General features: G+C 46.6%; 1 protein-coding gene, 1 long non-coding RNA gene and 1 pseudogene across 2 annotated transcripts in view; 2 read left to right on the top strand and 1 right to left on the bottom strand.

The window, feature by feature from the left end:
* The window catches only part of LOC120849533, an 8352-nt gene extending 8281 nt beyond the window's left edge, over positions 1–71 (top strand). Inside the window, exon 4 of the long non-coding RNA XR_005717948.2 lies at positions 1–71. This exon is cut by the window's left edge and continues 1173 nt beyond it. This is a non-coding gene — a long non-coding RNA (uncharacterized LOC120849533).
* Positions 72–25842: 25771 nt separating this feature from the next.
* LOC120849534 lies at positions 25843–103495 on the top strand (annotated as a pseudogene).
* Positions 103496–133444: 29949 nt separating this feature from the next.
* Positions 133445–134945, bottom strand: LOC120849529. The gene is made up of 3 exons (XM_040221769.1): positions 134795–134945; positions 134641–134712; positions 133445–134025 (listed from the first exon to the last, which is right to left on the bottom strand). Exons 1-3 carry the CDS (start codon positions 134943–134945, stop codon positions 133445–133447), a joined length of 804 nt encoding a protein of 267 aa, XP_040077703.1.
* Between the last annotated feature and the right edge of the window lie 9234 nt (positions 134946–144179).

Here is a 144179-nt window from a genome sequence, read left to right as displayed (position 1 = left end):
GTTTGTCATAGTTCAGCTTGACTTCATAAAAGTCTAGCCTGTATACGGTAGTCCTGCGATAATTCAAACTCGGATATTATACTTCTGGTTAATTCAAACAAATTTCGTAAGTTTGGTTGTCTCGCTATGTTCTTAGTGTATCCATATGCCACTTAAACCGAATTCCGTTTTCCTGTCATTCATATTTTTTGTTCTTGCAGCCCTTTTGTTGAGTGTGCTTCTTTCCGAGCACCGGTACACTGCAGAGGGAACACCCATGAAGCTGTTGCTTCTTTGCAATGCACCGGTGCTTGGTGATAAGCGCACTCAACGGGGCTCATGCGGAAATTTCTACAGCAACTTGCGCAGACGCTGTGATCTGGAGCCCTAAACTCGTCAAACACAAAGTTGGAGCCGAAAGTTCGCGGAGCGCGCTGATTGGACGTCGGCGACAAAAACGCGAAGTCATCGTCGTGGTTGTCCAATCGGTGCGCTCCGTCAACTTCGGCCCGAACTTTGTGTTTGACGAGTTTAGGGCTCCTGGTAGCATGGCGTACACCGAGCGCTGGCACATTGCGGAGAAGCAACAGATCCATGGGTGTTCCCTCTGCAGTGCACCGATGCTCGGAAAGATGTGTACTAAACAAAAGGGCTGCAAGAACAAAAAATATGAATTACAGGACAACGGCATTGAATTTAAGTGGCATAGCATGGGCAAGTCACAACGTCCTCACAAGTTTCTATAAAAACTGTGGTGCAGTGCCCGCTTTTATTGTTCACGTGTCCCCCGTTTAATAGTTCACACTAGACAACTTCTTGACCCGATGAACAAACTGAATTTCGTTTTGAGTTGTCATGTGCTCTTTGAACAGCCCACAACAATGAACATTTTTGAGGGATAAATAAACTTTTGTCTTACATTTCACGAATGTTTCATGTGTAGCATACCTGGTTATGATCAGTAGGCCTATGTAAAGGAAAGCATGAAATATCTTCTGTGTATGTGAAGCCACTCATAAGGCAAATCATATATTTATCTTGCATCATTATTTAGATAAATTTCTGATAAATCAAACAAAATTCATGGCTTCCTGGAGTTTGAAATCATGAGAGTATAATGTATTTTGTAATGGTAGTGTAGTAGAAACTAATCCCCTTTGTCTTGTTCGGATTGCATGATACCTTTTTAAGATATACCTTCTACCATTTCAGCAGTGTACCACCCTAAGTCTGCTATCATTTTTCTTTCCCAAACTTTCAAGACTCGGCCAACGGCGCTTGCGATGTTCAGAAGACTGCGTCGTCCTCCCCATGTACATGTCGGCTCATAATCACCATCATTTTAATCTTGCATCTCACAAGATTAGGTCGTGATCTTACATCATCACATAATCACCATCAGAAGATGTGGCATTGCGGGCGTACTTTGCACGGGCTGCTGCCTTTCTGCAGTGCCGTGGCTCTCCTAATCCAATAATTACTATTATTATTATTGTTGTTTATATTATTTTTATGATCATCATTGATGAGCGCAGTGGTCTTTCATTGACATGCCTAGCTCGACTTTAACTTCAGGTAACATGGCTCGAAGTTTTAGAGTTCTTGGATGTGCACGGTTCTTTCTTGCTCTGGAGAGAACACACCAGAACATTTCTTTGAGTGGCCCAGTATTTAGTACTTGCGAACTTCAGATATGATTATGAATACAATATTAGCTTTGCTAGTAGAACCCCCAATCGTGTGAATCTCGAAAGGCTAGACTTCGTACAAATAGCAGTAACATGACGGCTCACTCGTCGGTGTCTACGCCTCCTTCGATACCCAGAAGGTTGGGGCTTGTGGAACCGATGACCGCCAGCACAGCCTCAGCCAGCGGTGTCAGCGTGTGGTCGTTGCGCCCTGCGCCTGTGGAAGACAAGGTCCTCTCCATATTTTGTTTGAGCATTAAATTTTATCTGATTGCAGCAAGCACATTCATTGTTTTGATTTGATTGTATTAATAGCTTGATATCTTAATTTCTTCTATAATTTAGCCAAGAAAATGAGAAAGTGGATAAAAAACTTCTTTAGCCAACAGAATGTGTGCTTCATTTTTATGTGTAGTAAAAACATATGTATAGTAAACTCACCGGTCGTGGAGTGTGCTTTCTTCGAGAGGGTCAGTTCCGCGCGGCTGCGAGATTTGAGGTTCTGCCACTGCTTTTTGAGTTGCGGCACAGTGCGCAGCGTCGATGGATGCCGCGAATTCATCACGGATGCGATCTCCTGCCACGCTTTTCTTTTAGCAGCTTTTGTAATATTGTTGTTAAATTTGTTCTTAATTATACGTTTTCGTTTCTCGATTTCGTAAACCAATTGAAACTTATCATCTTCGGACCAATTTGATTTCTTTACCTTGGGAGGCATCCGTGATGGACCGGCAACATCCATGTCTGCGTGCAGCAAACTCAGACGGTCGTCTGCTAACTTAATGATCGAAACATAATTATCAACTTTTATTGCAAATGCTTCCGAGAAAATACGTCCAGCGCATTTTTTTTTCTTAAAAAATTGGGCGTTAAGGACACGCAGGCATTTATGTAAACAACTTTATTCGGCGTACGCACTGGACGTCGACGACGGTGGTGACAGACGATCGCGATACGAAGCAATATGACAGCGTTGGTGCGCACTAAACTCTACCCAAAACCGCGCATCGCTGACTCTTTTTTTTTCTTTCTTCTATTTTGCACGGAACCACGGTATGTACGAGACATGTGCCGCAGTTTTGCGACTGTCGTCGTTTCTCTTTGCCCAAACCGATCGCAGCGTAGCAGAAGCAGACGATCTCTCGCTTGCCGCCTCGCGTCGCCGGCGCTTTCTTATTGGACAGGAGGTCACAACTCGTCACTTCCACGTCCGGAATCTTCGGCCGTGTTCCGAAATTTACTCGGTCTCACTCTAGGGTAAAGGTTTTGTACCTTTGCGATCGAAAACCTACCCGAATCCGGCATTACTCGATTTTTGTTGTCACGTGACATGATCTGCCAGGGTAACTCGGATCCACTCGAGTAGATTTGGAACGCACCCTCTGTTTTCTCCGGTATTTCTTCAGTTTTCCCTAGATTCCCTCTCTAGGTACTGCCCACTCCGTTCTTGGCGGTCTGGGTGCCAGACTCAAGTCCGGACTTGAGTCAAGACCGCGCCGGAGACCGTGCTGGATCCGTCTTGGTCTCAGTCACGGTCTCAGCCGAGACCGCCAGGCGCCTGAGTCAAGACTTGAGCCAAGACTTGAGTCAAGACTTTCTAGCAAGCGGCCCCTGGTAAAGCCGCGGACTGGGCGGAAGCACGACGAACCCTGGCGGTCGTACGACGACACTTAATTCGACTCTCTATGCGACGTTGGAGAGGTACCTGCGGTTCAATGGACCCTCACAAGCCGTCAACGAGACTATGGAACGTGACCCGAGGGCTCAAGAAAACACCCAGGCAGAAGTTTCCCTTCCGAGCCTTGGCACTTCCAAAAGGAATCACTGAGCATGCTGCAGCCAATGCGTTCTGCCAGCTCCAGCAGCGGCGCCCTGCAAGCGGTTTGTCACACGAGAAAACCACAGAAGCCGCCGTGCTACCGGAGCTAGACGAGGCTTTTACCATGAGGGAACTCAAAAGTGCTCTACAGGAGTGTTCCCAACACACCTCTCCAGGCCCGGATGGTGTTACATACAAGGCACTAGCCAATCTGGGACCCCTTGCCCTCGGTGCCCTCCTGCAACAATACAACGTCAGTTGGAACACAGGACAGCTCCCAGAGTCATGGAAGAAGTCTCGCCTCGTTCCCATCCTGAAAGCAGGAAAATCGCCTCTGTCGCTTGAGTCATACCGCCCCATTGCGCTCTCCAGCTGCATTGGGAAGTTGATGGAGCGTATGATCCTAAACCGTCTGCTCTGGTACCTCGAAAAGACAGGGGTCTTCCCCGAGTGCATGTCGGGGTTTCGTCGTGGCCGTTCTGCCATTGACGGCGTCGTGGACTTAGTCTCAGATGTTGAACAGCATCAGAGCCGTCGTCTCTCCACGGTAGCTGTGTTTCTGGACATAAAGGCTGCTTTCGACAGCGTGGAACACTCAGCAATACTCACGTCCCTCATTAAACTTCGCGTACGTGGTCGAATCTACAACTGGATCTTGGATTACCTTCAAGGACGCACAATTTACCTAACCACGACAGAAGGAAACAGTGACTGTTTCTCCGTAACTGCCGGCGTTCCACAGGGGGGCGTCTTGAGCCCCACACTCTTTAACGTCGTCCTGGCCCACCTGCCGCAGGAACTTTCAGAGCATGTAAAGATGTCGATGTATGCCGATGATCTGTGTATCTGGTCTTCGGGCCCGAACCGCGCAGTAATCTGTGGAAGGCTCCAGAGAGCACTCAGCAGAATGGAAAGATACCTGAACTGCAGAGGCCTACACCCGTCGCCCAGCAAATGCGTCGCTATGGCTTTCACCAGGCGAAGTTGCAAGCGTTTTCCCATACACATAGGAGAGCAAATTATCCCCTAAGTCAACAAGCACACCTTTCTTGGAATAGTTATCGACAGGCGGCTCACCTGGGCACCTGAAATGAACAGACTTCGATGCAAGGTCAACTCGTACGGGAACATCATGCGGTGCCTTTCTGGCTCGACATGGGGAAATTCAGCCGCCCTCATGCAGCTACACAAATCAATGGTACTGGGAAGTCTGCGCTACAGTCTGCCTTTACTGCACCGGGTCAGTTCAACAACCCAACGGGGACTCTTGGCACAGTAGGCAAGAAGCCTCCGCGTTGTGCTGGGAGTGCCCCGAGCGTCGCCTTCTGCAGGAGTTATAGCAGAAGCGCACGAGCAACGTATAGAGGCGCTCCGTGTTCAAGAGACCCTCCGGCACTACAGTCGTTTTTCAACCCAGCACGAAGCGCATCATCTGGCGGGCCTGCACATCTCACGTCCAGCGTCGAGTTTTGCAGAAGTGGTAAGAAACCACGTCGAAGCCTTTCCGGTGAACGCTGCACCGTATCGCCACCCCCAGCGAGCACCTTGGACATGGCTGACCCCAACGGTCCACCTCTCAATACCGGACGTAGGCAAAGGCACAGCCTTCGGTTTTGTGAAGCGGCTCCTCACTCAATATTACATTGAAGAGAACTACAAGAACGCCATCCAGATATACACAGATGGATCAAGCACTGCGATGAGCTCGTCCTCTGCAACCTACGTGCCGGATGCGAGCATTTCGGAAGGGTACAAACTCTCCCACCGTACATCGTCCACGACATCCGAGCTCCACGGCATCTTGCAAGCGTTACACTACATAGAGGCAACTTCTCCGAACAGCTATGTGGTGTGCACGGACTCAAAATCGGCGTTGGCATCCCTATCAACCACAGCCAAAAAGTGCGCATACCCGGGCCTGCAACAGGCTATACTCGATAACAACGACACCCTGCACAAAAAGGGGTATGCCATTACATATCAATGGGTCCCAGGACATGTTGGCGTCACTGGCAACGAGATAGCCGATATGACAGCAGCTCGGGCGCACAAAAACGAAAGAACAGAGGCCATTCCCGTTGCGAAAGCTGATGTGAAGAGCTTTCTCTCTGGTGTCGCAAACCAGATAACGGTAAAAATCTGGGAGCAACCTGAGGGCCACCCTTATCACCTGTACAACTTAAACCCCAAGCTTCAAAGAAGAATCCCTTGGAGCACACCTCGAAACCAACTTTCAGTTTATTTCAAACTTCGCCTTGGGGTCGCCCGGACTGGCCGCCAACGCTACAAGTACAAGCAGCGAGATTCCCCAAACTGCGCGACTTGCCATACCGAGGACACAATCGAACATGTACTCGTTAACTGCAAACGATACGAGAAAGAGCGTGTGATCCTCACTAAGGAACTGAATCTTCTGGATGACCAACCAATGACCATGCGAAAGGTGCTAGGACCCTGCACCAACACTCGAAACCAAGCACGGGCGTTCAAAATACTAATGGATTACTTAGAATCAACTGGTTTGCTGCAAACACTGTAGACGCAGAAGGACGCTCAAGAAGGTCGCCACCTATAACAGAAACAGAGTAGCAAGCGGGGGCAAATAAGCCCTAGCTAACATCTCTGTCGCTCGATGAACCAAAATAGCAAATAAAAAAAAAATGAACATGCGCTCTAAAGTAAGCTATAGTTGGCTTTCAGCACCCTCTTAAAAGGTGCTCATGCTTTTTTTTTTTTTTTTTTTGAGGGGGGGGGGGACTGGAAAAAGAAGCGATAGCGCGTATCTAGTCCGCCCGTGGGCAAAGAAGCACATCAAGGGGTTTTACGAAGAGCATGTGCCGACATGAACTATAGGGACTCGCAGAGCGCGAGATCACGTGGCACGTTTCTATCGCTGAATTGGCGGCTTAGTCAATAGCATCGGCCGCAGTCCCCTTTAAAATTTAAAGTGAAAGCGCTTCGTGCGAATGCGGGACACAGCTAGTGGACAGATCACGTTGCCATGGCATCACTACATCATACATGGGTCGCATCCTTTTGGTCCTGTTGTTTTTAGGATGCAGTAGACAAATATCTCACAAACCACACTCTGGGAGGGACATTCTTTTATTTATTTATTTATTTATTCAAACGTTCCCTCAGGGCCCGAAGGCATTACAGAGGGGAGCGGGTTACATCACTGGAAATCAACAACATACAATAAATAACAACCTATGAATGCAAAACAATATGTACATATTAGTGAAACGCTGCCACGCTTCAGGACATCCTGCCCCGTACCTGTAAAATACAGAGCTTTATACATTAGAACCGGCAGGGTAATGTCAACAAGATCCTGGTACACCTTTTTCCTGGTGATTTCACTCAGATATTCCAACGAAAAGTGTGCTCTTAAAAATGTTTACGCTTTCACCACTTCACGCATATAACCGAAAATACACGCAGCATCTCCATACTCTGACGACACTATGTACTCGGGCAGAACATTGCACAATCGCACTTGACAAAATCTGATCAAAAACAGGTCTTTGACCTTACGTAAGAAAAAAGGAACGATTTACCAACTGATTCAAAAATCAATAAGATAGCCCCTGGCCTCCATCACCCACACTGCGAAACAGACTAGTCCGGCTCGTGCGCTCATGAGAAGAGCCCCAAATGAAGATCGCAAACACCCGATGCAGATTTTAGATATTCATCCTCGAACAGTGTAAAACTTGCAGCACATACCACAATTTACTTATTAGGAACACATTGCAAACAGTGGATCGGGCAAATACCGATGGATCATTTTCTCTCCACTTTTCTGCTTTTCCTTGCAGTTCAACTCTCGGGGTCCGCCAAAAAGGGTCGCTTTTCCGATAGCTTTCCTGGGGAACCCCTAAGTACTTCGCCGGAAACGAGACCCATTTGACGTTTTCAAACACACTGGGCTTCGCGTCCCACTCCCCGTGCCAAAACCCTATGCGTTTTTCCCAGTTTACGGCACTACCACTTCTAGTGCAAAAACGTTTTACTAATGCCGTCGCCTCTCGTGCGCTTTCTTTTTTTCCACAAAACAACGCGATATCATCTGCGTAAGCCAGTATTCGCACCTTGGAATCATGTAACAGAAATCCACGAATGACGCTGCTTTTAAGTACGCTGAAGCAGAAAGGATCTATGTATATGCAAAACAAAGGCGGGGACAGAGGGCAGCCCTGTCGTACAGACCGGAGGACGCCAATACGCTTACCAACTGACTTGTTCACAGTTAGGCTTGTCGTGCATCCTGCGCAGGCTCTACGAACACCTTCTATGTTTACGGAGCCCATGTTTACATGCTCCATTATCGCCAGAAAACCTCATGTGACACGCGATTGAATTCTTTTCTTAAGTCAATGTGGAGCCTTGCAATTTTATCATTCTTTGCGTCACAGCATTCAACTACATTTCGATTGGTGTGAATATTCGTTGTGATCGACCTTCGTTTTATTCCATACGTTTAGTGTGAACCCACTATTTCTGTATTTACTCCTTGAAGCCGTCGTGCTAAAATTTCCATTACAACTTTATAATCTGCGTTTGTTAACCTGATTGGCCTATAGGATGTAACCGAACGCAATTTCACAATATATTGAGAGTTAGGTAATAAAACGGTGCGAGACCTCACAAAGGAGGACGGTAGTTTTTTTTTTGTTTCTTCATAGGCCTCGTTAAAGACATTGTGCAGCAGTGGCGCAACTTCATCTCTAAAGGTCTTATAGAAAGCTGCACTAATGCCGTCGGGTCCCGGTGTTTTTCCAGCGTTCAATTCGTCTATCGCTTTCACTATTTCTCTCACGGTTATCGGCATCTCCAGACATTCTTTAGTTTTCTTATTTAGCTTCCACAAAAGCACTAAAAACTCATTCATAAATTCTGTCACCTTTAGCGGACTGTGCGCGAACAATTTCGAATTATACATAATAAACGCTTGTCTGATATCTGTTTGGTCCCTCATAATCTCTCCATCCTTTTAGATTTCGCTGATTGTGCTCTTTCGTGCGTAAGTTTTTTGCGTATCCACTGCCTTTTTTGGTCGAGAATTCCCCTAAGCGAACTTTTCTGCTCGTGCTCTGATAAGAAGTCCGTGATAACGCTCTTGATCAAGGGCTTTCATTTTTTTTCTTTCAATCACGTATGTCGTTTGTAAATTCGACCGGTGACTTGCTTTCTTCTCTGATGAGCGTATGAAAGTTACTTCGCATGATCGCCTTATGTCTCTGAAGTGCCTTTACAGCACAGGCTTTTTCTATGGCTATCATGTGTAACTCCTGTTTAAGAACCTCCCATTAAGCTCCGTAGTTGCTTGAAACTTCTTTTAACTTGTTCAAGAGGCCTCGTACCATTTTGTAAACCCTTCGTCCTCTAAGAGTTGACAGTTCAAGTTCCATAGTTCCCAGGAAAAGCTTTGGTCGCCTATGCGTGCTTCCCATCACAAAAGAAACTAAGCAGTGGTAACTGAACGACACCGGAACTACTTGATATTCACTGCAAACTGGCACTTGTTCTAATGAAATGTAAACTCTGTCCAATCGAGAGTGGCTGACTCCTTAGAAATGAGTCTACTGAACAGTTCCCACGTGACCGATGCATTCTGCAACGTCTAAAGACTTGCCTCGCTAACGATGTCGTTCAATACCGAAGTGCCAGCTTTTCTGTACGGGGTCTCTCCGGTCTTATTTTTTGCTGAACAGACACAATTGAAATCGCCACGTAAAATAACATTACGTTCGCACACACAGTGCCATAGACAAATTCAAAGAGGACCTTGCGGTCCACTGCAGAATTCGGCGCGTAAAGACAAATAACACGTCTGCGTGACGAATAGTATGTAAAATCACAAATCACTAGCCTACCCGTTAGACATGTGAAAAGAAACTGTACAATTATACCCATCAAATCCTTTAAGAACAAACAGCAACCTCCTTACGTTTCTACTGCATAACCTACACAAACGCGGTACCCAAATGTAAAGAATCGTAACATGCTCTCAGTGCGCTCATTTCTCTCCACCCTTGTCTCTTGTATTCCAACTATGTCTAGCGCTTAGCCAATGAACAGGCGATTAAGCTGATACTACTTACGCTTGTCACTTAGACCTCGAACATTCAACGTACCGACACGCAATAGCCTTGCAAGGACTGGTGTGGTCATTTGCGTGCACGCACAAAGAGCTTATTATGCCTCAAAGTCAAACTGTTACTGGGCCGGTGGGCCACCTTGAGACAAAGACGATGACCGCCTTGGAGACCCGCCGGGACTTTTCTTGTTCTTGACAGCTTCCTCCTCTTGTTGCAAGCGCTGCTGAGGCTGCTCACCTGGTCCAGACACAGCCGCAGCTGCCCCATTCGTGTCGTCGCTTAATCATCACCCGGTTGAAGGTCATGTCATTGCCGTGTTTTTTGCCCTCGGAGGTTTCATTTGTAGCATGTGCAGCAACAATACTGTCTTCGCTACTTTGCGTCGTCGAAGAAGTCTGCTCCACTCTCCGACTCTCTTTGCCGTTCTTCATCCTTGGTACTCGCTGTCTCAGTCGGCGTTTCAGTGTTTCTTACCGTGTTCACCGTCACTGTTCGCACCCCGCCACGCTTGCAGCTTCCTCGGCCTCGACCTCGTCCATCAGTTCCTTGTTTATGTCGCCGCCAGCGTTGTGCACTGCCACAGCTCGGGCCTACGTTCGGGTGCAGTCTCTGCTTCCGTGCCCCAAAATAACGACACTTGGAGCACCAAGGCGCCCTACACTCGCGCCGTATGTGCCTAATGCGTCAGCAACGTAAGCAAACGGGCGCACGCCCGGGAACCACTACCAGGACCATACCCCCTTAGAAGCAGAGCTGGTGCGGCAGACTCTCAAGTGTTAGTTCCTGGCGGAGAGTTGGGACGACTGACAGCGTTGTAGACTCGACGCCTACGAGTCCGTCCACCTTTCACATCGTACGAACGACGCTCTTTACGTCGTCGTACGGTTCGAAAGGCGCAGCGAACAGTGTCGACGGGCACGTCAATGGCCACCCAATGCATCTTCACCCTGACCTTTCTCCGGTATGGGTCAATCGCCAAAATTGCAGCGACGCCCCTACACCTGGATTTCACCGGCTTGCACCAGCTTCTCCTTGGCTTCTGGTATTTTCAACTTGAGGAGCAACACATGGCCCTTTCTGATAGGCCCCGAGACCTGCCAACTCCGACAACGTTGTAGACTGTTGTAACGGCCGTACGAAGTGTTCGGCCCGGTATAGGCGTCCGCCGGTGTCGCAGTGCAACACCACGCTGTTCTTCAGCTTTTTTCCTGTTGGTAGATGTGGCAGTGTGGTCCGGTATTCTTCATTCATAATTATCGTAGTACAGGCCGAAGCCTCAACAGTTCCCCGGCCTGTCGGCGGTGAGTTTTCCTCGGAGAACATTGAAAAGCGTCCGTTTAGAACGGCGTCTTCTTCTTTCTTCCCGGCCACCCCACTTGGCCACGGATCGCCCGGCCATGATGATAATTAGGAGTTTATTGGCACAGCAGCAACGAGGGCCATAATGCGCCAAACTTAACGTATTTAGAGCATATTATAACAAAAGTTTACTTTGAGGCTACATATTTACAAATGGTATAAATATCCAGTTTGTTTAAAAAAGTCTAAGACACGGATGCATGGAACTAAAGGTTTATCACCAAGCAAAAAAGAGGGATGAAATGGGAGATGACCCCTAAAAAGTTCAAGAAAACATGATTGACGGAGTGGTTGATGGGACGAACAATGCCACAAAATGTGCAACACGGTCAGAAGCTCTCCACAATGTTCACATAGTGCAACATCCTCACCGCGAAGCAGATACTGATGTCTCACACGGAAGTGACCTATTCTTAGACGGCATAGAAGAACCTCCACACGACGTTCCCTGTTGTAAGAGCTCTCCCAAACGCCCAGAACGGGCGTGATAATGTGAAGTTTGTTGTTGCTCTCTGTATCTCATTCCAGCTGCCATTTGAGAAAAATAGATTTCCTCAGAAGTGGTTTCAAGTCTTGGTAAGGTAAGCAATTGAATGTTATAGACGAGCCTTGGGCAGACAGGGCCAATTTATCTGCAACCTCATTGCCCAAAATCCCAACGTGGCTTGGCACCCAGCAGAACTTAATGTCCCGACCGCGTCGCAGGGCGCTATTGATCTTACTATGTAGATGTTGTGCAAGGCGGTTCTTTGTGGGCATCAGGGAGGACACAGCCAATAAGGCACTTTATGAGTCGACAAAAATTACAGCTTTCGTAATACTATTGTCAAGTATATGTTCCACCGCTAGTAAAATAGCATAAAGCTCTGCAGTGAAAATGCTTGCTTTAGAGTCAACTTGTGTGGCTTTGCAGTAGGAGGCGGAATAGAAAGCACACCCTACAAAAGACGACAATTTGGACCCATCTGTATAAAACTCCAGGTAGTCTGCATATTTTTGTTGCAAGGAGAGGAACTCCTGCCGGAGGATTTGTGGTGAAATGACCCTCTTACTGTACTTTGCAAGTGACAAGTCACAAAAAATCGGCAGGACATCCCATGCAGCAACCCTATGAGTGTTTTTAAGCAAGGGAATCTCATGGAGGGGGATATTAAGGGATTCACAAGTACTTTGCAAACGGAGGCTTAATGGTCTAACAATGCTCGGCTTGTTTTCGAAAAGCTGTGAACTTCTGCAAGCATGAAGGGCACTGTAGGGGGGATGCTTGGGATTTGAAATACTTTGTAAGCATAAGAGACGCTGAGGTACTGCCTCCGTTTCTCAAGGGACATTTGATGCGTATCAGCATAAAAACTCTTCACAGGAGATGTGCGAAATGCACCTGTAGAAAGTCATAGTCCAAAGTGGTGTATTGGGTCAAGCATCTTAAGAGCGGATGGCCGCGCTGACCCATATACTACTGCACCATACTCGAGGCGGGATCGAACTAAGGAGTTATACAGTCGTAGAAGACAGCGCCTATCAGCACCCCACGACATATGCAATAGCACTTTTAGGATGCTTGATGACATCAAGCATTTCCGTTTCAAATTCTTCAGATGGGGTACAAAGGTAAGTTTCTTGTCAAAAATAACACCCAAAAAGTTGTGTTTTTGTTGGACTGATATCTCAATGCTACTAAGATGCAAGGAAGGATCAAGAGACAATCCCCGGCGTAATGAAAAAGGAACACACTGTTTTTTCAGGAGAAAATTTGAAGCCGTTTTCGTGTGCCCACTTACACATTCTATTGATTGTAAGCTGCAATTGTCGTTCACAACTGGAGAGGTTACAGGAAGACAGAGATTTGCACATCATCCACATATAGAGAGTAAGTTACTGATGATGGCATAACCTTAGCTAGACTGTTAATCTTTACAGCAAAGGGGGCAGCGATCAACACTCCTCTTTGAGGAACACCATTTTCTTGAGAAAAAAACATCTGAAAGTGTGGAGCCCAATCGGACTTGAAAGGTTCTTTCGCTGAGAAAGCTCTGTATGCACTGAAGCATGCGGCCCCGTACACCACAGTTGTACAAGTCACGAAGTATTCCATACCTGCATGTGGTATCATATGCTTTGTGTAAATCAAAAAACACCGAAACACAATGCTGCCGGTGTACAAATGCCTCACGTATAGCGGTGTCTAGGCGAACCAAATGATCGGTGGTCGCTCGTCCCTCCCGAAAGCCGCACTGGTTTACATCAAAAAAATTCTCAGACTCTAAGAAATGGACTAGACGACGATTCACAAGCCGCTCATAAGTCTTTCCTAAGCAACTTGTGAGTGCGATGGGACGATAGCTCGTAGGAATGGAAGGGTCTCTCCCAGGTTTCAAAAACGGGATTATGTGGGCATGTTTCCAGCAACGAGGAAAGGCAGCAGCTTGCCATAGATGATTAAAGAAAGTTAACAGACCGTTCATAGATTCAGGGGACAGTTTCCTCAACATTTCATAGTGGAGTCTGTCTGGCCCTGGTGCAGACTGCTTCTTTGCACCAAGAGCGACTCTGAGTTCACACATTGTGAATGGTCTATTGTAAAAAAATGAACCACCCTCCGACATCGAGATGAACTGCTTTTCAACAGTCGACTGGAACTTCTTGAATTTTTCGCTAAAATTAGAGGAGTTACTAATAGGATGGAAATGCTCCCCAAGAACATTTGCTTGATCTTTCCGCGATACAGAGGGGGAAGAAAACAGAGGAGTTCGGAAAGATTGGTAATCTCCTCGAACTTTCCGCAGGCGATCCCAAACTCCTTTAGCTGGGACAAAGCTACTTAGAGAAGATATATATTTTTCCCATGATGCCCTCTTTGCCTGTTTCCGTGTCCAACGTGCCTTGGCCCTACATTTTTTAAATTCAATCAGGTTCAAAGCAGTGGGATAACGGCGAAATATACTCCATGCCTGGTTCTGTTTCCTGCGAGTGACTGTGCAATCCTCATTCCACCAGGGTTTTGCATCTCCGAGGTAGGACGCCGGATGTTTGCGGATAGAAGATGCAGCAGCATTAATTAGACATTCAGTGACAAACACCGTCGCCTCCTGGGGCGACATACTGCGAAAAAGCGATGGATCCAGTACGGCATTTAAACCAAAAAGAGCCCAGTCAGCCTTCTCTAATTTCCACTTTGGAAGGCGGGTCGAAAGCGAAGGAAGGGGTATTGAACTTTCTAAAGTTATGGGGAAATGAGCGCTGCCAAATGGATTATCTAAAACCTTCCATGAAAAGTATGGAAGTAAAACTGATGATGATATGGAAAGGTCTATTGATGTAAAGGTGTTATGAGCAGCACTAAAAAACGTTGGCTCCTTTTTATTCAGAAGACAGAGCCCGGAGGATAATAAAAGTCGTTCTAAAACTCCACCACGGGAATCCTGACGAACACTACCCCACAGAGGGTGGTGAGCGTTAAAATCACCTAGAATTAAAAAAGGCTTAGGCAGCTGATCTATGAGTCCTTGTAGCTCGTGGAGCTGCAGTGGAACGTTGGGTGGCAGGTAGAGAGAGACGAGGGTGACGAGTCGGTCAAGGAGAACGCGAACTGCTACTGCCTCGAGTGGTGTTTGTAGAGGAACCTGAGCACACACAACCCCGCTCTGCACTACAACTGCGACACCTCCGGAAGGGCTAGGAGAAAGGCGATCCTTCCTAAAACCTGGTGCCGGCGTAAGACCTGTGTGTGTTTGTCGGTCAGATGGGTTTCCTGCAAACAGAGTGCCACAGGACGAAGCTCATCGAGAAAAACATTAACGTCATCAATATTACGAAGAAGGCCGCGACAGTTCCACTGCATGATACCTAATTGTTTAGTCATAGCAGTGTCAAAATTAAAATAAACTTTAACTTATAAACTGCAAAAATGGGTAAAACAGGTTATTAGGGTATAAAATCAATTTTTATGCGGGGAGCGTTTTTCTTTTTCGCGCAGTCATTCTGCTTCCCACTAGAGGTAGTGGGAGCAGCGAGGGAGGACTCCGATCCCGAGAGGATAGCCTCGTCGTCGGATCTGAGCCCACACTCTTCCATGGGCTCGTCTGTTGCCGCTGGCAGTTGACCCCTGGAGGTCGACTGCTTTGACGGCTCCCCAGGCTTCCTCTGGGGAGCAGAGGTGCGAGGGGGTAGGCCTCGGCCCTTAGGGGCCAAAGGGCCAGGTGGAGCAGGGGGGGTCAGCCCCTGCCCTGAGGTGGATGCAGAAGGGGCAGCATCCACCTTACGGTTCGAAAGCGGTGTCACTGGCACCGCTCCCGAGGACGGAGACCTCGACGGGAGGCGCAGACTGTCCGTAGACGTCTGCGTTCCCGTCGAAACCATTGGCCGTACCGGTCCCCTGCGTACGGCCTCGGCATAACAGCCTTTGGATACAAAGGCGAAACGCTTCTTTGCATCAGCGTATGAAATATTTTCGGTAACCTTCAAGGTGAGGATTTCTTTTTCCTGTTTCCATAATGGGCAGGATCGGGAGTACGCTGGGTGCTTACCGCTACAGTTAGCACGGTGGGGCTCATTCTCGCACACATCTGCAACGTGCTCCTTGCTAGAACACTTGGCACAAGTGTCACTTCCTCGACAGTTCCGTGACCCATGGCCAAACCGTTGGCATTTGAAACACCGCTGAGGGTTTGGCACATAGGGGCCGACGCGGCACTGGAGATATCCTGCCTTCACAATTTCAGGAAGTGTAGTTGACTCAAATGTGAGGATGATGTGTTTCGTCTTGCGTTCAACACCATCGCGGCGAAGGGTAATACGCCGAGCAGCGATTACCCCCTGTGTAGAAAGGCCCTCAACTACTTCGGTTTCTGTACACTCGAGCAGGTCGTCTTCTGAGATCACCCCTTGAATTGTATTAAGTGTTCTATGAGGTGTGACAGTGACTTTGTAATCAGTCACACTGTTTAGTGCTAATAGTGAATCACTTTGTTGCTTACTGTGTATCTCCACTAGGAGATCACCAGATGCCATCTTTTTTGCATTGTAGTTCTTCCCAATCACTCCTTCAAGAACTTTTGAAAAGAGGAAAGGGGACAACTTGCCAAGCGGTTTTTCATCCTCAGAGTGCATGACAAGAAACTTGGGGAACTTTGAAAATGTGTATGTTGGTTTTTCTATCTGTAGTGCTTCGGTGCGGACCCTTTTCGGGGCCCGATCAAAAGGTTTTTTAGCTTGAGAACCCATATGAAGGGGGAGGGTTTTCGGAAACTGTGGTGCACCGCCCACCACCGAGCCCAACAAGGGAATAGGTAACGCTACATAACAAGAATGGCTTGGCTGAAGACGTTACGCTATTAGTACTGCCCAGTCTCTATAACCAAGAGTGGTTCTGGACAAGGTGTCTGTCGCCACCCAAGGTTAGCCCTTGCCGCCAAAGGAGTTGAAAAGGAAAGACGAGAAATGAGAAGAGTGAAAAGGAGGAGAAGACAAGGGTGAAAGCAGAGAGGGGATAGTAGAAGTGGCGACTAGACTGAATCATCCTGGCCGGGCCTTACCAGGACTCCCGTCTACGAGAAGCAGGGGCCGAAGTGGTGTATTGCCTCACCCGGGGGGCCCCGAAGGGTCCAAACCTAAGCCGGGCTCGGCTCAACCACCAGGATGCCCTTTTCCCCGGACACGGGAAAGCCACGCACAGCCATACGTGGGCGGGCGAACCCGCATGGCTCGGGGTCCGTGGAGACGCCACTCTCCAAACACCTGCTTTCACAGCTGCCCCCTGCGGGGGGATCGCCCGGCCAAACGACAAAACTGATCTTTGCGGTGGCAACCAAAGGACTCATGCCGTGAGTCGCCGTCCGGGCTAGCCCCTGATAATAACAGCAACACATGCTCTGACTTGGGGCATTTGTTGCTAGTGTCGAGATCTCGTTAAACCCATTAAAAACAAAATCTACCGAAAACTGCACTATCCATTTTATCAACGCAAAAACGCCAATACCACGAAATTAGTCATCTCTTTAAATTCTTAAAATTAAAATAGGAGACAGCTTATTACGTACTACCAATCTTTTTCTTACTTTTATTCCTTAATTTTAATTTCAAAGTTTCCCCAAAATGCGCTAAAGCACTCAAAATTGTCATTTTTTGTTTATTTCAATAAATATCTCCGGTGCTCTCAGCGGAAACTCCAATGGTCGCACAACCTTGATGACATCTTCTATAATGGACTTCAAAAAGAACCAGTACTTCGGTGCGTCCCACATAAACCAAGGTTTGTTCGTAGCAAAATCAAATGCGCCAGTGCGCGAGGACCGTGTCTCGAACGGCCCTTGGAAGGAAATGGCGGCGCAGCACTGAAATGAGCGGCCTTTGAAAGCAAATATCAGGAGATACTTTTCTACCAAAGTAGTTATCTGATTACACTGATTCTCTCGTAGGTGTTTTTTGCTTGCTCTTTGCCTTTATTGTTTTTTTGTTTTGTTTTTTTGCTTTATATGATTTTTTGTGTATGCTTTTGCAACCGCGGTATACCTCTGAGGTGGCTGAGGACCAGTCAAGCTGCTTAGCCAGCTTTTTTCCTCAGCCCCCATCATATTTATATGGTATATAAAGCTATTATTATTATTAAATGGCGACGGAGCACCCCCTCGTTGCACGTGTATTACATGTTTGCACAACAATAGGTGGCGGTACCTGAAAAAAAAGCCTTTATCACGGTTGTTTACAAACTTTAGCTTAGCACGCCTCGTGGGCAAACATCCTAAATGGTTAGGCACGAACTCTTCCTCGTGGTTTTTCGGGGCACTTATACGCACGAGCTCGCTATCTGGGCCAATGAGTGCTTGTATGGTAGGTCTCAGCGCTGACATTTCTGCACTGTAACGTATAGGAGAAGGGTTGCCGCGCGTGGAGCGAAAATCTAGCTCTGCAGCTCAAACCCCACACCTGCCCGTTTCGATCCGGATGAACATAGCACGGGCGTGCCGTCGTGTATCACTACTGCGTGAAGGTTAAAGACACCAGGCTAGCGGTATACTCTATTTTACCTTATGGTGTACCGCAGGGAGAAGCTATAAGCGCGAGCTCCTTGCTCTGGGGCACACCTCGGCGGCACAAGCTCTCGTGCACTAAAGACAGCTGCCAACGCTATGAGCTCGCGCTTCTAGCCTTCGCTGCCGTACAACATAAGGTGAAACGGAGCTACACCGGCAAAAGGTCTAAACTACACTTGTGACACCAGATAAACATCGAGGTTGACAAACAAAAAAAATATTATTACTGTACCACATATCTGACGTGTTGACCACAGCACCGACAAGAACACTGGCATGAGCGCGTGGTATTCAAAGGCGCTTTAAATGGGCGAGTGTCATGAACAGAAAGCGTTTTTCATAGCACCTCTTCGCACCCATCTTTGCCAGCGCCGAGACCAACGTGGCAGAGTATGGAATAAAATAAAATGTATAACTGTAACTGTACCTTCATCGCGTTTCATCGTAAGACAGTGTTTGGCTCGTCAGGGGCGGTCGGCACATTAAGTGAAGCCAAAAAAATGAAGCACGACACTGATTGGCCGGTGAAGATATCGAACGATCAACGGTGATTGAATGATTTCGGTGGCTATGGGAGTTTCTGAAAAACTTCGAGGCTTTAAAACCCGACTATACTTCATTTACCCTTAAGCTGAGGCTGGTCGTAGCTACATGCCAGTCGGACCAATTATCCGCCTCCTTTTCGACAACTGACCCGACCCTGTGCGCGTGAGTATGAAAGGGAGAGTGATCACGTGGTTCGAAAAACAAAATAGACGTATGATTGGTCCAACGAGGACGTAGCTTCCGCCGCTGTCTCAGCTTAAAGGGACACTGACACCCCCCAAAAATGTTTTTCATTCTTTTGACAGGCTATTCATAATGGCCGTCGAAAGTCTACCCAATTAATATTTTGCTACAGAGTCACGTATATATTTAAAAAAAAAAAAAAAAAAAACGCAACTGCTCGAAACCGAAACCACTGCACAGAGGTCGGTGAAATATAGAGGATGAAAGAGAGCCGGAAGTTATGTAACTACACCCAACCGTGCGCTTTTTTTTTCCGTGCGCAGCAGACGAAATATTTTACTGGAACTGTTCGCCGTGCGATTCCTTTGCAATTATGCTTATTCCGCTTGCTGTCCTGTACAGGGTGTCACAAAAGAAAATTTACAGGGTTTTTATTTTTGCAAAAATGAACTACGCATCGCCTAACGCTCATTATCAGCCCAAAGGTAGCGCTAGAGGTCACAACCAGATGCCAAAGTTTCAGCCCGATCCGATAACTTAATCAAAAGTTATGTGATTTTCTGAAATTTTCAATGGGAAAACGGAGCCCAATTTCGCCCGTTTTCGGCTTCTGGTGCCATAGAGCCCCATGTATTCGAAAACTCCGTCGGCCGCCATTTTCCCATTGAAATTTTCAGAAAATCACTTATAACTTTTGATTAAGCTATCGGATCGGGCTGAAACTTTGGCATCTGGTCGTGACCTCTAGCGCTACCTTTGGGCGGAGAATAAGCGTTCGGTTTATTTTTTTGCGGAAATAAAAACCCTGTAAATTTTTTTTTGTGACACCCTGTACTAAAGATGAGTTGTTTTGTACATTTAGGTGTTGGAAACTAGTAGTGAGTGCCCTTGGTGAACTCCCGTGATCGGCTCCGAAAAGAATACCCCAAGATGTTGCGTGAAGTGCTGCATCACAGGTCCTGCATCTGAAAGTGGCATTGTGCGGCAGAGCGCACACGTTTCCGGAAGATCAATGGGATCGAGATCAATATCTGGCTGCAATTCCTGTAGAACAGTTACGGGCAGCTCGGAAAGCGGACGCTACCCGATCCATATTGTCCTTGCATTTTCTGGAAAGTGACTACACTGAGATCGCAGGTGTCAAAAAGGGAATCCCATACCTTTGAGTTCAGCGACGTATCGTCCACAACAATTGTTTTTTTTTTCTGTGATGATAGTAAAAAAAGAAGCGTAAGCATCGCAAGTTATATGGCAAAAAAAAAGAGGTACTCCCACACTAGGGATCAGGGTGTCGAACCGGAACCGAACCGAACCGAAAACCGGAACAGAACCGTTATTTTTAGCCGAACCGGAACTGAACCGAACCGAAATCTTCGCCGCCATCTTGGAACTGAACCGGAACCGAACCGAAAAAAAATATAACGGTAACCGGTTCAAAACGGTTCAAGACAATATATCTCTTTTTTTTTCTTTTTTGTTAGTATCACCAAATGAACATATGGGAATAAAAAATTGGCGGCTGTATCTCTATTTATGGATCAAATTGTCACATACAGATTTGAAAAGTATGGTAAGTTGTGGGTTTTCATGGCACTTTGATTAACCATGTGTCACGTGGTCACGTGACGTCATGGTGTCAATACATGTTGTCACGTGACCTCGTGACGTCACGTGACTCATTGCGTCAACTCGATTTGAGGAAGTCACTAGATGTATTAACATTGTTGGCAGCATGACTTAACATGACATCACGATTTCGCACCGAGAGTCACGTGACACCGTGGCGTAAGCGATTTTCGTAACCCCTAGTCGAGTGCTCAAGTTTATGACAATGAGAATCGCCAAACATTCGGGTAACGGCTCATGTTCAATCAAATATGATAGTAGCCCAACTGTAACAATATCTGAAGCTCAGCCAAAGCTTTTGCTTTTCAAACCCTAGCCGCCTAGAGCATGACTGGGATGAACACTGGCGGTATCAGATCACGTGACCGCTTGTTTAAATTGCGAGTTGAGGAAATATCGACAGCTCTCTTTCCCTTCTTTTTTCTGCATCTGCTATTAGGGGAAAACTAATGGATGTTTCCGCAAGCTATCAACGTTAGGGGTTATTTCTTAACACTATTTATTGAAAGTACAAGAAAAAATGTTGCAAGACCCATTTTACATTATTGAGGCACCCAAATATTTTTTTTCGTTTTTAGTGAACTGCATTTGAGAGATGTGCCTGAGAATAGAAGTACTGAAATTACTAAATGCGACTTATTAATATGATGTTTTGAAAACATACTGTGTTGTAAAGGTTCCTCTTCCCTGCATCTTTGGCGCAGACCAAAAAGCGTGACTCCAGAAACTACTTTGCTTGAAAAACGCTCTTACAAAAAAGCACAGTTTTGTCGTGCCAGACGCTCGCGCCGTTCCTAGTGAAAAGCGTCTGACGACTCGCAACTAAAGGGTCGTGGGTTCGAATCCCGCCTAAAATTATTAATTGTTTTATTTAAGGCAAAATAATTAGTTTTAAAAAGTCCCCGCGTGATGTCACGTTTCACGTGAGCATTGTGGGTTGCTTGAAATTCTTGCGCGAGGGTATGTAGCTCTGACGTCATGAATCCATCGACCAATCAGGATTTTCCAGTCACGCCACCGACGTCGGCTTTTCTGCGACATGAGCTCCTTAACGCTATCGAGTTAAAATCATCAGTTAGCAAAGGTGATGCTCATTTGCAAATTAAATTGACCGGCATCTTGTCGAGAACAAACCTTAACAGCCAGGCAATGCCAGCTTATTCTGCATAAGAAAATGTTCACTTGGGCAAGCGCTATTTTGGGCCAGATTCGATCTGAGTGCGAAGGTGCGTATAGATTAGAGGGAAAAATTGCGATTACTTCTTGCTCCATGATTAGTGGCATGCATGCAGTGCTGAGTGTAAACAATGTTTGGTTAGAACAACAAGCATTTGGATTGCTGCTCGGTGTTTCTATAAAAAAAAATAGACTGAAAGGAATTATCCTAAAGCTTTGGTTACATTCTGAAAATTTCATTGCTTTTAGCTCAGTTGGGTCGTCATCATATACATATATATTGTGAAGTGTATTTCGTTAACCTTATTTCATAATTAGCATGAGCACCGAGGTGCTCATTTCATAATTTTATGTGATGTAATTAATTCTTTAGTTCAAGGATGCAATAACAATTCTAGCTTTTAATACTGCGACACAAAGTTGTACCAATCACGGGTATTTCAGGCGACCTACCACACCTTGCGACAACATTTTATACTGTGTAAATAGATCAGCTTGTACATTAGAATTTTACTTAAACACGAAGAAAGCAGAATAAAATACAGTATAGTTCTAAATTTGAAGCTGATCTATTTACAGGTATGTACCAACCAGCTGAACTCTTTGCTCTTGTACTCAAACATTTTGATTCAGGTAAAATATATGTTACTGGTAAACAAAAGGATGTGGAGTCGTATGAGCACGACGTTATGTATGTTAATGTAGATTTTTTCCTGCTCGCGTCGAAATCAAATAGCTGAATTTAATATTTAGTACCTAAAAACAAAAGTAAATTGCACGGACGATCGAAGAAACTATATAGTTAATCGTTTCGCGGCGTAAATAGTGTATATTGCCAGAACAACGCGAAAAATATATTCTCAATTTAGCGGTTCAAACCGGTTCGAACGGGTCCGGTTTGAACCGTTATTTTTTGCTCCCCGGAACTGAACCGGAACCGAACCGAAAGCCGTGAACTCGAACCGGAACCGAACCGATAAAAATTTCGGTTCGACACTCTGCTAGGGATTGAACCCGCGCCCGCTGCGTGTGAAGGGGACGTCTTTCCACTGGCCTACTGGGACAACTCCGTTGTTTGTAGTAATGCAGCCGGTAGACTGCAGGTCGGAAAGTTTGCTGCCGATTTTCCTCTTGTACATGCACACCCGGCTCGAAGTCGGGCAGCACCACGTATTGGCACATTCGCACCTAGTAAAGAGATCGTACGCGTCCATATTCAACTCAAAGTACGCACTTCGTGCTTGACGTTTGCGCGAGCGATGCCTTCAGCCACAAGAAGGGACGACGGCTCGGTGACATCTTCGTGAAGTCGGCTTGGTGGTCCAGCGTGTCGTTCGGGATGAATACCAATCCTTTTGATCGGTCCAAAAATTCTCGCGAACGGCAGTTCTGAAGTAGAGGTCCCATGCCCGTCGTCCGCTGCCATCCGCGACTCCCACGTCAGGGAAACGACGCCATGTTGAGAATTCCGCAGTGAACGCACAGAATGCTTCCCTTTGTCTGTGCAACTTTTTTTTTTAGTCAACGTATTTGCACCTTTTTGGAAGCCAAGAAAAATGGGTTTCTTATATTTGTTTTCTATTTTATGTATGGGCTGGTGCGCCTTCAATGACCCACGACTTTGATTAAATTTGGTGGTCGTGTCTAAACCTTAGAAAACGGCCCCTGACCACAGAAAAGAGAGTGAGCGCGACTCAAACCGGTCAGTTCTCGATCGGCAGTTTTCGTTCGGAAAGAAACCGAATTTCGAGCCGCAAATTCTGTTCTGTGCAGGTTGGGCTCTCATATGTCATGTACAACTAAAGATCTCGGCGAGCATAAATACCCTGTCAGTGCCCCTTTAAGAGTGAACGGACTATAGCGCCAGTATATTTATTCCAGGAACCAGTATCAATTTTATATGCCGCGCGTTAATTTATTTTGATAAAGAGCGCCCTGAGATCGGCGCCGGGCTCTGTAACGTTCCAAATGAATGCCTGAACGTTTTACGTGTAAGACAATGTCCATTAATTTGCTAACAATTTTTTAAAAAGCTTGAACCTTGGCTCAATACAGTAACTTTATCAAAACTAGTGGTGGCAAATACGCCAATTCACAATAATTTTCTTTCAACATCAATGTAACGTGTCACTATAGCCGAGCACTGCCCGAAGTGAGTGTTTGTTGGGTTGAAACAAAACAAATATTATGGAAATATTTTTCCTGGATTAAAAAAAAACAAATTAGGGATTGGAAGTCAAGGTGCACTTCGACGACATACAATTATATAAAATTTAATTCGTGTGTTTACCTTAGCTACCTTTTGTGAGCAACTCTGTCTGTAACTCGATGCATTTGTAAGAAAGTATTTGCATTTTAACATGGTTACATTCTAGTTCAAGTAACGGTATACATCTTAATTATTGTTTAAGTCAACAACTGCAGCTGCACCTCGGAGTGACGCACGGTCTTGCGTCACTCCGAGGTGCAGACAAACAGGTGAATTCCACATGTTTGGAATTCACGTGAAGTTGAACGCGCCAACTCGTTGTCTGTAAACCACCGCCTTTGTCCGCAGCTGTCGTGCCGGCTGCGCGTGAGCAGAAATTCGTAGAGCAAAGCGCGAAGTATTTGCTCATGCCCCTTTCGTTCGATATCCCGCGCCACCGACTTTATTGCCCTCACACACCTGAGTGGGCTTCTTAAAGTACTTTATTAATAACAATAATTATATTAATTTCGACCCAGAAAGGTTGAGCCCAAGAGAGTGACTGGTACGGGCCTCCGGCCAGAAAGGCCGGAGGCCCGTACCAGTTGGTCAAAAACACCGAAGTAAAAAAGAACAAGACAATATTAAAAATATATATAAAGCTATTTACAAGTTTTCTGTAATGCTTAGGCTAAACATTACGTTTAAGTTATCGTATAGTTTTGCTCTGGCTTGCTTGGAAAATGACTTTCATAAGCGTCGGAGTACCGGATAACGGGGGCGTCGTTTTCAAGAAGGTTGTTAAGCGGAGCGGCACTGTTCGCAAAGCTACGGATGAAACGACGGAAGTATGATGTTATTCCCAGAAAACTTCGTAGTACACTGCTTTCTGCTCACATTCTGCTTTCTGCAAAGAGTCCAGTTCGTGGCATGGAATAAATATCTTTGCGTCTGATTATGTTCAGTGCGCGGTAGTCACTGCAAAAACGAGTTCTTTTTGACTAGAACGACTGGAGACCAGAATGAGCTGCACGAGGAACGAATTATATTCTCTTTTAGCATATCACTGACATTCATTTATTTTTTTAATTTTCCCTCAAGGCCAGAGGCATTACAGAGGGGGAGAGCAAAGTTTACAACACCCATGTCATGTCCGGGCACTGGGTTTGTCTATTGGCTCTTTCACGGTAAAAACGAAAAAAAACAACAACAACATGCTTGGTGTCTCAAGAGAGACACAGTCTCTGTCTCTTGAGATTGTGGTGCAAGAGGGAAAGAGTCTAGATACGCCGCGTCTGTGTTAAGTAGACTATGGTAAAGAAACAAACATGGACGTAGTGTCTCAAGAGGAACACGCCGTATGTGCGTACTTGTCCAAAAAGACATCGACACCGAAAAAGAACAAAGACGCCGCGTCTCAAAAGACACGGTCCAGTGATCATCCTCAGGTTGGCATCAGAAGGACGAACATATACTGTTTCAAGTGTGACTCTGAGTGTGTGTAGTATGTGCAGAAACTGGTGCCAAAACGAGACAAACAGTGATGGCGCGGCGAGCTTGTGTAGATTGACCATTTATTATAAATGCAGATTTACCACCTGTTTTTCAGAGAGACAGCGGCGCAAAAACTGAACACACACGCATCGTTTTCTACAGACACCATCCAGTGTTCGTCATGAGGGCTCCTACAAAAAGAATGAACAGCGACGGTGGAACATAGCCTCTCGATATGAACGGAGACATTGGTACCAAAGAGAGACAAACACAAACGCAGTGTTTTGAGAGAGACACTGTTTTTGCACCTATTTGGCAAAAAATCCAGCGATTTTAGAAATAAACACAAGCGCGAACTCCGTGCCTCATGGGGAACGCAATGTTTCTGTTCGTGCTATTTAATTTTCTATTCTCTGGCTTGACAGCCTAGACTCCCGCCAACTCGCCATTCGAGCTTCTAATAATTTCTGAAGTTTGGACAACATAGCAGGGACTATAATATTTTCAGTTATATTTAGGAAATTATTTTGATCGGAGATAAATATATATTGTTCTTGGCTGCTCGCTCTTGCCGAACAGTACTTGTCAGAACACCTCTGGCAAGGAACTGAGCAACGCGTGTCGGGCTGGGCGCCTCCATTCAGGCGTGATGTTCGCGTCCCTGGACACCCGCATTGGCTTCCTCAGCGTGCCCCTGGACCCGCTCTCGGACGGGGCCATGATCCTGAGGGACATGAACGACGCTTTCGCCTGCCTGCAGATCTTCGGCTACCGCTTCTCCTACTTCCGCTACTTTAGGACCCCCAGCTGGAAGAGGTTCGAGCGCGCCATGGACGACTTCTCCGTGTAAGCGGTCACACAGGGAGCACGCTGCCCTGGCTTCTTAGTAGACAGGTTGCAAGAGAGTATGGTGACTGGAACGCGTCTCTAACGTTTGGGTTTAGCGTTCTATGGCACCAATGCATTCAAAGTAGTCACGAAGTGTTAACAAATGACCTCACAAATGCCAAAGCCTCGTGCTGACGGATATCGCGACCTTAACAACCAAACGTAGAATATAAAAAAAAAGAAAGGAAGATGTTTACAACACCCTGTAATGCCAAATTAGAGTGCAGCTCTTGACGAGAAGGAGGGAAGGATACTGAGGAGAGGGTATAGCCCTCATCCCTCCTCCTCCGCGCTACTACTCCTCTGCTCTTCCACCTCCTCCTCCCCTCCTCCTCCTCCCCTCATCCTCCTCCCCCTCTTCCCTTCTCTCTCCTTCTCCTCCCGTCCCTCTCTCCCTTCCCCATCCTCCTCCTTCCTGCTCCTCCCCCCTCCTGCTCCCCTCTCCCTCGTCCTCCTCCCCTTCCTCCTCCTCCTCCTCGCGCGTTGCATCATGGGGAAATTCCCATAACGCACCGCGCAGGACCGTCGTGACGTCACGAGTCCCGCGCGTTGCATTATAGGGTATTTCCCGTAAGGCCCCCCGAGGTTACGTCGACGCCTAAGGCGACGCCGCTCAAGCCGGAAACGGGAGCCTAATGGCGCGTTCACACTGGAAGCGGATCCGCTTTCGCGAAGCGGATCCGCGCGTTCTCAACCGCAAAGCGGCTGAGATCGAGCGGTTCGAGCGTGTTTTTGCCAACCGCTTCGGGACCGATTTCTTCCAACCGCTTTACCGAACCGCAAAGCGGCAACCAATCACAACGCGACGCTGAGGCTGACGTCATGTCAGCATCTCGGGATCTCATTCCAACATGGCTCCCGTCGCGAGTACCGTCGCCAAATCGCCTAAGCCTAACGCAAAAAAAAAGTCGACGAATGTGAGGACTGATGTTCTTCTGGATGTAATCAAACAATACCCCGTCTTGTACGACAAGAGACATCCACAATTTAAGGATATCAAGTATAAAGATGAAGTGTGGACGATGCTCGGCGAGAACCTGGGAGGGATACCTGGTATGTACCATTTTCATTTCACGAAAGCTACGCGCGTCAAAGTGAAAGACAACTTGTTCCGAATATACGATTCAACTGAACGACCCGATCGTACTCGCTGTATATGCCGAGCGCGATCTAGGCTTCTGGGCCTGCTTGCTAGAATCAGCATGGCTGTTTGAAGAAAGCTTGCCAAGCGTTCTCGACTCGGCTTCACGTGCCACTCGGCTCGTGCGCTAGCTTTGGCGGTGCTTTCTTGAGACGCTGATTATAGCAACTGGGGCGGCGTGCTTGAATCGGCGTCTCGGCCGAGTGAAGAAAGCCTGCTGAAGCCTGGGGCGCGCGAGCGCTTGAGACGTGACTGGGCACTCCGCTCGTGAGCTAGCTTTGGCGGTGCTTTCTTGAGACGCTGATTATAGCAACTGGGGCGGCGTGCTTGAATCGGCGTCTCGGCCGAGTGAAGAAAGCCTGCTGAAGCCTGGGGCGCGCGAGCGCTTGAGACACGACTGGTCACTCCGCTCGTGAGCTAGCTCTGGCGGTGCTTTCTTGTGACGCGGATTATAAGCAAGTTGGTCCTGGTCGTCCCCGGAGAACGCTCACGTTCCATTAGGAGTCTCAAATAAGTAAACACATGTTCTTGAATTGTGAATTCTGAACATCCCTCATTCTAGTGGGGCGCAAATATGTCAGTATTCAGCTGTTCGAGGGCCTTCGCCCAGATATATTTTCTTATGAGAACGTGTGCGACCGGACATTTGCTTACTTCAGGCAATACTCGCGCTGCCAACCCAGGTTAACGCTTTCAACCTGCAAAAATAAATAGAAGATGGCCTCACCCACTTTTAAATCGTTTTTTTACAGCCAGTTACGGTTTTCTGTTAGCAATTAATGAATGACCGTTTCATTTCTGCAGGTGGTGACCTCGTTAACAAGTTCAAAAACGCTAAATACACGTACCAAAAACACAAGAACAAGATCACATGCTCCATGAAAAGTGGGGCGGGAGCAGCCCAGGTGGGAAAAATAACATGGCCCCACTTCATGCAGATGATGGAAATCATGGTTTGATGAAGAGGAAAGGTTAGTCACAGAAATGGTTTAAATAGATAAAAGTAAAAGGAAATTCAAGAAACTTTAACGAAGCGAGAGATCTTGTAATGTCCCTTTGTTTAAAAAGTTTTTCTTGAATATTCGTACCACAACAAAACATAACCGAAAAGATGAACAAAGTAGTCATGTTTCACATGTGTTTGTTGTCATTCAACGATTTATTATTGTGGTGCTCAAAACAGCAGTGGCACCACTACCACCTGCAATGGTGCCACCAGCAGTAGTGCCAGCACCAGCGGTGCCACCAGCAGCGGTGGACATCTGGGGTGTGGAAGGTGGGTACCAAGTGTTTCAGTGCTCTGCTGAAAGCTGCAGTTGATATAGTTTGACGGCCGAATACCTTTTTTCTTCAAGGAATAGTCGGCAGGATGACAGTGAGATGGAGTCTTGAGTTGACATTAAAATCATTTTATTAAAGCCGCAAGACCTTGCATCAAAGCTTCAGTGCATTTACTCTTTGGCAGGCCTGCCGACAGCATTCTGCCAAACCTTGCGGAGGAAGACGGCCCAGTGTAAGCCTCACCTTTCTAATCTAAGCTTGTTCTGCCTGCCAAAGGTTTGGCCTAATCTTGAATTTCATAATTTCCATAGGAAGTTAAAACTAATGTCACAAGCCATTACACAACATTCACACAGGGGATATATACATATGGAAAATAAAAAGAGCTGCGGTTCTGTCCTCTTCACTCAAAGAAATGCAGGCAACAAGAGGAGCCAAGAGACCAGCAGCAACCGATCAACAAAGCAAGGTGAACAATCTCCAGTTATTATAAAACTGTCTTACACTATTTCGTTCCATCAGGCCACAATCAAGCGGATCCAGCACGCAGGACCCTGTTGGCACCTGTGTAAATGTTTTGGAGGAGATACGGGAGAGGCGTGCCAGGAAGGCAGGTGGCACCGAAGATCCAGTTCATCACTTCTGTGCGTCCCTAGCCGGCAGAATAAGAACCCTCCATGAAGCAAAACAAATTGAAATAATGCATGACATTGAGGACCTGATTTACAAAGCTCAGCGGGAGCACTTCTACGGCCCAGATGAGCACTACTGAGTGCCAAACAAATAAAGTGTAAAAGAGAGACTTCTTGCTCTAAGTCAATTGTCACAAGGCCCCATGACCATCTTGTCTTGCCAGGGGACAGCACCTCCAGTCACAAAATGGTGGGCAAGCTTGTCCCGCATCTCGTATGCCTCCCTGCAAATAAAAGAACCTCAAATATCAAATCAAGGAAATGATTGGAAATGTTTCAAATGGACTGAAACACGCCGCAACGCTGACACCATTCTGGCAAAATGGAGGCCCTTCCCGCGTGAGCCAATCAGCCGGTGGCGCAAGGCGTGAGCGCATGTGCAAGAACTCCCGGCTGCTCCCAGCTGAGCGGGACGACGCGTAGCCTCAACAATGCTCTTCGCCTACAAGTGTTGCGTCAAAATGGTGGTCGTCTTTTCTTTGCTCCCTTCTTTCTCTCTCACTCCTTCGGCGCTCTCCTCCCTTCCCTTCACTTTTCTCCTCTCCGGTGCCTTCGTCGCCACACCCAATGGCCAGGCTCTCCCCATATACGGCTCTGGCTGTGGAGGACTGTGTACTGCGGGAAAGCAAGACGCAAAATCGCGATGCCGACTTTATCAATGCTATTAATGCAAAGGTGCAGGCGAGCTGGACAAAATAAACTATAATAATCCATTCTCCAGGGATTATTATCGTTCATGAGTACTGCACGCTTTTCGCTTCTCTGCAGTACACCAGTGCCTGGTGAAAAGCTCACTCAAAGAGACTAATTTACCCTCCAGCAGTATGGACGATGAACATGGTAATTCGTGCGAAACTTCCGAGTACTGTCAGTCTTTCGTAAGAAATGCAATGGAATAGTACGTCATTTGAGTCGACAATAAAACATTTTGAAAACTCGCATAGCATATTGTATCGGTTCGATTGAGCGGTGAGGCCCGAGTTATTTTACTTTCAGTAATATTGCCGCGCGCGCAGCTGGCCAAGTAGGCAGCGCGCGCGTGGCCTAACGGTTATCGCGCTTACTTTCCGCGGTGAAAGTCAGGGTTCGATTCCTGGCCGCGGAGGCAGATTTTTGTTGACTCTGTAAAGTAATGTTCTGGTAAATTCGACAATCATCTTGCTGATTCGAGGTTAGAATGTTCTACGTGCCGAACCTTCTACGCCGAACGATCCAGAAACCCACGAGGGTACATAAGGGATTCCGCCAGGCGAGCGGAGTCAGTTTCGCCCCAGCGTTCGACTCTGCTGCTACGCCGACTTCGACGCCCGCGACACTCTGTTATTATCTTTTGTACCCTTTTATTTTTGGCACAAGTTCGCCACATTAAACGTTTATTTCTTCCTGTTTATTTATTGTTTTTTAGTCACCACCCGTGATATTTTGGTGGAGGTGTGGGGAACCGCATGTCCGTGCAGCGCAGCCCTCCGAGTTCCCGCAGTACAAGTCCGAACCCAAGCTCCCGAGGGCCCAACGAAGACCATATCGAGACTTGATCAAGTCGCCGCACCCAAGGGCTACACCCGGAATACGGACTTTTACTACCCAGGACCAGGCAGCCGATGATGGCCAACCAGTCGCAGACCCCCGCCGCTCCTGGCGTCGTCTACCTACCCGTCACTCCTCGGACACCGGCTCCATTCCACGGCGAGCAGTACGAAGACGTCGAAGACTGGATTGACCAGTATGAACGCGTCGCCCGCCACAATTGTTGGACCGACATGCAGCGCCTGCACAATGTTTATTTTTCGCTCGAGGGGACCGCGAAGCACTGGTACGAGAATCATGAGTCCTCCCTGACGTCGTGGGACATTTTCAAGACCGACCTCAAGGCTACCTTCATAAACCACCACCGCCGAGAGAGAGCCGAGGACCTACTGCGAACCAGAACCCAGGGCCCCAACGAGAGTGTCTCCGGCTTCGTAGAGGACGTCCTGCACCTGAGCGCCCGCGCCGACCCTCGGGCTACAGAACAGAAGAAGCTACGATTCCTCATGCGGGGCGTGAGAGAAAACATCTTTGGTGGCCTTGTCCGCAGCCCTCCGACAACTGTCGAAGATTTGGTCGCCGAGGCAACGAACATCGAGCGTGCCCTGCAAGCCCGAGCCAGCCACTACAACCGACTCCCCGACACGCCTGTTGCTTCGACGCTGGCATCTTCCCGAATCGACGAGGGCCGCATCCGCGCTGACAACCTTCGTGAAACTGTCCGGGACATCGTCCGGGAAGAGCTCCGGAAACTTCTACCCGACACTGATCGCCCCGCCTCGATCTCCATCGCCGAGGTCGTGCGGGAAGAAGTGCAGAGAGCCATCCAACCAGAGGCTCCCATCAGCGGAGCAGTCCCCGAAGAACCCACGCTAACTTACGCCGCAGTGGCCCGACGGCCACCACCTCCTACTCGCGCCTATGTCGTGCCGCCCCGACGTCACTCTCCTGCGCCGCAGCAAAACCGTCGCCACGACGATCAAGTCCGGTACGCCTGCACGGAGCCCCGCGTACCCCGGAAGACCGACGTATGGCGAACGCCCGACCGACGCCCTCTGTGCTTCCACTGCGGGGAAGCAGACCACACCTACCCCCGATGCACATACCGACGACTCGGGCTGCGCGGGTTCCACCCGAACGACCCGCGCCCTCGTTATGGTGAACGACCTCGGGAGATGGAAGAGTACCTGCGACGACCTCAGTCCCCCGAGCCCGCGTCCCGCCGAGAATTCCGGTCGCCGTCACCACGACGTCCAGCTTCGCCGATGCACCGACCCCGACGTGAAAGCCTGTCACCCCTCGCTCCTCGCCGGGAAAACTAGGCGCGGCAACCCCTGGAGGTGCAGTTGCCGAAGACGACCGACGCCAAGATCCTCCACAAACGTCGGAGGGCCCCCACTCGAGCGCTACCAGACACCAAAACGACGCCCCTGCAACGGTGTACAATAACCTAAACGTCGTCATCGACGGCCACAACGCATCAGCACTCGTGGACACCGGAGCAGACTACTCAGTCTTAAGTGGGAGGCTCTCCCGCCGCCTTCGCAAAGTCATGACGCCGTGGGATGGACCCCAAATACGAACCGCAGGAGGACATCTCATCACGCCCGTCGGAAGGTGCACTGCTCGCGTCGAGATTCACGGCGAGACGTGTCCGGTAAAGTTCATCGTTCTACAAGACTGTTCCAGAGATGTCATTCTTGGCATGGACTTTCTGTGTGAATACGGCGCCGTCATTGACCTGGGTGAGAACAGACTGACGCTGCGGAAGCCTGTTCCGCCTTCAGAGAAACCCCAAACAGGGACAGCCGCCGTCCGAGACGCCACCGACCACGTGAACCTGCCGCCGCGATCAAGTGTTGTCGTACCCGTCGTGGCCGATACAGCTACCCGCGGCGAAGTTGTCCTAGAAGCCAACCTTCAATTGCTCCTGGGAAGAGGAATAGGCGTCGCAAGACGAGTAGCTGAACTTGAGGATGGGCGGACTGTGGTCCTCGTGACGAGCTTCCGAAATGAAACGCAACACCTCACGAAAGGTGCAGCCGTGGGCCACGTCGAGGAACTTCGAAACGCCGCCGAAATCGCCACGATTACTGACGAAACCTCGCCACCTCAGCAAGACAGTCCGTCGCCCGCGCAGCTCGGCATTGACCCTAAGCTTCCGAGCCCGAAACGACGGCAGCTAAGTGACCTCCTCGCCGAATACAGTGACTGCTTCGCGACGTCGTCGAGGGTAAGCCAAACCGCCGTTGCTAAACACCGCATCGTTACCGAGGACGACGCGCGCCCTGTGCATCGATCGCCGTACAGAGTCTCCGTTAAAGAAAGGGAGGTGATCCAGGAGCAAGTGCAAGAGATGCTGAACGACGACATAATCCAACCTTCAAGCAGTCCGTGGGCCCATCCAGTTGTACTGGTTAAAAAGAAGGACGGAACGCTTAGGTTCTCCGTGGACTACCAGCAGCTGAACGCAGTGACGAAGAAAGACGTCTATCCACTCCCCCGCATCGACGACACGTTAGACCGGCTGCGCCACACCCGATACTTTTCATCCATGGACCTGAAGAGCGGCTACTGGCAGATTGAAGTCGACGAACGGGACCGAGAGAAGACAGCTTTCGTCACGCCAGATGGGCTGTACGAGTTCAAGGTGATGACCTTCGGACTCTGCACGACTCCAGCAACTTTCCAGCGTGTCATGGACACTGTACCGGCAGAACTAAAGTGGCAGAGCTGTCTCGTCTACCTCGATGACGTCGTAGTGTTTTCCAGCGACTTCGACGAGCACTAGCGACGAGTCCGAGCAGTTCTCCAAGCCATACGGACCGCCGGACTCACCCTGAAGCCGTCAAAGTGTCGGTTCGCCTATGACGAACTGAAGTTCCTAGGTCATGAGGTTAGTAATGAAGGCGTTCGCCCCGACCGAGAGAAGGCTCGCGCCGTCGCAGCATTTCCAGCACCGACAGACAAGAAGGCCGTGCGAAGGTTTCTTGGGCTATGTGCCTACTATCGGTGCTTCATCCGGAATTTTGCAACGATTTCCGCACCGCTCACAAACCTCACAAAGGACGCCGAGAAGTTCGAATGGGCCGAGCAGCAGCAGCAGGCATTCGACGAGCTGAAGCGACGACTGCAGACTCCTCCTGTTCTAGGACATTTCGATCAAGATGCGGAAACCGAAATTCACACGGACGCAAGTAACGCTGGACTTGACGTGGTACTCGTTCAAGTGCAAGAAGGCACCGAGAGAATTATCGCCTACGCAAGTCGGACACTGTCCAAGGCGGAGAAAAATGACTCCACGACTGGGAAAGAATGCCTTGCGGTCGTCTGGGCAATAACGAAGTTTCGTCCGTATTTGTACGGAAGTCCGTTCGTGTAGTCACGGACCACCACTCGCTCTGCTGGCTTGCGAAGCTCAAGGAATCGTCAGGACGCCTCGCACGATGGAGTCTACGACTACAAGAGTTCAACATGACTGTGGTCTATAAGTCAGGCCGGAAGCACAGCGACGCCGACTGCTTGTCCAGAGCCTCCGTCGAAACACCTTCTGGCAGCAGCAACGACGATGACGACGAGTGCTTCCTAGGTGCAGTGAACACCGACGACATGGCACGACGTCAAAGAGACGATCCTGAGTTGTGCGCGTTAATCGAGCACCTCGAAAGACGAGGGGGTACTGTCCCCCGTGTCTTCTTAAAGGACACATGCAAAGGAAAAAAATATATTTTTTAAACGGCTTAGATGAAAAAAGGACCCCATAAAACGATTTTACAACGAAGAAAAAAAAACTTTAGAGCTATATTTACGGCGCAAAACGAATTTGTAGTTGGCGCCCGCGGACACCGCGGAAAAGTGGTCGGTATTTATCACGTGACTGGTTCTTATTTATCACGTGGTGTTTGCGTTCTTTCGGAAGCTTCCTATGGCCTCTAAAAGTAACTTATTCATCTTTGTTTGAAGTATAACAAAAAACTAAGATGAATAAGTAACTTTTAAAGCCCAAAGGAAGCTCCTGAAAAAGCGCAAGCAGACGTGATAGACCTGTGCGCCGGTCAGACGACGGCGGCGGCGCCCCGAAGCAGACGAACTTGTGCGGTGGCGGCGACGGCGGCGTGGAGAAACGCGTTGAAGCGGCGTTCGCACAACGCTCAGCGTGCGGCGTCGACGCAGCGCGGCGGCGCGCGGGCCCACCACGTGACCAGCGACGGCTCCCGCAAGCGCCAACTACAAATTCGTATAGCGCCGTAAATATAGCTCTAAAAGTTTTTTTTCTTCGTTGTAAAATCGTTTTATGACATCCTTTTTCCATCTAAGCTGTCTAAAAAAATGTGTTTTTCCTTTGCATGTGTCCTTTAAGAGCCCTGCCGACTTTCGTCTTCCGGCAAGGTGTACTTTACAAGGAGAACTTCGGAGAAAACAGCACTCACACCATGGCTGCTGGTAATCCCTACCGACCTTAGAGCGAAGATCTTCCAAGCCTGCCACGACGACCCGACATCCGGACACCTTGGTTACAGCCGTACGCTGGCCCGAATTCGTGAAAGGTATTACTGGCCCAAGCTGCCGAAGACCGTTCACTGCTACGCACGGTCCTGCCACGAGTGCCAGCGACGCAAGAAACCACCGACGCAGCCGGCAGGTCTCCTACATCCGATCGCTCCCCCGACCATACCGTTCCAGCAGATCCGAATGGATCTACTTGGTCCTTTCCCACCATCGACGCAAGGAAACAGATGGATTATTGTCGCCACAGATTATCTCAAACGGTACGCCGAAACGAAAGCCCTTCCATCAGGAACGGCTGTTGAAGTCGCGAAGTTTTTCATCGGGTCCATCGTCCTCCGGCACGGTGCTCCCGAAGTACTGATCTCAGACCGTGGATCATCATTCATGGCCCAGCTGACGCAGGAAGTCCTTCGTCTCAGCCACACCAGCCATCGTCGCACCACGGCGTACCACCCGCAGACCAACGGGCTAACGGAGAGACTCAACAAGACCATCGCCGACATGATCTCCATGTACGTCGACGTGGAGCACAAAACATGGGACAAGGTGTTGCCGTACGTCACATTTTCCTACAACACGGCCGTGCAAGAGACCACCGGGGTTACACCTTTCCAACTGGTTCATGGTCGCAAAGTAACGACAATGCTGGACGCGATGTTACCCCACGAACCGGCTGACGACGGAAGCGACGACGCCCAGGTGGTTGCCCAACCGGCAGAAGTCCGCCAGCTCGTCAGACACCGTATTCAAGCCCAACAACGTGTCGACACTGGCCGCTACAACCTTCGTCGTCGGGACGTCCACTTCCAGCCCGGAGACAGGGTGTGGGTGTGGACACCGATCCGCCGCCGTGGTTTCAGTGAGAAACTCCTAAAGGGCTACTTCGGGCCCTACAAAGTACTTCGTCGACTCGGGGATCTGAACTACGAGGTGATGCCCGACGGAACACGGACTTCATCACGCCGCGCTCCACGACCGGAAGTCGTCCACGTCGTGCGCCCCAAGCCGTACTACGCGCGATAAGACTGCGAACTGTGATCTTGTGCATCGCTTGATAGAATTGTGTTTCGCGAGCCTCCGGATTTTCCCATTCTTTTGTTTGTTTCGCTCTATTTTGTTGCCTTTTTAAAAGGGGGAGTAATGCCGCGCGCGCAGCTGGCCAAGTAGGCTGCGCCCGCGTGGCCTAACGGTTATCGCGCTTGCTTTTCACGGTGAAAGCCAGGGGTCAATTCCTGGCCGCGGAGGCACATTTTTGTTGACTCTGTAAAGTAATGTTCTGGTAAATTCGAGAATCATCTTGCTGATTCGAGGTTAGAATGTTCTACGCGCCGAACGTTCTACGCCGAACGATCCAGAAACCCACGATGGTACGGACTCCGGCGATATGAAAGACCCACTGGGAGCGCCTGGCCGAGGCGGTGGCTGGCGGGGGCGCTGCGAGCGCTCCGGGCAATTCCATTCTGCTTCGAGGGGAGGACGCTGACTCGGGACTCGGCACAAACTGATAAGCGCGTTTCGCTTTATCTGAGCCCGAGTGAGCGTCCTCCCCTCGAAGCAGAATGGAATCGCCCGGAGCGCTCGCAGCGCCCCCGCCAGCCACCGCCTCGGCCACGCGCTCCCAGTGGGTCTTTCATATTGCTGGAGAGTGTACATAAGGGATTCCGCCAGGCGAGCGGAGTCAGTTTCGCCCCAGCGTTCGACTCTGCTGCTACGCCGACTTCGACACCCGCGACGCTCTGTTATTATCTTTTGTGCCTTTTTATTTTTGGCACAAGTTCGCCACATTAAACGTTTATTTCTTCCTGTTTATTTATTGTTTTTTAGTCACCACCCGTTACAATATTAAGGTGAAATAAAGTTTAGGCGCAACGTTGGCGCAGATTACCCCAGTTTCCGCGAAATGTAGCAGGGTAAGCGGCGCAGTTTGGCACAAATGGTGCAGCAATCACATCGCTGGAATTGATGTGGCCCATTTCCAATGATTCGCATCGTTTTCTTAGCCACTAAAAACTGCTTCATTGCCTCTACTAGCCTGACAAAAATAAACACAACTATAGTAACATACCGAGTAAAATTAAACATACTTGGCTGAATTGTAGCCTCTCCTGGGGCTGCCTCGCAGCCCAGCGTTCTAGCTGGCTGCGTCCCTTCTCCACGTGCCCTCGGTTGTTCGACCTTCCCAGTCCTCCTGGTCGGCTGTGCCAGGAGGGCAGTAGGCCGCAGCCGATGCTTCAGACTCATTTAGCAAAAAATTGCGAAGGACAACGCAGGCTGCAACGATCTTGTCAGTATTCACCTCGCTTGCCCTGAAGGGTTGTCTTAATATTCGCCACCTCTGGGCGAGAATTCCAAATGTGTTCTCTACGACCCTCCTGCCACGGCTCAAGCGGTAATTAAAAATCTTCCGTCGCCGCCTCAACTCCCTTTTCTTTCCTTGGTCACTTGCGTCACCTTCATCATCTGGAAGCTGGTCATCCACTCCATCGTGTTGTGGTTCTTCATTGGACGGCTCTGAGGCAGAAGGTTGAGTGTCTTCAGCTCTTGCAGTGAGGCCTGTAATATTAGAGCCAATATCCTAGCAAAGGAGCTGTGAAGTCTTCCAGAAAGGGCACCTCAAATGTGGCAATGCGAAGTTGCATGACCATGATACAAAGGAGGATGAAAGTGCAAATGAAAACTTTCTATAAGTTTTTTAATCTTTCCTAATAACCAAACTAAGAAGCTGCTAAAGATCACTCCAGACAAAGAGAGTGCATGTTGTAACATTGTCAAATGAATAAAGGTCATGCAATTCAAATGTCATTTAAATTCCCGATAATGAGATAATATTTGGTGGGTAGCTTTGAGAATATTTTAGAAATCGAACTAAGTGTTTCAATTATGGAAATGTGCTCAGGTCCAGCTAAAATGAACCTTTAAAGCTTCAAGTGTCGCGGCTGCTGAATAGTAATGAGGCGCTAAGGTTTGTGCATCACTAATTCTGGCAGTCGTACATATAGTGCCTGCTAATCTTAGAAATACTGCTGCTTGTGTGGACAAATTGCTACATTTGTGGAAATATAATAAATGCAATTGTGCATAACACGGACGAGAACAAAAACACAGAGTTATAGGCTTTATAGGCTGGACTGCTTCTGCAATCAAACCAAAACAACATTTTTATATTGCTTGCACGTGATGTCCTCGCACTGCAGCAATAGTCATTCCTACTTGTTCTTGCTGCGAGAAAAAAATTGGTGGTGCGAAAGCATAAGCTGCACAGGGTACATGCACAATGGCATGGTTTTTTACGATGCCCACTGATGTGACACGAGTGCAAGCCATGTATAGCCTATCTATTAGCACACTGTTTAGGAACAAGCCCGGGTTTGCCCCAACCAGGTGTGCGCGCTGCGCATGCGCAGAAACCAGAATCGCCCGAGACGAAGCACCAGCTGTTTACAGGACAGAGATAACGTCTTCATGCGAAGATACCATCTGTGAAGATTGCTTTTGCATGGAGAATAGTGTTCTCGATCTGGCTATTCGCTATGTTATTTATGCTCAATGCAATGAATGATTGGCTGTATATGTGTTCTGTGGGAAAGTAGATGCAAAGGCCCTGTCCATAAATAGTGCAGCTATTACTCGAATAAATACGGTATATTCAGTGATAAATGTCTTTTCTCAAACAATTGTATTCAACTACAATAAAAGGTGGCGGCATGGTGTTCATTAATTTATTCTTGAACAATATGCTAAAAACACGACATGAAAAAAGCCAGGCATTACATACTTTTTCTTGTGTATGGCTTCATCAGGTAAGGTTTTAGCGGAAAGGCCTCGTCTCCCACCAGGTAGTAGGGTAGTTCCCTTTCTTCTCCAACAGCTGCTGGAGAAGGCAGTCCCTGCTTCCCAGAGACGATGAGCTGCTGGATCTTGCTGCGGGCAAAGATGCCCCCATCGCTTTCGCTTCCGTGATGGCCAACTTCAACGTAGAGGAACCTGGGATAAGAATGGGATTTTTTGTTTTGTTTTTGACATTAGCAGTAACCAACTAAAATGCAAGAGCTAGACCTCATAATAATAATTGTGCTGTGTGTATGTATAAACAGCTGAAAGTTAGTCGGCCGCAGCGGCATCTGGGCTGTAGATCTTAAATTCAACCAGTGCAATACAAACCGCTAACCTGTGTTCGTTAAAGGGATGCTGGGCCGAAATCTGGATTCCAGAAAACACGGTGGCAAAAGCGTGTATCGGGATGCTACAAACACCAAAACATCACTCATACAGCAATATCTCAAACGGATGACCGTATCCCCCCCCCCCCCCCAAAAAAAAAAAAAAAGAAGGGGCGCATTTGACAGAAATGTTTACGTCTTGATTCTCCGAGAAGGAGAGGGAACGGCCTCGCGTCTTCTCCGGCTCGCCGCCTTGAGGGGGCAAAGCAAAGAGAGGAGGAAACGAGATATCTTCACATCACTCACCTCGTCAGCCTCGTTCAATCTCGACCTCTTTTTCCGAAAATACGTTTGTCCATTCAAGATATTACCTTACGAGTAGTTTTGTAGGAATTGTAGCGTCACGCCTACAGCTCCTGCATTGTTTTCTAAAATCCTAATTTCTGTTCACTATCCCTTTATTCAGCACCACACATCAATGATATTTGGCATCATGCAAGTACAATGCTAATATAGATCAAACCGGGCAGAGTTGGGGATTTAACCCAAGATTTGCTGGGCTCCGCAGCTTGAGCTTTCACTCTATGTGCTTGGGTTCTCGCTTCAGAGACGCCAGCTGCTTCCTCCGCAACTATCGACTTGCAAAGGATTAGCATCGTTGAAGGTAGCGGCGAGCGATACACACAAAAGACGGTTCGCCACTCGGCTGACAGCGAGTGTGGCAGCAAGGGGGGGGGGGGGGACAGGTTTTGTTGACTTTCACATATACTCAGAGACAATGTCATCGTAGTTCCCGTAAGCGCGACACGCGACTGCAGAGCAAATAATTAGTATTTTCTTTGCATTTACACAGCAGAATAGCAGATTTTCGGGGCAAGTAGACACGTTCTTGGTCACTCGAGCTTGCACAAACATTATAAAAAATACAAGTGCCCATTCTTTCAACATTAAAATTGCTGCACTACCCCTTTAACACTTTCGGCGAGCATAACATGTTGCGTCTGCAACATGTCCTCTCAGTGCTCAGCGGCGTTTACGTGAGTATCGTAACGCGCCTACGCAGTGTGCTTCTTGGGAACCAAGATATTGAGGTGGGCTAGTTGGATATGCATGATGTAAAAATTGAATAGCGCAAAGGTTAGACAAAGGACAAAGGACAGAACATGTAGACAGGACAAGCGCTAAGTCTACATGTTCTACATGTAGACTTAGCTAAGTCTACATGTCTACATGTTCTGTCCTTTGTCCTTTGTCTAACCTTTGCGCTATTCAATTTTTACTTCTTGGGAACCGTCCGGCCGTCTCCTCCGTTTCCTGCGTCACAACTGTCGTCGTCGTCTCACTCTTACCGTTCGTGAATATTATATCTGGGAGTCTTGTTGACATCACGTGCAAAGACTGATGCCAAAGTTGTGACCCCTTCGTTCAATGTAGTAGAAACCAAAAATTGGTGGAGTGCGGTGCAGATAACGCTTTCGCCTGGCGTACGCCCACCTCACCGGGGGCCGCCCGTCATTGCGTAGAGGATCACGTGACATTTCGTACCACGTCTTTGGCGGCCCGAGGCCAACGTTATGACGAAGCCAAAGTTTCGGTTATGATTTCTGCTCATGCATAAAATAAGATTGTACAATATATATCTCATTTTTCGCAAAGGAAATAACGTAGTGCCTTTTATTAGTGCTGTTTAATGTGAAATAACTCAATATCTTAAAATTCTTGGAATTGAGCGGAGTTGCCCTTTAAAGGGACACTGACAGGGTATTTATGCTTGCCAAGGTTTTTATTTGTACATAATATACAAGAGCCCTACAACCCAGAACACAATTTGCGGCTCAAAAGTCGGTTCCTTTCCGCCCGAAAACCGCCGATTAAAAATTGACCGGTTCGAGTCGCACCCACTTTCTTCTTTATGGTCATGTGCTGTTTTCTATGGTTTATGATACCCATTTTTTGTGGCTTCTAAATATGATACCGATTTTTTGTGGCTTCTAAAAAGCCGCAAATATGGTGACTGAAGAAACCAAGTTGCACAGCCACGTGACTTCTGCCGACTCTGTCCTCCTCTATATTTCTTCCTCCTCCCTAGTGCGGTTTCGGTTTTGAGCAGTTGTGTTTCTTTTTTCAACCTGATATTTTCTTAGATCTACTTTCCCTGATAATTTGCTTTAAAGTAGGGGATTTGTCGCCTTTAATTTTGTATATGCATATCTTTTGTCTTGTGCATTAACGTAACGTCTAGTAATAAAAATTCGAAACTTCCCGGTACTTTGCATCCCTAATTGCCAACAAGGACTTGCTGAATGATCCATTGTAGTTCCAATGCAGGCTGCCAGAGAGTGAAGGGCACTCGATAGTGATGTGCTTGCCGTCAATGGCTCCCACACAGTTTGGAACGTTCCACCTTTCTTGGACTTCAGTGGCGATCTATTGAAAAAGGAAAAAATAAAGGTTCAACATTACTTCTTATTTTCCTTGAAAGCTTCAGCCTGCTAGGATGCACATTAGAATTCGTCAGCACGAGACATGAGAAATAGTCTATGTAGCTCATAAATGTTCCATCGGCAGAAAATATTTGAGTGTTGCAGCACTCGAAACTGTACAGCTTGTCGTTCACATTCGATAACCCTATGCAGAGAGCAAGTTGTCTGCTTCTTGTGCAGGAGTATCGGTGATGTCAGAACGAAACCGAGCTCTAATTGGCTTCGACTGAATTTTGAAAGGATAGTGGGTAGACCTGAATGTAGATGCCTCGAGGTCTACTCCCTATTTTTTTTTTCAACCAGCCAATAAGAGCTCGGCGTTCTGACATCAACGCAGCCTTTGTGCAAGAAGCAGGCAGGTGAACTTGCCCTCTGCATTATTACGCCGTCACGACTAGGAACCAGAAAGCTGCAGTCGCACTGCTCATACATCATGCAAAGCATACGTTACTCGCTGCAGAGGCGATGACCGAATTATCTGTGGACACGCCTCAAGCGCCTTAGAAGCACGTTTGTTTCATACATGGAGGTAGGAGGCTTCTGGAGTCGACATGACGCTACAGAGGTACACGCCCCCAACAATGACCAAAACCAAGAGACGCTATCGGACGAAAAGGAGAGCCGACTTGGTGCCAACAGCTGCTTTAATCCCCCTCCAAGGACCCTGCCAAGCGTGACCAAAGCCAGCCGTTGGCGCCAAGTCAGCTCTTCATTTCAGCTGCCTCCCGTGCTTTTACCCACTTCCGGAAGCTCATGCTGGGGTCTTTAACGTGCATAACACAGTAGTGGTACACGGCCAGACGCCGGTATGATGCTCATCCAATCTGATCGAAATGGGTAGGGGTGGTGATTGATCACAGGATCCCTCTATTATACAGCAAAAGGTTTCGCTCCACGTGCTCTGAGCTGCGGTGCACTAACACACACGGCCACTAATTCGTGTCACACCAGCATTGTTCCCACCACAGAACAACGAAAATTACACTTTAATTGGGCAAAGTTACACCAGGTGAACAATTTTCTAGAGCTTTGCATGATCGCTACTTATATTACCCGTGCACAAAGAAGAGAGGAAGTGAGCAGTGTGATATGAAAAAAGTTACCTTTTTCCACTGTTCGGGTAGTCTTGGGCACGCCACATAGACAGGCCCAAGCACCTCCCAGAAGGCGTTGCATACCTCGGGTATTATCTCGCAGCATGTTGACCTTGACGTCAAGAAGTTGTAGGATACGCTTCTCAACGTTTCCCCAGCGGCAAGAAACCTTAATAAAAAGAAAGAAAAAAAAAGAGCAGTAATAAAGAAATAAGCTTTCTGCCAAGTATACATTGGGCAGAATTTATTTAATACATTCATATTGAAGGCAGAACTACCCTTAACATCACCACAAATCAGAATATTCCCCGACTGCTGGGAATGTTTTGTCACAGAGGCAAAAGAATGCGTCTATAAACAGGCGCAGACTAAACCAAAATAGCAACATGGAGCAATTACCATTTATTTTATTTTTTTTTTCATTTCCAAATTTTCGCGTCAACGATGTCTGCTCTCCTCCATCTGTATTATTGGGTGTCCCATCATCAACGGGATAGAGAGAATTCACGACGGCTAGAAATGACAAATACTTCGGTACAAGCCAGTAATTACGAAAGTACAGCCTCCAGATTTTTCAACAATATCGCGCGAACGCCGACCGGCCGGTCGAGGCGTACACGAACGCCTAGCCTCGCTGATTTCCTAGTTCGTGTTGATCTACCAGCCGGCCGGCGTTCGCGCGACATCGTTAAAAACTTTGGAGGCTGTACATGCGTCTGCATTCTTTGCATGCCCTATTGGAAAACCCCAATATAAACAGCGTATTATGGATATTGGTAAACAATATATTTTATTGTATTGCAATACAATATAGACAGTGTATTGGAAAACATTACATTTATTGTATTGTATTACAATAAGGATTTGTGATGGGATTCCAATATCCATAATACGCTGAAAATATTGGAATCCAATACCGTATAAACCCTTATTGGATCCCCATGTGTCGTATGGGGATCCAATAAGGGTTTATGATTCCAATATACTCAGCGTATTATGGATATTGGAATCCAATATATTATATCGGCTACCAATAAAACTATAAAACGAGTTGGAATATCACGTTCAGCGCAACATTTCTCTGCAACGCAGTCTCTTCTTGTGTGTATTTCTGAGTGATAAATTAAAAAAATGTTGCTGTTGTGAAATTGTGAATAAAGAAGCAAAACACTGGACTTATCCATACCAAATATATTTAACATATTCCTGAACTGGAGGATCTGGCATTTACTGCAAAAGAAATTTAATTATTTAGGACTCTCATTCAAAAACTTGATGTTTGAAAACAGAATGTGAAATCCTCACCTTAATGAAAACAGTACCCGCTAGCTGTAGTTATATAGAAACTGCAAAATAAAAATTTGTGATTAGTTCGCGACAAGTAGCAATCCTTCAGCAAGCGGGTAGATTCAAAATTACGTCTGCGTTTGATTGTGGAAAAATAAGCTTCAATGCCACTGCCACAGATCATTCTGAGCTTGGTCAATTAAATATACGTATCCGCTCGTCTGGCTTCACTATTCCTGCTTCGCACCTAACTAGAGTATCTGGAATGCTCACCTTTGAGGAAAAACGAACTGGTGCTTGCTTGCTTGTAGGCCGTGGAAACTGGAAGAGAGATTTGCGGTTAGTTGCGTCCAAGTAGCAGTTACTTTGAGTAGCCACGTAAAGTACACTAAGTCTGAAAGATTCAAAATTACATGCGCGGGACATAGATATCCTCTTGCGACGCAACTGGGCACGTATCAATGTCGCCCGCTTGTATTACAGAAAACTAAGCTTCAATGCAGGAGCTCCCAGTCGTTCTGAGCTCCGTCAATTAAAAATGCTGCACCGGTCGTATGGCTTCAGTATTCCTGCTTCGGTAATCTGGAATTCTCACCTTTGAAGAAAAGCAAACTGGGACCTGTTGGCTCTTAGGCTGTAGAAACTGCCAGAAAGATTTGCGATTAGCTGCGTCCAACCATCAATTTCTTTGACCAGCCACCTACAGCACACTATGTGTGCTGTAGGTGGCTGGTACAGCACACTATGCGTGACATAATATGCCTCTTGTGACAAAACTGGGCACACGTTTTGTCGCCTACAGCAACACTGAAGCCAGACAGACAGCGGTATGGCACCTTTAATTGACGGAGCTCAGAACGAGTAGGGACGCTTTCACTGAAGCTTGTTTTGCTGCAATACACACGTGTATTGCAGCAAAACAAGCTTCTGTGAAAGCGTCCCCAGTCGTTCTGTCAATTAAATATGCCGTACCGCTTGTCTGGCTTCAGAATTGCTGCTTCAGAGCAATCTAGAAAATCTAGAATCCTCACCTTTGAACGAGAACGAACTGGCGCCGGCTGGCTTGTGGGCCATGGAAACTGCAAGAGAGGTTTGCGATTAGTTACGTCCAAGTAACAATTTTTTTGGGTAGCCACCTACAGCACACTCAAAATTACATGCACGGAAAACAGATGCCTCATGCGACGGAACTCCCTTCGTCCTTGTTTTCTGTTAACTCTGCTCACCTTCACCACTCGCCTCCAATTTCTGCGCTACTTCTTTAATCTCGATTCCCTGGTTCCCAAAGGCCATGCCATGGCTTGCGCCAGTCACGGATCTGTCAGCTCTGCGACTGGCGCTATTGTGGCAAAGACGCCACAGCACCTGGCGCTTGATGTGCTCTTTCAATATTTTGAGCACGGCTCAAAACAGGTGGATGGGTGTCTGGTATGCCCTTTGCTTATTTGCGGATCGTTCCGAATCAGAGGGTAGGCGCTTCTGCGACCTGGGCGCATGCTCGGTATTTTACAATAGTTGAAACCGAACTCTGCAGGAATCTTGAAACATAACAAACATAATGTGCACGCCAAAAGGCATAGCAAATGAAACACCCACCATCTATCTATTTTCGTTTCTTGTCCACAAGAAGCTGTCGAATATGGAGCCTCCCTTGCTTAAGCCGTTCCTCCCTAGTGTCCCGGTTGGGTCTCGTCCTGATGAATCGTCGGTGGAGACCTGAGGAGCGGTCAACATCAGATTAGACCTTTTTGAGACAGAACCATATACTTGCTGAGAGGAAGTACACCCAAACAAATCTCAGGCATGTCATTTATAGTGAGTTTTAAATTGAGACGAATGATGTAAAATGAGACGTCAATACTGACGCACCCCTTTTGCGAACCCAAAATTTTGAAGGCCTTGTCCCGCTCGCTAGGGGGACAAGGCACATGAATTCCGGCATGTGGATGAAATTTTTACCTTAACATCCCGACTCAATGCCCATCCTTGAATATTCGACCACCACACTTTTAGAAAAAAAAAATTTTTTTTAGAAAACACAGAGTCATCTACCACCTTTACAAACGCCTGAACCAAGCATACTCGTACCGTGGCTTGTTTGCTCAGTGCCGCCCCCGAGTTAATTCGGGCCGACAATGTTGTGTTTCTTTTTTTTTCAAATGGAACCCACATTCTTAGTTTTGGTTTGTCTTGTAGAAGCAGGTGGATACTTTTATAAAGCTTCCTCCCTATGCGCTTCCGAGTCAACATTTTTGCAATGGCCAACCCCCGGGCTTTGATTTTGCGCTCCTTGATGAATGCTGAAACTCATATAGGCGGGCTATAGCTCGCCTTGAAAATACTTGCTTTTGGTGGCCGAGAACAAACTCGTGTTCCTGATTGGCAGCCACTTGCTGCCAAGAATTGCTGCACATATCCTAAAGATTAGTCTAACACAGATCCTTTGGCCGGACAGAGACACAAAAGCCTGAAACAAGGCCACTATACAGACAGGTAGAGTGTCTGTGAGGAATGAAACAAACAACTCAGATAGGCATCAATCACTCACCTTGAAAACACTTGCCATGTGCGGTAAAAAACAAACTTCTGGCCTTGATTGGCTGGTTCTTGCCACCAAGACCTGCATGTGTAAGAAAGAACCCGGTCTTAATTAAACTTGGGTGCTTTTGCAGAAGAGAGACAACAAAATACTAGTGCAAGACCACTACACATAAGTTATGGCATTCAAGAGGAATGAAATACAAAACTCATATAGGCGGGCAATAGCTCACCTTGAAAATACTTGCTCTCGGTGGCCGAGAACAAACTCGTGTTCCTGATTGGAAGCCATTTGCTACGAAGAATACCTGTAGATATCCTAAAGAACCCAGTCTTAGTGTAACACAGATGCTTTGGCCGGACAGAATACAAAAGTCTGATACAAACCACAAAAAGCAGGAAATAGTGTCTGCGAGAGATGAAAAAAGACCCAAGTGGAGAGGCTCGTTCTGTTTCACGTTAGTTAAATAGTGTAGCTCATTTTGCTAAAACGATGCATATTTGCTAAAAAAAGTATCTATATTTTGTCCCATTTAGCAGAGTTTACTGCCAAGGGTACCTGCACACCAGAATAAGTCAGAATTAGTCCGTTCTTTTTTCTTCTTTTGATGAACGACAACATAATCCTAAACAGGTGATGAAACAAAATATGAAGACAAGCTAGTTTGCCTTGATGCAAGCACAGTGCCTCGGCCAACCAAATGAGGTTCTATTCTTTATCACTTGTCATATTTGGTGGGAATAGTAAAGTAAATGAAAATAAGGCAATCTCTCTTGCAGCCGACAGCTGCAAACAAAATTCATATACCTCGATGAACGACCTGGAAATAAAATTGGGTGGTGACAAAGTGGTTTAAGGTGTCGAATTTCAAACTTACAGAATGTAGTTTTGGTTTAAGTCCTCCTGGTGTATATTTTTATCCTTATAACTATATTTACATTGTTTTTTTTGTATTTTTGAGGCACAAGTACTTAATTTATACGCTATTTCACCTTTAGAAGCGTTTTAATTACACTCCATGCCTTTCTAGTGCTCGTAATTGATTCTTGGTGAAAGCGGTCTTAAATTTTTCTTTTCTTGCTGTCGCTGCTGCTTGCTTTCTCACCTTTAGAATGCTGACAACTCGACACAAAAGTAATGAAAAATGTGTTTAAAATGTCATGAAGATCAGCATTTCCAAGCTGTACCCCTGCTTCATGCCCCGACCATGCCACCATACCATAGCTGAGTGCAGTGACAAATGGTCCCAGGTTTGTCACCCGACCGTTTTTTGGCCTTACGGTGTGGCGCGACTCATGAAGCACCTATGCTTCGCGATGGAGCCAGTGAGCGAGGTGTGACACTCTAGAGCTGTGCAAGCCACAGCTTTACAGCCTGCAAAGCGTGGGAAGATCCCTCTCCCTTTGCAGAGCTGGCATTAGCTCACCGAGAAGCTATTGCAAGCACTAGAAAGCCACAGAGTGTGAATAAAAGCGCTTCTGAAAATGAATTAGTGTGTAAATTATGCATCTATATGTTAAAACTTAAAAAAAGTATATATGTATATATATATATCTATTTAAATACTAAAAAAGGCAAAAAAGAAAAAAAAATGTTTCCAGGTGGGCTTGCACCCAGAGCTCCACGGCCCTTGAATTCAGTTCCCTAAAGCCCGCTTCAGACGGAACAATTTCGCCCAGCAACTTCATGTCGCACCACCAGCAACACGGGCCGCCCGCGTTCACATGCAGCAACCAAATTGCTACGACTTGCCATCATCATCATGAAATTTTATTTTTCTTACAGTATTTAGACGCACAGTTATATCCTAAAAACATGTTTTTATATCTTTAAATTGCGCCGAGAATACTAACTCATCTTTTTGAAACAGTTTATTTTCAAAAAATGACCCATTTCAAACCTGAACTAAGTCCTCAGTTCTCATCGTCACGACCACAGGGGTGTCACGTGAAAATATTGCATTCCTGCTTGGCTGCTGCCGCTTCAAACATCTCCGAGTAGTCAAAGTTGCTGGTCCGCTTCGAGCCGGACCCAATCTCAGCAATTCGTGTCGATCTAGGGAAAACTAGGGAACAACCCGCCAGCAGCCCCAAAATTGCTGGAAAGGTTGCCCCGTATGAAGCGATCCTATACTCCGTTTCATACATAGAGTGCAATGCAGTCAAAGCTAGCGCACCGGTTTGCATTGCTGACCGTGCCTACGTTCGCCCCATAAGATAGTGCGTCCCCTGCAAAAAAATTTTTAAAAGTCGGAAAATGTGCCTCCTCGGGTCTAGTAACTGATAGTGGCGTTATGATTTCAACGGAGCACAAATGTTTTTCAAGAAAAAGGAAAAGATAATGTAAACCACCTTAAATTGATTTCGTGTTCATCCGTGTGGCAGCCGCTGTGGGTTTTCGGGTTGTGTGGCACTGGCTGGTTTTGAGAAGATGGCGCCTTATGCAGCAAGCTCAAGTACCTCTCCTGCTCGGATGTTTTCGAAGATTCGTTGTGCGAAAATCTTGAAAGAGTGCAAGCAGATGATCGCCAATGTGTACGGGAGTATAAGAACACATTCCCCGGAGAATTCGGTCGTGAAGTCCTGGAGACGGCCAGTAACGACACTGGAGTGTGCCCTGTACTGTCGCGAAGTGCAAGGCGCAGTGCCCATCTGGCAAGGTGGCGTCCCCGAAGCAAAGACCTCGCAACGTGAAAGTTTAGAGCACGGGGACCGTCAAGCATGACGAGTTCACACAGAACGCCATTCGCCTGAAGGTGCATCGCAAGTGCTCCGAGAGGGAGATTCCTACCCTTGACAGCTATTTCAAAATAAACTCTACAGGCCACAACTATTGTCGATTAACGTTTTATCATAAATTTTGGGACAAGGCCGCTATCAGGGCGATTCCTCATTCCACGCTGCACGAAAGAAAATATAACTCGGTGCTGGAGGCAAATAACACTTGCAAAGCGGCAGACCAGATGGTAGAAATCTGGCCTCTCGGCGACTTATAAATAAAAATCAAGAAGGAGAAACTGAAATATGCACTTCGTCAATGCGCACAATCTTGCACGAAAAATATGTCTAAAAAAAAAAAACTAAAAAAAAACTAAAAAACTTTGCGCGTAAAATGGGTTCAAACCACGGCCACCGAGACGTCAATATCGCCAGAGCAACGCCTTCTACCACTCGTCCACGAAACGCGCGGAGTAACACTTTTTCTATTTTTTCATGCGCACCACTTTAGTACCTTTCACAGCGTTGCACCCTAAGTATGAAACAGAGTATAAGACACCCTATTGTCTGGTACAGAGACCATTTATGAACGCATGGGTGTTTAAACGATGTACTACACATTTTACAAAAAGAAAAAAAAAACATTGGGTGTTTAAACGTTGTACTACCCTTTTCTCAATAGAAAAAAGCAACAATAAAAAAAAAAACACATTTCAGAAGAAAAAGTTAAGGAAACGGAATGTACCATTATGTTCAGTGAAGTTTGGTGACAAGACTCGGGACTCGAGCAGGAATGCAGTTATCCTTGGTGTGACCCCATGAGACTGTCTTGCTGCCTTTGCTGGGGTTTATCTAACTGAAGTACCTGTGCGAAAAGTAGAACACATGTGCATAACACTCATTATTCACAAGAAAATTTGTCAATGTCCAAAATGACCCATGAAGAAAATTATGCGAGGAATTTTCAGGCTGCGTTGGCCGAGTCACCTCTCGCGGCCAATGTTTCATAGCAACTTTAATTGTAGCGAACAGTTATAGGGTATATTACAAACAAAGTACAATTTGGTTTTCTAGGAAACTAACACACAAAACGACACTTGAATACAGTATGTTGAGGTACCTCTAAACAAACTCCAGGGTTTCATGGCGCCTCCTTCAGATACCTGATGTTGAACATGAAATATGTGGACCAAGGAGTGAGCAAACAGCGACTTCAGATTTGTCTCTAACACCAGCGACATGTCGACAAGGAGTGCAACGTGTAGAAGGTCGTCTAGAAGTGTGCCAATATGAAAAAGCAAGATGTAATGATATCAGAATAAGATCACACCAACGAGGCACCATTGTGGTGAGACAATCTACGATGTAGAGACAGTAATCGGGAGTCAACCGACGTACGGCCGCGATTTACTTTGCGGCGACTAAAATAAAACATAACAAAAAAAAATATTTTTTTTGAAAATTAAAAAACGCGTTTTTTTTTTTTGTTTTTTTTTTACCTTGTTCTTTGAGCGCAGCCGGTAGCAGAGCAGTTGGGCGGCGTCACGAAAATCTGACAGACTCGCTAGCTTTTCTCAACTTCGTACGGCGCCAGTCGGCACCACAGATGAATGGTCGGCACTCTTAGTCTACCAGGGAAAAAAAAAGTACGAGCTCAGAGCCCAGCGTCGATCGCGACTTTCGTAAAGAGAAGCTCCGGTAACACTTCGGCGACTCGCGAGCGTTAAACAACGCCTCTTCGAACGAGCCCACGAATCCAACACGTCGAACGGTTTGCGCCGGTAAGCACGCTGGGAGCCAGGGGGCTGGAGGTTGAATATCCGAAAGAGACGAGGCGCTGGTTTCTACGTCTATTTCGCACATGAGATAACAAGCCGAGTAATAGCTAGCCGAGTGTAAACACTGACTGAAGTTACATCAGAGTACACGCAGTCGAAATGACGTCTGCAACAGAGCACAGCCAGACGCCTTCAGCAGGGGACGCATGCGTTCAAATAAGCTGCGATTTCAAAACATCATGATCCGTTCTGTCCTTCATTGTTCACTTTGATCTGTGTATACCAAAGCACTCAATGCTGCAAGTAATAAAGTCGTCTATACGTACCTTTCGAAGCGATTGAAAGTGCGTTGGTTTCACTTGGAATCCACAAGCAAAGTGCGCGACGAACTTGACGAGCCGTTATCCGTCGGTCCCGCCATCGCCGCTGTCTCGCTGTCTCGCCGGGTTGGCCGGGTTGGCGCGGTCGCGGTCCCTGCGCAATAGCGTAATCTGGCGTAATCTCGGCGGCTTGGTTAGGCTTGGCTGGATCGGCGGATTCGGCCACTCGGCGGCTCGCTCGGCTCGCCTCCCTTCGGAATTCGAACTGCCTCCGAAGCTCGAGCGCTCGAGCAGCTCGAGCTTTCGCGCGCGCGGGTTGACGATAGAAACTTTTCTCATAAAACGAGTCTGTAACGTATCGTTTGATGGCGCAAATGCACGTATTTTTCCCGTCGTTTTTTACAGTGAGTGAATCTTGCGAAACAGGCGACGAAGAGTGGTGGGTGAAATGTGCTCGTGTGTGGTTGTGGATTTTGTGTACGACGTAGGATTACCCAGAAAGGTGGGTCAATATCGATAAATGTGCGGGTAAGAAGCACGTGACCTGTCAAGCCCATTAATCCTCATTATTTTATCGTGCGAACTGACATTGTCACGTATCGCGTTCGATTTGGGTTTCAACATCGGTAACCTAACTTTTGTTGCATTAAAACTGCAATAAACATTTGTTTAAAAACGATCACTCCAATGAGCACGTCGTTATTGGGCTTTCTCATTGAAAGGTAGGTCGCGGGTGTCCCAGCTAGTTATTCTGAATGGTTTGGTGGTTGTCTAGCATTTCAAGCGCTCGAGGCTCTGTGTACTGTGTGCCGTACGTACACTTGCGCTTTCGATCAATGTGAATGTGTTTGCAACGCGGAACGTTTGTGTTCTGTGTGTATCCACCTCCAATATCGTTCTCTCTCGTATTGCCGTATGGTAACTCCTGCTGTTCTACGATATCATTCACGCAATGTCGTATATGTGGGCGTACCGATATCCACATGTTGCTTCACGGCCGATCAATACTGTGTTACGTATCCTCTTAGTCCGCGGTATATGCCGACGTAATTCATGTTGGTAACTTGGAATTCGTTCTGAGATTTATCCACGCGATATTGTATTCTCGTTTGGGCCCGTGATCGACGACCGATATTTATATATCGTGTGGCCGCACAGTATGTCCATGTCGGTCACCAATATGCACGCGGTGTCGTATTCTATTCCAATAACCGTAAGTTCTGTCGGGATATTGTGCTTCGATATCGTGTTGTATACCAATAACCGCAAGTTATATCGGGATATTGTGCTCCAATATCCTGTTGTATACCAATAACCACATACTATATCGGGATATTGTGCTCCGATATGAATTCCCATCGTGCGTATTGGGTTAATCGGATAACAATAAGTTTTTATTGGTTTCCATCAACTTCATTGGAATACAATATTTCCAATAAGCCGAGTTCATATTGGCCTTTTTCAATAGGGTGACTACACATTTTTCCTTATATCCCGCATTCAATCTAATGCTCCCTACTTCGCTGGCAATTACCTGATGTCGAGGGCGAGGCGCACGTCCGGAGGAATGGCCTTGCGGAAGTTTGTGTCCTCTTTCCTGATTCTGTCGCCGATCAAGCCGAGGATTGTATCGAAGGCGCTGGGAGGAATCCTCAGGAAGCTGGTAACATAACGTCATATGTATGATCGATCTGGGATGTTGTCTTTTCGCGAGTAGGCAATGCAAAAGTGAACGAATTACTTACTCCCGGTAGTACTCAAGGTCCCGCTCGCGAAGAAGGGGAACGAGGTTCGCCCCCTGTCCATTCTCGTCACGGTCACGGAAGCAAGGACGGACCCACCATCTACGAGGACGACGCCGCTCGCTTCTTTCAACGGACGCCAAAACTAGCGTCACCAAAGCAACTGCAACAGCTTGTTCGTCACTGCCGTCGCTCGTGGAGTCGTCCATGTTTCTTTCCAAGCCGCAAGCCGAGAGGACTCGGCTTCAGTTTGGATTGTACAGCAGAGTGGATTTTGCATTGTAAAACATGGTTGCCAAACGGAAGTCTCGAAAGATGGCGAAGCAATCGGTAACCGCCGAGAAACCGCCGATCGGGTTCTGGTGTATGTGAACGGAGCCGTTCGCCAGCCGCATCCGCGACCGCTTCGCGAACGCGGATCCGCTTCCAGTGTGAATGCGCCATAAGAGCTGCGCTCTAAAAAACGCGCACACAGGAGAACGCAAGTGTTGCTATCATGGCGGTGTCGAAAGACTTGGCTGCTAAAGTTTCTGTGGACTGTCACGGGGGTGGGCGACCTGCTGCAGCAGAGGCTTCTGCCAGATCCGCTACCGCAGCTGCGACTCTCCTTGGGCGTAGAGTCAATATAATCTTCTAAAGGAAAAGGTCCGATGCATTCGGGTCGCGTGGGAACGGCGGGGCATAGACGCGGACATTGGTGGCCCCAGCCTGTACTAGGCGATACCGATGAGCCCATGTCGCTGGCGACGCGTCCATCTGCAAAAAAATGCGAGAAAACATCGCCTGGGAGGTATGTACCTAGTTCAAGCGTACGTTGCGAAAAAAAACACCGGAATTGGACATTTTATATAAAAAAAAAAGGTAACAAGTTCCCGAGTAACTCCAACTCGTCTAGGAGGCAAAAAAAAAAACAAAAAAAAACATGCCTAACCTTTTCTTTTTTTTCTGCTCCTTTGTCGCTTTTTTATTGTTCTTTCTCTCGGGACCTTCGATCTCAGCGTTTAGGATTTGCCGCGTTCTGCTCCCGTGTTTACCCCCCTGCCGCTAGGATCGCGGCCGGCGAAAGCATAACACTTGTATGACGTCATCAGGCTGAAGTGATGGGACCACTTTTTATGACGCAGTAAACACGCCAGTCGGAGACCCATTCCAAGCACCGTACAAAGGAGTAACCAACTAGTACCATTACTAGTTTCTCGCTCAAGAGTAAATTGAGTGCGTTACTGGCTTTGCATTCTCACGAGGGAAGCCTTTTCCCGTTTCCTGTTGCTATTCAAGTTATAGCAAACTGGAGGTTAACGTAAGGCTAAAAAGAACGGAGAAAATGTGAAAGGGTCATTGGAATCCCCAAAGGGAACAATTGTATAAATGAGCCTAGGAAACACGCAAGAACTTGTAAAATGCCATAAGAACTCATGCACGACTTTTATAAATGCAACCGCGTTCACAATATGATTTCACTTGTTTACAACTTTGCAAGAAGAAATTATTAATTAAAAAAAAATAGGACAGAGCTAGTGCATTAAGATATGAGAGCAGCTACATTGGTTCCTACATTTTGGACCCCTCCCAGTTCTTTCTTTCGGCGCGTCTCAACCACGATCAAACTAGAACACGGGTATGGCTAAGGACAAAATTGGAATGTAGGCGTTACTTAAAAAAAAATAAAAGAGCAGTGTGACTTCTTACTCTTAAAGAGTGGATGAAGCACGTTAAGTTTTATTAAAATGAATCGTAAAAAAATGTAAGATATTTTTTAAAGCATAAAATGCTTTTTCACGCTACCTCCATTCCCAGAATTCTGTTCGTCTGCCCGTTCGCCCGTCCGTCCGTCCGTGAATTTCCGCTAAATTTGGTGGAGAACAACCTTGAGGAAATTGACGCCTCCGTCTCAGGTTTATTATGGATACCATTCACCAGCTCGCCTGTGTTTTTTACCTTTCTTCACAAAAACAGGGAGACAGCTGAACATTGGCATTGGAACTAACTTGGAGAATCTTGCGAGCAATTATCAGTATTTGTGTTTCGCTTTTGCCTTTGGTATTAAGTTATTAATTGTTGTTCCGCTTGGTCCTGCCTCTTGTCTTCTGTGTTCTTGACGACGAGGAAGTTGTTTTCTTTAAAATTTTCGTACTGGAATATATAAGAAATGAATTGGAAACAATGTTAAAATTGTATTCTCTTTTAATGGTTTTATTTTAAAATTAGTTATGTATTTCTACGTATCTTGGCGTTCTCATGTATGTTTTCATTTTATCTCTTATTTGTCTGTCGCCTTAATTATTCTTTGAGGGGGGGGGGGAGGAGGGAGCAGAGAGCATTGTAATTTTTTGTTGTTTTTGATTTTTTTTAATGATTATATTTTACAGCAAGAGATTATTATTATAGCTATACATACCCTAGTATTTACCTATTTACATATTTACATTTTCCCCCGAAGGAGAAGGATCACACTTATAAAACTTAATGTTTGCATCCTGTATTCTTATCATGTGTTGCTATTAATCTTTTTTTTTGAGATTGGAAGGAATGAGGTTATGTCTTGAAACAGACACTAAATATTTAGTCGTTTTTGTGAGTATTACTTTTCTTTTCGTACGTTGTTTGTGGTTGGTGGTCGGTCTTGAGGGGTGCAATAAGAGATCAACCTCTTTTCTTTTTCACTGCCTGTCTTAGTTGTCCGTTCCTGAACACTGTTACTCTGAGAGTAGATGATTTTTCGTTCCAGTTTTATTGTAGATACTCTCGTTACTCTTGCTGAGAAGCCCAGAACCTGTAACTGGTCTTAGGTCCTCGTAACCTGTTGTTTGGGGTCTTCTCTGTGGATGGCTGTTTGTCGCGGGTGGTTAGTGGAATCCCAGGGAAGGAAACTGGCTCACTCCCCCTGATCATGTTGTGGGCCTTCCCATTGCCATTGATTGTGGTGTTTGTTCAGGATGGAAAGCTAAGGAGAAGCTCCGAACCAGGAACTAGTCCACGGCTCTCCTAACCAAAGATGGCGTCTTCTCATGGAGATGGCGTTTTTTGTTTTTGTTTTTCTAAGAAGCTAAGGAAGCCCGGAGAATGGAACTGGTCCAAACCCCCCTATCCACCACTTTTGGGTCTTCCAAGGCCATCGACAGTGTGCATATTAGCAGTTCAGGGTTTAAAGATGACTTTTGGTTGTCTTTTTCTTGGATTCCGCTCTTGTTTGTGTTGAAAGTTAGTCTGTAAGAAATGTTTTTTACAGTAGTTTTTGTTTTTCACTTGAGATTGATATCTTCCATTCTCAAGTTTGTTACAAATACATATAATCATATATACATATATATACATATACATACACACATACATACCTACATATACATACACCCACGCGCACATATAAACACACATACTTATACATTCACATATGTATACATATACGTAACGACTGTTTAAACATCTTTCAAACGATTGAAGCGATTGCGCATAAAAACATATTTTTATGCATTATAGGGCTGTGAAGGTAAATGTCACTGCCAATTTTCTAATATAACTAACTAAATTAAAAAGCGTGCACGATCTACTGCAAACACTTATCTCTAGTATAGGGGGCTGGATGGCGCATAGCTGGTCTCCGAGCCTGGCGCAAGTGAAGCCACCGGAAGTTGATTCTTGTCTCGGGAGTCGAGCGTCTACTGGGCTTTCTGGTGCATTCAGTCGATGTTTTGGTCCGTGCTTTCTTGTGTTTTTTGGAGGGATTTAATGATCCCGTTTTGAATTAAATCCCGAGGACAAGCCATCTGAACGTGGGACAAATGCATACCTGATCGTCTGGAATCACAGAATTTTCACATCAAATGGCTTCCAAGGAGAGTTCTCGGGTCTGCTTCCGCCGTTACTGCGCAAAAAGCAGGCTGTCTCGAGGTGACCTAGATGAATAGAAGTCTTAGTTTTCTCCCGCAATGTGAGTCCTGACAGGAAACGAAAGCAATAGTTTTGCCACGGTCCCCCGATGCGGGTGGAGTGGTGCCGTCACGTACCCGAGGACGGAGTTGCGACGTGGTTAATTCTCATCGCCGTCCTGGTTGGCGTCGTGGGTGCCACGAACGACCGCAACCAGATCTCGGTGATCCGTAAAGTATGTGGGTATGTGCTCTGGAAGTTTCTAAAACCATCGAACGTCACGCGTAGTGACTTGATACAGACAAGGTGGGACTTCGCGTAACGCGAGTGATGTTTGTAAAGAAATCTTTCGGAGCAGACGACAGGGAAGAATCTCCTTTTGTTGCACCGTTAATGGCGGAATGCGGGGGGTTTGGCGACAGGAAAACCCGACTTCCCCGGCCTCGCTCCAAGAGCGGAGAGAAAGGTTTTTCTGTAGCGGCGACGACAGGAGACCTGGTCGAAATCTCTACAAAGTGTCGCCCGTAAAGCTATCGCTTTAATAGGGAGTTTTAGTAGACCGTGTTTCCCTCTCTGCTAAGACCCTCCGCTACCCAGAACTCTACAGCCAAAGCCATCGGCACGCAGGCGCAGGGGCAGTTTCTTCGTTGCGGAGGGCTTAGCGGAGGGCTTAGCGGAGGGGAAAACGCGGGCTACTAAAACTCGCTAATATCGCTTTAAAACCGTAGCACCCCGAATGCTGTTCGAAAGAGCACTCGGAAGGACTTGAAAAGCCTATCAAGCGCTTACTTCCGGCACAAGCCACTTACTTCCGGTGGCTTCGTGCCTGTTTGCTCAATGAGCCGTCCAGCCCCTTAGTGGTGATCAGTTGCTGCTAACTTCCACCCGAATGATTTTGAGGCTCACATGTCCATTCAATACCACATAGCTAGGAGACAAGGTTTGCGCAGTACGTACCTTATTCTCAGTGGATTCTCGTCGCGACCAAGCGGCAGGCGAACACGCTGAAGCTCGGCTAGGGTACACTGCAAAGCGACAAACGCGCGCGTCTTGATGCCGTCGTGTGCTAGCGTCGCACTTGTGGTGAGGCTGCAAGACGCCCTGGCGGACGACGCTGACGTGAGCTAGGAGGCGCTGCGTGGGCCATTTACCGATGACGTCAGGGAGGGAAAGGCGCAAACCTGTTCTAATTGGTATAAATGGTTTCACCTGGACGTCCCTCAGCCGCCTGTTCAGGCACATCGAGGCCGCCGCCGAGCGACTCCAAACCCGGGCGGAGGACCGGGAGTACACGATCCTCGAGTACCTCCTGGCCGAGAAGAAGCTCGAGTTTGGCGAGATCTTGGCCTTCATGAGTGACTTCGTCCTCGGAGGAGCCGACACGGTAAGCGACTGATAGGCGACCACTCCTTGTGCCGCTGGCATGTGTGCCTAGAACGGTGACAGTGCTGTGACCGCGTTGGAAGAAGAGAGAGAGAGGTACCTGAACGAATCCGGAAAAGGGACCGAAATTTTTCTCTGGCTTGGCGCATCTCCTGGCACGGAAATTATGGGTTCCTCGCGGAGGCGCGGTCGCGCGCCGCGTAGCATTAACAAAAAAATAAAAAAAGTGTGCGCAAATCAGTCTTAGGTACTAACGCGTTACTAGTAACGCGTTACTGTAACTTCGTTATTTTTTTGGTAACTTGTAACAGTAGCGAGATACTTTTTAAAAATGTAACTTGTAACTATAGTTCTATTACTTTTTCTGAGGTAACGATGAAAGTAAAGAGGTTACTTTCGTCGTTACTTTCCAGTTTTTTTATGAATAATATATCAGTGAACGAGTACAATCTAGCTATTCCTTACACTTCCCAAATTGTCTTTTCCGACATTTCGAGTGCCAAGTTGGCCTTGCACAAACTTGTGAGAACGTTCTTTCTTGCGAGTCACAATCCGATTATAGCCACGTGTAGATTTGATGGGAAAAAAATCTATTTATCTTTACGCAAGCGCTTGTCCGTTGTGACTGAACACTTACATGTTAGTGTCTTGAAGCACCATCTATGAAGCGGTTTTTCCTTTTTCTGGGCAAACGCTTTTTAATCGGGTGAATCAACCGTGAATCAACAACACACGCGGATTGCACTGCTAATGTTTCGTATTTTGATTTGCACCACTACTCCGGCGTGGTGTCAACAATTAAGGCAAAATTTACTGCCGTTTTCGCAGGGTTTGTTTCTGGCTTGCCAGGGACGAACTGAAATATGTCCAGGGACTTTATGAACCCAGAGCAACCGTCAACGAGCCAGAAATGTGCTAATGATACCAAGGATTGGGCATTTGTATTGGGCCCGCGTTTGTTCCCATGCAATTCCTTCCAGCGCTCCATTCTGGTGACTGTTCAGCAAGGGCAGGGACGTGTTCGCCATCAAACGAGGGAAACTTTCAGACAATACATTCGAGAATGCTAGGTCACAATATAAACTAAAGAGCGCACTTTTTTTAATTTTATGCAATGAAAGTTAGGGAGGGGCGTTTTCTAGTTTCTTCTTAATCTTTTTGTTATAGAAAAGTAACTTAAAAGTAAGTTCGTTACTTTTCAAAAGTAACTGTAACAAACTACTCTTTTGTTGTGGTAACTGTAACGGTTAATTTCGCTACTTTTTTTCTGAAAGTAACTGTAACTGTAACAAATTACTTTTTTAAAAGTAACTTACCCAAGACTGGCGGAAATAGGGATGGTTCTCCCGAGCTCCTTATCATGTGGTGCATCCCACGGCGTTTGCCAGAAACGCGAGCGAGCCTTCGAAATACTGGTTCCACGGCGAGCCGGCGCTGTTCAGACTCCCTTATTCCGCAGTGGTTGTGAGTGAGCCCAGATTCCGAAGAGAAACGGCAAAACTGCACTGTCGTCTATTTGTTATGACGAAGCAATTTGTTACAACGAATCCTACTTAAAAATGTGTGTATCTGAACGTATTCCGCAAAGCAAATACAAGAATCAAGCTTTTGTGAAATGACAACCTTGCGCTTGCTGGATGAGCGCGAAAAATGCCCAATATAAACTTTTTTCTTTTTTTTTTTAAATGTACCGCCATCTTTAGAATTGCGGCGTCGACGATGCCTTCTAGAGCTTAAAACGTGAAATACCGGCTGTTTGTGGCAGCACAGCTATCTGGGTAGGCTACGGTAATGTGGGTATGAGGAACTTGACTATGACTTGGCTATAGCCAGCCGGCAACAGCCAGGCGGCGCCAGCAGAGTAAGAGCCCACGGTTATACCCTGTCTCGTTGTAACTTGGCAAAGGGTGAACGATGTGGGATTTCCCCTGTAGGGGTTACCACTTAGAAACACAGAAGGTTCCTTGGGTCCGGATAAAGACGTGTTTATTGACTGCAATGCCAACACGCTTGCCCGAAGGCCAACAATGGTGGAGACGACGGCGCTGTCTCTTTTGACAGGATCGCCAGTCGGAGTCCGCGCTGCCGCTATTGACAGTATCACGGAGGGGGAGGATCAGATAAAGATATGAAGGCTCCGTCGAGCAGAGCCTCCCCCAGCGAGAGTCCCGCCTGTTGGATTAGGGCCGTCTTATATAGCCTGCGGGAATGCACGCTCCCGGGGTGGGTCGGATGTAGGTGGCTCCCCGGAGGGGCGGACGCGTCCAAGTCATGATCCCGAGGGGTGTGCCTTAGGCAAATTACCCGAGAAGAACGAGGGAAAGCCGTCCACCGGGGAATACGGCTTCGCCCTCGCATCCGGGACGCGCCCCCACGTGGCGACGTCCCACGGCCTGCCTGAGCTAGGCCTAGATAGGGATGCGGGGAACCCGTGGTTCCCACAGCGATAAGGCCCACATTGCGTGCCGACGGCTTCGAAATGCGCGACGTATACGAGCAAACCCCACACATATTGGAGCGTGACGCAGCGAAAAGCCAGATACTTTTTCGGAGTAGAGGCGCGCTCCGATGATACGCAGTCACGTTCCCATTGGCCCGCCAGTGCCCTAGCTTCCGCTGTACTGGCATGTTATGCGGTCACGGCTTCGTGGGATACCCAGTATTTCTTGCTTCAGACACTAGGCTAAGCGGCGCCACCGGAGTAAAAGTTCACGTTTGAGCAATGTAGCCGCCATTCCCAGGGGTACCCAATATTTCTAGCTTCAGTCGCTCGATGGCGCCAAACAAAACAGCATTGCAGGTTGCCTATGGTGGGCTAAAGTAACTTTGTTGGAGCTTGACCAGTTGAATGAAGCTTGGTAACCTTGCCTTCCCGGAAGAACCAGGATGGAGACGGTGGGGTGTTTCGAAGGAATGTATGAGCAGTTTAATGGAATCCTGGCAGATAAGACCTCGGTATTCGATACCTGCACCTCGAGTGGTGGCACATAGACGTTTTCATACCCCTCACATGCCATGGATGAATCGCATACCTTGCAGGGATAACCTAATCGGAGCAGCGACACCGGGTCGGAATCAGTCCGTTTGCCTTAGAAAAAGCAGTCGGGGGCATAAATGTGACGATGAGTTTGATACAAAGCCCTTGCGATTCACGCTTGCAATCGACTGACTTCATAGATAAGCACCCTCGGGGAACATGTGAAGATCAATAGCATTGCAGCCAGACCCACGCGGCAGCTTCTTGTGCTGATCTCACACTTCTGGTGATTGATCTTAGGCATATTAAAATTATTTGTGCACCGGACGACAACACTGTGGTGATCAGCCAACCGTAGAGTTGTTGGTAATTTTAACACGGTAAAAAAGCAAAAAAACACACACACAATAAAACACTCGAACCTAACTGAGGCACGACGTCCGTGTTTAGACATTTTCGCCCATACTCTTGGCGGTGCATACCGTGTCTATGCTGGCAATCCAAGAATGCACAGTTTTGAGGTTCGGTCAGTTGCGGTCTGGTACAAGTTAATATACTAAAGTATTAAGGTGGGGTAGATGGATAGGCATATCACTATATAGCGTGTAGGTCAAGTACAAACCGAACACAAGGGTGCAAGTGAATTGGTGTAGGCGGAGCATTTTGAAGGAACCAGAGACTAAGGAACTAGAAGTCATAAAAACGTCTACGTGCCACCACTCAAGATGCAGATATCTTAGATGTGTTTGAGACATTCTCCTTCTTATTCCCTTGGTGTGAATGTTCGTATTTTCTCAGTCCCGTGTTACTCCAAAATGTCAAGTACGCACCGACGGAACAGGCGCTTGCTCCGTCAGTGCTTGATCTTCGCGCTCTTTAGTAATGCGCTGGTATGAGGTTATACGAAAAAGGTCTACAAGGGCCCAAACAGATATGTGTTTAAGACCAACCGGTTTTGCGCACACGCGGCCATGGTAAAATAGTTCCACATACTTTTTTATACAAACTACCCGAAGATATTAAGCGTACAAGAATCACAAATATATGTTTACCGAACCATAATTGCGATTAAAGGGCGGCAAACACCCTCCATTAATTGTTTTCCTTAAATAGCGCGGAACTTGGATAGTTCGCGCTATTTCTTGGTAGTTTTTTCTGGAAATGTGTTTCAAGTACGGCGTTGTATTCTGGTTTTCGCTACAACCCTCGATACTACAGAGTTGTAGAAGTGTCTGCAAAAGAAAACACCAACACTTTGCGTTTGGGTTAGCTTTGCATGTTCCGAACAGCGCTTCGTGCGCATGCGCCATATGCAGGCAACGCAGCGAGCTATGCGTATGTGCGCGTACACTGCGTGCCCTTCTCGTTGGTCTCGTCACGTGTGGGACAAGGTGACGAGAGCAGTTTGCTTGAAGACATCTAGATGGCGCTGCAACCCCGAACTAGTTTTTTTTTTTTTTTATCAGGCTTCCTTTTGAATGTAGAAGTGTACTGTTGAAAGGCTGGCTCCTGTTATGCTTCTCGAAGGGGGGGGGGGGGGGGGGGGGGGGGGCAACGTGCCAGCTGATTACAAGGGTTCAGCACCATTCATCTCTTCATGCATGCGCGGTTGCGTTTTGCAGAACTAAAAGTGCTGGTTTGACGCGCTCGGCAGCGTTCCGATGAAAGTTTGCGGGCGTCGCACACAGTGCCAGACAAGGGTCTTTACGCTATCTTAAAACTCTCCACTATTTACAAAGTGTGCCTTGTATTTAAGAAGCTTAATCTCCGAGCTTCCGACCAGCGATTAACGGTTCGCAAGGAAGCGCAGAACGTGAAGACACCGTCGGTTGTAGCGTACCGAGTTCATAACGTTTTGCCTGATTCTTTGAAGTATATTTTTTTTTCTTGCACTTACTAATTTTGTTTTAGGGGCGAAGCTCCTTAGGGTCTAGCCTTGTCTGGCGTCCTTGCTCACATCGATTGTACTGCCTCCGCTATCGGCCCACATTGAAATAATAAAAAAAAAAAAAAACGTACGCCTGTACGTTTTTTGTACAGGGGTTCGACTCAGGACCGCTTGTTTACGAGGCAGACGTCTGAACCACTACGCTACACTTATTTTTTTTTCTTTATTCCCACTATGCTACACTGCAACGTCGCATGTAGAAGCTCAACGTCTATACAGTAGAGGGCGCTGCGGTCAAATGCGTATGTAATCGCGTTAAACTTTGCATGCATTAGCCTTTGCATGCTCAAATGCGTATATAACCACGATCCATACCCCCCCATTCCCTTTCTGACATAGACCGTTGACTTAAACGGTAGAGATGCGTTCCCACGGCTTCTAGCGGATCCAAGCTGATCCGCTAGAAGAACCGCTGGCTCTGCATTTCACCGGCTATCAAGCAATAATAATGAAGTCGAAACGCAACCCAGAACTCAGCACTACCTATGAGCAATAAAAACAAATCACCACCATCAGCACTACCTCTGAACCATAAAATCAGTATCATTAGCACCACCCGAGCTTCGCCCCAATCAACATCATTCAAAACGTGGAGATGCGTCCATTTTTTTTCATACATGAGTCGTCATGTAAACAATAAACGGTTCTTCGGATTCGGCTCATGCGAAGTGCATACCATGCAGTGTGACACAAACACGTTAGAAAATGATGATATATAAAACGTGTTATTTGTGAATCCCTTGACACGCACCTAGATCGACCAAGCTATGAAGCATTATGCGGACGATTAAAGTTGCACATAGTGCAATCCACTTACAACTGTACTACATATAACGAAGTACAGCTTTAACAATCAGTTTTTAGAGGACCATTCGTTTTTGTATAAGGCACCCAATCCAGATACAACGATAGACTGTTAGAACGATCGCTTTATCGGGTTATCTCATTATCGTTATAAGTGTATTGCACTATTTAATAAAGGAATCAGCGCAGCAGGCTACGGTTCTTATCATTCGAGGTAATGTTGAGTTTCTGTCTTTCTCTGTATTGTGGTACAGTATAAAATTCTTAGTCAACAACTGGCATAATTTGCGCATTCGGTCGCTTCGATCCTGGTTGTTCCAGTGCCATCTACAGCTTCGAACACTACGCATAGAACAACAGCACAAAGACACGGACAAATAGGAGAATGCAAGCAGGTCGCAGCGCTGACCAGCTTATTTGTCGGGGCTCATAGTTATGTCCCTCGCACTATTAGCTTTTGTTAATTTGAGTTCTGATGCACGTCAGAGAATTTCCGAAAACATTCGCAGGTGCAAGAGACAGCAAAGAAAAAAAGCTTCAAGGAAACATACTAGAAACCGATGCTTCGCCTACAAAGTTTTAGCTTGTTAGGTGCCAGTACCGAGGAAACTTCGGTAGCTTGAAGGAAAGTCCAAACAAACCACGAAGCTATAATTTCAGATGGTATAGGGCGAACTTGAGAAAACGTAATGGAATCCCCAAAGTCGCACCCTACGTTTCTGCGAGACAGAGCTTATTCGATATTTGGCTCCTTAGCCGTAATGAAGCCAAGCCTTGGCACTGCATGCTTCCAGAAGAATAAGGCCATGAACGAGAAAAACATGCCAAAAATAAAATGATAAATCAATTTCATCACTTTCTCGGCGAAAGTACCCGCTCCGAGGACAGCGCATTAAAAGTTTAAATTCAGAGAGACATTTATCTCTAAAGTCCTACCGAATACGATATAGCTTCGCCAATACTGGAAACTCCTCCGAAAACCCATAGGAGCGGCGGCGAACGTGGCAGTGGCGCCTCTAGCGCACTCGGAGTCTACGGAAGCAGACGACGCAATGGAAAAGTATAGGCCCCGCAACGTCCTCGAGCTTTGCGAGTCCCGTTTCGTCACCCCAACAGCTGAAACCATTGATTACGGTCAGTCCGCTTGCAAACCGGAATCCACTGATAGAAACTGCAACGAGAATCAAATAACAACGCGCGCATAAACAAAGATAGAGCCGTCTATTTAGTGGTCTCAAATACTCAGGGGATCACACGCGTTTGAACCGCGTCTGGGAAGCGGAAAAAAAGGCGTTTACCTACTCGAACTATGTCGTAAGAGGTTCTGTTGATTCGTTACAAACTGAGTTGTCACAGTTTCTTACCTGAATATGGGATCATTAAAACGTGCACAAACGACATGTTAATATTACCAGAGCAAGCGCACCAGCTGCAGGAGCATAAAAAAAAAAAAAAAAAAAAGTAAGCATAAAAATGACCGTGCAAACTTTCCAAACTTTGCACAAAAAATAGAATCGCCATTCCAGACGAAAAAAAAAAAAACGGGAACAGTTGCGAAAAACGGCGAATAAAACAAAGAAATTAGCAGACGATACAAAGATACCCAGCAAAAAACTTCTTCAGCGACGATGATCATTGCGGCGCTTATAGAAAAAAGAAAGAAAAATGGAAATCAGCAAATGAATAGCTCATGGTCGCCGCCGGTGCTGAGTTTACAACAAACTAAGCGGAAGCAACAGACGAAACTGATCGAAAAAGACGAAAGCGTCCTTTTTTTGAGCTGCTTGTTATATACGTTTGTTTATTTGCTTTCGCGGCGTAGGTATAGAACTAAAAACAAAACAGGGGTAAAAATTAACGTAGTCTCAGCTCACACTGCCCGGTAAATAAGAGTGGCACGCATTTTTTCGGTCGCAGGCAGTAATCTTCTATATGTGCTAGCAGTGTGTGACCTTTTTTGCTTTCGCATTTCTTTTTCCACTGACTTTGTCGGGTTCTTCGTTCGCCCACTTGACGAAGCAGTTTAAAAGTACATTCAAGTACTTGTTGACGTACGTGTCTAAAGAAACTTTGCACGCCGTACCTTTGTTTCCAGCGTCGATCAGTGGCCTCAAATGCGCCTTTAGCTGAACTCTGGTTTGGTGCAGTATGTCGGTGAAAGGCGTGTTGAAGGCACGCCTGATGTTACCGGCTAGGTTACGAGCCAATTCGGAAGATGATGTCATTTTCGCATTTGAATATTTGTTCTTCAACAAAATGTCTTTCGAGGTGTTCCATGTTTCTGATTGAAGTTGGATTTGGCAAGCATGATGAGAGATCTGACTGGCTGCCCAGCCGGCTGCATAGGACTGGGTAATCAGTCATGCATCTGGTCTGTCGTCCATGAGGTTCTCCGCTATCTCCCTTGAGTTGTCATCATCGTCTGTTGAGACGTCAGTGGCGATTTTGAAACCGGACTTGAATAGCTTTTCCTTCTGCACAAGAAAATCCGCGAAATCTGCTCCGCAGTTGCTGTCTGACGTTGGTTGCAGCAGGTCGTTCGCGATAACTCCCTTCATTTGTAACCTGAAAGATGCTGGGTCAGGGTTTTGATAGTTCACGACTTTGCTTCGAATGATACAGAATAGCTTTTCAATACAGTCTTGCGTAAGATCCCGAAGCAGAAGAAACTTGAGACCATTTAGGTCTTTCAGTTCGGTCCAGAGCAGCCTCAGGGTATGGATGTTCTCCAGCCATCCACGAAGACAGGGTTCGGTTCCTCCGCTTGCGATTGAGTACTTCAAGGTTTTTTTTAGGACAGCCTTCATTTCTTCCCAAAACTGCCAATGTGGGGTCTTGTCGGGAAGTCCTCGTTTGAGCGCTTTCGTGCAATGTGGGCTTGAGGAATTAAACGAATCAAATAAGGAGTCCATTTTCTCGATGAATTTTGCTGTGGCCCTAGCGTCTTCCGTTAGGTCCTTCGTCTCGATGTAAGTGAGCATTCCAGGGCTGACGGAATGGCTGAGAGTTCGTGCCGCAAAACAAACTCTCATTGCTGTGAACGGTGGAAGAGCGAGGTGGACAGCCCGAAGTCGTGGTGCAGCTCTTGGGGTACAGTCTTTGTCTAAGCTGTTGAAGTCTTGAATGTGACACAACTTGTAGATTTCCGTTCCGTGCTTGGAGTCATACTTTCTAAGGTTGTTCCTAGTATTTTTGAGCAAGTGTGGCGTGTCGTTCATGAAGTACACTTTTTCGTCCGACACCTTGATATGGTTTTCGAGTGCAGCTTTTAGGCGCCCGTTTCCGGCTTGAGCGGCGTCGCCGTCGCCGTCGGCGTAACGGCGCGGTGCATTATGGGTAAATTTCCCAGCTAAATCTAGCGGAAATATTTCCCCGCTTAATCTAGCGGAAAAATTTCCCCCCTAAAACTAGCGGAAAGTTCTCCCCGCTAAATTTAGCGGAAAAATTTCCCCCCTAAGTCTAGCGGAAAAATTTCCCCGCAAAATCTAGCGGAAAAATTTCCCCGCTATATCTAACGGGAAATTTTCCCCGCTAAATCTAGTTTAAACATTTCCTCGCTAAATCTAGCGGAAAAATTTTTCTGGGGGGGGTGATGTGACCCCCCCCCTCCCCCCGCCGAGGTCACGCCCCGAGGTCACGTGACACTCCCTCCCCCCCCCCCCCGAGGGCACGTGACATCCCCCAGGTCACGTGATCCCCCCAAGGTCACGTGACCCCCCTCCCCCAGAGGTCACGTGACCCCACTCCCCGAGGTCACATGACCCAACCCCCCTCAGTACCCTTCCCTACTCCTCGCCAAGAGCTGCGCTCTAATTCGGCGTTACAGGCAGGTGTAAACGGCTTTTTTTTTCCGTGATACCGAGCTCTCGCTTCATCCTCAAGTTGTCGGCTCTCTGGTCGCACACCACCACTTTTAGGATGAAGCTACTTTCGCGTATTTCTTTAAAAATTTGACGCAGTGTTTGACCCATTTCATCTCCCTCTAGGCATCGCATTATGAGATAAGTAGTATACAAGCACCTGGTTTTCTCCTTTTTTTAGGGTCTTGATTATCACTGCCAGGGCTTGGTTGGCAAGAACGTCAGGTCCACTCTCCGTAGTGTACCCTTCATTATAATCACCTTTCGAACAGAAGGTGATGTGCTGTTTTATTGAGACTTTATCAATAGTGACTGCCCCCAACCGGTTTTGCGCAGGGAGGTTAGCGTTTTTAAGGGCAAGTATCTTCAACAAGCTTTTGCTGATGCCAAGATTTTTTTCATGAATCTGTACCCTGGTGGCGAACAGTAGTGCAAGGCAGTTGCAACGCTTTCGTCATATGATGTAAATCTCCGTCCACGGCGCTTTCGCTTGAGTTGCTTCAATTTGTTTAGGATGAAATGTTTTGCAGGATGACTGTCATCGAGTTCTACCAGCTGTTTACGACTCTCAAAGGCTTCCAATGCTTTGACGCTTTGACCTTACTCCGAAGCCCGAAGGTTTTCGATCGTTTATTTCAGCTTTGAGCATTGTTTTTGAGACCGTTGGAGCTTCCTCTTCACGTCCTCTATTTGCTGCTCTAGCCCCTTCCGTCGTTTCGGTAGACGAGCATCTGGAGGAAGGGCTGGAAAGGTTGAGGCGCGATTAATGCGCAAAACAAAACCTTTAATGCAGTTATCGCATAGTTTCCACTTTAAAACTCAGTCTATACATATTTGCTTACGCGCATGTCTCCACCACTTTATACTGCAAACCTTTAGTCGGTTGGTATCGTTTTTAAGTGAGATGATTAGTAATGACAGATGAGAGATAGACGGAGAATTTCCGTCTAGTTTCCTGTGTTCGCGAGCCATATCCGCTTGACATACCACTTTGCCTCGTGGAAATGTTTTTTATTGCGATTTATGGTTTTAACGCGTTTTCGTATTGCTAATTCAGTGCCACAGATTGCTATCATAGTAACACGAGCGACCGATAGTATTTTTAAATGAAAATAATAAAAAAACGATAATGAAAGGATGTTTTTAAGATGGAGCCACGTTTTCGAATATTCTGAATCACTTCTTTTTGTTGATTTTTACTTACATTAGGCCATTGGTTTGTCGGGAACGATGTCCTGCTCGGATGCCACTTGTTTCCTTTTGGTGGAAGCTTTCTTTGGATTGGCAGGCCTAGCATTATCAAAATTGAGCATTTGCGATGGCACACTTCCAGGTTTGAGCCTGTTAAGCAGAAGGTTTAAAAAAATAGCGAAACCATGAACCGATAACGAACAGACAGAATATGAATTTACGAGGCTTACTTTCGTTTTGGAATTTGAGGTATATCGATATTACTAAAGCATCTGCATTTGGACGCATAACATAATATTTTCACATTTATTGCATGTATCAGCTTTACCACAAAAATCAGTGCCAAAAAATCCTCACCGGCTGCTCGATACTTCTTGAAATCAGATGCCTTAAAGTGATCAGCGCATAGCCGGTAGTTTATTTCATTAAAGTGGGCTGCTCCGTAATGCTTCAGCTTAGCATCAAGGTCAGCACGTTTGCAATTGTGCACCCACTGGCGACAGCTGCAATGCAAACAAAAAGATTGTTAAGAGCAAAAAAAAAAAAAAGAAGCTTTGTTTGTTTATTTACATTTTTAACAATTTAATTTGAATGCTGCATAACTTAAATACTTACGTTTGTTCAGCCTTCGAAAAAAGGAGGAAGAATTTCCACCACATCGCAAAAACATGTTTTTGCAATGGTAGGCAGCACATGGCATGCCTGCTGTCTCAAAGTATGCACGGGCGTATGCCCGAAGGCGGCCGGTGGATTAACAAACGATGACCCATAGCAGACGTGCCGGCCGGCGTACACAAATAAACTTCTAATAAAAGTGCGTAACGGGCTTACACTTCTTAATATATTTAATAAATATCAAAAAGCACGTATGACGATTTCAGATTAGAAACTCAATCGAAGGCGAAAATAGGAGGTTATCGCTGACGACAGTGGAAGAAAACAAGAACAACAACAAAGTTGCAGACGGCCCTCAAAATGTCCGAGCCTAACGTAGCAGATGAACCTAAGTTAGTAAGAGCCGAAGCGAAGGAAAGGGAGTAAAAACTAAGCCAAACAAAGCAAGAATACGCAATGGTTTAAACGTAAAAAAAAAAGACAAGAGCAAAAAAAAAAAAAGCGATAAAACACAACAGCATAAAAGCAGAAGGATGAAAGAACGCGGCAGTGCAGAGTGACGTCGCCTCAAAAATATAAAAGAAAGAAGACTGAAAAATGGAAAGAGTGGAGACGGTTCATTAGGGGGTCGGCCTTTATCGTAGAAGTAAGGAAGCAGAAAATGTTAGTCGTCCCCGCGCTAACAATCGCAATTTGTGCACTGTAAATAACGTGACCGAAATAACCTTTCTTGGGGGGGGGGGGGGGGGGGGCGCTTCTCGTCAAGAGATCCAACGAGTCAAAAGATCCAACGAGTCAAAAGGTCCAATAATGGATCTTATGACTCGGATCTTTTGACTCGCCAGACATGAGTCAGAAGATCCAATGTGGGTCAAGAGGTCCAACGAGCCAAAAGATCCAACGAGTCAAAAGGTCCACGGCGAGTCAAGAGGTCCAACGAGTCAAAAGATCCAACGAGTCAGAAGGTCCAATAATGGATCGTTTTACGCGTTGGATCTCTTGACTCGGCAGACATGAGTCAAAAGATCCATTGCGGGTCAAAAGCTCCAATTACTCGAGAACTGCCGCTTCATATTGCGAAGGAGTCACGGCAAGCCCCTCACCGCTTTTTCCCTAGTCGCGGGGAGGCGTTGCACAGTAGGAATCAGTCCAGTAGGCCTTGAGCCAAACGCACGGGGGCTCAGTATAATGCTCAGCACCCTCTAGAAAATGTCAGCGGGTGCTTAAGCCCCTGTTGCCACCCCCCCCCCCCCTCCGCCCTGGTTCCTGGGTCCTTGACGCACTAGATTCTTTGAACATCAAAATCATTTCACGACCCCTTTAAAGGGGTCATGAAACGTTATCGGGTTGGAACGTTCATGGCTTTGCCGGTTTGTATACGGTCCCAGCCTGGCATAAGTATAATCGCACAGACCGCCACTGATTCAGAAACTTCTCTGTCGCGGTGAAATTGTGAAGTCGCGAAGATAAAAGGGGACTATTTCTTTCAGTCTTGCCTTTGCAAGGCTGAATGACGTAATTGGGAATCAAAATCACCCGACTGACGACAGTCGAGCGCGGCTCATGCATAGATTTGACACGAGCTACGTGAGCACTCGCCTTCAGCTTGTAACAGGCAATGCCTCGGCGGACACTCGGGTAGTGGCTCGTGTACAAGCACTGCGGTGATGAGAATAGCCGAGCTCTAACAATGTCTGAGCTGAGCACACGTTCTCTACTTTGTCAAACCCAGCACGTGGGTAAGATTAACGTTAAAGGTATAGGATAGGCGCCGAGCCACGTGGCCGCTTTTTCTGGCTCCGAGTTGAGGGGATGAACGATGCTCATATTTCTCAAATTTATTTGGCGACTGTGCTTAGAAAGAAAATCCAATGCAAGTTTATTCAGTGATCAACGTTAGGGAGTGATTCTAACTAGTGTTTAGCACAAACAGTAAAATCGTTTCAAGTCTCCTTTAGTATGCGCCTTAGATGGCCACTTCGAAAAGAGGAACTCCCGATAATTCACCGGTTCTTTCCGTGCAGGTAAGATATCGAACTTGGCCAATGGGAAGGCAAATGACGAAAAATAATTCAAAATAGTAATTTAAAATATATAGATTTTTTAAAGGCGGGTTGATATTATGGTGAACTTTTCCTTTTTGATAAACTTTTAGGTTCGAGAAATGATATAACAAAATTTAAATTAGCGTTTGATAAGCGGTCGCTGTAATGGATCATGGGATGCAAGGCTCAAAATATGTCGCGAAAATGTGGAAAGTACAATGGGTTTTTAGAGCGCAGCTCTTAGGGGCCCGTTCCCGGCTTGAGCGGCGTCGCCGTCGGCGTCGGCGTCGGCGTCGGCGTAACCAAGGTCATCCCAAGGTCACGTGACCCTCCCAAGGTCATCTCAAGGTCACGTGACCCCACGTGACCCCCTGAAGGTCACGTGACCCCTCGAGGTCACGTGACCCCTTCCAAGGTCATCTCAAGGTCACGTGACCCCAAGATGACCCCACGTGACCCTTTGAAGGTCACGTGACCCTCAAGTCACGTGACCCCTCTGAGGTCACGTGGTCGCCTCCCCAAGGTCACGTGACCCACGAGGTCACGTGACCCCCAAGGTCACGTGACCCCTTCCAAGGTCATCTCAAGGTCACGTGACCCCACGTGACCCCCAGGTCACGTGACCCCTCTGAGGTCACGTGACCCCCCGAGGTCACGTGACCCCTCCAGGTCACGTGACCCCCAAGGTCACGTGGGGGTCACCTTTGGGGTCACGTGGCCTTGAGGTCACCCCCAGGTCACGCCTCCCCGAGGTCACGTGACCCCCTCCCCGAAGTCACGTGACACCCCCCCGGAGCATATTAAAGAATGAGGGGAGGAGGAGGAGAAGGGGGAGGGGTCTACCCTCCCCTCAGTACCCTTCACTCCTCCTCCTCAAGAGCTGCGCTCCAATTCGGCGTTACAGGGATTTGTAAACGGCTTTCACTTTTTTCTCGGCTTTATTACGTGCGAATAAAATAATTAAGTTTGCACGAACAAAATCCACTAGGTGCCGTACATTAAAAGGATAAGTAATATAAAACTTGCGTGATTATGAAAACAAACAAATATATATATATATATATCGGTACTTTCCCGATACATCGAAAGATTAATAAAAATGTGCATGGCTTTTGATCAACGCTGCTCAACCTGAACACGAGCCAGTGAAGCGTGTGCATGCACAGCAAGACAAGTGGTACTAGGGTCCTTCTCCAACTCTGAAATGCCTCGAACACAAAGGTCTTCAAGGCGTCGCGCTCTCGGCTTCGAGCATAGGCTGCGGCCCATACTTAGGTGAAACGGATTATAGCGTGTGGTCTTTAGATGCACCACGCAGTAGTGATTACACGAACGTAAGCCGATTCTGGTTCTCCGTATAGCGTTTTGCCAGTTAGCAGTCATGCTGCACTGGCCGGCAAGATACTGCGACATGTTGACCCTCTGGATGACTGCCAAACATTATACTGTCGAAATGATCCAGATAACCCTTCCTCCCGGTTTAGCTCATGCTGCGTATAGACCAACGCGCTGTTTCCATACAAGCCCTCACAAGGTGTGGGAAAAGGCGAAATTTCCGCACGAGGTGTGGCCACTGCACGTGCGCAAGGAGCGCGTCAAGTGGACCGTCTGCGCGTGCGCAATGCCGATAACAGCACCACCGCAGGGGCGGGACGTCAGCACCGCGTGTTGGTCTATACGTGCCTTGTAATTCAGTCACCAATTAACTGTCCGTTGATTTCTAAATTCGAGAAACACCCTACGTCCTCACTACCGTGCAGCGTGCACAACTCTCGGGGAATTCCTGCCTTAGTCAAGCATACCGCACGAAGAGATGGCGTTGGTCACCATCCGATTAAACTGGAAAATGAAAAGCGCCGTGACACAGCCAGCCATCCGGTATTCCAAAATTGGTCGTCCCCGAGCGCTTCTGGTCAAGAGATCCAACGAGTCAAAAGATCCAACGAGTCAAAAGGTCCAATAATGGATCTTATGACTCGTTGGATCTTTTGACTCGCCAGACACGAGTCAGAAGATCCAATGTGGGTCAAGAGGTCCAACGAGCCAAAAGATCCAACGAGTCAAAAGGTCCACGGCGAGTCAAGAGGTCCAACGAGTCAAAAGATCCAACGAGTCAGAAGGTTCAATAATGGATCGTTTTACGCGTTGGATCTCTTGACTCGGCAGACATGAGTCATAAGATCCATTGCGGGTCAAAAGCTCCAATTACTCGAGAACTGCCGCTTCATATTGCGAAGGAGTCACGGCAAGCCCCTCACCGCTTTTTCCCTAGTCGCGGGGAGGCGTTGCACGGTAGGAATCAGTCCAGTAGGCCTTGAGCCAAACGCACGGGGGCTCAGCACCCTCTAGAAAATGTCAGCGGGTGCCTAAGCCCCTGTTGCCCCCCCCCCCCCTCCCCCCTGGTTCCTGGGTCCTTGACGCACTAGATTCTTTGAACATCAAAATCATTTCACGACCCCTTTAAAGGGGTCATGAAACGTTATCGGGTTGGAACGTTCATGGCTTTGCCGGTTTGTACTGGTCCCAGCCTGGCATAAGTATAATCGCACAGACCGCCACTGATTCAGAAACTTCTCTGTCGCGGTGAAATTGTGAAGTCGCGAAGATAAAAGGGGACTATTTCTTTCAGTCTTGCCTTTGCAAGGCTGAATGACGTAATTGGGAATCAAAATCACCCGACTGACGACAGTCGAGCGCGGCTCATGCATAGATTTGACACGAGCTACGTGAGCACTCGCCTTCAGCTTGTAACAGGCAATGCCTCGGCGGACACTCGGGTAGTGGCTCGTGTACAAGCACTGCGGTGATGAGAATAGCCGAGCTCTAACAATGTCTGAGCTGAGTACACGTTCTCCACTTTGTCAAACCCAGCACGTGGGTAAGATTAACGTTAAAGGTATAGGATGGGCGCCGAGCCACGTGGCCGCTTTTTCTGGCTCCGAGTTGAGGGGATGAACGATGCTCATATTTCACAAATTTATTTGGCGACTGTGCTTAGAAAAAAAAAACCAATGCAAGTTTATTCAGTGATCAACGTTAGGGAGTGATTCTAACTAGAATTTAGCACAAATAGTAAAATCGTTTCAAGGCTCCTTTAGGATGCGCCTTAGATGGCCACTTCGAAAAGAGGAACTCCCGATAATTCACCGGTTCTTTCCGTGCAGGTAAGATATCGAACTTGGCCAATGGGAAGGCAAATGACGAAAAATAATTCAAAATAGTAATTTAAAATATATAGATTTTTTAAAGGCGGGTTGATATTATGGTGAACTTTTCCTTTTTAATAAACTTTTAGGTTCGAGAAATGATATAACAAAATTTAAATTAGCGTTCGATAAGCGGTCGCTGTAATGGATCATGGGATGCAAGGCTCAAAATATGTCGCGAAAATGTGGAAAGTACAATGGGTTTTTTTCTCGGCTTTATTACGTGCGAATAAAATAATTAAGTTTGCACGAACAAAATCCACTAGGTGCCGTACATTAAAAGGATAAGTAATATAAAACTTGCGTGATTATGAAAACAAAAAAATATATATATATCGGTACTTTCGCGATACATCGAAAGACTAATAAAAATGTGCATGGCTTTTGATCAACGCTGCTCAACCTGAACACGAGCCAGTGAAGCGTGTGCATGCACAGCAAGACAAGTGGTACTAGGGTCCTTCTCCGACTCTGAAATGCCTCGAACACAAAGGTCTTCAAGGCGTCGCGCTCTCGGCTTCGAGCATAGGCTGCGGCCCATCCTTAGGTGAAACAGATTATAGCGTGTGGTCTTTAGGTGCACCACGCAGTAGTGATTACACGAACGTAAGCCGATTCTGGTCTGCCAGTTAGCAGTCATGCTGCACTGGCCGGCAAGATACTGCGACATGTTGACCCTCTGGATGACTGCCAAACATTATACTGTCGAAATGATCCAGATAAGCCTTCCTCCCGGTTTAGCTCATGCTGCGTATAGACCAACGCGCTGTTTCCATACAAGCCCTCACAAGGTGTGGGAAAAGGCGAAATTTCCGCACGAGGTGTGGCCACTGCACGTGCGCAAGGAGCGCGTCAAGTGGACCGTCTGCGCGTGCGCAATGCCGATAACAGCACCACCGCAGGGGCGGGACGTCAGCACCACGTGTTGGTCTATACGTGCCTTGTAATTCAGTCACCAATTAACTGTCCGTTGATTTCTAAATTCGAGAAACACCCTACGTCCTCACTACCGTGCAGCGTGCACAACTCTCGGGGAATTCCTGCCTTAGTCAAGCATACCGCACGAAGAGATGGCGTTGGTCACCATCCGATTAAACTGGAAAATGAAAAGCGCCGTGACACAGCCAGCCATCCGGTATCCCAAAATCGGTCGTCCCCGAGGTCACTGTATCCTCGTCTCTCATCTCCCTATTTTTTGTCTTTGTCATTAGACGCGGGATCCCATCCTGCTTCAGTGCAGTGACCGTCGCTCCCCTCCTTGTCACCCGAAAGCCGCCATTCATCGTACTTTTGCCTGTCTTGCTTTTCCTGCTCTTCTTCAAAGCCCTTTCCCCCTTCCCCGGTGATCGGGCAGAGAGTCAAGAGGTTCAACGAGTCAGAAGGTTCAATAACGGATCTTTTGACTCGCCAAACACGAGTCAAGAGATCCAATGTGGGTCAAGAGGTCCAACGAGTCAAGAGATCCAACGAGTCGAAAGATCCACGGCGAGTCAAGAGGTCCAACGAGTCAAAAGATCCAACGAGTCAGAAGGTCCAATAATGGATCTTTTGACGCGTTGGATCTTTTGACTCGTTGGACCTCTTGACTCGGAATCGTCCCCGAGGCCACTGTATCCTCTTCTCTCATCTCCCTATTTTTTGTCTTTGTCATTAGACGCGGGATCCCATCCTGCTTCAGTGCAGTGACCGTCGCTCCCCTCCTTGTCACCCGAAAGCCGCCATTCATCGTACTTTTGCCTGTCTTGCTTTTCCTGCTCTTCTTCAAAGCCCTTTCCCCCTTCCCCGGTGATCGGGCAGAGAGTCAAGAGGTTCAACGAGTCAGAAGGTTCAATAACGGATCTTTTGACTCGCCAAACACGAGTCAAGAGATCCAATGTGGGTCAAGAGGTCCAACGAGTCAAAAGATCCAACGAGTCAGAAGGTCCAATAATGGATCATTTGACGCGTTGGATCTTTTGACTCGTTGGACCTCTTGACTCGGAATCGTCCCCGAGGCCACTGTATCCTCTTCTCTCATCTCCCTATTTTTTGTCTTTGTCATTAGACGCGGGATCCCATCCTGCTTCAGTGCAGTGACCGTCGCTCCCCTCCTTGTCACCCGAAAGCCGCCATTCATCGTACTTTTGCCTGTCTTGCTTTTCCTGCTCTTCTTCAAAGCCCTTTCCCCCTTCCCCGGTGATCGGGCAGAGAGTCAAGAGGTTCAACGAGTCAGAAGGTCCAATAACGGACCTTTTGACTCGCCAAACACGAGTCAAGAGATCCAATGTGGGTCAAGAGGTCCAACGAGTCAAAAGATCCAACGAGTCAGAAGGTCCAATAATGGATCATTTGACGCGTTGGATCTTTTGACTCGTTGGACCTCTTGACTCGGAATCGTCCCCGAGGCCACTGTATCCTCTTCTCTCATCTCCCTATTTTTTGTCTTTGTCATTAGACGCGGGATCCCATCCTGCTTCAGTGCAGTGACCGTCGCTCCCCTCCTTGTCACCCGAAAGCCGCCATTCATCGTACTTTTGCCTGTCTTGCTTTTCCTGCTCTTCTTCAAAGCCCTTTCCCCCTTCCCCGGTGACCGGGCAGAGAGTCAAGAGGTTCAACGAGTCAGAAGGTCCAATAACGGACCTTTTGACTCGCCAAACACGAGTCAAGAGATCCAATGTGGGTCAAGAGGTCCAACGAGTCAAAAGATCCAACGAGTCAGAAGGTCCAATAATGGATCTTTTGACGCGTTGGATCTTTTGACTCGTTGGACCTCTTGACTCGGAATCGTCCCCGAGGCCACTGTATCCTCTTCTCTCATCTCCCTATTTTTTGTCTTTGTCATTAGACGCGGGATCCCATCCTGCTTCAGTGCAGTGACCGTCGCTCCCCTCCTTGTCACCCGAAAGCCGCCATTCATCGTACTTTTGCCTGTCTTGCTTTTCCTGCTCTTCTTCAAAGCCCTTTCCCCCTTCCCCGGTGATCGGGCAGAGAGTCAAGAGGTTCAACGAGTCATAAGGTCCAATAACGGACCTTTTGACTCGCCAAACACGAGTCAAGAGATCCAATGTGGGTCAAGAGGTCCAACGAGTCAAAAGATCCAACGAGTCAGAAGGTCCAATAATGGATCTTTTGACGCGTTGGATCTTTTGACTCGTTGGACCTCTTGACTCGGAATCGTCCCCGAGGCCACTGTATCCTCTTCTCTCATCTCCCTATTTTTTGTCTTTGTCATTAGACGCGGGATCCCATCCTGCTTCAGTGCAGTGACCGTCGCTCCCTTCCTTGTCACCCGAAAGCCGCCATTCATCGCACTTTTGCCTGTCTTGCTTTTCCTGCTCTTCTTCAAAGCCCTTTCCCCCTTCCCCGGTGATCGGGCAGAGAGTCAAGAGGTTCAACGAGTCAGAAGGTTCAATAACGGATCTTTTGACTCGCCAAACACGAGTCAAGAGATCCAATGTGGGTCAAGAGGTCCAACGAGTCAAGAGATCCAACGAGTCGAAAGATCCACGGCGAGTCAAGAGGTCCAACGAGTCAAAAGATCCAACGAGTCAGAAGGTCCAATAATGGATCTTTTGACGCGTTGGATCTTTTGACTCGTTGGACCTCTTGACTCGGAATCGTCCCCGAGGCCACTGTATCCTCTTCTCTCATCTCCCTATTTTTTGTCTTTGTCATTAGACGCGGGATCCCATCCTGCTTCAGTGCAGTGACCGTCGCTCCCCTCCTTGTCACCCGAAAGCCGCCATTCATCGTACTTTTGCCTGTCTTGCTTTTCCTGCTCTTCTTCAAAGCCCTTTCCCCCTTCCCCGGTGATCGGGCAGAGAGTCAAGAGGTTCAACGAGTCAGAAGGTCCAATAACGGACCTTTTGACTCGCCAAACACGAGTCAAGAGATCCAATGTGGGTCAAGAGGTCCAACAAGTCAAAAGATCCAACGAGTCAGAAGGTCCAATAATGGATCTTTTGACGCGTTGGATCTTTTGACTCGTTGGACCTCTTGACTCGGAATCGTCCCCGAGGCCACTGAATCCTCTTCTCTCATCTCCCTATTTTTTGTCTTTGTCATTAGACGCGGGATCCCATCCTGCTTCAGTGCAGTGACCGTCGCTCCCCTCCTTGTCACCCGAAAGCCGCCATTCATCGTACTTTTGCCTGTCTTGCTTTTCCTGCTCTTCTTCAAAGCCCTTTCCCCCTTCCCCGGTGATCGGGCAGAGAGTCAAGAGGTTCAACGAGTCAGAAGGTTCAATAACGGATCTTTTGACTCGCCAAACACGAGTCAAGAGATCCAATGTGGGTCAAGAGGTCCAACGAGTCAAGAGATCCAACGAGTCGAAAGATCCACGGCGAGTCAAGAGGTCCAACGAGTCAAAAGATCCAACGAGTCAGAAGATCCACGGCGAGTCAAGAGGTCCAACGAGTCAAAAGATCCAACGAGTCAGAAGGTCCAATAATGGATCTTTTGACGCGTTGGATCTTTTGACTCGTTGGACCTCTTGACTCGGAATCGTCCCCGAGGCCACTGTATCCTCTTCTCTCATCTCCCTATTTTTTGTCTTTGTCATTAGACGCGGGATCCCATCCTGCTTCAGTGCAGTGACCGTCGCTCCCCTCCTTGTCACCCGAAAGCCGCCATTCATCGTACTTTTGCCTGTCTTGCTTTTCCTGCTCTTCTTCAAAGCCCTTTCCCCCTTCCCCGGTGATCGGGCAGAGAGTCAAGAGGTTCAACGAGTCAGAAGGTTCAATAACGGACCTTTTGACTCGCCAAACACGAGTCAAGAGATCCAATGTGGGTCAAGAGGTCCAACGAGTCAAAAGATCCAACGAGTCAGAAGGTCCAATAATGGATCTTTTGACGCGTTGGATCTTTTGACTCGTTGGACCTCTTGACTCGGAATCGTCCCCGAGGCCACTGTATCCTCTTCTCTCATCTCCCTATTTTTTGTCTTTGTCATTAGACGCGGGATCCCATCCTGCTTCAGTGCAGTGACCGTCGCTCCCCTCCTTGTCACCCGAAAGCCGCCATTCATCGCACTTTTGCCTGTCTTGCTTTTCCTGCTCTTCTTCAAAGCCCTTTCCCCCTTCCCCGGTGATCGGGCAGAGAGTCAAGAGGTTCAACGAGTCAGAAGGTTCAATAACGGATCTTTTGACTCGCCAAACACGAGTCAAGAGATCCAATGTGGGTCAAGAGGTCCAACGAGTCAAGAGATCCAACGAGTCCAAAGATCCACGGCGAGTCAAGAGGTCCAACGAGTCAAAAGATCCAACGAGTCAGAAGGTCCAATAATGGATCTTTTGACGCGTTGGATCTTTTGACTCGTTGGACCTCTTGACTCGGAATCGTCCCCGAGGCCACTGTATCCTCTTCTCTCATCTCCCTATTTTTTGTCTTTGTCATTAGACGCGGGATCCCATCCTGCTTCAGTGCAGTGACCGTCACTCCCCTCCTTGTCACCCGAAAGCCGCCATTCATCGTACTTTTGCCTTTCTTGCTTTTCCTGCTCTTCTTCAAAGCCCTTTCCCCCTTCCCCGGTGATCGGGCAGAGAGTCAAGAGGTTCAACGAGTCAGAAGGTCCAATAACGGACCTTTTGACTCGCCAAACACGAGTCAAGAGATCCAATGTGGGTCAAGAGGTCCAACGAGTCAAAAGATCCAACGAGTCAGAAGGTCCAATAATGGATCTTTTGACGCGTTGGATCTTTTGACTCCTTGGACCTCTTGACTCGGAATCGGGGGGGGGGGGGGGGGGGGGGCTACGACGCTTTCCCCTTCTTTCTTCGGAAGCGCGAGAAGTCTGCTTTCTTTGTAACTCCGCTTTTATTAATATATAATAGCGTCAGATTTGCATATGCACAACGACTTCTTCCAGAACATACGGACATCGCAGTAACGTACGTGGTTCGAAATTGACCTTTGCTTCTTCATCCGGAGACAATCTTAACGGGATTAGCCAGCTCATCCATAGTAACCCTGAGACGTAGGAAAAAAAAAAAAAAAAGACGGACAGTACAACGGAAAGACTTCGTTGTACTGTCCGTTTTTTTTTTTTTCGTTTCTGGTTTTCCTCCGTGTCAGGGTTTCTATGGATATCATTAACCAGCTCGCTTGTGTTTTTTACCTTTCTTCATTAGCCAGCTCGCCTATCCAACGAAACGGTTATAAGCAAGATATTCTTGAGAAATGGGAATTGCAACAATCTCAACGAAATGATTGATAAGATCAATAAAGTTAAAACGAAGCTATGTTCTAAAATGTTTGTACATTGCCATTAAAAAAAAAAACTGCGCGAAGGTATACATTCGTGTTTTGCCTGACTTACATAAGTTGTGACATTGTTTTCTTCGGGAGAACTCCAGAATTGCACCCAGAAAGCTCTAACATTTTTTCCACGCGAAATAAATGTTCTTCAGTCACGAAGTGGCTGCCATTTTTTAACAATCAAAGCAGCGAAAGTCCGTGACAATTTTTTTTTCATTGGTCACGTCGCACGCAGATAAAAACCGATGCATTCTGGAGTATTCGTCTGCTAGCGGAGACTCCGAGCTCGTCAGGGGCGCTTCAATCACTTTTCGCCCGCTCTCCGTGGGAGTTGCCAGTATTGGCTTCGACGGTGTTTGCTCCTACTTGGAATGCAATATTTGAGAAGTGATCCTTTAATATTGTTTAGAAGACATTAGATTGTCGGGGAGTGACGAAGGTCATGTATTGTTTTTCAATTGCCAACATCATCCTCTACATCACCACCATTAGCTACGGAGAGTGTTGGCAAGTTGTAACTCCTCATTCCGAGCGCGTTAAGAAAGAAAATGGCGCATAGGTAGAGCATCCGGCTTTGAACCCAGAGAGTCTAGATTCGATTATTGTATATTGGATTAATTCCGAGCTCGTACTTTGGATCCACGCCAAACCGGATTTGCCGACGTAACCTGCCGTGGACGTCTATCTGGCAGAAGTGTTATTATGACCTCTAAGGCGTTCGACGCATTAAACGGCATCACCCATGACTTGCTACTCCTACTCCTCGCAGACGTCGTCCACGGTAACGTTCTGCCTGTACCACCTGGCGCGGAATTCCAAGGCCCAGGATCGGGCACGGCAGGAGGTCTTCGACGTGGTCGGGAGCGAGTCCCGAACTCTGGAGCCCGGGCACCTGAATCAGCTGCCCTTCCTCAAGGCCTGCGTCAAAGAGTCGCTGCGGTGAGGTTGCGAGTATCCCTGAGACGCGCGGGGAATGTCCCTGGTTGACGCGATGAAGAGTCAAAAAATAAGCCCAGAAACCAAACTCCGTTGCCCCGCGGCTCCCACAAAACGTCCCTAGCTCAAAGGCGAAGCTACAACTTTGTCACTAGGTTTTTTTGCGGGTGTGTTCCTTCCCCGTTTGTTCTCGTCTCTTTGTGCGCGAATTTTAACAATGTTTTGTGCTGGCGATGCGCCTAGCCTCACGCTATGTTTGTTGCAGGTTGAAATAAGCGGGCTCTGCGTGAGGGCCTTGTCTCACTTTTTTTAACGTGCAAAAGGCGCAGTCTGTTCTGTGCGATTTACAGCGCAAATGAATAATGGGGCGCTGCCTTGATGTTGTATTGTAAATTGGGAGTTTGGTTGTCACATACAGTGAAAGGAGTCTTCTGCTTCGCTCCTGGGATGTCCCTGTAAAGGCGCCACACGGGTCAGCATTGCATCTACCAGCACTCGGGAAAGGTGGGGAGGGGGGGGGGGGGCGGAGGGGGGGGGGGAGGGGCAGGGCATGGCCAACAACATGGTCTTGCACTTGGAGCCCGCATATATTTTTTTTATTGTAACACATTGAAATCTACGAGAAACACCGTACCTCGTAGATTTCAAATCTATTACCCTTAGAAGCGATGCTGTTTGGACATCGTGATCGTTTATACAACAAATAGGTCGGTCCACGCGTAAAATTTGGCGAGACTGGTTTAACGACTAAAATTCACAAGATGGCGTATTTGCTGCTTGCGTGGGGTCTTTAGGGCGCATCGCGCGGTTAAACGACCACGAGTGCAACCTCGTATCTCGGAGCTAGAAGGGCACACTTGTCCCCGGCTTTCAAGGCGTTCTATCGGACTGCACATTTCCCCCGAGGATGCTCGCAATTGCAGGCGCTGAAACACGGAGCTTGTCCTTTTCCTGATGGCGCTCTTGTGCCCTGCAGCCTCAACCCAACCCTCTCCGGCGTGTTCCGAAAACTCGACCACGACGTCACCTTGTCCGGATACCTGGTGCCCGCGGGGGTGAGTTCTTCCCTTTCGCCTGCGGGTTGCTGGCGCCGACGCACGCTTCCAGACAGTGCGGACAACGGGTTCCCTTGTCTCAATGGACCTTCTGTCCGACAATAACCTTTCGTCGGGACTCAGCTGGAGAATAGAGTTGTCTGCTTAGTTTAGATATCTTGATGCTGGAGAAAAAAGAAAAGACGTACGTAACCCTTTTAGGCGGCAGCTTTGAAGATACGGCGATTCGCGCAGCCCCATTTGGCCCGCCCTTGTTCGACTTGAAAGCCTCTGACTATCGACATATCTGTTTAGTACACTCTTTCATCTTCACTTTTTTGCTTTTTTACACTGGTACGTCGACGGTGGCGCTGACTGGAGCGTTCCAAGCTAGCAGCCCTTACAAAAACAGGCCTCAGCATTCTTTTTTAAATTTTTTAGGCTTCTTATTGTCTTCCCGCGGGATCCTACTGAATTCTTTGATAAACGCGTTTGGTTTTAATTATTGTAAAACAAATCTAAATAAAAAATTAATGAATATTTTGTAGACTTATTTATACCAAAATTAAAATTAGTAGTAATGACGTTTTTTGTAGGTTATTTCAAAAACAATAAAAAAAACACGAATAATGTTTTTGTTTAAATGACTTGTATAAAAAATTAAGACGAAACATTAATATTGACATTATTTTTATATTATTTTATAAAAAAATTGGAAGAGAGTTTTGAAAAACACACTTTTTTTGCTCACATTTTTTGAAAATATTGAAAGGGAATTAAAAGACATTTTCTATAGATTTTTTTGTGATTAAACAACTGTAAGAGTTCTAAAAGCGTCTGTAAGTTCCTTTGTACTTCTTTTTCTTTTAATCTAGGATTCTTTCTTTTTTTTAGAATAAGAGGACAAAGGCAAATTAAGAAGGATATTTTTTGTTCTTTTTTCTGTTTCTATTTAATGAAACATGTTGGTAACACAACACTCCTAACAGACGTTGAGAAATTGCTTCAACTTGACATTATTCTATAGGAAAATTCTTTTTTTTTATGGCAGTGTATAGCGTAACGCTATACACTGCCACTGTGCAACGTAACAAAAATAAAATTAAGTTAAATTAAATAACATAAACGTTCGCTGTGCCTAGCGTTACGTCCGGACAAACCGCTAAAACCACGGTTAACCTAACCCCCTTTCTTCCTCGCCCGCAAACACCGAAAAGCGAGGACATTTCTTCAAGGCGACGTTTTCGTGGATGTTATTTTAGCGACTGCGCCGAATGATTATTACTTGTACCAATGCCTTTTAGTAGGAGATTGAGTCTACGATCTTGGAAACATTGTTTTTTTCTTTTTCACACTCCTGAGAAGAAGATCGGACATTTGGAATATTAATGAGTGCTGAGGTGGTCACCGGCCCAATAAGTATACCTTCAATATTTAGACTGTAAAAGGCTCTGGAGCAGCTATCGGGAATGTGGCTCTGGTGTTTGAGTTCGTTTTTAATGTGTATTTGTGGGATGTGCATATGTATAAATACCACAGGGACACTATTTCCTAACAAAATGCATTATATAAAAAATCAAGTGTTTATTTAACGTTATTCTGCTGTTACTTCAAAAAGAATTAATCAAAATTCGTGTTAAAAAGAATTCCAGAGATTTAAGTGGCCAATTTTAATTATTAATTAAGCAGGTTGTCGAAATAAACTCTAAGAAACCTAAGAAAAGTAAAAAGATGAAAGCCGTTTACAACTTCCTGTAACGCTGAATTAAAGCGCAGCTTTTGAGGAGGAGTAGGGAAGGGTACTGAGGGGGGGTCATGTGACCTCGGGGGAGGGAGGGGGCAGTCACGTGACCCCCAAGGTCGCGCGACCCGCCAAAGAAATTTTTCCGCTAGATTTAGCAAGGAAATGTTTCCGCTAGATTTAGCGGGGAAACTTTTCCGCTAGATTTAGCGGGGAAATCTTTCTGCTAAATTTAGCGGGGAATTTTTTCCGCTAAGTTTAGAGGGGAAGTTTTTCCCCTAAATTTAGCGGGGAAATTTTTGTGCTAGATATAACGAGGAAATTTTTTCGCTAAATTTAGCAGGAAAATTTACCCATAATCCAACGCGCGGTTACGCCGACGGCGACCCAGCTCAAGCCGGAAACGGGCGCCTAAGAGCTGCGCTCTAAAAAGTTTCAATACGATTCCAGAAAAATTTTCGCCAAAAGTTCAAAAGAATTTAACTACAAATTTCTTAAAGAAAGCGGCCTTCCTATACTTGGTTTTAACTTGAATCTGAGCGTAGTCAAAGGCTAAACGCCACGCAGACAGATACACACAGATAAAAAGGAACTGTCACGGTGTCCTTTGCGCATTAAATTGGATGAGATGTATAGACTGTGCTCAAAGAAAGACATTGAAAGCCCTGACGTTGTGTTTTCGAAGTCACTTACTTGATGACATGCTCAGGCAGCACGTCGGCACTGATCCAGCGTCGGGGGAATATTGCTCACAACAATGGCCCAGTTTCATGTTTGCACCACGACCCAGTATTGTGCCAATATCGGTTCCCGATCGTTCTAAAAATGGACCAGAATCGGCGATATCATTCGAGTTCTGGGCAGAGGTGGGCGAATGTTGGTTAACATGGCCGCGGCCTCTGCGGTGTCAGCGGACTTAGGCCAGGCTAACGTAACTATAGAACTAACCCATCAGTTAGGAAACTGCCTTAGAGCCTGCTCTGATAAAGTGACACTAATCCGTACTCGAGACCCGAGCTAATAGCGATCGCATCGCCACCATTTCTCTCCATTTTGTCTTTAATCGGCCATTTTGGCTCCGAAACAGATGCGGTAGAAGGGGATTCAAGAATGCCACCTCCGACTCCCAAGCGGACGCGCCGCGAGTTACTGCCGAAGTTGGATGCACCCAAGTTGGGGCGCGCTACCTGAAATCACCGTTGAGACTTGGTTGTATAAAAACAATATTGATTATGCCGCAAACTTTGTAAACTAAAGGTTGCAGGAAGCATCACGCGCCCCCCGTTTTGTACTAGTCTCCAAGAAAAGTTACTACAAAAAGTTTTTTTTCCCGTTTGTACCGAAAAACCCAGTTCCAGCCGCTGATCGCCCGGCCCGCCCTCGGCGCGGCCCGTGGCAACAGCGGCGGCCGCCGCGATTGGCCGGCGCGATTGACCGTGATTCAGTATCGTTTTAGAAACGGTCAAGAATTCCTAATACCGGCCGATATAGCCGGTTCAGACCCGACAAAACACCGGAAAACGGCGGAGGATACTGTCTATTAGCGTGGCGTTGGCCGACCCAAGTGATGTTCCGCCGACATCGGCCAAATCACGGTAATACTGGCCCGATCTTCACAGTCCATCGCCGATATTGTGAATATAGACCCTGTTGCTAAATTTGTAATTTATGCAGACGACACTAGTATATTTATTACCTCTTTAAATAGTGATGAAATTGCGGATGATGTTAATTTTACTTTGTCAAGGTTGGCGGCGTGGGCAAAGGAAAATGGACTAAGTATTAACACTGCAAAGACAAAGGCTATTTTCTTTCGTCCAAAAAATAAACAAATTTTTATGCCAAGGCCTATAGTATTTAGTTCAAGTCCAATAGAGATCGTGGAAAATTTTAAAACACTAGGTGTCTTCTTTTCTGAAAATATGTCACGGGATAGCCATGTAAATTATTTGATTTCCAAATTGTCACGTGTTGTTGGTTTAACGTATCGCCACAGCCGATCTCTACCAGTTCACGTGAAATTAATTATGTACAATGCTTTGTTTTACTCACTCCTCAGTTATTGTAGCCTTGTCTGGGGCACAACAACGGCATCCAACCTGAACAAAATTTATCTGCTTCAAAAAAAAATGTTAAGAGCCATCTTCAACGAGCCTTATGACTCTCACACTGAAAATATGTTTAGAAATCTGCAAATATTAAAAATTCATAAGCTATCTGATTATAGACTTCTACTCACCATTAAGAATGAAATTAAAAAGGAAAGTGTTCTTTTAAACGAGATAGTTAGATTAGAAAAAAATAATACGGTTTACTTGACCCGCCATAATGAATATTGGAAGGTTCCCACATGCAGGTCAAATTATGGGCAGCAAATGCTTCGGTGTTTAATTCCAAAACTTCTAAACAACTTTGAAAAGGAAAATGGAAATATAGAAACCATATCTACTAAAGAATTGCGTAATATATTTTTACATATTTAAGTGTTCTGTGTCTTGTTTCTGTTATCTCATTTGATAATGTATAATTTTCTGTATTAATTTTTTCTTTTTTTTTTTTATTGCACAAAAACTGTTTGTTCACTGGCTGCCGATGGGGCTGAGGGCCAGTCAAGCTTCTTGTTGAAGCTTTTTCCCTTTCGCTCCACCATTTCTTTAAATGGAAATAAAGATTATTATTTATTATTATTATTATATCGGCAGTATCAGAATGATATTGGCCCGATTTTTTTTATCCGACGCCAATATTGGCGCAATACTGTGTACTGCCTGGGTGGGCTTCTGGCGTCCACTGCATTCCTCTTTTCTCCTCCTCGCTTATAACACGACTTTAATATTAATATTATCATTATTGTTATTTTGCTCTTTTTCACTCGCGTGTCGACGGTAGTGCCGCTGTGATCGGCCTAAATAGCATAGGATTAGGGTTCCGTGTTTTTGGATAAATCAGAAAAAAAAATGCTCAAAACGCTCGCCGGCAGTATTTTTGTCAATTCGGATTTATCCGAACAGCTCCAAATTTTGAGATCACGAATACTTAATAACAAGCAAAAACGCTTTTTTTTTTAAGACATTTTATGAGAGAACAAAATCTGAGGTCCTCAGGAGACGCGACATTATTTTCCTTGGAAATCTTGGAGTACTCACAAAAGCGGGTTTAGCTTTTACCTCGTCAAGGTTCGTTTAGGACAACGGGTCGTGGTATTTCTGGATCACGACGAAAGCCATTGTTTAAGACTCCAGTTTGGAGCATACTATTTGTGTGCTTTTTATGCCCATGTCCCACTAGAGCGACAGACAGAAACAAACGACAGCGACAAGCCTCAAACCCATGCAGCATGCTGGCGATGGTACCTTTGGCAGGCGTGTAGTCGTTCGGTGCTCGTGAAGTAAGCACGAGCGATTGCGAGCCTGTCAAAAATACCCTCGCGTGCATGATGCTCGTGTTTGAGCATAGCTTCCTTTACTCTACAAAGTCACTCAAATCGCGAAAGACTCTGGTTTGAGGCTTGTCGCTGTCGTTTGTTTCTGGCTGTCCCTGTAGTGGGACACGGGCATTAGAGAAAGTAGGGGTGGTGTTCTATGAACGCATAGCCTCTTGTCGCAGCGATAGCTATGAACCCGAAAAGTTTAGTGGAAAGAGGGACAGAGCTTGCATGCTCCAACGACTACGTCGAGGAGTTTAATTTTCTCGAAGTATTGACTGTTACCGAGGCAACAATTATTTTTCAATATTTGTCGTGGGATAGATAATATTGCCGCGCGAAGGAAAGAGCAAGAAACGCTAGGTTATGAAATCCTAGAAGATTCGCGTTTACTTTTACTCAGGCTGTAACTTTTATCATTTCGTGTTAGTTTTTTGTTCTCGAAAGTGCCTGTTTATTTTCACCCCGAACGCTCAATGCTCGAACCTTCTGGAGCGAATTTTCACGTTGCCGACGCAGACTAGATATGGAGCTGCCGGTGACCTTGTCGAGTCGGTCTCGCTCTCGCTTGCTGTTACTCCGGCAAATCGCCGCCCGCTTTTCTGCTGCCTCGACGCTCCTTCTTTATTTTGTTTGGCACAAGGTCGCCGAATAAACCTTTATTTTCAGTTTACATTTGTCGAGCATTTTTCTATTGGTGACAATATAGCCAATGACAAAGCGTCAATGCCATTTTCAGCTGCAGAAATATCATGCGGTACATCTGAGTTTTGATGAATTCAGTTTATGTTTGTGTCCGGACGTTTTTATATTTTTTTTATTTAAAATAATTGAGAACACTAACGTTCAGATTTTGACGCGCGTGTTTGAACAGATGTAACAGTAAGAAAGCACAAAACGAGCAGGAGGAAAGCTTGTACATGTCTGGTTTTCGTCCTCCTGCTGGTTTTGTGCTTTCTTACTGTTACTAACATTAAACTCCAAATTTCAGAGACTTAGGAGTCTAACAATAATAAACTTCAATAAACCCCGACTTTTATGGAGAAAATGAACTAAAAAAATCACCCTCCGAATTTCACGAACAAAATCTCCGAAAACTGAACACCCAGCATGTATCCACGAAAGCGCGCGCGCGCTCTGCGTCGTCAGTTATCATATCATCTGCTTTTGCACGGCCACCTTGAAACAGCGCTTGCGTTATGGGAAACAATTACACGCGCCTACACGAAAAATGTGTCTGAAGGCTCAAGAAGCTTTCTGGTGTTCAGACCTGAGTGTAAGCTGTACGCTTCGCAAACACAGAGCGATAAACGTGTTCTGCCCCAAACCCGGCGCTCCGCAAGGCCGCTACCCCGCAAGCGCTTGAGGTTTATTTGGTGTACGTGACTCTGTCTCTGTCAATGAAGAGGTACAAAGAAAGGGTCAGAGTAAGAAAGAAAAAAAACAACAAAGACGATACTCTTCTGTACTTAATCACTCTAGCGGATGACCTTCTACAAAGGGTGGCATTACCTTTCCTATAGAGGGACTCACTTCCGGCTTCTTACGACAGAGTGCCTTAAAACCTCTCAAAACCTCTTACGAGGAGAGAGCACGAGAGAGCCTAGCCTGAAGATAGGGTCCACTTCAAACCATTGGGAGCGTTTGCAATTTAATGACGAACGCCTCCTGCGGACATCAGCCACAAGTGCACATGCGCGGAGCGTTTTCGCGTGGCGAGCCCATATTTGGCGCCAGTGCGTTCCCTCGTCGCAAGAGATTTTAAGCGGTTTCGAGGCACGCGGTCCTCAGAAGTCGCGAGTTTGTAAGCGGGCCTTTAGGAAGACCCCCGATCACGACGCGACTCTCGGAACATTTGGTGGCTCTCGTCGTTCCCCGCGAAACCGACCAATCCATCGAGCCGTGCGATGTCGGACGATGGCGACGCGGTGTATCGATCTCTCGCAGACTCCGCTGTTCACCGAGAACTACGTGGCCAGCCGGCTGGAGGAGAACTTCACCCGCGCCGACGAGTTCCTGCCGGAGCGCTGGCTGAAGCGGGACGACCAAGGCCGCCAGGAGTGAATGCTACACCCGTTCGCCTCCCTTCCCTTCATCTTCGGGGCGCGCATGTGCCTCGGCAGGCGGTTGGCCGAGCTCGAGATCTGGATCCTGCTCGTCAAGGTGAGCCGCGCGGGCCGAGTTAAGGTCGAGCAGACAACTCCTGCGCTTGGCGACATCGTTAGTGGGGTCGAACCATGCGGTTGGATGGCTGCATATACGGTGGTTGAACCCTTTAAAGCGCAGTGTCTAGTGGCGTTCCATGGGACGAGCATCGCGTTACAGGACAGCATGAGGAGAGAAAACAAAGTCACACCCCAAGCAGCGCAGATTTGGCCAATCATTGGCGATGGTACTTTTGCCATTGGCCAAGCAGAGGTCAGGCATCGTCCAATGACTGGCCCTGCTCACTCCATTGGCCAATGACCACTGGCCACTAGCCATCTGTCAACCATTGGCCGATGAATGGCCACTCTTTAGCCATTGGCCAAAGGACCATCGCCAGCCATTGGTCAATGCTTGGCCGATATCCGTGCTGCTTGGGACGGTTGCCGTGCCGCTCTAAATTATTCGTGGTCATTAATATACTGACGATCGCCGCTGTTAAAGTCTCAGGTGTTTTAACAAAATGGTATTTTCTTTATTTGAAGTGTCTTTTTCCTTATTTATTCCGCGTCTTTCTGTCACCGGCTGTACATGGCTGTGTTGTGCCATCTGAGAAAATGTTCTTCTTTTGCGTTTGAACACAAAATATGTTATACGGCTCGCACCTAACGATATCCAATTAAGTATCAGCAACGGAAGTCAACAGGTTGACTTCGAACTTAACCCCAAAGCATGCACGTTTCTTCATTGATTGGACACCAGTGGCAGCCGAACCTCTTTCTCGAGGACCTCCGTGTTACTTCAACGCCACCTAGAGGGAAGTTCGTGGCGCTTGGAGGCGTGACGTTACCAACGGCAGAAGGAGGAGCCAATCCTAGAAGTTGGACTTTTCTTTCGGGTTGTCCTCCTTTTTTGGGGGGGGACTTCTTTCTTTCTGGACAGTCGGCCTGTTTGAGCGTATATATATATATATATATAACCGCACGGATGTTCAATCGTTCCCTTTCGGGCGTCATTCCTTGTGTTTGCGAGATTCGCGTGTCTAGAAAGACACGTCGAGACGCGTTTAGAAGAGACTATGCATCAAAGTTAGCGGCGCGCAGAAGCACGACGATGACGTCTTCGCTTACATAACGCGCTGTCGGCTTCCGAAAGTGCTTTTCGCTATGCAGCGTTTGTGGCTTTCTTCCATTAATGACACGTGTGCGTGTTTGTCTGTAACTTTTTTATTTTTATGCGACGGTTTCTGCTTTTTTTTTTTTTTCTTTTTCTTTTGGCTGGGGCTCGAGTTACTTCACAAAGTGTCAAGCGATGTCGAGAGGCATCAATCGGCCGTTGTCTGAGGTGGTAGTACCAGTCAATGTCTACGTTGCTCGGGGAAAAAAATTATACATTACAATATGACCATTACACTTACTCTTACTTAGCAAATATTCAATTAGATTACTCGATTACTTGGGAAGGAAAGTTAATTGGCCGTTACTTGAAGTACAGCCGTTACTTTTCCGATTACTTCAGAATTTTAAAAATGACAGATTTTTCTGCCCGTTTAAAGACGGGGGCTTTCGTACTCTCGATTATTTAATTAGAATCACCGAATTATGAACCGCTTATCTTCTTCATCCCCCAATATTTGTACAAACTTCTTCTGTCAAAGAGTTGGTTCGATAATTTCTTGGTAGAAAACTTGTAAAAACAAAGGGCATCCTTAGAAAAAGGTAGAGAGAATAGCAACGGACACAACTAATTTCAGTACACCAAAGGTAACCAAATTATTCTTGCAATATGTTCATAACAAATGTATTGAAATGATTACAAAGTGACTCCAAATGTAATCGGTTACAAGTAAATTGATTACTTGTAATGATTTCCGTACGGGTCTGGGTAGTATCCAAATTTACTTGTGGCGCTGGCTTGACTGCGTGGATTCCTTTAAGAGGTGAGCTATTTTCATGCCATTCGCTTTTCGTATCGGGCGCTAGGCGAGCGCAATGGTGCAATTAATAGCGTAGGTTTCAAACTAAACTCCCGCGTCCGTTTTTTTTTAATTCTTGTTTTTTTTATTGAGGTTTTTGTTTTTTGCCGGAGCTACCAGCTTAGGAAGGGTGTGCTGGTGTCCAGTTGATGTTTTTGTTGTGGTTCAAGATAGTCATATGTCAAACAAATCCTGCAATTTGACAAGTGATACAAATGATTAGCGTTCATATTCATACATAGAATATTAATGTACGTATCAACTCTTCCAAACTTATTTCCCCAGTCGTTTTTATTCCCTCCATTAGAGTAAGTTTTATGCAAACACGTACGTAACGCGTTACTAGAGACGAGTTACTTCTACGTAGTTACTTTTTTGGTAACAAGTAACCTTTTAAGTTACCTTATTAACAAAAGGAACGAGTGAACTACTTAGTTACCTTGAAGGCCAAGTAACGAGTAACGGTATTTCGTTCCTTTTGAGGAGTTACGTGCAGAACACCGTTTAAACAGTCTCGTTTTAATTCCAACCTGAGTATGCATCTATCGCGACAAAGGCAGATGGGCCACTCGAAAAACAATAAAACAGTATGACAATATGTCAGTGTTTATTGCTGAACACCGCAGTATGACATTAGAGCCTAGGAGTGTCCTTCACCCTTCTAAAAGGTTGAGCCTTTTAGTTAATTGTGTACAGACAAATGTCAACCCAGAGGCTGCCAACACGGCAAGGAACAGAACCCATTGTCAACCAATTGGAACTCTAGAGGCAGACAGGACAAACCAGAGAGGGGAAACACAAATTCACCAGTTCTTCCTAAGCAGAACACTGCCGTCTCTTTAAACGCGTCAGTAGAACGACTCCGGCGTTCCCAGAGATGTATTCTCAAGGAAGCGGGGAACATAACTGATGAAGACATCGAGGCCAAGCTACCGCTTACGTGCAAAGACTACCGAAAAGAAAACAATAAAGTATAAAACAAAAGCTGTTATGTATTTGGTCAATAAAATGACTACTCTTTACTTTTGAGGTAAAATTTGTTCTACGGTTAGGTAACGAGCAACGTATCTGGATACTTTTTGGGGGTAACCTGCACCTGTCTGCTTTCTTGTTGTTTGATTTAGGAAGGCAGACAAATTTCTCAACTGTACGGTATTGAATTTGTAGGCAATCCTTTCTGTGAGAGTTTGGTTCCGTATGCATTACAATGTTACTATAAACTGTATTGTCATGTGGTATCATTCCGTGGAACGTCTTTTTGTGATAATTATTGGTTATAAAACATCCCTCTTGCCGAGCAATGTGCCATTGGGAGCGAGGGAGCGATAGAGACATTGGCTTAAAGGCAAATTTATCTTTTCCGGCATCGTTGTGCACGTATTGTTCTCACACTGCGCTTCAATTTCCTGAGCCCTGATAATTTGCCTTTCCACACTTCTCTAGCTTAATTACTGTGTACAGCTATCATTCTGAAAAACAAAACATCTATGATAAACCCGAGACAGAGGAAGAATAAAAAAAAAGTTTTGTCCGTTTTTTTTTTATTTCTCTGTTTTGCTTTGTTGTGCTTATCATTCACCAGCGGAAAATAGCGCTAAATTAAACTCAAACTGAAAGTACGCGCACACCGGAAGAAAGATTACTCACATCGCGCTTACAGTTAGCTAGTTACCGCGAAGTGATTTTTGTTCCCAGTGTGTGTGTGTGTATTTAAAGTGGGAAGAAGTTTATTTTTGCGCTTTTCCCTACATGATGAATACCAAACTCGCCCAAACATTCACCCTCAGAAGATTCAGCTGCAGGCCTGCGTTTTTTTTTTTGTTTTTATAGGATATGACTGCGTTAACAAAAAGGATCGAAATACACCTGAGCACTTCTTATGAGTTGTGAATGCGAAAGCACGCGCGCCGATTTTCGCTCCTTTCTTTTTGTCTGCGGCGTACAACGCGGTGGCCTGGGGCGTGGAACGGTGGAGCCGCACTCTAAAAATTGTTTGTGAGTGTGCTTTCCCGCACAACACTCGGAGAGCCAATCACCGCAACTTACGGAGGCAGCTCAGCGAATGACAATGCCGAAACATAAGTTAAGAGCGAAAAACGCAGTCTGAGTTGTGACATTAAACAATGCAAAACGTCACGCTTGCATTGCTTAATGTGACAACTCAGACTGCGTTTTTCGGTCTAAACATATGTTTCGGTATTGTCACTCGCTGAGCTGCCTCCGTAAGTTGCGGTGATTAGACAGTTTTAGTATAGCGTTGCTGGATCTTACGTACGCAATACGCAATAGTATAGCGTACGCTAAAAATGACCTGCTCGGACCGAATTTAGTTGCGCGTTACATTTTCGAGTGAACACCGCGCAGGATCTTGGTTAAATTTGCTAGAGCTGTAGAATTTCGCGTGCTTATAGCGCACCCATGCTCCGCGTCAATTTTGGAAAGTTATTAACCCTCCTTCTAGTCCTGGCATAGTACTTAGAGACACCCATGGAGAGGATGTGCCAAGGGAAGTGTGTTCTTTTTTTGTTAAATGATGTGTTTGTTGGAACTTTTTCATGCACGGTAACCTCAGGCTGTCCGGTATTTAGAACATATGATTTTTGCCCATGCTTCCTGTTATCATAGACTGCGAAGGTATATCTAACACTGTTGAAAACTTTAAAACCGATACGACAGCAGGCATTGATAATATTAATGCTAAGTTTTTGAAAAACACTAATACGTACTCGTGCGTTATCTTATGTAAATTATTTTCGCGATCACTTGAACAAGGAGAATTACCAAAGGTTTGGAAGGTGGGGAAGCTGCTCCCTCTCCACAAAGGGGGCGATAAGCATAACCCTTTAAACTTTCGTACCATGTCTTTAACGAGCCTTTCTTGTAAAATCCTTAAGCACACCATTTACACTAACATTTTCAATTTTCTAGACACAAACTCCTTTTTTAACTCAGCGCAACATAGATTTAAAAGGTTTTATTCATGTGAAACTCAACTCCTAACCTTTACTCATGACCTTCACGTAACACTTGACCAAGGTTCCAGGACTGACTGCATATTTCTTGACTTCTCAAAAGCTTTCGACAAGGTTCCTCACGCGCTGCTTCTTCATAAACTCCGTAAACTTAACATAGATTTTAATATAATCGCTTGGATAGAATCGTTTCTATCAGACCGTTACCAATTTGTTCACGTTAATGGAACTAATTCTTCAACCTCACGTGTCAAGTCCAGTGTCCCACAAGGTTCCGTATTAGGTCCACTTTTATTACTTATACATATTAACGATATTCCCACGCATGTATCCTCTTCAATTAGCTTATTTGCTGATGACTGTGTAATTTGTAAGGAAATCATTAACGACTCTGACATATGTGCTCTTCAGACCGATATTAACAACGTCACCCGCTGGTGCGATAATTGGCTTATGGAACTTAACACCTTTAGATGTAAATTCATGAAAGTGTCCCGTCAAAATAACACTTGTGCCTCCTACTGTAGTAGTAACTCCACCTTGCTTTCTATGTCAACCTATAAATATCTCGGTGTTCATATAACTCACGATCTCTCCTGGAACATCTATGTCGAATAGATCACTAACAATGCTAATCGATTATTTTTTATCTCAGAAGAAACATCTCCCTTGCCCCTGTTTCACTTAAACTTCTCCTATATAAAACTTTAGTGCGCACCAAATTACTTGAGTATGCAGGCTCTATCTGGAACCCTGGCGTATCCCTAGCATCATTCATTGAATCCATTCAAAATTGCTCCTCACGTTTTATACTTTCTAACTATCACCGTACAGCCAGCGTCACCTCCATGAACGCGTCTCTATCTTTGCCCAACCTCTGCTTTCGTGGAGAAATAGCTCGCCTCTGCTTATTTCACAAAATTTATCACTCTAACCCAGTACTTCGAACCTCATTATTTTCAGAACCATCACACATATCACCGCGCACCGATCATCCACTAAAAGCAGAAATCCCCCACTGCATCACCTCCACCTTTTATGCCTCCTTCCTACCCCTGACCTCTGTTGACTAAAATCGCCTTCCCGCATCCGTAGTCTTATTTACCGACGCTGCTAATTTTAAAACCGCCATAACTATAATGATCCTAATAATGTTCCATAACGATTCTGTACCGTGTGTTTTGTTTTTTGCGTTTTGTTTTTATTGTTCGCTTTATATTTATGTATAATTCCACTCCTCTCTGTAATGCCTTCGGGCCCTGAGAGTATAATAAATGAAATAAATGAAATGAAATCAGCGCTATTCGCAAACGCCCGGCCCGACCGAATCGCCTCCGGCGGTGACATCGCGGGAGGAGCGCTGCGGCCTTGAGGCTAGGTGGTGTTGGTTACCCACGGCGACCGGCGACGGGTGAAACATCATGTGTTCAGGCATACAACGTCGTTGTGCTCCGTGAAACGAGCGTGCTCCGGGCTTCCCAGCTCAAAAAGAAACGACAGAAAAGCAAAAAAAAAAAAAAAAAAGAAAAAATCCACGGACACTACGCACTTATGAGTTGTGAATGCGAAAGCATGAATGTCGTTCTTCCGCTCCCCTAGTTCGTCTGCGGCGTAGTGGCGTGGACGGTCACGTTTCCCCGGCCGACGGCCGAGCGCGCGTTCTCCTGAAGTGGCCGCGCCGCGCTGAGCTCGGCCGTGCACCCTCCCCGGAGCTCGCCGGAGCGGGCTGTGCGGTCAGGCCCGCACTGCCGGCGGCCGGGCCGCTGCGTGCGATGCGCCACCATGAGGAGGGCTTCTCTGGTGCCTTTTTTTTTTTTTTGCAACTACGCCGCATGAGAGCTAATGTAATCCTCGTTCCTTGATGACGCGCGCTAGCCAATGGGAGCATAATCCATCAGAAATCGGCTTCACTTCGCTAGGTGGGAAAGGGAATGGTAGATGCCGTTTGGCCAACGTTTGGCGTGGTTTCAAAGCTAATGAGGTCGGTTCGCTCCATGGGACAGTTAAGGCTCTCGCATTAAAAAATGGTGATCAGACTCCTTTGCCGCAGCGGGTTGAGTGGTTGATTCTCTCTTGCCGCCAGCTGGTACCAGGGCTCTGCTCGGTGTTGCCGTGTTTCAGTGAGTGGACACGGCAACCACGCCGTGGCTATGCCTAACCTACTTCCTACAATCACGCAGGTACTCGGTTGCCTCTGCATCATATCGGACGTACGGACGACATCAGTGACCGGCCGATTATGGAAGATTGGCGATCACTCGCCGGTCGATCAAGGCGAGTCATCACAACCGCTACACGTGGACAAGATCTACTACGCATATGCTGGGAGCACGGTGACGTCACACAACCATCAAGATTCCAGCCAGCTGCTGCATATAAAAGCAACGCCCGTGCCTGCAGACTTCAGTGGACACGGCAACCACGCCGTGGCTATGCCTAACCTACTTCCTACAATCACGCAGGTACTCGGTTGCCTCTGCATCATATCGGACGTACGGACGACATCAGTGACCGGCCGATTATGGAAGATTGGCGATCACTCGCCGGTCGATCAAGGCGAGTCATCACAACCGCTACACGTGGACAAGATCTACTACGCATATGCTGGGAGCACGGTGACGTCACACAACCATCAAGATTCCAGCCAGCTGCTGCATATAAAAGCAACGCCCGTGCCTGCAGACTTCAGTGGACACGGCAACCACGCCGTGGCTATGCCTAACCTACTTCCTACAATCACGCAGGTTGGTGATCGTAAATATGGATTTCGTAGTGACCATCTATGTATTTTAGTGTTGCCGTGTCCACAAATACTCCTGCAATGTGCAAGTGATTGTCTGTCAATGGCAAGTCTGTTGCTGAAGCTATCGGGAGATGTCGAGGAAAACCCCGGTCCAGTCACAGATGAGATACTGGCGCAAATACTTCAGACTCAAAATGACATCCTAAAAAGAATTACCGAAATCCAAGAAAAACAAAATTCCTCAGAAGCCAACTGCTTAATTGTGCAGAACAGGCTGTCGGAGATTGAGAAAAAACTGGAGTGCGTGGACGAAACCCGTAACAGACTTGCCAGGTTGGAAAGTGCTTTCACCGGTCGGGATGATGAAATGTATAATCTCTCTAGACAAGTCGACGACCTAGAAAATCGGGGGCGGAAAAATAACCTTATCATCAGAGGAATCCAGGAAGAACCACTGGAGAGCGAGGATACGCTGGCGAAAATTGTGGTTGATCATGTGTTCGGTGCCAAACTAAACGTAAAAATTGACTCCATTGAAAGAATACACAGAATAGGCAGAAAGTTTCCGCGCGGAAATCGACCGGTTATTGTTAAGCTTGCGGATTTTCGGGACAAAGTCACAATTCTGAAAAACTGTGTCAAACTAAAAGGTACCGCATACAGCATTAATGAAGATTTCTCCAAACGGATTAATGAAATTAGGAAAAATTTATGGAGTTCTGCTACCGAGGAAAAAAGACAAGGGTCGAAGGTAAAATTGATCTATGACAAATTAAAAATAAACGATACAATGTATGCGTGGGACGAAAATAGAAAGGCAAGGTACCCTGTGTCGCCGGGAGCATCCAGTCTCGGTGAGGCTAATAGTAACTGACTAAACCAGAGTGCACAAATGGACTTCAAGATAATAAACGTTAACGCTAGGAGTATTCTGAATAAAGCTACTATGGTTGAATGTGTTGTGCTAGAACACGAGCCTGACGTTGTCGTGATTACCGAGACATGGCTGCACAAAGATATTTTGGACTCTGAAGTTACGCCTCCAAATTACACTATAGTGCGAAAAGATAGAGCTGGGCGTGGAGGGGGAGTAGCACTTCTCATTAAAAATGATATAGTATTCACGGTACTAGAAGTTGTTGCTGAACTCGAAATGATATGGGTGAAGACTAAGCTGAATGGTCGTCCAGTCGTTATCGGAGCCTTTTACAGACCCCCTAATTCATCTATAGACACTATCTTGAAGTTGCGCAACTACGTGGACTTAAAACTGCATCGGGAAAAGAATGTCATATTCTTGGGAGACTTTAATTTACCCGGTATTGATTGGCAGGCACTTACTCCTGGACAGGTTGACGTTTCGATTTGTGACCAACTGCTGGAACTTGCATTTTGCTATGGTCTGACGCAGGTTGTAACGGACTATACAAGAGTAACCTTGACGACGTCGACGGTACTGGATCTAATCTTTATTTCTACCAACATGATTTCAAACATGTCTAACTGTGAAACATTCGAAGGTTTATCTGACCACAAGATGGTAATGCTGACTTTGAACATGAGAGCCGACGTTCATGCTAATCAGTCGCGAAAAATGTTTCTCAATTTTAAAGCCGCGGATGACGTGAGCATTTTGGATTGTTTGGAAAGTTCGTTTGATGATTTTAAGATGCTTTATCGGTCACGTGCTGGCACTCAGGCGCTGTGGAATTACTTCTCGGAGGTGACTGCACTTTGTATTCGGCAGTTTATACCCAAGTATGCCAAAAATACTACAAAGAAAAACCCTTGGATTACAAGGGAGGTCGTGCATGCCAAGAGAAGACTAGGCCGTGCCAGAAAGGCATACTCGCGGAACGCGGATGCTAGTAAAAAGATAAATATCCAGAACATGAGCAGGAACTTAAAACAGCTTATAGGGTCTTTAAAGGCGAATTTTCATAACGTCACGTTAAAAACCTTCCTTAGGGAGGCACCGGGTAAATTCTGGCGCTATGTAAATCCTCTGGCAAACGCCAAAAAAGATTGCAGGTGTGAAAATGATCTCAGGCGAGGTGATGACTTCAACTCATTTTTTTCGTCGGTGTTCACTCTGGATAACGGAGTTGTGCCGAGGAATGATGACATAGCTAATTATCCCCCGATGAACGATATTGAAGTAAATGAACAAGGAGTCCTAAACTTACTACTTAATATAGACATAAAGAAGAGTCCCGGGCCTGACGGAATCCCCAATGCATTTTTAAGAAGGTACTGTGAATGGGTTGCCAAATATTTAACCATTATTTTTCAATCATCACTCTCGGAGGGTTCGTTACCAACTGCATGGAAATGTGCTAAAATCATTCCTATACACAAAAGTGGTACTACTTCTGATGTAAGAAATTATCGCCCCATATCTCTTACCAGCACATGCTCCAAACTGCTCGAACATATCGTATCAAAACATCTTCTCAGTTATCTAGATAGCAATGATTTCTTTTATCATTCGCAGCACGGGTTCAGAAAGGGCCTTTCTACTACAACCCAGCTGATCGAAACCGTTCACGAGCTAGCCCAAACAATTAATCATCGCGGTCAAACTGATATAGTATTCTTAGACTTCGCCAAGGCTTTTGATAAAGTGTCTCATCAGAAGTTATTACTAAAACTGAACAATTTGTTTAAAAACACAAGCATAACACAATGGTTTCATTCTTATCTATCTTCTCGAGTGCAGTTTGTTGAAACCGGTGGTCGTACATCAAGTTTTGCTCCAGTGCTTTCTGGGGTGCCTCAAGGAAGTGTTTTGGGTCCGCTGTTATTTCTAATCTTTATAAATGACCTCCACAATGTAATTAACGTGCCAATACGATTGTTCGCAGATGACTGCGTGATATATAATGAAATAAGAACACCCGATGATCAGGCCGAATTAAATAGAAATCTACAAAATATTAACAAATGGTGTCAAGATTGGCAAATGGTTTTAAATCCAGGAAAATCAGTCTTTATGACAGTTACGAGGAAAAAACAATTTCTGAGGTACGACTACTGTATCAACGAGCATGAACTCGCAAGGGTAACTGAGCACAAGTACTTAGGCTTAACATTCACTTCAGATTTACGTTGGAATGCTCATATAGACATAGTGTCTGCAAAAGCCAATAGATCGCTATGGTACCTAAGAAGAAACTTGTCGTATGCCTCACCGGAAGTAAAAAACCTCGCTTATAAGACCCTTGTCAGGCCAGTCATAGAGTACGCCAAAATAGCATGGGATCCACATACTGTCACTAACGCATTTAAATTAGAAAAAGTCCAGCGCTTAGCTGCTAGGTTCATTTATAACAAATACCGGCGCGATCATTCTCCTACTGAGCTCTGTCAAATGGCTAACCTTCCAACCCTCGAGTCTAGGACGCATTTTGAGAGATTAAAATTTATTTTCTTAATTATTAATGAATGTGTAAAGATAAACAAAGATAATTATTTCCAAGTTTTTCAAGACGAAAAATCAAGGCACCGGCATAGTCTGTACATAAGAGAATATTCTGTGAAAAACGATTGCTTTAAATTTAGTTTTTTCCCAAGAGCCGTCAGGGAATGGAATAAACTGTCGAATGAAACGGTGACATCATCATCCATTACGACCTTCCTTCACTGCATTGAAAACGTTTTGATATGTGCGAGTAACTGAATGAGTATCGTGTGTATCGTCTTGATTACGTGCCAGCACGGGAAGTTATCTATGAAGTGTCAGCATTTTTTATGTAACCAAGCGAAATGCGAGAACTGTGTGTATTTACATCTTGTATCTTTTTGTATTTTATCGTTTGTACCTTCCACTCCTGTAATGGCCCTGTGATAGGGCTAACAGTATCAATAAATAATAAAAAAAAAAAAAATTCCGTTTTCGGCATGCTCTGTCTACTGCGCCTCCAGTGTTGGGAAGTATACATCGAGTACATTGTACGCTACTTCTAGGATGTTTAGAATACTGTTACTAGAAGTCCGAAAAAAAAGAAAGAAATCTCAAACAAAAGCTCAGAAACAATCAGTTTCCAATGTTTCTTGAACAAGTACATTCTCTGAGTGTGTACGTGTTTGTACTTTTCCCAAAGTACATTCCCGAATTTGGTCAATTTATGTTTGTATCCCAAAATTATGCTTTGTCAACTCTGAATCCCCTTTACTTTATCCAATATCGGCCGCCATTTCCGAAAATAACTGATGCACCCCCGATAACCCCTGGGGCAATGCATACAATAAGCGAAACAAAAAACACTGTATAGGGGAATTAAAGGGCATCGCGGAAGATTAAAAAATACTTGTACTTCACTTTGAAAGTACATTTTCTTTATAGTATTTTACTTCAAGTACATGGGTCCCGGCTTACTATTTACTTTACTTGAAGGACATAACCTCCCATTTTTATTTATTTTCTATTCAAATTATTTCAAAGGCTCTAAGTACTTCAAGTACTTTTCACATGTACTTTACCCAGCACTGTACGTCTCACACTTGAATAGTCCTCGAGAAAGTCACATTTGTACCGCAGCAGATGGCGCCAACCAACAAGACATCCTCAAAGCGCCCACGCGCTTACCTTGCACGATGCAGGGCCGCTTCGCCCTATCCAGTTTCCACAAGTGTACACAGGTTTTCCACACTAACATATCACATTCTGTGTTACCAATGCCTTTGCCACGCCAGTACGACAAAGGGGCGACTTCTTTGCGATATGCCTTGGGCCCGTGAATTTTTTAAACTATGAACATTGTGATTTGCTAATAAAAATTTGATAGAGTTACTTTTTGTAATCTTTTTTATCTCTTTTTTTTGTGTTCGGCGGGAGTCCCGCAAAGTCAGATCCGTCGGTGTTGAACGTTTCAGCATTTCCACTGGAACACATTGGTGTACCCCTCCTACATATGTTTTTTTTCTTCCGTAGCTGTTGCTGAAATACAGGATCGAGTACCACTACGAGGACATCGGTATGCGGAGCAAGCTAGTCAACGCACCTGACAGGCCAGCGAGGTACCGCTTCCTCGACCTGCACTGACCGCGGTTCCCCTTTCGGCAGCGATGCTTTTGCCACGGCATACGATTGCTTTAGCTTCTGCACGGTCGTCCAGAAATACAGTGGCCTCAATAAAGCCTCTACGATTTATTTGTCATGTGGGACATGCCGCATCGTGGCCTTCTTTGTAAGCGCTTTTGGGCAGCGGGAATGGGAATCGACCGACACTTCAACTTCATGACGGTGGAAGAAGAGGCTTCCACCTACCATAAGATTTAAGCACATCTGTCGAAACATTACTGAAACAGTGTATATTAGCTGCACATCAAAAGTTCACGCGTAAATCGCGCAAAAAGAAAATGAAAGATGTTTACAATTTTTTTTAATGCGAAATTAGAGCACAGCTCTTGAGGAGGAGGGGGGGAGAGTACTGCCAATAGAGTATGTCCCTCCTCCCCTTCCATACCCTCCCGTCCTCCTCTTCCCCTCCTCTTCGTCCCCTGATCCTCCTCCCCTCCTCCTTCTTTTCTCCTCCTCTTCGCGTTAAATTTCCCCGCTAAATTTTTCTATCATTTAACAAAAATAGCACCGCTAAATGTAGGAGGAAATTTAACAAAGCGTTTTCCGCTAAATTGAGGTGGAAATTAACGTCACGTTACCTACAGACCAATTCAGTTTCCCCGCTAAATTGAGTGGAAAAATTGACGTCAACTGACCTCAACACCAATTCAATTTCCCGCTAAATTTAGCGGGTAAACTGTGAGGTCCAATAATGCAACGCGCGCTGTTAGCCGACGGCAGCGCCGCCTAAGAGGTGCGCTCAGAAAAGTACGAAACAAAATATACACGAAAGTGTTCGAATTTTTAACGCAGGTATATTAACAACTAGAGATGTGTTCAGATAGACAAAAAATCACAAAACCTAGGTCTATTAAAGAATAGAGTGGGAAGAAGAATAAAGGTCTAAACATCAGTCACCGTGCATCGCTGCTTGTGTACTACACGTCCAGTGGCCTTGTAAACAGGAACCTTCCCTTTTGCGGGTTCAACAAGAAAACGGCTGAACTCCGAAAACGGTCCAGGTCACAGCACCTTCCACTTGGAGCGTAACACAAAAGTGCATTGGTTGAAACAATACAAGAGTGCGGCTTAACTCTGCTGACGGGCCAAGTCGCAACACCCGCTACTTGGAACATGACACAAAAGTGCATTCATCGAGGCCATACGAAGCAAACGTAAAAAAAGCTCCACATAAAAGGTTTAATTTTAAGGAAACAAAAAAAAATACGAAAAGATGTAAAATATACGACAACAGTGCGCGGATTCTAAACACGGCTAGATAATAGCCTAACTAAAAATTTTCGTGAAAAAAAAAATGCAACACAAAGACTAAGTTTAAAAAATAATGAAAAAGGTAGAAGAAAAAAATGAGGAGTCCTGTGTTAATACGCAGTATTGCAGCCGCCGCGAAGTAATTGGGCACCAGAGTCGCGTTCGCGCAAACACGGGGTTTTAACGGCCCAGACTCGATGGGCCGATAAACTGAGGGAGGGAGGAGGCGAGTGCGTGCGAAGACTTCAGAACGCCGAGTCCTGATTGGACGAATTAGTGGGTAGACCTAAAGCGCCTTCATCTCCACAGTGCTCATCGAACGCTTCTGGAACGCGGAACGCCGGCGACCTGCGTTCTGCTCTCACACTCGAATGCGTTCGACGAGTGCAGTGGACACAAAGGCGGCTAGCTTTAGGCCAACCCGCTAATCCTTCCAATCAGGACTCGGCGCTCTGACGTCTTCGCACGCTCTCGTCTTCTTTGGGCGGAATGGCTTCGTGCTCATGAGTCTGCACTTCATTGCTCTCCCCGTGAAGAACGGGGAGTTGCCTGAGTGTCGGCGCCAGGCCGTCTTTCACCGTCTGACAACGAGAGCGACGCTAACATTCGGCGACGCCAACACACTCGTGCGCCTGCCGCTTTGCGCTGTACTATAGCCGCCTCTATACTCTCAAAGTCTGGCAGTTCGACGACGGAGCCATAGAGCGCCCGGTCGCAGATTTGGAGCGCGAGGCTCTGGTAGCACAGGGCATCAAAAGACATTTTTCGGGAAACCTGGACGTCAGCGCACAGCGTTTGCAGCGGCGAGGACCCGAAACACACTTGTTCGCTCGGAAGTAGTGTGTTTCGGCGTCTCGCCGCAGCGGGGCGTCAGTCACGTGGCTCTTCTCCCATCCGTTGTCTGGCGCTCCACCTTTTCCATTTTGGCGGCCTCTTCTCGTGGCCATCTGCCACGCTTTGTCAGTATATTGGAGGCTACGACTGTATTTAAGCAGGAAACACATGAGCGACAAAACCGGGCGCCGCGAGGCAGTTTTCATGGGAACTGGCGCGCACGCTGTGACGGGAGGGGGCTTGACATAGGTCTACGTCACAGCGTCCTGGGCGATTGCTATGGGAATCAGCGAGCGGCGCCTGTTTATGCCGCTCGTGTGTGCATTACATCAAGCTCAACGTTGCTAGATCTAAGTCAGTTGGCGAGTTTTTCTAGAATGCCTGGCGCCTTTTTGTGTCCCATCCGCTCGGTGGCGGTTCCTACTCTGTTAGTCCGCCCTAGGGACAAAAGCAGCGACACCGGTGGAACGTTGGGTGCATTGAGTTATTGTAATGTACACGATGTAGTGGTGCAACTGGTGCTAGTATGCGGATTCAAATTGAAGCAGACAGCAACGTGGCTGAATTTAGCTTCCGGTAATGCGTTCGAGTGCATTTTCTTCCTGCGATTGAGTATAATAGCAAAAATCACGATTAATTAGTTCGTACTACATAGCTTGGAGCATTTCTCAGTTAAACAGACGGAGATATGGATCGGTTACGGCGGTTTTTTTTCAAATTTCTGGCAATAAAAAAGGGTGCTAAAATGATTTTGGACATGCATTTATTTACAGTGTCCGACTCTGTTAGCGCCAACACGACATCGACGCTTTTCTGTATGGCGGTTTACGTGTCAAGCCAAGGAACAGATTTTTGAAAACCAAGAGAGATGTCAACACCTACGCACTAACACTGGGTCAGTAACTCCTTGTGCATCCAGAAGATCAAAATAAATGTAAAGCCGAGCAATGGGGAGTGCGATCTGAAAGATAACATTCGTTTTATTCACTAAGCTACTCATGTATGTGCAAAAATAAGTTTGTTGTAGCTTTTTGTTATTTCCGTAATGCTTTCAAGAGAGAGGCATACGAAAGGAGCTCAGGGACATCAAGGCGAGTCGAGACAACTTTAATAAGGACTTTGAGGACATGAGAACAGATGCGAAGACGCTTGAAAGGTACAATGCTAGCTCGAGCAAAGAAAGTACTCGTCTTCGATAGAAATGGGAAGCTCCGAAAAACCAAGCCGAGCAGAATGAACGTAGGATTTTGCTCTACGAGCAGCACTCTCGAAACCAAAGTCTAAAGCTACAGAACATTCCTTCACAACAAAATGTTAGCGATCAAGAGATTTAAATCAGAAAAGAATGCAAAAGCTCGTAGGTTGCCCCCAGCTGCTCCTAGACAGAAGTTGCTATACGGTCCCTGGAAAATACCCGAGCCCCCGTGCGTGCCCGCAGGCAACAGCTTCGGAGGCGACCGCCCTCGCCCACGGAGAAGGGCATTCCATCGGACGACGCCGAGCGAGACGCAGCACCGCTCTAGGACTGTAACCTTTATATAGTCTCCCATTTGTGTATTCCTCGAAGTTTTAATTAAATAAACAGTTTAATCCAACCTCATCGTAATTTGTTTAACCTAATCGCTAACAAAAATAAAAATCTGTCAGCTATCCTGAAGAAACTCGGCGAGTTTTATTGAAGAAGCAATCGCTCCGTGCAATATGGAGATATCTGTCATCGGGTACCAGCCGGCAATTTATCGTTATGCATGCATTTCATTGAGCCTTTTAAGAGCCGTTCAAAAGGAGACGCGATCATCGAAAAGGGGCGAAGGAAGGGAATCTCAGCCGTTGATCTCGCTCACGTTAAAGTCACTGGGTCTGGAGAGAGCGGCGCCATTGCCTTTCCTGTTTGCTAGACGCAAGAAAAAAAGACCACAAAACAGGCGACACAGCCTCTCAAGGTGATTGGCTGACCGGTTTCGGTTGCCATGGTGATGGTCATTTTAGACCTTCAAAATGTCGAAAGTGTAGCTCCACCCAGTCGCACCAAGATCGCTATGGAGCATCATCGAACTGAAAGCGTTCCTTGCCAATATAAGCGTCATTGGCACTGTGCATGCCAAAGAGAATATAACTTATGGTTATCTTTCCAGATATCTTACAACGATGTTACTCTTGCGTATTTCAAGAAAGGAAAAATATTTTTCATTGCCTCCAAGCACTGACGTTGCATGTGGTGGCGTTACGAAGATGTCCGCCATCACATGTGGTGTCCATAAACACTTGTGCCCGGAACTGAAAAAAAACACAAAAAGCTACTGCAAAATAGAATGAGCTCACGTGGAAGTCCGCGTGGACGAGAGGTTGTAAAATATATGTGCACAAAACCGAAGACTTTAGTGTTGTTGCGATAACTAGCGTCTATGACCTCGCCAAAATAGTGTAGAACATTTCTTGTATTTTTAACACGATAGCGGTAAAGGGGCTGTGCAGCCAATTCAATCCTTAGCCTAAATAATTTGCGAGTTGTTGTCTCGACATTTCTGAAGTAAAGAACAACGACAAAAGACCTCTTTTGCCTGCATGTCCTAGTTTTTTATTTTAAAAATGAACCAAGATTGAGGTTTTCGGCACCTCTCAACTCCTTCACCATCTTCCGAGTCACGTGCGCTGTGACGTCAAAAGCGGACGCGCGGGGTTCCGGTGAAGATCTCTCTCTCTAGAGCCATCAGTGAGCAGCGAGAACTCGCCCGCTCGCGACCACGTGACCACGTGCTCTAGCAGCCAGCCAACACCACCTAGGAGAGAAGGCCGTAGCGCTCTTCTCGTGATGTCGCGAAGGAAGGCCATCGGGAGCGCGCGGCGAAGCAAAGGCAACGCGCGTGGATCGACCGTCGTAACGCGCTTTTAGTCACATACGCGTGTCTTATTAGCTAAAATGAAAACTGCCTACAGCAACGGGTCTAAGAAGCACTTTATTACATGGGCAAAATATTACACCGCTAAATAATCGGTACGAAATGGTACGAGGTAGGCGTAGAAGAGAAAACATTGAGTCACGCAATTATTGCTGTAGGAATGCATATTTTACACAGAAATACTTCGACAAAATGGCGAGACACGCAGTGATTGGACAAAGCAAAACAGATCACAGGTAAAAATCAGGTAGACGTAATCAACATGGACACGGCTAGACAAATGTCACTTACGATTATGTAAGCGATGTTATCGCGTGCTGTCACTGAATTCTTGCATCATACCCCGGCCACATGGCAAAAGTGATGTACTTTCTATCGAATGAGATTATGTTGTCGACAAATCAGCTTGTGACGCTCGTATAATCACTCAAAACCGCGAGCTGATTAAGTCCCACATCATTTAATTAAAATATGTTAACTTTTTCGTGTGGCAGGGGTACTAAACTTACTATTTACAGTCAACTAATTTACTCCTCCCTATGGGCTTGAGCTGCCTTAGAAAAAAATATATTTTGTATACAATAATACTATTACCTTAATACAGTTAATATTCTAGTATAAAGGCGGTAAAGGCAATAAAATTACATTAGTATAAATAAACACATAAGCACACTCAACGCACTTTGTATAATCACACAAACTTGTTATTCACCTTCCAGCAAAAACTAGAATATTACCATGCATATTTACGAATGTCGACGCATCTGCACACGGCTAAAGACGAACAAGATGCCATTCTATTACAAAAAGAAATACAAAATAAAACGACTGCAGCACTTTACTCGCGTCCCACATGACCAAGAAAGCCCGTAAATAAGGTGTTTCTCAACCGGCGATCGTATCCATACATCCAACAATATCCGTGACGAAAACATTTGAACCCGAACTTTAAGACTCTCTCTGTCGAAAGAGAGGTCTATCGATAATCGACCAGTGTCATTGTTGCAGTTGCAACACACGTCACTCAACCCGTAGCACGGCTTGTTCTGAGAATCCACGTAAATGCCGTAGTATCAAGCGAACACAAAAAACTACCCGAGACTGCGGTGACGACCAAGAAGCGACGCGAAGGATCAAAAGAACCAAACACACCTACACACGAGAGCGGCGGCAGCAGTGTGGAAGGCTCAACGTCGTAGACCCATCTCTTGCTCGCGTGCGCTCCCTGCGGCGATGACTGGATTTTTTTTCGGTTCCCTTCCCTTCTGAAAGTCGCAGCGTTCCTTTTTAGACAGTCAGCAGCTCACACACAACGTAAATTTGCCATAATCGGAGCCCGTACGAGGGAAGAAAACGTCGGAGCGGACCGGTTCATTCGAAAAGTGTGGGGATCTGCGGGACTGCACGCAGTCCCGCGGTTACCGGGGATACTCATAAATATAAAATTGGTACTTTCAACCTTGGTAGCGCGTTGTATATTATGTTTATATTATATATATAATAAATTGTACAATACTGCGCTTTTAAAACATATATTAATGTCGAATAAACGCTCACGAACACCCCGCGCCGCTCTACAAGAAACGTTTTTTTCACGTTCAAGCCAGAAAATGGTTCTCACGTAGTTGCGCTATGAACACCCTTCTCCGACATTGTGACGTAACCAGTCGGAGCGCTACGGCCTTCTATTTTAGGAGGTGTCGAGTAAGCGCGATCAACATGGTGAAAGAAGGAAAGTGCCGGGTGGTTATCATTTGAGCCCGTTCTCGTTTCGACTTTCTCACTTGGCCCTTCTCAAAACACATTCTCAAAAAGATCTTCTCTCTTGGACCTACCGGATTTGGCCCTTTCCCGTTCTGTCTTTCGCATTCCAACCCTCCTCATTTGGACCCGTTCTTGTTTCGCCCTTTTCACCTGACCCTTTTCAAAACAGCCATTCTCGAAAATATCTCGCTTTGACCCCGTCGCACTTGACTCTTTCTATACCAAAATTGTTTTTTTTTTATGGTAATATTAATACATACATTGATATAATTTGTGTGTGAGTGTGTGTCTGTTTGCCACGCTACAGGCATACTCTCTTTGCTAAGGATTTTAGCAGTGCGTCGAGGTCGTCGTGAGAAGCTACTATAGTACTTTTTTATTGACAGCTATAGCTGACAATAAAACAGACGAACTGTTTATCGCAGCCAGATCACATTCCAAAATGTCGCGTTGTCGAAGGTGTCTCGACTTGGGACAACGCCACCACTTCTATAATGCAGTGGTTCTGAAAAGGGGATCTGCGAAGCCCTGTCTCATCAGTCAGGCACGGCAACATCAGCTGCCCTTCTTCACGTTGAGGAGAAACGTTCCAATTTTCGTGAGAGTACTCTCTTGTGTGTGTGTCAATGAGATAAGTCTACTTCACACTAGCAATTAGTTATATCCATTTATTAAATCATTATCATGATAACCTATACCTTTCTATTCCCCTCACCCCGAACGGGGTCCTCCATCATCTTCGCCTTTCTAAAAGGGGTCCGGGAAACATCAATGGTTGAGAACCAGTGCTATTATGTATGCTATTTCTGTTCAAACAAAGTTTATAAATTAAATGTTCATCGCTTTTCTTTTTGTCTCATTTGCTTAGAGAAAGGGAGGCTGGCGTCAATGTACGATTCTCAGTGCGTGCCTCTACACATAACATATATCTGATGGTATGTTGGGGGCCCAAACAAGGTAAGGCTCATCAAAAAAGTCGCGAAGGCATAACGACGCCAGAGGTATGCCGAACTAGTGCTATTCGGTGGTAGCGCGAACGGGCGAAATGAGAATGGGTAAAGTTGCGAAAAACACCATTCGGATCTTATGAGAAGGTTCAAACAAGAAGGACCAAATGAGAATGGGCCGAAATGTGCAAGGTTGAAATGCGAATGGGACGTTTTGAGATACACCCGGTGAAAGGAGGAAAGTGCCAACGTCCGGGTCCGGCCATCCCCGTCCGGCTCTGGCCCCGTCCCCCTCCGGCTTCTGGCGGCTGTTCGCAGTAGCAAATAGAGCTGACGGTTTTGTTGACTTCGGATACATGGCGACAGTAAAACTCTGTATAATAAAAACTTGGTCGATGATACCAGGTTTCTGACGCATTTATGTTTATATTGCAATGACAAGGTTTACAGAAAAATTACCTTTTATTGAGCAGGTATTTGCGCAACTTGCTATCCTTTTACTGGGCTCCCCATTGACGTCAAGCCGTGTGGTTCTCAGAGCAGAAAATATTCCAATTTTTGCCTCGCCATTACGGGGCGGAATCGCAGCATTTCGAAGGAAGGAGATGCTTTTTCTGTCCTTTGTGAGTAGATAAACAATCTCAAAAGTTGAAGGCGCAAATTCTTTCGACGTTAAAATTGTTGTACAGCTTCTTCAAGAAGCTTGTGTCGCAGAAATTTGCCGTCGCTGCCTTGGCGGGAAAATTCTAACTGGTCGATACGGTCATGACGTCACAGCAACATGAACTCGCGCTGGAATTTCAAACAACCCACAACGCTCACGTGAAACGTTACGTCACGCGTGGAATGAAGGTGATTAAAACATGACATGCGAGGTAAATTTAAAGGTAGCCGCATGTCTAAACCGATTTTACTTTATAAGCCAATTAATTTGCCTGAAAGAGAAATTCGAAGACTTTCAGACGGGATTCGAACCCACGACCCTCCGGTTGCGAGCCACAAACACTACCACTCAAGGCACGCTTGCACGGCGATTGAGAAGGCGATGCGAGCGGGGCCGCGACAACGCTGTCGCTTTCCACGCTTAAAGGTGAAGCTTAAACGTACCTAGAATATTATAATTTTCTGTTCTTGTTTTGTTGCTTGCTGTTCCGACGTATCTCACGCCCAGCGATATAACCGCTCCTTTCGATTCTACCAGTATGAAACCATGGTCATTCTTTCATTCACACATGTGTTGTGCAGGTAAAAAGTAGGACGAGCTATGTGCTTTGTTTCAAAACTTTAGTTTCTCGTTCGATGTAGTTATGCTAACCGAAACCATGTACCATTGCGAGACAAAAGTATTACAACTAAAATCCTGTTATTGTTGGCCGTCAACGTTTGGCTGTGATGTGAGAAGTGACACACAGCCAAATTGAGTCACAGCGCACAAAAAGAGAAACACTCACAAACACAAACATACTAAAAATATATAGATCATTTCGAAGGCCCCAAATGAGGAGGTCACGAAGCATGTCGTCCAGCATCCCACCGAACTCGCAGTGCTCAGATGAGCGCCGGAGGTCTGCTACGAAGCCCGCCACAGGCTCCCCAGAACGCTGGTCCCGCTTGAAAACTGAAACCGCGTGAAGGTTACCGGCGCCCGGGGAGCGAAGTGCTTGTAGTATCTTTTGGTTGGTGCGCTCGGTGAACACAGAGCGCGCAAGATGGCATGTGTAACCGAGCAACAAACGCTGCAGAATACGGCTCGTTTCTTTTCTGGCGTGGTCGTGTTTTCGCAACGAAGAAACATTCCAGACGCTCAAAACAGCGTGGCCAGGATAGCTAGGTTCCACATTGTAGATGTTCATTTTGAAAGTACACGGAAGTGAGGTCTTCACGTCTGATTGGTTGGAAGCAAGATTGATGTAAGTTCCCTAGAAAATGTGGGCGGAGTCGGCTAGACTGGGCGGAGGCGGCTTACCGGACGTGACAACAACTTGACGTTTCATTTTGTACCGAGTACGTTTGAAAAGGTACTTGTTCGGAAGTAGGTATCATTGGGAGCCATGTTTTCGGCGGCGCGGCGGCGCCTTCTTGTTAACTCGACGTTTTCTTGAGTAGATCTCTCTTTGTTACCGGAAAGGCTGTATCGAGAACACCGCGATGCATTCGAACTCCCGGAGGAAATTTTTTGCAAGCAGTACCGCCTGCTGAAGAACCTGGTGCGGTGGTTGGGTGTCACGAGCGACCGTCTCTCGCCCCTGAGCTCTTCGAGGCATTATTTATAAAAAAAAAAAAAAAAGTGGGACGGCATCTGTCAGCGACACTTTATTGTGCTTCATAGTAATGAATTTCAGATTTTACATGATCGGGTACAAAACTAATCAACTTTTATGTGGTGGTGCTTCGCCTATCGTGTGTATATATACTTACTTTTCCCGAGTAATACTTGTTGAAAATTATCGTTTCTTTTGAATACTGCAAACGACGTATTTTTCGCGAGCTCAATATTTCGAGATTTAGGTCAAAGCTGATGTTTCAGAATAGTTCGCGGGTTCTAATTTTCGCAATGTGGTGGGATCTCGATATAGATTCCAACGTGTTTACATTTTCCCGGAATTGTTCGCGGGACCTATTTTTCGAGAATTGTAGACGATTCGCGAACTTCGCGAAAATTAGGTCCTCGCGAAAATTAAGTAGTTTAGAGTATTTATCGTCCTTGTCTTTTTGCGCTATTTTATATGTTTAAGGTTTTGGTTGAACTGATTAGATCGAGCCTGTCGAAATGTAGATGCTTTTAATTGAAAGAATAAAAACACGAAGGACGAGGACACAACACCCTTTCTTTTAGTGGCTACGTCTAATTGCCCGAGATCACCCTGATAAGGCAGTGTTAAGGAGGGGGCGAAATGGGGGAGGGAAACCGGGAAAGGTAGGGCGGTAGATGGGTGAAAAGGAGGCAAGATCAAAGGTCCGTGACTGTCATATTTCCACGGGGAGTTAAACATTGTTTGCAGTTCGGGCTTAAGGAATTTCATTGCACGTTATGATATAGGTGGGGATGCCGACGAGACGTTCGTTTTCGCGTTCTCGATGAGGAATGACTCAATGATTTCGCCTCTATAGTGGTCTGGGTGTCCCTCTTTTATGTTCGTGGCGTGGAACTTACGGCGAATTTGAAGCACTTTGTTGCGTGAGCCTTCGTGTTTTTATTCTTTCAATATTAAGAACTTTTTTTTCGGCTTATTTGTTTACCTGTTTAAATCCGGGAAACCGATGTGCACACTTGGTACAACCCTGAGTTGAAGTACATATACATATGGGAACAAATGTGTTAACCGCCAGAAAACACCGGCAGGCTCTACGATGGAGCTGTTGAAAACCCAGCGCAAGGCAACTATCGTTCTGCACAAAGTTTTGACTGACGATTTTATAGTTCCCGTAATGTTCGAAATTTCTGCTGCTTCGCGCGCACTATATGCACCACGTTTCCGGAAGGGTGCGGTTAAACTGGTACAATCGTCAGCCATTTAGGCACTAATTGTTTGAACAGAGAGCCCTGAGTTCAATGCCACCTAATCGTTTTCTACTTGCTGTACTTTGCAGCAAATAGAGAAACAAATATGATCTCTTATAAATTACTCAATTGATGCTTTGGAGGCGCACCCTGCGACCAAGAGATTTTAACGAAATCGACAAAGGTCCAGTTCTCCGCCGTTACGAATTCCCCGCTCTTAAAAATTCCCCGTGCACGAGATGGGCAGTGACGAGGTGTCCGCTGTGACCAGTTTCCCTGTGACGAGTTGGCTTTGACGAGTTCTCCTAGGCCCGTCAAAGCTATGAAGCTATGGACGCAGGGGTGCTCGATCAGCTTGAGTGTCAATTAGAGGTATACCACAGAACATTGTCCTTGAGTATACAATGGAATGAACCCTACTCGTATATGTCAGGCGGCGTCTAAAGTTGCTCTTAAGAAAGATAGTAATAAAATAACAGAAGAATGAGAAAACGCTGCGACAACTAAGTCCAAGAACACCAAGATGCCATGTCAGGCACAGTAAATACACTATTGCATCTTTAAGCAATACAGAGGTAATTATCAGGTTTAACCCCGAGACTGAAAAGGAATTTGAAGAATAATTAAAAGAGACAGAAGAAAGGAAACTGTCAGCGTCTTAAACTCAACTAAGAAACTTTATTTGATACAACGCCATTATATCCATCTACAAAGTTCGTCCACAACATAAAAATGGACAAACAAGAACTTAATTCGTTAAGGAAACCCAATTTCTAAGGCAGTTCGTTCCGAACACAGCACGACACAAAACAGTACCAACAGGCCAGCGGGGAACCCGAACAAAGCTGCTCAGCAAAACTAGTCTTTAAAACACAGATACAAAATAAAAAAAGAGCAGTGTCACTTTTTTTTTTCTTTCTTCTGTCCCGTCTAACTTACCTACAAGTTTCTTCCCAGTGTGAGGGTTTAAAGATCATGAATATGCACCAGCTCGCGTGCACTTTTACTATTTTTAGCAAAAAGGAGAGTTGCTTGAAGAGGCACTAGTGCCGAAATGCTGGGTTGATCAATAAAACTGTAAAAATGAAAAGAAAGCAACAAAATATTTAATGGCTTTTACAATTTTTTGTAATGTGAAGATGCAGCGCTCTTGAGGAGGCACATGAAGGCACTCTAGGGTATGTCCTCCATTCCCTCCTCTCCTCCCCCCTCCAATTTATCTGGAAATTTATGGAAGATTTTCCCGCTAAATTTAGCGTGAAATTTAGCGAAAATTTCACGGCTAAATTTAGCGAGTTAAGTTTCCCCGTTATACTTAGCTGGTTAAGTTTCACCGCTAAACTTAGCTGGTTAAGTTTCCCCGCTAAACTTAGCTGGTTAAGTTTCCTCGCTAAATTTAGCGGGGAAATTGACGTCACGTGTCCTCAACACCAATTCAATTTCCCCGCTAAATTTAGCGGAGAAACTGTGACGCCCCATAACGCCACGCGCGTGGTTACGCCGACGCCGCTGAACCTGGCATCGTCTGCCTGTGAGCTGCGCTCCAAACGTTACCCTGAAAAATTGAAACACGTTTTCTTTTTTGCCCAAGTAAAAGAAAACGCGCTCAACCACGTTAACCTGTACCCCGTACCCGAAAAATGAGCCTTTGGAGTCTTTCTGCGTCTCTCCACCTAGTGGGAGAGAGAAATACACACGGGCATTTCTGTTTTTCACATTTATTTGCAACCACTTGTTTAACCACCCTGGAATCAGCTATGTGTGAAAAAACAGTGCTGAGATGAAACGTCGTCTCTTGAAGATTTCAAACGCGCGTCATGTCGAAGTTTTTTTTTTTTTTTCTTTTTAAGCGTTGAAGGAGGTGAAAGTGTTTCTGTGTTCCTCTTGTTTTTATTGTCCAGGAACACCGGTACGATGCTATGCATTGTGATAAACATTTTTTCTGGGTCATCTCTCTCTCTCTGTCTGTATACCTGATGTACCTGATTGTTCAGCCTGGGGTTGTCACTGTACTCTGATTATCTAAAGTTTTTGTTGGTTAAGTTGGTCAGTGCAACACAAAGGCGTATGCCCGGGTATACGATTTTAAAATCCGGTTTGACGCAGCTTTATAAGCAGCAGCCGACGTTATTCTTGCCATTCGGAACGAAAGCTCCTGGCAGTTTACTAAGAAGTTTCGGCTGTCTTCATGGATATCTCCAATGATTCAACGTCTCACGTTGCGCAGTTTGGCTCCGAGCAGTCGCTCACAAATTCAAGATCTTCCGTTTCCTATTTCAGCGTCGACGAAACTCAACTCGACTTCCTGGGGAGTAAGTATAATTTATTTTATATCGCTCGATCAAGCTGCAAATGCTTTTTAGATTACCAGCATCTAAGTGAGAATCGCTACAAGGAAATCACAGATTGCTTCCCCTTTGGGCGATGATCGAGGCGTGCGGCTTGGTCTTGCCAAGGCATCAGACTTGGCTCTGTTGAATCATTGTAAACCACACCTCCCGAGATAGTTATGGCAGTTTTCTTCTAATTCAAATCAAACTTTGTTGGCTCGTTTAACGTGACGTTTATATATCATTTTCTTTTCAGGGGAGGGCGTCGAATTCGAGGATACGGCCTGTTTTTTCATTTGAGCAAGTTGACACGCTGGTCAGGAACCAAGAGAGGGTTCTGAGCTACACGGAGAAAGTCAAGCTGTGGCAGTACGCCTCTGAAATCAAGGTGAGTTTTTCAATGCTTCAGAACATACAGTCCATACGAAGCCTTATCGTACGGCAAAGGAACACTCGCGTGTCCCACTTTGTTGATGGTGCGTGCCCTAGTGCTAGCCGTCTCTCAATTCTGAGGAGCGCTGCCGATTTCGCGTGTGAATCTCGTCAACAAAGAAAGCAGAATTGAAACTTTAGCAGTGTCCGATGCCTTTCTTATCTACTCTACTAGTTTCCACTTCAAAAAACGTAGTAAGAGAAGTCCGGCTCTTCGCGGATCATTACTAATTTACCCTTTATTTAGATAATTGATAGATAGGTAGGTGCATTGTAGATTAGATCGTTGATATCTTATTAAACCGACAACGTTTCAAATACCAAAAGCATCGCTTCTTCCTCAGGCATCCAAATCTTATAAGAACTACTTCGCGCGGCGTATGAACGATGCACAATACTTTATCTTTTCCTGAGGTGAAAACGAGTATAGTACTTGCAAAGCTGCCTGTTGTCCCGCGTACTTGAGTTTCATAAGGCTCGGTAAGTGAGAACCATCGCTTTTTTTTCTCCCCTCGTTCTAGAAGCAGAGGTCGAAATGGGTTCAGAGTAGCCTCCTGTCCTCGGAGGAACTTGATGAGCTCTACGGTTTAGCGGGTCGTCTGGAGTCAACGTGGTGTCAGGTCGTCCTGGACGACCCCCTGCCTGCCGAGGCTTCGGCGGACTGCCAGTCGACGGCCAGGACAAGGCCCGTCTGGGACGCCGACACTCCGGCTCCGTGGCGGCACTTGCAGCCACCGCCAGCTGTCCAGGGTCGGGGGTCCTTCTGGAGGAGGCTGCGCCAAGGGTTTGCGCCCAAGCGTCCACCAACACGGGAGCAGATCTTCCTACGGCACGTTATGAGTGTTCCGAGTGTGTCCCCACTGGTAAGAGATCAGTTTAATATCCATCGAGCTGCATCCGTTATTCTTTTTTTTTCCCGAAAGTTATGAATTACGTGTTTTGGTTACGCACCGTGCGGCCTGCGTGTCAATGCAGCGTTGTTTTTTTTTTTTTTGTTGTTTTTTTTTGTTGGACATGACGTTGAGCAACTTTACCGCGTAAAGGTTTGTGTTCGGTGATTTTATTTCGTTGTCGGATCGATTTAAACCGGGGCTGCAACGTAGCGAAGGGTCGCTCTTGGTTTCCGAATGTTTACGATCGTAAGCAACGCATCGCAGGGACTTGAACAGCAAGACTGAAACGCTTGCATAGAAAGTGGCTATACTTGCATCCACAAAAGCCACGAGGCTACTTTGTCCCTTTGAATAAGATACGTACATCCACTTCCGATGCTTGGTGAATGAAGGCACCACACGGGCGTCATGCAGTGCGTGACGCCCGTGTGCGACAGCGTCTTGACAGCGGTGGGAGTGCCGCGTGAGTTCTCATCGAGTGAAGCTCAGTGGATTTCCCTTCCTAGGCTCACCCGCCGACAGCCCGTGCAACCGACGGCCTCTGCTCCATCTTCAGGAACATCAAGCGTCTACTCCTTCGCGGGTTTCCCCAGCGGATGTAGACAGGCGAATTCTGTGTCCACCTTGATACCCTTAGAGTTTCGCGTGTGGTATAGCAGGCCTTATTTTTTCAATAAACAGTTTGAAAAATTCAAGTACATTGTCTTACGTTTAGAAGGTAAGCACGAGTGGCAGAATTACCCGTTATTAAAAAAATAAACACGGAGGTGGACACGACAAGAGATCGTCGTGACCGTCCCTGCGTTGATTCTTTCAGTAGTAACGTGTCTTACGTGTTACACTTCTATAGACCGTTCCATTAGGGTCATAGCAGAGAGGGTAATAGAGAGAAAAGAATGCCCCCCCCCCCCCTCACCCCGTATTTCGTCTGCACCGCCGAGTGGGCTGTACCTAGGAACCGGCTGGCGTGCAAACTCTCTTTAAAATCGCGTCATTTTGGAAATTTAAAGCGCGAATGCGCAGATTCTGGTAGGCCAGTCATCGTGTAATACTATGCTAGATAAAACGACTAACAGGGTCCAATTGCGCTGTTACCTGCATGAAAATAAAAAAAAAGAAATAGGGAAAACTGTGTCACATTAGCCGGTCTCTGCGGCCAAAAGTGAACCCGGTTGCTGTAGCTTTTTTAGTATAGAAAGTTCGTACTGATGTAGGGCTTTAGCGAGCATGAGTGGAAGTCGGAAATAATAAACAAAGATGTGCTCTCCTGCCGCAATACACGCAGTAGTTCAGGGTAGTACTGCTGGCAGACTCAACTGCTATTTAAGTAACAGAAAAAAGATATGCCAGTTGATCATTTACCGAAGTGGAACAACTCAGAGCTCTAGGCTGATTTTGGAGTAGCCATAACTATTCTAAGAACGCGAACCACTTCACAACGGCAGCCACGAGCGAGAGTTCGATGTTCCGTACAGCCCGCCGGTACAGCCCAAAGATGGAGAATGAGAACCTCCCGGTTTGTCGACTGCTATACTCCGTTTCACCTTACGTTGGACCCAGAGCAAAAGCTACGGACCGCCAGAATCAAGCGCATGTTTAGAAGTGACGTCAGCTTGCTCTTTTAGCGCGTATCAGTGCGCGGGTTGCAATGGCGCTGGCAGGAAGGCTTAGGTGGGCTCTCTGGGGATGAATCGATCTCATCTGCTGTTTTCAATTAGCCTATCTGATTTTATGTATTGTTCTTCGCTTATTACGGAACGCTGGAGCATTCTGGAGTTGTGAGATTGACGCGCGACGGTTTTGTCGCTTTTCTGTGTGTGGGATAGGCTTACACGGATATCTTTACCCGTCGAGTAGAAGCAGGGTCCGCAGAAGCCTTTCACTTTACTTGTGGCACACAGAAACCCATACACGTTTTAAGTCACTCAACAATTCAGGTAAGCGTTTACAATCGAACCTTGACTTGAACCAAAACGTTCTTGCTTGCTTGGAAGTGCGCCGCGTGCTCCTGCTCGCGTGCAGAACGCGCAGGCCAGGGTTTTATACAAATACCTTATTAGGGGGAATACATTCCACTCTGCTCATTTGCATTAGACAGAACGCCTACAGCGCCGCTGACGGTGTGGAGGTCCGCGTCAGTACACGCGCATGTGCACGTGGATGTTCGCGGCGGCCGCGGCGGTGTCGTCTCCGCGAGGTGCGTCGATGCACGAGGCACGTGCAACGTGCAACCCTTGGGAAGATTACGGCGGCACAGCGCAGCAAAGTATTTGGCGCAGCACTAAGCTATACTTCGGTTCACCTTATCTGCGAGCGAAGGCAAAGCTAAAAGCGCGAGAGCAGCGCTTTTTGCGTTTCTGCCCAGCTCGCGCGCTCGAGCAAAGCCTGAACGCGCGGAGCTTTCGTGCTCGCGCTTCCAGCTTTGCCTTCGCTCGCACATAAGGTGAAACGAAGTATATTTACCGCCCGATAGCCGAGACCTCCACGACGATAGATGGCTCTCGCCAAGCCCAGAAAACCTGTCCGCGCCGAAGCTATTGTATTTGGGAGGAGTGGAATGTATTCCCCCAAGTAAAGTATTTGGTTTTATATATCGGTAAATAAAAGTGGAAGAGCAAGCAAAGTGAGGGTGTTTTAATTCGTAGCTTTTTCTGCTAAACCGTGCGTGCGTTTCACAAGAACTCCTAGCGTACACTCTCAGAAAAAAGGGTATGGATAGTCCTCCCTTACGGGAGGAACGGTCTTGTAACCTATGTTCCTTTAGAAAGGGAGAAACCTTCGTCCCTGAAGCAGGGGAGCAAAGTTCCTCCGTCGCTTGCATCTCAATATGGCGGCCCCGAATCGAGCAAATCGAGCCCAATAAGGCTTAACGAGGACACTACGTCTCCTGTACGGGACGAGAGCAGCAGCAAATGAAAGCGTAACACGAGCTTTCCGCAAACTGTGTTTATTTCCGAAGCCAGATTCCCCCCACAGGTACAGAAACCTACGTTTCGAAAGCAGTTACTCAGTCTTCTCGTCGACAGCACTGCGATGTTAGACGGAGACAACCGATACCCAGTTACTTCGCGCATCTTGCGTCTTACCTTTGGTGTTCCTCGAGTCACAATTCCTTCGTCAACCGCACATCACGGAGAAGGGCAAACTCACTCCACGAAACCAAAAGCCGCTCTCGAAAGAACAAACTCGAAGCCGCTGTTTATCGCGTAGCGTAAAAGAAGGTTAAATCGCTAGCCACCAAATGGCGGGGTCAAGCAGAGTAATTGCAAGTAGCTAGGCTAGGTGCCGCTATGTACCGCCCAATTCATGTTCTACGAAAAATAATTTGCTTCTCTCAGGCCACTACTGCGCTTGAGGATCCTCTACTATACACTCCGTGCGACGCGACTGGCGCGCCGCCGCGCGGCCGGTACCAAAGGTAGGCAGTGAGAACCCCAGAGAAAACGAAACCGAAACCACGCAGCGTACGTTGGTGCGCATTGAAGTCTGAGCGGTGCGGTTGCGCTGGCTTCACAGCATGAAGTGCTGCCTGTGCTGCGTCATTAAGTGCTTCAATAGTTATGCGTCGTATCTCGTGGAGACAAAGTTTCACACTTTTTCACCACGCCGATGTTTTGTGGGACAGCGACAACGATGGAGCTGTGCCGTGCGGCGCGAGAAATGTGGTCTCCCGATCATGTCTGCCACTGTGTCGGCACGGCTGACATATTCTACACTGCCGCTTTGCGCTCTGCGTTTGTTTTCGTACCAGTAACGCCTACATGTGTCAGCGCCGATGGGACAAACTGAAATGCCATCCCACACTCGCGGGTATGCTGTGCCAATTTCGTTGGAGGAATTCCCTCCAAAGAAGTTTCGTCCCCATCGTACGTGTCGATGATATTTCCGGACAAGTATGGCACGCAATCTGTACTTCATGAAGAAAGATTCGAACGGTAAAAATAGTGACAAATATAAATCTAAAGAAAACAACAATGAAACTCGGAATCACTGGAGAATCGACGTTTGAGTATGGAAGTTTATGTGGTGTGCTTTCTTTCTTGATCAGCCTCCTTTTGGATGTGGAAACGATGACGCACCGAGTTCTGTAGATAACAATTTTTTTTTTCTCAGCTTTAGAGCCACCTATTGCAAAGTGCTTCGAACTGGAAGTACCGTCCACTGGTCCCTTCCTACATGTAAAGTGTGCACCTCCCACGATGAGTGGTATTATCTCACAGCCTTTGACGGTCAAAGCCAGTTACCATTTAGTTACGCCGCCCAAACTAAATTTCCACCTGGTTTCGCTATGCCAACTTTTTTTGTTATAATAAGTGTTGTGCCAAGTGACGGTCATGTCAAAGTACCTGTGCGCCGAAAATCAGCACCTCGCACGACAGCTGACCGCAAAAGCCCTTGGCGGCCAAACCGTGTGTTGCCCGACAACTTCGTTTTCTCGGCTTTGGAACCACTTTTCGTAAAGTTGTTTCAATTGGAAGTACAGTCTACTAGTCTCTTCCTACCTCTAAAGTCGCCATTTCCCCCGACCAGTGGTATTCTCTTGACAGCTTTTTCATGGTCAAAACCGGTTCCCATTGAGTTACGCCGCCCAAACCAAATTTTCACCTGGTTTCCCTATGCCACCTTTTTTTTTTTTTTTGTATAATAAGTGCTGTGTAATGTCACTGTCAAGTCCAAGCACCTGCGTGCCCAAATCTGCGCTTTGCACAGCCGGCTATAACACAACATGTTGGGTCCAATATTGGATATCCCGTACAGCTTTATTTCTTTATTCGTTAGAAACATAGCTTTCACACCTGCTGGCTTAAAGAAACTTGGCACTCTTTGTGCACAAACTTAGTGAACATCTCACTCGCCTCCAAATATCATCGTTCCAGCAGTCCTAGATTTACAGCGACGAGCGAAATAAATTTCCCACTCAGAGCAATTATGGTGGCGGCCGTCTTGTTTTTCGGAAAATTGCTCCAACTCTTTTTTCGGCCGCAACTAGAGAAATCACCGCTAATAACGACTCGAACTCAATATATAAGAAGTGGAGAAGAGCTAAATGCCCTTCTGCCCCAGCACTCATGCAACGTCAACCTCAACTTATCGGCTCAAAAAGCAAAAGTTTCGTCCGTGCGCGCTTTCGCCGCCACAGCTTGGCATGCGAAAAGGCGCCGCAGGCTGCTGGACGCGCCTCGCAGTCGAACGCCAGCTCCTCCGCTAGCGGCGCTGCGCGCGTTTTTCAAAGCGCCCCCTATAGTTCCCGCACGGAGTGTATACAGACATTACACTTATTACAAGCGTAATAAAAATATTTGTACTATTACAAATATTTGTACTATTACAAATATATGTTCACAAGACGTGAACATATATTAAGCACATACACTGCACATACAAATATCAATACACCGGAACACCACACTAGCCCGAACCTACACCCGTACTCCGCATTTCCGTCTTTTATACTGGTCGTTTTGAGCGTACGGAAGTTTTCGGTGACTCCCTAAGCAATAAAAACTATTCGCAGCATGCTGATATTTTCCCAGCAATGTCATACCTTTGAGAGTATTTTGAATGGCTCAGGGGTTGAATCTCTTATTAAAAAGTAAACGCTCGATCATGCCGTAATTATTTGAAAGCCAATAAATCAAGCCGCTCCAATGCGGTTCGAAGCCATGAGTTTGTTTCGCCACACGGCACGTCGTAGCCTGTATTTCTATTTGTTTTTCTATTTGTGCTGTTCGCGCAAAGCTGCAATTGCCGTCTTAAATTTATCTCTGTAGAGCGGATATTCAGTCAGCTGGAAGTGATGCTTCAAGGACTGAGAAATCGCTTTTCGATGAACTTCAATGCAGTTAAAGCCGCGACTTGCGACAGGTGTTAAGTGTACGGAGCTACGCGTGGCGAGCCAGAAAACGTCTAGCGCTCATCCCAGCGCGCCACGGAGGGCAGTTTCTCCAGCAACCGTAGTATATTTAAATAGCAAAATGAAGGGTAGCTTTTTTTTTTCGATTTTGCCTACTATTGTTTTTTAATGCCGAAATTCCATACTGCTAATATACGTACCTTACGTCACGATTTCGTACTGTTCATTCCTTGCCCCTGAGCGCAATCGCTCTCGGGGACGCGACAATTCCGACAGTCACATTGGCCACTGTTCAGACCAGCGTTCCAACATGACTATCCACACGTTGATCGATTGCACGTAATCCCTCAAGTGGTATTAAACTTTTTAATGTAAAGCGGAATGTCAACCTGCGACACCCCGCCCCCTCCGATCACAACCCGACCAGCGGTATCGATGCCCAACAGTTTACGATCTCATCTTCTTGTTACACCACTGATACGCGAACACATGATCACATCGGCGATAATTCCAGTCTTCTGTTCACAACCCACAACACTGCCATCACGACGTTGCAGCTATGTTGCTGACACGCACAAACACAGAACCACGTTGAACGCCGGTTGCACTCGGCATCGGAAAACAGAATCGAACTCAGGGGGGAAGGCACCCAGGCAGCCGGCAGCAAAACCTGCCTGTCTTGGACGCAGTTCCTGCGGTTTCCATAACGTCGAAAACGTCGACACAGTTCCGCGTGGTTTCGCTACTGTAGTGACTGTCAGTGTTGCCAGAAGGAGAAAAAAAAAGTCAGCAGATTGATCTCCAAAAAGTCAGTAGATTTGCACGAACTCGGTAGATTCTACGAAATCTGTGTCTTTGCCATGTTTTGCCATTTCCATTAAACCATTTTTCGAAGAAATACTATAGAGCAACAGATAACATGGTAATAAACACAAATAACATATAAAAGAAACAAGACCATTTCTCGAGTAATTCTTTATGAAAAACAAAGTAAAATGGCACCGTGAATATATATAACAACCACAGGGCGCATGTAAATTCATTTCCCAAACTCCCCCTTTCAAAACATATGGCTTTACCCAAACACACGTTTGACAAACTGGACGTTACATTTTTACAATCCAATTTCAAAAGCAACCGTGATCGCGAGCAGAGAGAATCGTATCTTATTTACAAATTTAATTCAATCCGGGCCGGTATTAATGAAGATCCAGGTATGATGTCATCTATGCATGCAATCTACCTTGATCCCCCTGTAGCGGAGTGACTGTAGCTAATTCAATCGCATTCGTTCAACCCTTTAATTTTTTCGTGTACCTTTCTGTATGACCTGTCGATGACTCAACGGGTCATGACCTTCAACAGGCATCTTCCACCTGTTGCTCCTTGTTGAATGTTCTGGGACTGTGGTTAACACTGTTACATTTAGGATTTTTTTTTTTTTGCAGGAGATTTGTTTATGCTCTTCGGCCAAGCGTTTGCCTAATTTAATGCGTGCTCTTCCTTTTTTTTTTTTTTAATGCAGAGGATTTGTCTATGCGCGTTGGCATTGATTTACTCTCTGTGCTTATTTCACCTTTTCTTTCTCTATGTAGGGGTTTTTTCTATGTGTTTTGGCGTTATTTACTGTGTGCGCTTATTACATTCCTCCCCCCCCTTTTTTTTTTTTTTTTTTTTTTTTTTGCTTTGTTTGATTTTGCGTCCTTCCGCGGCGTGCGTTGCTGGCCATCTGGGCCGATCCAACTATGTGAACGTTACTGCGCCTTCCGCACGTGACGTTCCTGGGGTCACGAAGTCTGACGTGGCCTTTGGTTTGCTCCGATGGCTGGCGGCGTCTGCTGCGGCCGTGCGTGGAGTGGGGGGAGTACAGCAGCGTTTTTTCACTTGGGCTATTTTACTTGGGCATTTTTACACGTGATCTGACAGGTGACGTGGCCCGGGTGGGGAAAGCGAAAACAACCCTGTAACCGACTCTGGCAACCAGTCTTGAAGAAGGCCTGTCTCAGGCCGAAACGTCGACTCACTAAATGCTTTAAAACTCCAACAACGTTTCGAAGTGCGACTTTATTACTTTATAGTCTTCGGCATCCTACGCTATATTTCCTTTGTCTATATATATATATATATATATATATATATATATATATATATATATATATATATATATATATTTTTTTTTTTTTTTTTTTTTTTTTTATCAGCATTGACTAGTGTTGCGATTTCGAGGATTATTCGTTGAAATCGAGACTGAGCCACTTTTGGGATCAACAGATGAGGGCGACAGTGGGACACCCACCTGTCGCTATTATTGAAACGAAACTAAAACAAGACGTCCGAGCAAGTGCGGGCGTGCACGTCCATTTTATGTCCTCTGCAACTTGCCATCTTTCCTTACTGGGCTGTGGAAGGTTTTTGACGCAACGCTGTCGGCGCGGAGCACTGTCGAGGCTATGCGTCGTCTGCTACGGGCTTATTTCTTTTTCGCCTGACTCAAAGCTTGCGTTCGAACGTGGAGAAACTTAATTCGTTAGCTTTTTAAGCCACCGAGGAATAACATTATATAATTTTCTTGCCAAACCTGCCAAATAAAAGTTAAGAACCGAAATTTGCATGTCGATCCCATGCGTTCCGCCGGGTGAATGAATGAAAATGGCGGCCCTCCCCGCTAAGCTGGGAGCAGCCGAGATTCCACGCGCATGCGCTCACGCCTGTCGCTCTACGCCGCAGGCTGATTGACTCACTTGGGAGGGAGACGTTACGGCGGCGAAAGCATAGACTGGCCAAACTCTCCCCATATATGGCTCTGGCCCGGATGTCACCGTCGAACCCAACGTTGGTCGAACCGGTCGAACCTGCTCTGTGTGAATAGATATGAACATACGGTTAAGTGGGGGTGTCGCGAACTTTTGTCGAACCGGATTTTTAGGTCGAACTTTCGTGGTTCGACGAACCTTCGAAACTTTTCATCAGATTCGACCGGTTCGACTTTGCCAACGTTACTAGAACACTCAGTTGGTAAACTCGCCGTCGAAACTTGGGCCGCTGGCGTCCACCGAGACCGAGCTAAATACGACAACAGCGCCACTCTTTGTCATTTGTCTGTACTGCGGTCACCTTCAGCTTTTACATAGCATGTTTTTGCGTAAAAACAAAGAGAAAAGACTCGTTTTGGATGAAATTTATTGAATATTAGTACAAAATGATAGGCGCGTGATGTTTTTAAAGTTTTAGTTTGCATGGTTTTGCGGCACAATTAATATTGTTTTTATACAACCATGCCTCTGCGGTACTTTCAGGTAGCGCGTCTCGACCTAGGTGCATTTTAACTTCGGTAGAAATTCGCGGCGCGTCCTCTGGGGAAATGGGGGTAGCACCCCTGTAACCTTTTCCGCTGTATCTGTGTTGGCGCCAAAATGCCGATTAAAGCCAAAATAGAAGTAATGTGCAGTTCCTCGAGTGGCCGCTGCGGGAGAAATGTCGGCGTTGTGTTCGCCATTAGCTCGGTTCTGGTCAACGTTACTAAAACACTCAGTTGGGAAACACCCATAGAGATGGCTTTGCAAACGTGGCCCCAATCTGTCTCCGAGCACCGAGCTAATGACGAACACAACGCCACCATTTCTCCCGCAGCGGCCACTCGAGGAACTGCACGTGACTTCTATTTTGGCTTTAAAAACAGATACAGCGGATGAGGATACAGGGGTGCCACCCCCGGCAGACGCGCCGCGTTGAACTACTGAAGTTAAAATGCACCTAGGTCGGAACGCGCTACCTGAAAGGCCCGCTGAGGCATGGTTGTATGAAAGCAATATTAATTGTTCCGCAAAACCTCGCGAACTAAAGATGATAAAAACATCACGCGCCCATCCCTTGGTACTAAACTCCAATAAATTTCATACAAAAAGAGTCTTTTCCGTTTGTTTTTACGCAGAAACAGGCTTTCAAAAAGTTCGAGGTGACCATGTACAGACAAACGAAAAAGAGTGGCGCTGTTGTCGCATTTAGCTCGGTCTCGGTGGACGCCAGCGGCCCAGGTTTCGACGGCGAGTTTCCCAACTGAGTGCTTTAGTAACGTTGGTTTTGGTGGACAGATTGGGACCACTTTTTCAGAGCAGTCTCTATGGCAGTTTCCCAACTGAGTGGCTCTAGGAACGTTGGACTTTGCGGACAGTGTGGCCAGACCTTGATACGCGCATGTCTAGGTTTAGAGAATTAATTTTTATGCAAAGGGTTATTTTATTTTATGAACAGTTGCAATTAAAAGAAACCAATTCTAATCACTGAAGACGTTAATAAATATTTTTTTGTACTGTATTAACTGAAATAACCAATCAACGGTGCCCTTAATTCATCCCTTAGAAGTCAACTGGCCAGCCTGTCGCGCATGCGCACACGAGTCGAACCTCAATACAAGGTTCGTCGAAATTTCCACACAACGTTCGAAAAAGTCGAACCTGGTCGAACTCCAACCTCGGCCTGTTCGCGACACACCTACGGTTAAGTGGCTCGAATAGGTTGGGTTTCTGGGCCGTCTAGCCAGTGCTTCGTTTTTAATTCTGGGAGGATATGAGTTTCCTTTGATGGGCGACCATGGGAACTGAAGGGGCCAAATAATAAATTTTTAGTATGTTTACTGAGAGAAAGTCAGTTCATTTTCCTCTTTTTCAGTGAATCAGTAGACTCGGAACGAAATCAGTATATCTACTGATAAATCAGTAGACCTGGCAACACTGGTGACGGTAGTGCTGTGGTGGCTGTAGTTGCGTGCCGCGCGAGTCACGCAATCCGGAGACGGCCATCCCCCAGTGTACGTGGCGCTGCAGGCACTGCTCCGGAACTTCGCTGTTTCTAGCGGCTTCGTTTGCTCGTTTGATAAAATTAGTAATAAAAACGTCAATGCAACCGAAATGTTCTGGACTTTTAAACTTGAAGACGGAACTACAGGCGGCCTTCGCTGCTGCTGAAGCTCAATCAACTCAACAGCTATTTATTAAACAACGTGCGCGACCTGCTCGAAAAACGAAACCGAAAGAAGATGAGTCGGGAGGGCAAAAGCTTTCTCCCGTCTGCCTGGAGAAGGAGAAAAACGTTTCGTTCCTCCCCTTTCCTCGTGTCCGCTTGGGGGCGCGTCGGTAGAAGGGAGGAAGACGCGCCGTTGTTGCATTTTTCCTCCATTTTTTCTTAGAGTGTAGGGGAATGTTCATCAAAACTAGCTCTCCGAGAGCGAGTGACAAACCACGACGGCGGTATGAAGCTGTTTTGCTTCTTTTCTCCCATGCCGCAAAAACCATGCGAAATCGACGAATAAATCTCCACTTCACGGTGACCAGACATTTTGCCAATGGATGTTTTCTTTTCCAATCACTACGATGGCGTACCACCTCGTCCGTCGCGATTCCGGTGATCACAGCCTTCTGAATCCAGGAAAGTTTCCGAGGCGGCACTAACATCCGAAGGCCCCTTGAGCTTCGAACTGTGCGAATTCGGGCCTAGCGATGTTGGCCCCAATTATTCCAACTCGAACCTTGGGAAGTTCGAAATATCTCTGAAAAGCGTGTAGCCCTGAAACCGAATTTAATGTTGCTCGCATTCCGTACGCAGTCACGATGTTGCGGAGGTTGATCGAGTAGAAATTGTGTATATTTTAGTTCTCCTGTCAACAGCAAAACCTATCAAAAGAAATCAGGCTGCTGCAGGATATAATAAAAACAATTTTAATGAAAGGTACATTCACAAACAAGCCCAAAAGCAAAGTAAAATATATGTTAGTGCAAGTCTGCCAGTGCGAAGCGACACTGGTTTATCCTGTAGGCAAGAAATTTATCTGGTGCAGTACGACTGCACCTCACAGCGGTAATACATGACCGCACACCTCTGTGATGCTCATTCAGATGATAAAATATTTTCTTTACTTGGCTCTGAAGAGACGCCGCATCGTGGAAAGACAAAAACCCCTACCATGAAGGCTGTCAACGTTGCGTCTAATAAACATAATAATGCAATGTATAAAAAAAAATTGTGTCCTCCTCAACGGTCGACGAGTCTCTCAGCCGTAGATGAGAAATTTAGGCAGTGCAGTACAACCGCTACCCTGGGGTCTTTAACGTGCATCACGCAGTAGTGATACACGACTGCACGCCGGTACGGTGCTCATCCAGATCGAAACGACCACGGGTGGGGATTGAGCCCAGGATCCTGGGTTCTGCAGCGCGAGCTATCACTCCACATGCTCCGAGCTGGTGTGCGCTAGCCCACTCGGCCACCAATCCCCGCCTGAATATATACACGAACTCATGTTTACAGACAAACCGGAGTGGACGCCACCGGCGCTGCGCATGAGCGGTGGGCAAGAAGCTCGCCGTCGCCCATAAACAAACCCTTGAATTGCGTTGTTGTCGGCGTCGGTGTGAGTGCCCGTGCTCTTTTTTGCGTTAATTTTTTTTATTCTACGTCCTCCTAACAATGTCTGACTACTTGAGCGGCTTCAGCAAAATCAACAAGGCTCGTTACACCGCAAATGAATAATGTGACGTGCGGCAATTTATTTCACGTGGACGCCGCAGAATGGGCGCTAAAGCCCGACTCCCACGATGGGATTCTGCTCGCTATTTTCAGTCGCGACGTCACTCGGGCTTCAAAAACGTGGACCGTAGCTGAGATAGTGGACGTCGATACTAAAAACTAGGCACCCTACTGAAAACCGCAAGTAGAATCGCATTACAAGCATTACAAGTCGGTGATGGCCACTGGTAACAATGATCAACATCTACTTCTTGTATCTACTGTTTACACTGAGCCTACTTACCCCAACCAACCTTCAAAAGTGTTTTGAGGCCTGCACTTTCTTATCGCAATTACCGGGTTAATGTTTGGTTTACGGGCAGCTTTTGTTTGAACGAGCAGACGACAAAAAGCAGACGAAGGTTCGAACGATTAGGCGGTCGTGTGAATTTGAAGACGCACTAAACCCGCGGGTGGTCCGGACAACTTGGGGGTTTTCTCTCGTTCATTTTGGAACAAAACAAATACATCTGGCGACCATAAAGTGTTGCCCGCACAAGCAATCGTAGTTCGACAGTGCCAATTCGCCGCTACTATCCACGTTCTTGGATGAACGGAGGGGGCAGAAACACATGAAAACTGAGCTTCAAACCTTCCCAGACTCTCTTGGCACAGCCCCCGTCGCAGCATTTTGACGAGAAGCTAGGTTTTTGTCTGCTTTCTCCCAAAACGACACAGGAATGCATGTCTCGCACGACGACTTCTGCCCACCGCCCCAGACCGGAAGTGCGCCCGACGCAACACCACCGCGGCGTGACGTAGCAGAGTTGAGTTCGTGTGTACAAGATGACGACACTGCTGCAAAACAAGCACATTAAGTTAACGTTAGCACACACTGAGCAACAATCTCAATCTCACTAAACCTCTGTCAGAAACAATTTTGCAAGTTCAAGCCTTCGCAACATCTGACAGTGGTCGAAGGGTTGTGTAGCAGACGCAGATGAGAACAGGACGGGCTCGTGAGGAAAAGCACCGACGAGGTCACCCCCACACTGCTGCAGAACAAGCACATTGAGCTGATGTTAGCACACACTGAGCAACAATCTCAACCTCACTAAACCGTGACTCGGTCAGGAACTACTAAGAAGTTGAAGCTCTCGCACCATCCGACAGTGTCGAAGGGTGGTGTAGCAGACGCAGAACAGACCAGGACGGACTAGTGAGGAAAAGCACCGACGAGGGCACCCCCCACACTGCTGCAAAACAAGCACATTGAGCTAATGTTAGCACACACCGAGCAACAATCTCAATCTTACTAAACCGAGACTCGATCAGGAACGATTTTGCAAGTTCATGGACTTTCACCATCTGACAGTGGTCGAAGGGTGGTGTAGCAGACGCAGAACAGACCAGGACAGACTCGTGAGGAAAAGCACCGACGAGGGCACCCCCCACACTGCTGCAAAACAAGCACATTGAGCTAATGTTAGAGCACACTGAGCAACAATCTCAACCTCACTAAACCGAGACTCGGTCAGGACTTGGCGTCACCCTGGTATCATTCATTGAATCCAGTCTAAATCGCTCCGCACGTTTCATACTTTCTAACTATCACCGTACAGCCAGCGTCACCTCCATGAAAGCGTCTCTATATTTGCCCAACCTCTCCTTTTGTAGAAAAATAGCTCGCTTCTGCTTATTTCACAAGATTTATCACTCTAACCCAGCACTTATTTTCAGAACCATCATACATATCGCCGCGTACCGATCATCTACTAAAAGTAGGAATCCCCTACTGCATCACCTCCACCTTTTATGCATCCTTCCTACCCCTGACTTCCGTCGACTGGAATCGCCTTCCCGGATCCGTAGTCTCACTTAATGACGGTGCGGATTTTAAAACCGACATCACTGATATTCTGAATAATGTTCCGTAGCAATTCTATAACTTGTGTTGTTGTTTTTTTGCGCTTTCTTTTCATTGTTCAATTTATATTGACGTATAATTCCACTCTCTCTAATGCCTTCGGGCCCTGAGAGTATAATAAATTAAGTTAAATGTTGCAAGTTCAAGCTCTCTTACCCTCTGACAGGAGTCGCAGGGTGACGTAGCAGACGCAGATGAGCCTGGGGTGGCGTAGCAGACGCATATGAGCCTGGAAGGGTCTCTTGGGGAACGGCTTTTCGATGGTCGTCCATGGCATTGTAGGAATCGGGGTCTTTTACCACGAAAGAGATTCGCAGCCCATGTCCTCATCGCTTGAGTGGGCCATATCCTCATCGCTTGATTTGTCGTCATCGCTGCCTAGGTGAATGACGACACTGTCGATAACCGTATCTGAGAAGCAGTCGGCTTCCCACATCTTGTTTTCCACATCAATGACGTGTCTCGCGTATGCCTTCCAGTCGCCAGGCGTCACCTGTTGTAGAGCACCTGGAGTCAGTAGCTCAACTTCTGCCAGCTTGAACGTCTTGTTTGCACCTGCAATGGAGCCTTTCACCTGGCTCCAGACAAGCCCGATGGGGTTGAGCTCGCAGTGGTAAGGTGGCAAACGCAGTACAGTGTGCCCATGCTGCTCAGCGATGTCATCAATGCGGTATTTCTGAAGACCTGGCATTGTCAACCTAGCCCTCTCCACAAGGTCCAGAAGTTCTGCTTTCAGAAATGTTGGATCCCAGACGATGTCACTGTCGGTGAGCCATTACTGGATTGCTTCTTTTCTTGTGCGAGAGCTTGGAAGAGTGTGCAGCCTGACCGCATGGTAAGACGCATTGTCCATGAAAATTACACTATTCGGTTTCAAGTTTGGCAACAATTTCTCGGTAAAACACTCCTCGAAACGTGCGCCGTCCATCTCCTCATGGTAGTCGCCGCTGCCCGTTTTTGCACGAAAAACTTCTGCAGCACCGTCAACAAAGCCCTCGCTGCTTCCTGCATGGACCACAATAAGTCTTTCTCCCTTGCCGGAAGGATTCTTCAGCCCAACTGTGAGGCCCTTGTTGAATGCATCTCTTGGTGTCTTCACGGTAGTGTCCTTCCACACCTTAGACCTTGTGTGGCCAGCGTTGACCCAGGTCTCATCTAGGTAGTAGATGGTCTTGTCATGCAGGCGATGCTTCCTGATTGCCCGGAGGTAGGTGGCACGCCAGAGCACCAGGTCTGTGCGCTCCATCAACAACGAGTCCCTGTTGCGCTTGACGAAAGTGAATCCCAGATCCACCAGAGCTCTCCACAGCGTTGTGCGGCTGATCTTGGGGAACTTGTCATTCTGCTGAGCAACCTCTAAGACCGGTAAATATAAGTTGAAAATATTGTTTTTTTAAACTTGTTTTGAAATATTGCTGTATACGATCACTTTGACTAGATTATATTTGTAGCAATTTATTGTAATGCCAATTATTTTTCTGCACGGCTTCTGCGAAAAAATGAAAACTGCTACTATACCAATGTACATATGTGCCTAATTTAGCTATGTTTGTTCAGTTTCGCTATGTAGCGCTGTGGAGTGCTCCAGTTGAAAATAAAAAGTGTTTGTTGTAATGACAACGCTAACAGCTTATTTTTATCGACTGAGAAGTTCAAATGGGTCCTCAAATACGCGCAGCTTTAACATTATGTCTGCTTCATGTCATTGGAAAAACTCAGGCCAATGCAATTATGATGAGTGGCGCTCATGTGATTTAAGTAATTTAGCACATATTAGTGACTGTGGCTAATAAACCATAGGTAGTTGAAGGTGTCAACGCGTTTCTTTCGCTTTAGTGAAGTATGTTTTTAAAAAGTGCCCTTACCTTTGACAACGTCGGACACTCGCTGCGGCGAAAAAAATCGTGCACGATGAGCCGCAACGTTCCAAGGTCGAAAGAATCTAGCAGACTGGGTGTAGGCGGTGCAGACCTCTTTCTTTTTCGCTTGGGCGAAGATACCAACGGCGTGCCATCAGGACTCGACTGAACGAGTTATTTCCACCTGAAGATCGTGGAGTAGCCCACTCTTGTCAGCTCAGACGTTCTTCGGACGATCGCTTTGTAAGACTCGTTCGGAGACTCACAACGGAGCTTGTAGTAAACGTTCAGCACAACTTGGCGCGCCTCTTTTAAAAACGAGGTTTTAGCAAATGTCGTCTGGAAGCGAGCTGGCGATGGAAGTACCGGCGCCTTTGACGGAGACACGCTTGACGACACCGCAGCCATGGCAGCCATTACGCAAACAACAGCAATTTGTCAGGTGACATCTTAAACAAGAGCAAAAAGTATCTGTAACGTTAAAATGATTTCTTCCAATAAACAGTTAACAGAGTTTTACAGAGTTTACAATAACTTTTAAATAAAAAAATCTTGTCTTTGGAAGAAATATTTTTTAAAACACGTCACAAAATGAAAAGCAAGCTTGAACCAAACGCATGAAGAAACGAACGCAACGGCAGCGTTGCCAACCAAACAATTTATTTCTCCGAACATGCTACCTAATTATGTGTAAAATATCACGTTTAAGAGCTCTTCTTGAATCCAAAAGTTGTTTTTGTGTCGATGGTACACGACACAAAAATGTTAAACTAAGGCTAAAGTATATCCCCGCTTCGGACTGCCCAAGGGGCCCAAGGTTTTTGAGGCGCTACTTCGCGATGCGTAGGAACAACTTGTCTGGGTCGCGTCACAGCCCCCAGCCTTCCGCCGCGGTCCAACGTAAGGTGAAACGGAATATAGCGGAGCCAGGCGCGTGCCCTCTCTCTCGTTTTACCGCGTCGAACCCGCTGAATTTCCCGGATGAATGGAGAGGGCGCTGCTGTCGAACAAAATGGTGCCGCCCAGAGAGCGCTAAATGGACTGGTCTATACACTCCGTGCGACGCGACCGGCGCGCCGCCGCGCGGCCGTTACCGAAGGTAGGCAGTGAGAGCCCCAGCGAAACGAAACCACGCCGTGTACATTGGTATGCATTGAAGTCGGAGCGGTGCGGTTGCGCTGGGTTGACAACCTGAACTGCTGCGTCGTTCAGTGCTCCAATAGTTATGCGTCGTATCTCGTGGGGCCGAAGTTTCACGGTTTTTCACCTCGCCTATGTTTTGTTCGACAGCGACAACGATGAACCCGTGCCGTACGACGCAAGAAATTTGGTCTCCCGATCATGTCTGCCACTGTGTCGGCACGGCTTATATTTTTTACACTGCCACTATGCGCTCTGCGTTTGTTTTCGTACCAGTAACGAGCTTGAACTGAAATGCCATCCCACACTCGCGGGTATGCAGTGCGAATTTTGTTGAAGGAATGCCCTCCAAGGAAGTTTCGTCCCCATCGTACGTGTCGATGATATTTCCGGACCAGTATGGCACGCAGTCTGTACTTTATGAAGAAAGATTCGGACGGTAAAAAAAGTGACAAATATGAATCTAAGGAAAACTACAATAAAACTTGGAATCAATGGACAATCGATGTTTGAGTATGGAAGTTTATGTGGTGTGCTTTCTTTTTTGATCAGCCTCCTTTTGTATGTGGAAACGCTGACACCCCGAGTCTTGTAGACAACAATTTTTTTCTCGGCTTTAGAGCTACCTATCACAAAGTTGTTCGAGCTGGAAGCACCTTCCACTGGTCCCTTTCTACCTAAGTCTGCACCTCCCGGCCATGATGAGTGGTATTTTCTTGACAGCCTTTGACCGTCAAAACCGGTTCCCATTTAGTTAAGCCGCCCAAAAATATTTCCACCTGGTTACACCATGCCACCTCTTTTAGGTATAAAAAGTGTGTTGTTAAGTTACGGCTGTTTAAGTCCCCGTGAGCCGAAACTCAGCACCTCGCACAACCAGACTACTACACAACAGCTGACCGCAAAAGCCTTTGACGGCCAAACCGTGTGTCGGCCGGCGACTTGGTTTTCTCGGCTTTCAAGCCACTTTTCGTAAGGTTGTTTCAATTGGAAGTACAGTGCACTAGTTCCTTCCTACCTGTAAAGTCTCCATCTCCCACGACGAGTGGTATTCTCTTCACAGCCCTTTCAGGGTCAAAACCATTTCCCATTCAGTTACGCCGCCCAAACCAAATTTCCACCTGGTTTCCCTATGCCACCAATTTTTGGTATTATAACTGTTTTGTCAAGTTACAGTCATGTCCAAGAACCTGTGTGTCCAAATCTGCACTTCGCACAGCCCAGTTATAACACAACATTTTGGATCCAATATTGGATATTCCTGACAGCTTTATTCCTTTATTCGTTAGAACCATAGCTCTCACACCTGCTGTCTTAATGAAACTTGGCCCACTTAGTGCACAAACTTAGTGAACATCTCACTCGCCTCCAAATATCATCGTTCCACCAGTCCTACGTTTACAGCGACGAGCGAAACAAATTTCCCACTGAAAGCAATTATGGTGGCGGCCGTTTTGCTTTTCGGAAAATTGCTCAAACCCCTTTTTCGACCGCAACTACAGAAATCACCCCTAATAACGACTCAAACTCAATATATAAGAAGCGGAGAACAGCTAAATGCCCTTCTTAAATCTCTCCCAGCACTCATGAAACGTCACCCTCAACTTACCGGCTCAAAAAGCAAAAGTTCCGTCCTTGCGCGCTTCCGCCGCCAAAGCTTCGCACGCGAAAAGGCGCCGCAGGCTGCTGAGCGCGCCTCACTGTCGAACGCCAGCTCCTCCGCTAGCGGCGCTACGCGCGTTTTTCAAAGCGCCCCCTATAGTTCCCGCACGGAGCGTATAGAGGCCCAAGCTCACAGACTAGCTGGCTTACTTTCAGACACGACTGGGCGGACCTCCAGAAGAGTCCCACTTTATGCGCCTCCTCTTACATCCAACTGTTTGAAATGGTGTCACCATTTCAAACAGTTGAAACAGTGTCAAGATTTCAAAATGTCAATATTAAGATCAATTTAGTTACAAAAAATTACGAGCTGAAATAGCAATTATTGGGAGAAGACTTGCACGTACCTTGCTAGCGTACCCCATGTTCATCGGCAGCACAGCGTTCGGTGCGTTCTCCATTCACAAAATGTTCCGAGCACTGTCGAGAGGATGGTGTTGGGGAAAGTCTTTTCGCTTCACGGACGCCACCCACTGCCGCCAAGACCGGGGTCATTTGGAAAGCGATGGAGCTTAAAGACATTGCAGCCGCACTTGCCGGATTCCGTGCAAGCTAGATAGGTCCTCGTACAGTATTCGACGCTTTTTGTCGTTATTGCTGCTCCCTATAACCGAGCAATGGTGTCCCGATGACGGGGGGACTGTCGCCATCCAAGCCCGTGGCTTTAATTAAATTTGGGAGTTTAAAACAAAGAAGAAAGCGCGAACAAAGTTCGGGCAATACATATAGCCAGCACCGGCGAAGCCTCTCATCCGGGACTTTCACTCTTTCTTACGCACCAGTAAGGGGGAAAGCGCCCCTAGCCCTTATCCCTCCTCTACCTCTCGCTCTCAAAATGGCGCTACTTGCGATAAAACCAGATACTTTACAAGGGGGATACAGGACGCTCCCTGAGAATACAACGGCCTGGTTGAATACAGATTTTGCACACTTTGAATGGCTGGATGTGTCATTGCATTGCGGTTCTCCTCTTAAAAGGGAGCGCTCCTCGGATTTCATCTCCGATGGGAACTTTTGAAGAGTCCAGATGGCGCGCGCGTCGAAGGCGTGAAAATGCACTCTCCCTCCGAGGCGAATGAGTGCGCAACGTATCTGGGTCTAGCAGCGAAATGAGAGCTCGTGTCTCTTAAAACTCCTCGGGAAAGAACGTAAACTACATTTTGGTTCGTTACAGTTGCATTTTCTTCAGCGTAGTCGAAACGCAACCAAAACGCCGCTAGTGACAGCCTTCACAGTGCTTCCGTGCCCCGAGAAATTCGCGGGCGGCGCTCCACGTCTTCTTCGGTAGGGTGACGTAAATGACACGTGAGGACGTCGCATTCGATGCTCGCAGCGGATTCGTGGGTTTGTGAGGCTCGTGCCGAGTCGCCCACGGCTAACATTGCCCACGGCGGCGGCGGCGGGCCGCGGCCGGCAGGCGCCCCGAGGGGCTAGAGGGGTGCGGAGTGCGGTAGGTGGATATTCGTGGGGAGTGACTTCTCCGGAGGATTCGCAGGACTCTGAACGCCCATATGCTGTCCCTCCGGCGGTGACGGCTGTTCGCGCTCTACCGCTCTGTTGTGGTCGTTATTGGTTGAGAAGGCCTAGACTTTTCAGTTGCGATATGTCAGTCGGCTGGCCTTCCCGAAGAGAACCAAAATCAAGAGCTAAAAACTTTTTTTTATGACGTCCCCATTCAGTTATGATTTCTGTCGCAAGTGATGTACATTTTCACTTGATCAGAATCGTGCGATTGCCACGATCAACTGAGAGCACGGTGTAAGATAATGATACTCTTTAGGTGAGGACACGGCGGGGTTAAACGCGCGGCGCGAGGAATCAGATAGTGTTCGTTCGATGGGCATCCGAAAGGCTGCAGCATTCCGCGGCCACCGTACCCGCGGCCGACAGTGCCGCCGGCAGCCAAACGGCGAAACTGTGTGAAAACAAAAAAAAGTATCTCGTTGCCATGACACCCCGGTACATCGTGGTCACCGTGGTCTTTCTGCACGTGCGATAACCTCGCTGGAGCTCTGCGCGTGTGGAGCATGAGGCGGCACAAGCCATCTTGTGCACTACTGCCTGCCTCCTGCATGATTAAGAGTCGCTTTGCACGTTTTTGCTTCGTTTCGATTTGCGACTACACCGTAATTGCGACAGAAACATTTGGAACTCCAGTCGCCGTGCGCTATATGGAATGAAGATTGAAGAAGCCGTGTGCGGCGTTTGACCACGGGTTTGACGCGGCTTCAAAGTGGTGACAATGGGCCGGAGATGCTTCGTCCAGAACTGGAACTCAGGTCACCCTAGTTGCAAAGAAAAGGTTAGTTTGTTCAAGGTCCCATCCGACCCCACACGTCTGGAAGCGTGTGCTCAAGCAACTCCTCGCAAGCACCGTCCGCTTGGCCCTAAAGATTTTGTTTGCATACAGCATTTCACCAACGACATGATTGTGAAAGGACGATACTTCGCGGAGCTAGAAGGGAAAATCCTACTTGACATTCCAAAAAAGTTCATCCTTTCCGACGACGCCATTCCTTGCATTTTTTCCGTCTTCCGCACCACCGTCAACAGCTCCAAGGAAAAGAAAGCCCCCTATGATCAGACACTCACCGCCGCCACCAAAGGCAAGAAAGAAAAAAAGAACGGCTGAGGCAACTGACATGCACGAGAAAGTACGTGAAGCGTGCTCAGCGGCGGCCCAGGACGAAACAAACGAGGTCTCATCTGATCCTGCGTACAGTAAACTAGCTTCAAGTCCGACATCTCCAAAAAGAAGTGTCGTGGGAGCTTATGACCAGACTGAAGCGAAAAAAGCGACTGGTGCAGAAAGGCGAGAGAGCACCAAGACAGATTGCCCACAGGGGTGCTTAGGCCCCTCGAGCGCCCATTTGCCTACCATTGCGACACCGACACCAACGGCAAGAAAGAAAAAAAAGGACGTCCGAAGAAACTGGCATGCATCCGGAAGTACGTGAAGCGCGCCCAGCGCAGGACGAAACAAACGAAGTCTCATCTAATCCTGCGCGCAGTAAACTAGCTTCAAGTCCAACATATCCAAAAAGAAGGGTCGTGGGAGCTTATGACCAGACTGAAGCGAAAGAGGCGACTGATGCAGAAGGGTCAAAATGCACCAAGACCGACTGCCTACAAGTGTGCTTGGACCCCTCGAACGCCCACTTGCCGAGCATTGCGTGGAACCACTGCACATTGAGCCGAGAGGGACTGCTCAGCATTTGTTTTATACAAGCTGGCATATCGTCATCTGGAAAGCCTCTGTGCTTAAAAGTGGTGCATGTTGAACAAGTCAAGGAAGCACAGTTCACTTTAAACACATTTGCACTTGATCGCAAAATCGAGATAGCAACCGTTCCAGGTGTATTTGAATTGCGCTGCCAAGATGATTGGAGCACTGTCACTGCATCTCTGAAGCATCTCAATGGTCTGAATCTCTGTCCTGGTGGACCACCACAAGAGAAATATGCGAACGTGGAGCTTGAGTGTGGCTACGTGGATCCAGCTGGTGCTTGGCGGCACAACCGATGCCCCATCCTCCAGGTCGGAGAACTGCCATGTTGTTTTTATGCGAGATTAAAAGACCCCCTCCGAATTCACAAGTCAAGAATGAACAAGCGTCGAGAGCACCGACGAGTCAGAATCATCCTGAGCCCACCTAACAAGCAGAAAGTAGATGTATTAAGAAAGCAACGGATCGCCTGCTACCGTTTTAAGATGCGGCTACTCAAAGATAAAAAAGCTGACTGAAGAGTTATTGTCCTGTCAAGGCAAACTGAAAGACCTAAGTGAGGCATCCCTTCATAAAACACTCAAGGAAGCGAACCTTTCAGAGGCGCAGCAAATGCTTGTGACCGAATGCATATCAGCTGCACGGCATAAATCCAAGAAAGGAAGAAAGTACAAGGATAACTGGCTGCTGCTGTGTTTGCTGCTACATATTCGCACGCCCACAGGATACAGGTTCCTAAGAGACAGTGACGTCCTTCCTCTGCCATTAGTGAAGACCATCCGGCGATATATAGTCACTGTCGGAATGAAGTGCGGCTTCGACCGGAACTTTTTTTCTGCCTTGAAGAAAAAATTAAACGGAAAGTCGATGTTCTCCAAGCACGGCATGCTGATGGTGGACGAAATGCAAGTGAGGCAGTGTAAATGGCTCAATTCTAGGACTTTGAGCCATGACGGACTAGTTGAGCGAGGCATAAATAAGAGGCAAAGTTCAAAATTGGCAGATCATGGGCTCTTGTTTATGTTTTGTTCATTTGCTGAACGTTCAGCGCAGCCTGTGGCTGTGTTTGCTTCAAAAAACGCCACGCGAGGCACAGTGCTATGTCAGCTTCTTCTGCAAGCTATTGTGCTGCTTGAAGACTCTGGAGCTACGATCGACGGTGTCGTGTGCGACGGTGCAAGCACAAATCGCACCATGTGTAAGCACCGGGGCATCGCTGGTGAAATTCAGGAAGCCAAGCACTTTTTTGAGCACCCAGTTGATGCTGAGCGAAAGGTATACATGTTTTCAGACGTTCCTCACCTATTTAAATGTGTTCGAAACCGGCTGCTCAAACAAAGATACCTGAAGACAAGCGGAAAATGGGTCAAAAGGGTCACACTACATTTCCGTGTTTAAGGAAGACGAGGCACTCCCAGGAGAGCTCCAAGGCGTGCCCTAAGATAACTCAGCGCCATATTTATCCATCCAACATGGACAAAATGCGAGTGAAGTTTGCTACGCAAGTGTTCAGCGGGTCCATGGCTGCCGGTATGAAGCACTACCAGAAACGAGGTGTGACAAACCTATATGACTGTGAAGGCACTGTTGAGTTCACAGCGAGACTTAACGATTTGTTTGATACCTTGAATCGACGACACCCAACGGAAGGAATAAGGCAAGGTTGCAGCGACATCGGGGTCCTACAAGAAGCCTTGAAATGGCTGAACGAGTGGGAGCAAGAACTTTCAGATGGATCAATAGCCGAGGACATGTTTCTGACAAAAACGACAGCTGAAGGTCTTCGAGTCACACTGAAGTCTACGGTTGATCTTTGCCATTTTTACTCTATGAGTGCAACTTTATTTATGTCCTGACCGCTAGGTTTAACCAAGATCCATTGGAACGGTTCTTCGGAAAAGTTCGGCAAGCAGCAGGCGAGAACGACCATCCGGACATGCCAACATTCCTGCAGCTGTACAGAACGCTGAGCATATACTCACTACTAAAGCCACCCAAGTTCGGAAACCGCGAAGTGAAAGAAGGAGCTCCGATTCTCGATTTTTCTTCTTTCAAGACCATATTCAAGAATGAAAAAGACAGCTCTGAAAGGCAACTTGCAGCAATCCATGCTAAACTGGAGGGGCTAATTAACACCGAGTCGAGGGATTGCGAAGATGTTCTGCCTGCTGATGCAACGAAAACACAGGCGGTTGACTGCGTAATTTACTACGTTCCTGGCTTTCTTAGTCGTAGACTACGCTCCATGTTTTCTTGCCCTGTCTGCAGAGGTTGCCTTGCCGTGACTTCAAGTTGTGCACCGGAAGCTGCCCTCACTAATGCCAAAACTAGAGGGGGGCTGACCCTCCCGAATTATAAGTTATCCACCCTCCTCAAAGCAGCTGAAGGTTATTTCTCTAAGCATGCTGATGATCCTGAGGTGTTTTGGGACACCATAGAGCATGTAGTCGACAAAAACATCAGGTTTCCTTGCCCCGAGCACAAGACGGACACGGTAGCCAGAATTCTGCGCTATTACATCATGATGAGAATGCGCCAATACTGCAAAGGAAAAGAAAGAAATACAAAGAAAGTGGCAAGTAGACGCAAGGCTGTGTAAGAAGTAGACTGAAGCAGTTCATTGATAGTCCAGCGTTCTGCTGTCTTTAACACAACAAAGCCATTTGCTCGGCTCTTTATTTCAATGTTGTTATTTTATTACAAACGTTCTTAACGAAGAATGTACTTACGGAATTTCCTTGTGAAAGCGCGTGAGCAGTCCACAATCACGACCTACACAATAAAACAAGTTACTTTACCGTGCATTTGTTGTTCAATACGTTGCTTTGCTGTAGAGATGTTGTCCCCGCGATGTTTTGCCAAGAAAATATGAATCCCAACATTAGGTGTTTAGTGTCTGATGATCACGAGCCTGAGACCTAGAAGGAATGAAATTCCAGAGAAGCGCCGACCATGGTGGCGCCGACACATACCCGCTTATTAGCCAGTTTGAATACCGCGCCAAATGCCTCTGTTTTAGTGTCGTCATAAAACTGCCCTCGCTGCCGTTGAGCCACGAAACTAAGATAAACGACGAATCAATGCCTAAGCAACACGCATACTACAAGTGCCGGATTATAAGGAACGCATGGCATGCGCAATACGAGATTTAAAAAAAAACGTGTTCCCCATTGAAAAGCGCAGGAGACGACGCCCGCCGACCCACGTGCGTGCCCGCGTGTGGACGAGTCATCTGCCGGCGCTTCTTGAAACCATAGTGAAAGGGAGAAAAAGAGAGAGTGAAAAGCGAACTTTATCGGCACTGCGCGAGGAGCCCGCTGTCCTCACCTGAAGAGTATTATCTTACACCGTGACTAAGAGTCACTTTGTGTACTTCAGGTTGGCGCGAACCACACTGAATAAACGTATAGCTTCTATTGTAAACAGATTGCTTCCAGATTCGGATGTGTTCGAGGGACGAAGTACGTTGCTATCATTACCTAGTTTGAAATTTTCATGAAAGCTCGCAACTGTTACTTGGTGTCCTGCATTGAACATAATTATTGACTGTGCTTTTAACCAATCTGCTATTTATACGTTCTAGCACAAGACTGTGTCGGCTTGGCAAACAGTCTTATCGACTC

Source organism: Ixodes scapularis, unplaced genomic scaffold, assembly GCF_016920785.2.
Source record: "Ixodes scapularis isolate PalLabHiFi unplaced genomic scaffold, ASM1692078v2 ptg000080l_1__unscaffolded, whole genome shotgun sequence".
Taxonomy (NCBI): domain Eukaryota; kingdom Metazoa; phylum Arthropoda; class Arachnida; order Ixodida; family Ixodidae; genus Ixodes; species Ixodes scapularis.
The sequence above is the reverse complement of the archived record's forward strand: the minus strand, read 5'-3'. Positions and strand labels throughout refer to the sequence as shown.

Excerpts from the sequence above, each read along its gene's own strand:
- LOC120849529 (XM_040221769.1), bottom strand. The coding sequence starts at position 134,945 with ATGGCTGCCATGGCTGCGGTGTCGTCAAGCGTGTCTCCGTCAAAGGCG. Across the intron at positions 134,713-134,794 it reads CGTTTACTACAAGCTCCGTT|GTGGAAATAACTCGTTCAGT; the intron begins GTGAGTCTCCGA and ends CACGATCTTCAG. Across the intron at positions 134,026-134,640 it reads CCCAAGCGAAAAAGAAAGAG|AGGTTGCTCAGCAGAATGAC; the intron begins GTCTGCACCGCC and ends TACCGGTCTTAG.